A 117,411-nucleotide genomic window follows, 5' to 3' on the forward strand; every position below is an offset into this window, starting at 1 on the left:
TGAAATCAAAGTACCTTCCTACTTAAGTAGAGAAGAGTTTACAGGGAAGTGAGAATTGGGACTGAAATTATGAACTTAAATAATTTTTTGTGAGTCTTAGTAAAAAGATCAGAATCTTTCTGGTAAGTGAATGCATATTCACTCATAGACTGAGCCAAAACTTGTGAAACTTCCATGAAAGTGGAGTTTTCTAGTAAATTCTTTTTTTTTAATTTCAAAATATTAAGGGGGTGCAAATGTTTTAGGTTACCTGGGTTGCTTTTATAATGCTTGAGTCAGGGCTAAAAGTGTGCCCATCACCCAGATAGTGTTCATAGTACCCATTAGGTAGGTTTTTGCCCCTCTTCTTCCCTCTCCCCTGCTTGATTTCCACTGAGTTTTACCTTCCTTTATGCACATGTGTGCTCATCAAGTAGTTCCAATTTAATAGTGAGTACATGTGGTGTTTGATTTTCCAATCTTGAGATACTTGACTTAGAATGGTCTTTAGTTCCATCCAAATTGTTGCAAAGGCATTAATTCATGCTTTTTTTATGGCTGAATAGAACTCCATGGTATACATATACCACATTTTATTAATCCACTCATGAATTGATGGGCACTTGGGTTGATTCCACATCTTTGAGATTGTGAATTGTGATGCAATAAACATCTGAGTGCAAGTGTCTTTTTATAAAATAGCTTTTTTCCTTGGTGAATACCAGTAGTGGGATTGCTGGATCAAATAGTAGATCCACTTTTAGTTCTTTGAGGAATCTCCATACTGTTTTCCGTAGAGGTTGTACTAATTTGCAGTCTCATTAACAGTGTATCAGTGTTCTTTTCTCTCTGCATCCACACCAGCATCTATTAGTTTTGGACTTTTTAATAAAAGCCATTCTAACAGGTGAAAGGTGATATCTCATTGTGATTTTAATTTGCATTACCCTGATGATTAGTGACACTGAGCATTTTTTCATATGTTTTTCATATGTTCATTGATGGAGTTTCCTAATAAATTCTTAATAAACAAAATGATAAATAAAACTGGAAAGTGAATACTTAACTGATATTAGCATAAAAACAAACAATTTTTTCTAACTTTAAAAATCGCCTTCCCAGTAGCTTTTCACATGTAACACATGGCACGTGGCATGAAAATGACTTTTACCTTAGTAAAGAACAAAGGAAAAAGTTGAATACACTCCCACTTGACTCAAAAGAATTCAAGATTCAAAGAATTCAAAGATGCCATTTTTTTAACAGAAGCCAAAATGACAATACTGACAAATCTACAGTGTATTGTAAGAAAAGAATGTAATATAGCAATCATATATAGCACTAAAGTAAGAATATGCTTCTCAGCAAAAAAAGGATCCTGAGACACCAGGAATGAGCTGCAATTTCCTTCCCTCCCTAAGTGCTGTGTGGGTGTGCTTTCTCTTACAATCAAGAATGGGTCAACATGTGCGCAAAACCACTCAGACCCAGGAAGTGCAAAACGGATCTTGCGCTGGGGTTTCTTATACCATGAGGGTCACCTGGGCATATTCTTGCTGCATTACCAGCCCTAATAGCAGAGCCCTCTGGGGATCTCACAAAACCAACTGCAAATTTTCGCTCTCCCTATTAGCTATAAACAATGCTGGAAAGCTGGTACAAACCTCCCCAGAATGCCTGGCACCCACAATTACAAAGTAACCATTAATCAATATGTTTCATTCCATGACCTGGGGTCAGTATCATGTGGGTACCTTTCTGTGTCAGCAAAGTAGATCAGACCAATTCCTGCTGGAATGAACCCTCACAGCACAGTCCTTGAGTAGCTATGCCAAATTCTTTGGGATTTGCAGTGACTTTGTGAGACCATGGTCTGTATCTAAAACCTTTTAGTCTCCTAGAAATTTTGTATGTACATCATAGGCTCTTAGCCAGTGGGTCTCAAAAAATGAGATTATTAGAAAGCCCAAACCTGCACTCTTCTATTTCTTTTTCCTCTATATCAGCTTTCTGAATCACCGTCACTGATTTTTATCTCTAGGAAGGGAAATATTTATGTCTCTGCAACTTAAAAATGTAACTCCCAGTTTACCTGAATGTTGACCAATTTGCCAAGTTCATTGTCCAAGTGAACTGGTGTGCCTGTTGCCAAAAGTGCTTCCTTGCCTCAGGTATTATTCAGCAGAAAGGTGCACACAAGAGCCCAAGTCAATGCACTAACTATCTATGGCTGTGTTACAATGTTACATAAACTTAGTGGCTTCAGCAACACACATTTATTTATCTCATAGTTTCTGTGGGCCAAGAATCCAAGCATGGACTAGCAGGAGCTTCTAGGAGCTGCAGTCAAGGTGTTGACCAGAATTGGAGTCTAATCTGAAAGCTCGTCCGGGGAAGGACTCAATTCCAAGCTGCAGTGTGAACCTGACACTAACTACCTGGAGTTAGCATAGACTTCACAGGTTGCATGAAGAGCCACAAGACTGCCCTCACTTTAGATACCAGCTTCAAGTTCTGCTATTCCCAAGCCACCTGCACTTCTGAATAACTGCCTGTGGATACCAACACTTGCTCATCCCACCAAAGAAACATCGGCTCACCAACTCGTCAGACCGCAATAAGCCTCATCTTCTTCCAAACACACACATAGTGTTTGACAATGTTTTGTTGCTTCCTTCCTTACCATGAACTGACAACCGTAGATATCTTCACCAGGGAGAAGGGCCTCTGGTATAGAGACAAGAAATACCCCAAATAATTGGGGGAGGGGATCAGGAAAATAAAAACAGAGAAGGCAAGGAGCAGAATAAAACTTGAAACAAACCATCATTAATATCCTCAAGGAGACAAGATTGTTGCATCCTTTAAAAAGAAGGATAAAAAAGGTCAACATAATAAATGGTCATCTATAAAAAACCTCACAGCTGACTTCACACTCAATGGTGGAAGTCTGAAAGCTTTTCTCTGAAGACCAGTAACAAGACAAGTGCTACGATCTGAATGTTTATGTCTCCTCCCCGCCAAATTCATATGTTGAAACTTAACCCCCAAGGTGATGGTATTAGGAGGCGGGCCTTTGGGAGGTGCTTATGTCATGAAGGTGGAGCTCTCATGACGGGGATTAGTGCTCTTGTACAAGAGGCCCAGAGAGCTGCCTCGCCCCTTCCACCATGTGAAGATGTCCTGAGAAAGCACCATCTATGAAGCAGGAAGCCGGCCCTCACCAGACAGAGAACCTGCTGGTACCTTGATCTTGGACTCCCCAGCCTCCAGAACCATGAGAACTAAATTTCTGTTGTTTATACACTCTCTGGTTTATGCTATTTTGTTATAGCAGCCTGCACGAACTAAGACAACAAGGATGCTTGCTTCCACCATTTCTATATTCCAACAGAGTATAGAAAGTTCAAGCCAGGCTGGGCGCAATGGCTCACGCCTGTAATCCTAGCACTCTGGGAGGCCTAGGTGGGCGGATTGTTTGAGCTCAGGAGTTCGAGACCAGCCTGAGCAAGAATGAGACCCCGTCTCTACTAAAAATAGAAAGAAATTATATGGACAGCTAAAAATATATATAGAAAAAATTGGCCGGGCATGGTGGCGCATGCCTGTAGTCCCAGCTACTCGGGAGGCTGAGGCAGGAGGATCACTTGAGCCCAGGAGTTTGAGGTTGCTGTGAGCTAGGCTGACACCATGGCACTCTAGCCCGGGCAACAGAGCGAGACTGTCTCAAAAAAAAAAAAAGAAAGAAAGAAAGAAAGTTCAAGCCAGAGCATGTAGGCAAGGAAAAGAAATAAAAGGCATCCAATTGGAGAAGAAGAAGTAAATTATCTCTGTTTGCTGATGACATGGTCATATATGTAGAAAACCCTAAAGATTTCATTTAAAAAAGGGAATAAAAGAGGTCCAAGGGGTCCAGAATTATATATTACAATAGTAGTTGTAAAAGTAAGAGTTAACTTTTACTGAGTGATTTCTCTCATGAACTTATTTTTCAATCTCAAAGTATTTAAGTACGTATCTGTCTTTACCAGATAAGAACCACTTTTTCAAATAATATAACCACCATCGCAGTATCACATTAGGAAAATTAACAGTGCCTCCTTGATACCAGCTAATATCCAGTCAGTAGTCACATTGTCCTGATTGTCTCAAAAATGTCCTCTTTTTTTTTTTTGTGAGACAGGGTCTCACTCTGTCACCCTGGCTAGAGTGCAGTGGTGTCATCATAGCTCACTGCAACCTCAAACTCCTGGGCTCAAGTGATCCTCCTGCCTCAGCCTCCTGAGTAGCTGGGCCTATAGGCATGCACCACCACACATGGCTAATTTTTCTATTTTTTGTGGAGACCAGGTCTTGCTCTTGCTCACGCTGGTCTCCAACTCCTGACCTCAGGGATCCTCCTACCTCGGCATCCCAGAATGCTAGGATTACAGGTGTGAGCCACTATGCCCAGCAAATATTTCTATTTTTTTGTAGAGACAGGGTTTTGCTCTTACTCAGGCTGGTCTCAAACTCCTGAACTCAAGCAATCCCCCTGCCTTCCAGAGTGCTAGGATTATAGGCATGAGCCACCACGCTCAGCCAAAAATGTCCTCTTTATCAGTTTTTATTTTTATAGGGATCCAAATAAAGTCTACAAACTGTAACTCATAAATATGCTAATTTAAATAAAAGACAAAATTCTCACTCTCTTTGTTAAAATAAGAAATCAAGCAAGTCATACGTTTTATTTTTGTTGTTTTTGTTTTTTTTATTTCAAAGTATTAAGGGGCATAGGTTTGAATTATTTTTTTTCCATCATTCATTTGGAAGAAGAAGAAAATGCCCCCAAGGCTTTTTGGGTTCTGCTAGAGGTTACTTGTCTTACTGTTTTAGGAACACAGGAAAATCAACTAGGCAACAAGTTACCAAGGAGTAAAAACAATTATAATTACAGATGTTTCTTTGAAAGTTATTTTCACAAGATGTAGCAATGATTTTTAAAGGCCTGAGACTCTTACAAGGCCGTTTTGTTCAAATAACAGTTCTGTTATAGATTCACTTCAACAGAGGGGAGAACAATTTAGTAACAGTCATGAATATTCATGTAATTCTCCATATTGTACCAGAAAACAAGATTGATATTCTTGGGAATCTTCTCAAGTCAACACTTTATCAAATCAGGTTCCTTAATTTAGTTTTATGACTCAGAAAAAACCTGTCTCCTTATGTACTATCAGGAAAAAGAGGATGTCTTGTATATTTCTCTTTGACATCTCTTTTGCTAACTACAAAGATGTACATTTTAAAACGAGGCTCCGGAATTTCATTAGGCAAACAGTAAAGGCCTGTTAAAGTTCCATTTCGCTGGTAGAAATGGAGGAACGACTACTAAGCAGGATTTGATTTAGTAACAGTGAAATAAGGAACGAGGAGCAGTAATCTTCCATCGATATGCCAAGTCCTCATTCTATGCAATGACACGCCTTAAGACACGTTGTCATGAGAACCAGAGGTGGTTGCCATTAAGCTCACCCACTGTGTGTATGAGAAGACTGAGACCTACTATATAATTGTGCTTTATAATTACATATTGTGGTTCTTTTTTTTTCTTTTTTTTATTTCAGCATATTAAGGGGGTACAAATGTTTAAGTTACATATATTGCCTTTGCCCTGCTGGAGTCAGTACACATTGTATTTCATAAAAGATGAGAAACCTCTGGCTCAGATGCACTGACCACTGGCACACCCAGGCCAGCCTATGTATACAAATGCTCCAAACTCATGTATATAAAATGGATCTGAAGACAGGATCTGTTATGCTTCCAAAATATCTGACGGGAAGCCCATTTCCTCAGACACGGTCCCCACAACTGTGCATTGCCAGTGAGGTGTTGCTGCCGGAAGGCACGTGCCTCAGTCCTGGGCACCACCAGGACTCCTGCCGAGTCCTCAGGTGTGATGCTCTTTCCCTTAGATGGCCCCAACCACCCACATGTGTTAATCAGGTCTTTGTGCAGGGGTCATAGAAGATAATAATAAAGGAAATGAGAGCTTGGCTGCAATTCAGATTTAGGAACATCCTCAAAATCTCTTCTATTGCTACAGCAGTTAAAACAGGTGTCTCAAATCATCTTAACATCAAGCTACACTGTGGTTTTGTTTAAATAGCTTTTGTTGGCCGGGCGCAGTGGCTCACGCCTGTAATCCTAGCACTCTGGGAGGCCAAGGCAGGTGGATCATTTGAGCTCAGGAGCTCGAGACCAGCCTGAGCAAGAGTGAGACCCCCCCCGTCTCTACTAAAAATAGGAAGAAATGATCTGGACAACTAAAAATATATAGAAAAAATTAGCCGGGCATGGTGGCGCATGCCTGTAGTCCCAGCTACTTGGGAGGATGAGGCACGAGGATCGCTTGACCCCAGGAGTTTGAGGTTGCTGTGAGCTAGGCTGAAGCTACGGCACTCTAGCCCAGGTGACAGAGGAGACTCTGTCTTAAAAAAAGAAGAGGAAGAGAAACCTGAGCCAACACCTTAGCCCCCTCAGCACGTGATGCCCTGCTCCACCTCTCTCTACAGGGTCCCCACCAGAGGTGAACTTCTCAGCATCCATAACTGTAAGAAATAAATTCTTTTTTTTAAATAAATCACCTAGTTTCAGGTATTCTGTTATAAACAACAGAAAATGGACTGAGACACGTGCCAATGATCAGCTTCTGATTTAACAGAACTGACGTAACATTTATTCTGCTGGGGAATTCAGATATCAGTGATAACATTGTTACCAGGGCAACAAAATATCAAGTGAAACCACCAATCAGCACCAAGGTTTCTCCTTGAAAATTATTATTGCAATTTTGGCAATAATTCCTAATGTCTTTGGACTCCTACGAGGTTATTTTGTGCAAATTATACTTCAAGGGCCAGATTTATAGGACCAGAGAATGAAACACACTGGTGACTATAATAAATATTCATGCATCTCCATACCACACAAGACTGTAAAACACATTTATAGTCTTTTGAATGTTCTCAGTTTATCACCTTATCAAACACATTCTTGAATTAATTTTATGGCACAGAATAATGTCTTTCTCCTCTCTCTCTCTCTCTCTCTCTCTCGTTCCTTCCCTCCCTATAGCTGCAAAGAAGAGAAGACATCTTCTTAATCTCTTTCTTAAACTCCTTTTGGTTAATTATAAAGCCTTGAATTTTTAAGGCTAAACTCTGGGATTTTATTAGTCAGCCTTAAAAGCACAAAGCAGGCCTATAAAGCTCAATTTTGCTGTTAGAAAGCAAGAAATGGACTAATAGGATGTTGGTTGATAACAGTGCAATAAGAACACATGGCTCTCGCACTCGCAACAAGGCAAGGCCAGGCCAGGGTTGACTGATTCAACCACGGAAGATAAAACGGGTCACTTTTAAATTTAGACAGGCTATTACTTACACAGAGAGCAAAAAGAAGAATAAGTCAAAGGTGCCAGCTCCCTGTGAACCTTGCCCCACAGAAAGGATGACACTAAAACAAAGCAGCCAAATAAACAGCTGCAGCGAGAGCCGTGGGAACCCCATTTCGGAGGCACTGAATCCAGACTGCAGCTAAGCAATTTTATATTCTGCAGCTCTAATCTGATGGCGCAGGGCATGAAGCCTACCCCTTATCAGAACCTGGGAAGCAATGAGAAACTGTCTCATGATAGCTTCCCGGGGAGATGAGGGAGTAAAGGAAAAACTATTTCTCCACCCACGATACTTGTGACACCAACAGTATGGAGTTTCTTTCCCCCACACCAAGCAGTTCCCCAGTTCTCTGCAGACGCTAACTGGGTATTCAAGGATTCAATTCAGTTGTGACACTAACTACCTGGAGTTAGCACAGACCCCGTAGGTTATGGGCTCAGTGCCACCTGATGCCCTCACTTCAGGTGCCAGGAGCAAGTAGTGGGTTCCCAACATCCCTGCTCTTCTGTCTGACATGGCTACAAATTGGGGGTTCCCACGACCCTCTCCTCTTGTTTGGTAAGTTGTTAAGACAGCTCACAGAACACAGGGAAACCTTTACTTACTATTACCAGTTTATATTATAAATGATGTTATAAAGGACACAAATGAACGGCCAGATGAAGAGATACATAGGGTGAGATACAGAAGGTTCCCGAGCACAGACGCCTCCCGGGGAGGTGGAGTACGTCGCCACCATCCCCCTGAGAAAGAAAAAAAGCCTTTATCTGAGGAATGTGAGCCCTTTTAAATTATCAGGCACAGAGAAGCATTTAAAATATAACAGCAGTCACATCTTACACTCTCTTGAGCTAAATAATTGCCTCTTGAAGCTAGTTGCTCTGTGGGCTCTAGACCAACTGCTGTCAAGTAGCCATAAAACACCGTATAACCTATAGTGCAACAATGCAGAGCTAATCGCTAATCAGCATTCTCTCTGTAAACCAGTGAGAATTCCTGAGGAACAACTTTTGTAATCACCCCCTCTCCTGATTTGTCCTTTTTTCTTTAAAAACTTGAACTTCTTTGTTCTCCAGAGCACTCACCAAGGCAACTTGGAAGTGCATCCCAGGCTGCAGTCCTTAACCTTGGCCCAAAGAAACTCTCTGTATTAATTTTGTTATAGCAGCCTGAGCTGACCGAGACAGAGGCATTAAAAGATGATGACATTGACTCCCAGGAGGAGAGCTGGGTGGCTGAAGTAGGGGGACTGCAGGGTAGACAGCTGAGGGAGCTCTGAGGCACCCAGACGGACAGAGCAGCCACCATTGCCAGAGTTGCCAGTCCCTGGGCCAAGGGGATAACAGAGCTGCGGGGGAAGCATCTTACAATTATATGCTCCATCCTGGAAATGACACTCATTGCTGCCCCTCACAGCTCATTGTCCAGAATAGACAACAAAGTCTAGCAAGGGAGGCAGGTCCCAACCATGTGCCTTCAGGGACCTCGGGATTTCAGCCCCGATGGAGGAAAAAGCTATGACCACAAGGTGGCAGTAACACACAGTAAGTTTTATGGGCACGTGGCTTTGACAGATTTGCATACAGGAGAAGTTCCTGGAGATGTGCACTCTTTCAAAGGCAAACGCTGGGAAGCTACTGCCCACAAGGAGAGGAGGGCAAGGGAACGGCGAGGGGACATCAGAGAGGGGGCTTTCACATCAAGGCAATGTTTTCAGAGCACAGCAGAGGCTCTGGGTCAGAGAGCTCTGAAAGGCAGCAGAGATGTATTATCCTTTATAATAACCCCAGGGTTTGGCTTACCTGTGGCCAGCAGATACTATGAAAAGCATACAGGCTCTGTCTAAAATTTCACCTATATGAGCTATATTTAAAACAACTGAATAAAATTTTGAGTTTGGCCCTATAGGCTGTTGAGCTAACACTCTCCGCCTGCTGCAAAGTACATGGCACAGGGTCCAATAGCCATCTTGGGCTCGTTTCTATAATAGTGCCCCAAATGGGGGGGATCTGGAAGTCCTTGGCAAACAACAGAAATGCCTGCCACATCGTCTTTCTAAGAAAAGGACACATTGATTTTAATGAGACTTATTTGAGAACGGTAATGTTCACAATGTTTTATTTCTATATATTCCCCTAGAGAAAAAAATAATTAAATAGTTAATGCTCGTTAAGGGAGATGTAGTCCTACAAAGGGAATTTGATCTAAGGCTTTTCCAAAAACCACCAGTAGACTTGATTTCCATGAGGGCCGTATTCTGTTAAATTCTCCTCCAAATAATAAATGCCCAGCACAGATCTAGTTGTAGCTTACGAAGTTCAGCATAGGTCAGCCCCTGACTGACATGCCAGCCTTAGCTCTACCACATTTTCTGTCACGCCTACACTCTCTGTTTCGGCCACATTGACCCTCTCTTAGTCTCTCATAGTCACCTGCTCAGGGCCCTTTGACATGCTGCTCCCTCTGCCTGGAACACCTCTCTGGCCCCTCCTCATAGAATTAACTCCTGCTCAACTTTCAGATCTCACATCACTTCCATGAGGGTGGGGTTTATGTCTGCTGTTACTCCCGATTGTACCCCCAGCATCTAGCACAGTGCCTCGCACATGGTAGACATTAAATAAATGTGTGACAAGTGGATGAATGAGAAATGGAGGAAAGCAGGGACGGGGACAAAAGTGGAAGTCCTAAGGGTAAAGATGCCTTGGTTTGTAGGATAAGAGAAGAAATTCAATTGAAGTAATATTCACTTTTCTATTGCTGCTGTAACACAATATTACAAACTAAGTGGCTTAAAACCACATACATCTGTTATCGTTCAGTTCTGGAAGTCAAAATTCCAAAAGTCAAGGCTATGTTCCTTCTGGAGGCTCTGGCACAGGATCTAATTGCTTGCATTTTCCAGCCACTTGCATCTCGTGGCTGGTGGCCTTGTACCAATCTGACTTTTGCTTCCATAGTGACGTTGCTTCCTCTAATTATGACTCTCCTACCTCCCTCTTATAAGGATTCTTGTGGTTTCACTGGACCCACCTAAATAATCAAGGATAATCTCCCCATGATTCTTGACTTAATCACAGCTTTGAAGTCCCTTTTGCCATATAAGGTACCACATTCACAGGTTCCAGAAATTAGGACATCACATGTTTGGGGAATCAGTATTCTGCCTACCATGGAAGGGTAAAACTACGGAGCCTGCTTATAAAACCTTCACCATGGAGAACTCATCCAGTCAGACCACGTGTATGTCCTAAGACCTGCGTTCCAGGCCCCAGGATGTAGAGATAAAACAACCTGATCTCTCGTGGGAGGAGCTTGTGGTCTAGTCTGGGAGAGAATGGATCATAATACGGTGTGGTAAGAACTCCGATTAGGGTATGACAAGGCTGTGTGGGAGCCGCAGATGGGTCAGGCAAGAGTCTGCAGGGGAAACAGGATCTAAGACTCTGATGAACATAGTTAACCAGGCAAGTTAACCTGTCTATACAGGTGATACCATGCAGCTATATTCCAGTCCCACGATGAATATATTGGGAACTCTGAGCATTTATGGGTGACAAATAGAAGAAACTGCCACCATAAACTGCTTTGCAAATGTTAAATGGGATAATGTTCTCTTTTATCTTCCTCACTTAAAAGTGAAAGTGGGGCCAGGCAGGTGCAGTGGCTCACACCTATAATCCCAACACTCTAGGGGGCCCGAGGTGGGAGGATCACTTGAGCCCAGGAGTTTGAGATTGCGGTGAGCTATGATGACACCACTGCCCTCTAGCTGGGGTGACAGGGACAGACCCTGTCTCAAAAAACAAAAAAACAAACAAACAAAAAACCCCAGCAGTTAAATTAATAAATTCAGGAGAAACTGTGCAGGTCAGCCAGGAGTTGGGGAGGAAGAGAGGCAAAACAAGGAGAGAACACAGGCTGCAAAGTGGAGTGGTTTGCGTTATTTTTACCACAACAGTGGCACACAGACCAAACGCAGTTATTTGGGTTGGGGTCGAAGCTCTACTGCGCACACTCCACTTGCCAGTTGCCCTGGCAACAGGCTCTGACTTTAGCCTAAGGACGGTTCAAGCAGGACAGCTGCATGCAAATAAAGCTGTAACTAGGGACGGAGCTCTATTTGGTCTGAATTTGGTCTACTTTTGGAGAAGAGCTGAGGAGGACTTTGGAAGAGGTTTGCTTGCCGACCAAGAGTAATGTTCATAACAGTTTGAATGCCGAAGAGTTGATTAAAAGTTGAGTTGGAGCATGCACGACAGAAAAAAAAAGCGAGAACTTCCTTCCAGCCCTGGGAATCTGGTAGAAATCGGTGTTACACAGTAGCTAACATTTATTGAGCATTTTCTATGGGCTTGTCACGGTTTTAAACACCTTATGTGTATTATCCACTTAATCCTACGACAATCCTATGAAGGAGGTATTATCAGTGCGCCCATTTTACAGTCAAGGCAACTGAAGCTTGGGGAAGGTCGCTTTCCAAATGTCCCAGTGAGTGAGCGGCAACCCTGGGATTAGAACTCAGGTCTTCCGACTTGGAAACCTTAACCACCGACAGCGCCTTCCACTCAGCTGGGTGGCCCTGGGGAAGGTCCTGAAAGAAGCTACAGGGCACAGCACAGGGTTGAAGGATGGTTAAGCTGGGTTTAGCCGGCAGGGCTGTGGGACTCCAGGAAAGGACAGTCCAATCCCGGGGATCCCAGATTCTCCTCCGCCACTCTTCGGGAAGTCTCCTCTTGCAGGTGTGCACATCCAGTTCCCCTGGGGCTCAGGGCCCAACACCGCCAGGGGCGCGGTTCTGGCTGCGCCAATCGAACACCACCAACGCACCCAGGGAGACGAGGACCAGGCCGGCCAGCCCAAGGCGAACCAGGTTCCCCAGGGTGTAGTCCGAGAAGCCAGAGCCTGCGGGGCAGAGCGGAGAGAGGCCGTCAGCGCCCAGGCCTGAAGTCTGTGCCCCACCACTCCGGTCTCTACCCCCCGGATTGGAGTTGGGAACCGGAGTCCCCAGTCTCAAAGTGGGGAGTGAGTTGATGAGGGCTTCAACTCCAGGGTCTGAGGGAGGAGGGGCTGGGGGGACCCCTAGGTCCGAGGGAGGAGGGACGGCGGGGAGAGACTCCTGGGTCCAACAGATTAGGGGCTGGGGGGACCCCTGGGTCATCAGGAGGAGGGGACTGGGGGGCGGGCCGCAGGGCCCCTCACCTTCGGAGCTGATGACCAGCGGCTCGCTGCGCTGCGACAGCACGTAGGGGGCGGAGGGCGTGTGGTAGTAGCAGCTGTAGGTGCCGGGGGCGCGGGCGCCGAGCAGCGGGAAGTCGGCCCAGCGCTGCGCGGAGTCGCGGTACTGCAGCGGAGCCGCCACGCCCGCGCGGTACAGCGCGAAGCTCATGCCCCGCACGCGGCCGGCGCAGCGCAGGCTCACGTTGGCGCCGCGCGCCACCACCGGGCCGGGCAGCGCCACCAGCGACGGCCGCGGCAGCTGGTCTGCGCGGGGGACGGATGGGAGCCCTGAGAGCCGGGCGCCGCGTGCGCATCCCGGTCCCCTGCACCTCTCTCTCTGTCCCTCTCCCAGTTTCTCCGTGCCGTCTCTGCTTTTGTGCATCTCTGTCCCCATCTCTCCTGTGTCTGTCTCCGAGTACACCTTTCTCTGCATGTCTCCCTCCACTCGCACGTCTCTTTCCCTCCGGTCTGTGCCTCCGTCTCCCCACGGGGTTTTCACTCCCCCAGGGTCCTCATTGTGTTTCTGTGCCTCTCCCCGGGTTTCTCAACGTAAGCGCTGGTGACATTTTGGAGAAGTCTGGAGAAGTCTTTGTGGCGGGGGCGGGGGAGGGGGGAGGCGCTGTCCCCTGTGTGGTAGGAGGTTGAGCGGCATAGCAGGGCCCATCCACTAGATGCCAGTAGCACCCCCTCCTCCAGTTGTGACAACCGAAAATGTCTCCATATAATGACAAAGATCACCTGGGGGGCACAACCGCCCCTGGTGGAGAACTACCCCTGTTTCTTGGGAGTCTCTCCCTACCTCCATGTAGTTTTTTTCCGTCTGTGTCATTGTATAAGCCTGTCTCTGTCTCTCTTTGTATCTCTCTCCCTGTATCTCTTCTCCCTCCATGTGTCTGTGAATCCATCAGTCTATCTGCCAAGCTGTCTCTCTTTCCCTGTATCTCTCTGTCCCTTCTGCCCACCCGTCTGTCTCTGTGAATCTATCTGTGTGTCTATCTTCAGCTCTGAAGACACATCTCTCTGTCTCATTGCCCCCCTTTCTCCCTCCTCTCTCCTCCCTTATAACACCCCTGTGCCGCGTCTCCTTCCCCACCCCAGGACCTCACCTGTCACCAGCAGTTCCAGATCATCACTGGGCTGGGACCAGACACCTGGCTTCCAGTCCGGCTGCCGGTAGCAGCAATGGTAACTGCCTCCTTGGGCTGGAGTCACCTCCTCCAAGAAGAACTCTGCCAGCTCCGAGGACACATCCCTGAAGAGTAGGGGGCCTATCTCTCCAGGCTTGAAAAGTGCAAACCTCCAGGCAACTTGAGGCGCTCGGCACCTCAAGGTCACATTGACCCCAGGAGTCACAACTGCAGCCGGCTGAGCCCCTAGCCATGGCTTGGGGTATGAAGCTGGGGGGACTGAATAAACGGGGCGTCCTGGGTCCTCAGGCCACCTGGGAGCCCCACAGAATGAAGGAGAAGTTGGGGAAGGAGGAAAATCACCTTGGGTAATTGCTGCCTCTTTCTCTGGCCTGAGTTCCCTGTTTGTAAAATCAGGGAGGGACTGGACTACAATCAAGGCTTGTCCAATTAGCATAAACTTCTGAGCTTTACTCCACAGTTTTTAAGCATAGTTTCAAAGGGTGGGACCCCAGAACTTTGTAATTTTAAATATCTTTCCAGAACATTGGCAACATATTTAACATTTCAAGAGTTGCCAAAACTTGCTATCTATTGGGAGGGAAAATAATTCTGGAACCCTACCTCACAGCATTCTCCCAAACAAATTCCAGATTAATTAAAGACCTACATGTGTTTTGTTTTTAACTATAAAAGTGTCAGAAGAAACTATAGGAAAACATATTTATCTTGGAGTAGGGAAGGCTTCTTAAAATATAAAATGAAAAATTTTATAGAAGATTAATTAATTTTACCACTTCAAAATGTTTAAGTTGTGATGCTAAAAGACAAACAAATGATACTAGGAGAAAATGACAGTACTGGCAAAAATCACTTATTCATAAATCACATAGATTAAGCGTATGTATAGAAAGAAATCCTAGAACCTACCCAATGGAAAGTTGGGCAAAACATGAATAGGCAATTCACAAAAGAGGCAATTCACAATTCTCAAAGAAAAAGTTGCTCAATCTTAGTAGTAATCATTTTTAAAAATACTGAAACAACACACTGCAATATTTTTGTCAATTAGGTTATCAAAAATTAAAACAATGGTCCAGTTGGTCCGAGTGCAGTGGTGTTTACAACTAATTGATCACAACCAGTTACAGATTCCTTTGTTCCTTCTCCACTCCCACTGCTTCACTTGACCAGCCTTAAAAAAATAATAAAAAGTTAAAAAAAAAAAAAAGGCCGGGCACGGTGGCTCACACCTGTAATCCTAGCACTCTGGGAGGCCAAGGCGGGTGAATTGTTTGAGCTCAGGAGTTCGAGACCAGCCTGAGCAAGAGCGAGACCCTGTCTCTACTAAAAAATAGAAAGAAATTATATGGACAGCTAAAAATACATATAGAAAAGTTAGCCGGGCATGGTGGCACATGCCTGTAGTCCCAGCTACTTGGGAGGCTGAGGCAGGAGGATTGCTTGAGCCCAGGAGTTTGAGGTTGCTGTGAGCTAGGCTGACGCCATGGCACTCTAGCCTGGGCAACAAGTGAGACTCTGTCTCAAAATAAATAAATAAAAATTTTAAAAATGGTTAATGTTCAGTTTGAGTGAATATGTAGTGAAACAGGTAGTCAGAAGCACTTCAAATTCATGTTTTGAGAAGAACATGAGTTTTTGTCTCATAGATTCTACCTCTTAAGCCCTGCACTGTGCCAAGCTCTGAGGCAAGGGTTCTTCACACATGTGATTTTATTAAATCCTCACAACAGCCCATTTTACAGAGAAGGAAATGAAGTCTCAGCAAGCTGTGGTCTGTTCAAGGTCATATTATGAATTAGATGGTGAAACTGAGGTTCTAGCTTAGGTCTCTTTAGCCTCAAAGTTCACAGTCTTCACTACTCACCTATAGTGGTCACAAAAGGGACTGAGGAAGGAAAGGAGGGAGGGAGAAAAGGAGGGAGGAAAAAAAGAAAAAAGAAGGGGAGAGAGGGAAAAAAGGAAGGAAGGGAAATAAGGAAATCTAGGGTGGGGTTGGGCACCAAAATAAAAATCTGAGTATTTGGAAACGGGGTGTCAGCGATGGTGGAGGATGTTACTCACCAGACGGAGTGATGTCTGCGTGACACAGAGGCCCTGTAGAAGGTTGAGGGGGGTAGTTCTTTTCAAAGCCCTTTGACTACCAGCCCCATCTCATGGGGAACCCAGGAATCTGAGTCCCCATCTCCCTTTCCTCTGGGAAACAAGAATCCTATCCTTACTTCCTTCTGTCTCAATAGCCCAAAATCCAGACTTTGTTCCCCACCTACTTAAGAAACCAGAAGTCTGGAACCAGCCCCCTCTTGCCTCTACGCCCAGGAGTTCAGGGCTCCATCTTTCCAGGGGACAATAACCCGAGCTTGCAGTTTCTCCTCCCTGGTTCAGGAGGCTGAGCCCCCAGCCCCTCCTTTCCCAGGAACTCAGGACTCCTAACTTCCATCCCCCTTCGACGTCAAAATCCAGAGGTCTACACTCCTTGGCCTCAAAATTCAGGCTCTTAACCGCCTCCTGCCTCAAGATCCACAGAAATCTGTCCCCAACTCCTTCCTCTTCCAGAATCTGTCTTCTCTTGCTTTAGGACCCACGGGTCTGGGCCCGAGTCTTGTCTCCTTATTTGGACCTAAAATTCCAACCCCCCAGCTAGTGCTGTCTGGTCACCCTGCAGGGTGTCTGGGTCCCCTAAGCACCTCTCTCTGCCCCCCAGCCCAGCCAGGGACCCAAGAAGAAGGAAGGGGCAGCTCACAGAGGGTCAGCAGCTGGAGGGTCAGCACCAGGGCCATGGTGGGCAGATCTCCGCTGGGGCTGGAGCAGGGCTCACCGTGCCCTCTCCCCTCCCAGGAAATGAGGCAACATCAGAAATCTAGAGCCTTGTTTAGGGAAGAGAGGAGCGAGGTGGGGCCGCTGGGTGATCGGGTCATAGCCCTGTGGTGCTGTGGAAAAAGTTGGGGGTGGGGGCAGTCATAACCTGTGGTGCACAGTAATTCAACTTAAAAAAATTAGCACCTATTATATGCCAGCTCCCTTCTGCGTGATGCTGGTGGCACAGAGAGGACTCAGACCCCGTTACTGCCCTCAGTTACCAGTTTGACTGAAAGATCCAGATCAGGTCAGGACAGTTTGGTTTATTTTTAAAAAAGGGATCTGAGCTATAATGGCGGTAACATAGGGCACTGCGAGAGCCACAGAAGTCTCCTCACCCATCTGCGACGAGAGCTAGCGCTTCCAAAACGCGCTAACGCTGACCTGAGACCTCAAATGATAGGTCAGTCATTCACCTCTGGGCCTCAGTTTCTTTACGTATAAAGTGGGATTTCATAAATAAACTATAAAATGGGGACTATTTTATTCTGCCTTAGGAGGGCCGCAGCGGGAGGACAGGCTGAGAGAGAAAGGAGATCACGGGCAGGTGTGCAAAGTCAGGCTTGCACGCGACCTGGGACCACCGCCTCCTTTCTCGCCGCTGCCTCGGACTTGGGTTCTGCGCCAGTGCGCATGCGCAGACTCAAACAGCGGGCCTTCAGCTCCCAGAGTCCTCCGCGTCCTCCTTCCGTCTCAGCGCTTCTACTCCAGGGCGCACGCGCGACCCGGGAAGCGGAGCCTCGAGCACAGTTCCCCGGGACCACAGTTCCCAGAGTCCTACGCGTCCTCGCCGCCGCCGCTGAGACCAAGATGGCCTCACGTAAGTGCTGGTGTTACCGGCACGGAGGGTTCGGGTAGTTCCGGGAATCCCTGGGCAGTCCCCGGGCTAAGGCGCAGTGGAGTACTTGTGGAGGCGGTGGGGTCTGTTTCGGAGGGGGATGCAGAAGTCTCGAGGGGGCTTCTGCAGGGCGGGGGTAGTACAAGAAGGTTAGAGGTCACTGCGGGCAGCCCCTTCAGGGGTGAACCTCCCGCCCACCCCTCCAGGACTCGCCACCTTCCTCAAGAATGCTTGGGACAAGGAGCCGGTGCTGGTCGTGTCCTTCGCCATCGGGGGCCTCGGTGCGTGAGTGCCTCAGGCGCGAATTTGCATTATCCACCCCCGTCCCCGACAGGGTCCCGCCGCCCCTCACCAACATTCCATCAGCCCCCACCCTCGCTCCATCTTGTACCCCCCGAGCCCCGTCGCTGCTGTCAACGTTCTGGGCCTCCACCAGTGTGGCAGCACCCCCACGACGTCCCCTTGCCTACCCCCATCCCAATTTATCCACCACCACCACCACCCACAGCCTTCCCTGCCCCATACACACCTACCGAAGACGCCCTTAATCCCTCTAAAGGAGAGATTGTCGGTCGTGATTGTGCATCATAAACACTGAGCGCTAAATAAATAACGTCCATATTTTCTTCCCTTTCATCGTCCCCCAACCCCTAGATATTGAATTGAGTTGATTGGGTTGGAGGTGGAGCTGGGGAATCTGTATCTTGTGAAAATACCCCAATGGAGCTAATGTGCCTCCTTGACTGAGAACCTTTGCTCTGGAACGTGCATTGAAGTCCCTTGGGATAAATGATAAAATGTAGGTTCTGATTCTGTAGGTCTGGGTGGGGCCTGGGATTCTGCCAGTACTGCCAGTCTGTTGGCCATGTACTGGGTAAAGTTCTAGAATACTTGTCCAGTATGGCAGCTACACCTGGCTACTGAGTGCTTCAAGTGGGGCCAGTACGAATTGAGGTAGTACCAGACACCAGATTTCAAAGACTTCATATGACAAAAAGTATGTAAACTATCAACAATTTTTTGTTGAATATATGTCAAAATGATAATGTTTTGGATATACCAATTTAAATACACTTGTTAATATTTATGTGGCTACTAGAAAATATAAAATTACATGTATGGCTCTTATCTTTCTATTGGACAGTGCTAGCCTAGAACATTCCTTTTATGCACCCTACCCAACCCCCCAGGACTCCCAGGTCCCATCCTAGACAGACTGTAAGGACCGTAACTCATCAAGTGACTGTTCTTTGTGTAGCTGTCTCTCCCCTCGTTTGAAACAGTCTTTATTCTTCTGGAATATTCCCAAGACACTCCCCCGGGGTTGCTCCATGATGATGCCTACACTCAGATGCACTCATTCCGTGATCACCACTTGCTCCCTCCTCTCTGCCTGTTGGCCAGATGTATCCGTGCATGCTGGGCTCCCGCCCCTTCCTCCACCTACCCCTCCAAAAAAGTTTTAAACCCTTCTACCTATAAATAGGGTTCCCAGGGTACCAAGGGGCCCCACAGAGCAAAGGATCCTCCTAGAGGTGCTGGCTCTACTGCTCCCTCCCCTAATGCACTTGACCTCAGGTTCTGCCTCTCTCTCCCCTAGCCCTAGCCACCTTTCCCTGGGCCTCAACCCTGTGTCTCTCCACAGCTATAATTCTGCCCCCGCTCAGCCCCTACACCAAGTACTCTAGCATGATCAACAAGGCCACGCCCTACACCTACCCAGGTGAGTAGGGGCCAGGCAGGACGGGCTGGGATAGGCCTGGCCTCTGTGCCAGGGGAGGGGCAGTTCTGGGCAGTTCTTTCCTAAGCAGGGATCAGAGATTCAGCACTGGCATCTGGATTTTTTCCCTGTCCAATGTTTTTTAATTGAGGTATAATTCACATACCATTCTGTTTTTGTGCTTTGAGTTTCTATTATCTTTCCAGATACCTATCCCCCTCTGGGCTCCCACCTCTGTTGCTATCTGGGTCTCCATCTGTCCAGTCTCAGTCCTCTGTTGGCGTACATGCTTACCACCCCATCTACTTTCCCTCCCTCCCTCCATGTCTCTAGGTCTCTGACCTTCCCTGCTTCTCGTTGCATCAGTGATTCTCTGACCTTTACTCTCCTCTCTCATCTCTCCCTGGAGTCCTGGTTCCCTCTCTGAATATAACCTGACAGACCAGCTCTTTCCAGGGCCCTGGAGATCTGCTGGTCTCAGTGGCCCACCCTCCTGTCCCACAGTGCCCGTCCGAGATGATGGGAACATGCCTGACGTGCCCAGCCACCCCCAGGACCCCCAGGGCCCAAGTTTGGAGTGGCTGAAGAAACTGTGAGCACCTCCATCTACAGGGAGGAGGCTCCCCCTCCCCATGACTCCCAATAAAACTGTGAAAACCTGAGCTGTGTGTGACTAGAAGTGGGAATAGTAAACAGTACCAAGGTGAGTGTGGGGGTCAGTTTATTGGTGGGTCAGTCAAAGGGTGGGCTGGCTAGGGTTGGGTAGGACAGCAGTTTGTCTGGCCCCCGAGAAACCCAACTGGAGTCCAGGGCCTCATCTGCTTCGAAGCCAAAGTCTTCCTCAGCCTTAATCTGGGGGAGATAAGAAACAAGATAAGGAATAGGCCTGGGAATTTACAAAATGCCCATCAGCTTTGCCATTCTTGCTTTCCCATGCCAGGCAACTTCCTTTATGAACCTCAGAGGCAATCCCAGTGTTCCCAAATGCAAACATTCTTCAACTTTTCCCCTCGCCCGCTGGCTTTTTCATGCCATTTTCTCCGATCCTTCCTCCTCTACTCCAACCTTCTCCAGTTATGTTTCTCCCCCTCCAGGTCTTCTTCCTTCCCTTTCCAACTTTGCCTCCTTTTCTATCCAAGCCTTTGCCTTTTTCCAACCCTTCTCGTTCCCTGCCCAACCCGAGGCCTCCTCTGACCCTTGCTGCTTCACCTCCTTTCTCCAGCTCTTTCCCCCCAGCCTTGGGCCCCTCGTGGCACAGCAGCAAAACCCAGGACAAATCCAGAGCCCTGGAGCCCAGATGACCCCTCAGCCCTGGGCGCCCCCTCTCCCACCTGCACTGGGGCCAGCTCTGGAGTCAGCGCAGCTCCTGCTCGGCGTCCATCCCGTGGCGCTCGCCGCCTCTTACGCCCGCTGGGCCCCTCACCAGGGGTTGGGCTGCTGGGTTCTGGGGGTATGGGAGTCCTTCTGGGTGGGGACAGCCCCTCTTTCTCTGGGGGCTCATTCTCAGCATTGCCTGGAGTGGGGGCATCTGTGCCCTGGCTGCCCTCATCCTGGTGGGTGGAAGGGGAGGCAGGTGACGGTCATGCCCTGGGTTCCTGGTTCCCCCAACCTGCCTGGAAACGCAGCACTCACCTCCAGCACGATGGTGAACTGGCTGGCCCGGTAATCATCCCCGTAGGAGTCCAGCACTCTCATGAGGAACCTGCTCAGAGAAATGGAATAAATTCTCTTCTACCGGTTGGGGAAAAGGGTCGCATGATAGAGCTCGGCTCTCACTCCACCTAAAGTCAAAGGTGTCCTCAACCCAGAAGGTTCAGTGTTGTGGAGTCAGTCTGAGAGGCCTGGAAGCTGAGCATCTGACCAGCCAGTGGGACCTCGGGCAAGACAAGGTGGGCTTTCTGAGCCTTATTTTCCTGCTCAGTAGATAGAGCTGACCGCATTGACTGGGCTGGGTGCTACTGTAATGACATGTCACCTAGATCTGCAGTCCCCAACTTCTGGGTCGTGGACCAGTGCTGGTCCATGGCTTGTTAGGAACCAGGCTGCACAGCAGGAGGTGGGTGGCAGGCAAGTGAGTGAAGCTTCATCTGTATTTACAGCCACTCCCCATCGCTCGTATGACTGCCTGAGCTCCGCCTCCTGTCAGATCAGCGGGGGCATCAGATTCTCATAGGAGCTGGGATCCTACTGTAGACTGTGCATGTGAGGGATCTAGGTCGCGCGCTCCTTATGAGAGTCTAATACCTGATGATCTGAGGTGGAGCTGAGCGGTGATGCTAGCGCTGGGGAGCGGCTGCAAATACAGATTACCATTAGCAGAGAAGTTTGTACAATAAATGTAATGCGCTTGAATCTTACCATCACTCTCCCCCGACCCCGGTATAAAAACTGTCTTCCATAAAACCAGTCCCTGTTGCCAAAAAAGTTGGGGACTGCTGACCTAAATGATTTCTCTTAAGTACTTGACAGGATATTGGCACTTAGTAAACACTCAAATGTGAGTTATAATTTTTATTGATAACTGAAAGGTGAGTGGTGAGTGCAGAACACTCTTACTAGTGACCTCAACTCTTACTGACACTGCCCTCTCCTCTTCCCCGCTTCCCTGCTTCTAAGTTCTTTTTTTGTAAAGTTCTCATTGGTTGAATGCTTCCTCTATCCCAGAGCCTGGGTGGAGCATTTTATAATCTCTCATTCCACAAATATGTACGGAGCACCTGCCTTGCACCAGACACTGTCCCAGGTGCTGAGGACACATCAGGGGACAAAACAAAGGTCCCTGTGCTTATGGAACTCAGGGTTGCAGGGGAGACACAGTAAGCAAATCAGGAAAACATAATAGGTCAGAAAGCGGGAAGAAGGCAGAGGGCACCTGGTCTGGAACTTGAAAAGGATGGTGGGGGAGGCCTCACTGAGGGTGAGGGTGTGACAGAAGGAGGGACACTCTGGCAGAATGCACAGCAAGTGCAGGTGCCCTGAGTGGGGGGCCTGCCTGGTGTTCTAGGTAGAACAAGGAAGCAGGGTCATGGCCTATCTGATGAAGGTCCTTGTCTGTCACCCATTATGAGGACATTTCACTTTTACTCAAGCAACCGGGAGGTAACACAGGGTTCTGAGCAGAGGAGACTTGGTCTGTGCTACATTTTAGAAGGCCTAGTCCCAAATTTCAGATACAGCAGGATTGGGGGGCCTAAAAACTTGCATTTGTAGCAAGACCCCAGGTGGCACTGATGTTGCTGGTCCAGGGGCCACACTTTGAGAACCACTGGGCTTGGCCCCAGGTACAGAGTTCAGAAAGCATAATTATCCTGACCAATCTGTCCTAAATTATTAACGCAAGTTTACCATGTGCAGATGTTTGTCAACTCTTTGATGTTTTAACCACAGAGGCCATGCATCCCTTTCAAGAACTCCTCCTGATCCTATTGTAAAATAAAATCTTGGCTAACAGTGCAAATAGGCAAAAAAGCAGGGGACAGGGTCACCTAGGCTGTTTGAAGAGGAGACTTGGATAAGGGGGAGACAGGGAGTCCAGCGAGAGCAGCAATCCAGGTGAGGCTGTGTCCCTTGGCCCAGGTTGGAGGCAGTGGAGGTGTGAGAAGACGCTGGGCTCTGGGTATACTGTGAGGGTCGCGTTCCAGTGGATTCGATGTGGAATGGAGAGAAACAAGCAAAAGGTCCCAAGCAACTGGGGAAGGGGTGCATTCACTGATTCAGAGTAGATCTGAGGGCAAGATAAGGGTTAGTTTTGGATGCGTAACAGATAACGAAAGTCACTGTCCCCAGGCAGATGACAAAGGGAATAGAGAGTTCAGAGGACAGCTGTGGATAGAATACAGAAGTCAGCTGCACGCAGGTGACCTTTAAAACCAGGCACCAGGAGGTTGACCAGCATGCTCCAGTTGAACTTCCGGTGAGGACAGAAGTGTTCTGTATCTGCTGTCCAGGTCGGCAGCCACTGGCCACCTGTGGCTATTACTGAGCACTTGGCTGTGGCAAGAGAGACAGACTGAGCTCTTTATTTCATTTATATTAATTTTTTGCTTTTAGAGACAAGGTCTCACTCTATTGCCCAGGCGGGAGTACAGGGGTAGTCATAGCTCAATGCAGCTCCAACTCCTGGGCTCAAGCCATTCTCCTGCCTCAGCCTCCTGAGTAGCTGGGACTACAGGTGTGCACCACCATGCCCGGCTAATTTTTTACTTTTATTTTTCATCTTTTTTTTTTTAAATTGAGACGGGGTCTCGCTCTTGCTCAGGCTGGTCTTGAATTCTTGGCTTCAAGTAGTCCTCCTGCATCAGTCTCTTAAAGTGCTTGGGATTACAGGCGTGAGCCATCACTCTTATTTTAAATTAATTCAAATGGAAATTGCTACCTGTGGCTACAGAAAACATGAAATGTGGCTAGTGTGACTCTAGGAACTAAATTTTTAATTTCACTTTGTTTTAACTGGTTTCAGTGTAAACTGGCACCTGTGGCTAATTGAGCCATTGTGTGGCAAGAGCCACTTAGGAACTACATTTTTAATTTGATTTTCTTTTTTTTTTTTCTTTTTTGTCATTAACCTTGACAGTAACCCAAGCTGTGGCAATAATTTCACTTTAGTGAATTAAAATTCAACGATTTAAAAATTTTAATTTGAGTTAATTAAATTTAAATGAAAATGTCCACCTGTGGCTGGCAGTTACCATGCTGGGTGGGCAGCGTAGGTACAGACAGAAGAGGACCCAAGGCTGAGCCCCGGGGAGTCGCAGGTTTAAGGGTTGGGGAAATGAGCATGAACCTGCAGAGGCGGCCGAGGAACAGCCCCGGAGGCAGGGGAAACCCAGGCTGCTGGGCGAGCAGGACACCAAGAAAAGTGCTCCAAGGAAGAGGGCACGTCCACTGGGTCAGATGCACCACAGCAAGTCAGCTGAGGACGGAGATGAGACCTGACGGGACTCAGCCTCGTGGAGCCCTTCATCGTAAGGCCTGTTCCCATTTGCCGGGGAGGGGACACAGCGAGTGGTGGGGCCGGCATCAAATCCAGCGAGGGCAGGCTGCAGGGCTCGCCCCTTCTCATTCTGGTGACCTGAGGCACACGGTGGGAAGCTCTGAGCTAAGCTCACTATCTGTGAGCTCCAGTTTAACTCTCATAGTGGCCTCATGATATTGGCGTTTCCCTTAGTTGATAGGTAACTGGCTCAGAGGGGACAGTGCTTGCTCAGAGTTGCACAGCAAAGAAAAGGTGCTTATAGGCTGGGCATGGTGACACACACCTGTAGTCCCAGCTACACAGGAGGCTGAGGCAGGAGGATGGCTTGAACCCAGGAGTTTTGAGACCAGCCTGGGCAACACAGCGAGACCCCTGTCTCTACAAAAAATGAAAAGTGTTTACAGCCAGATCTGTGACTCTAAGGCTTGTGTTCCTGCCACTTTGCTGTTGTCTCCACTCAAAGGGAGAGACCCACTCCACCCCGCCTGTGCCCTAGTCCTGGGGGTCAGCTCTGTCTTCCAAGACCCAATGCCACTCCTCTTCCCAATTTGCCTCAGACCCCACCCTCATCTCCAGCCTCTCCTCCTCATGGCCTGTGAGGATCCAGCAGACAGTAAAGATGGCAAGAGGTGGCGGGAACGTTTAGGAGCAGAGGCTCATGGGCCTAGAGTGGGTGCGGAAGAGGTTACCTCCGCTCCTGCTGAAGTCTCCGAGTTATCCTTTGCACCTGGTGGAGCCTGTTCAAGACCCGCTCATTCACCTGCAGGGAGGGGGAAGAAAACGCAAGTCAACTGGATGCCATTCACTCTCCCATTCATTTATTCAACAGATGGTTGACGGCATACTATCTATGTAATAGGCTCTGGGGAAACGGGCCAAGACCATCCCATGGCCTGAAGCCCTACTTCATCTACTCCTTCCCAACTTTCCATCCCCTCCAGTCATGCTGGCCCCCAAGCTGATGCCTGAACCCCCTGAGCACCCTTGGGACAGGGCTTTCTGCATGCTGTTTCCTCTGCTTGGGCCACTCTCCCCCGGTGATCTGCACAGCTTGCTGCCCCACTTCCTAGAGTCTTAGCTCAATTGTCACCTGCTCAGGGAATCCACCTGACCTCCTGTTAAACTGCAACACCCCTTCCCCAATTCCAGAAGGCTGCCCACCCATCCACTCTCTGCAGCTTTATTTTGCCTTATAATGCTCATCTCATGAGATAGGATACATCCTGTTTGCTTATTTTGCTTATTGTCACCTCCCCAGGCACAGCGTGAACTCCACAAGGACAGTGACTTGGGCCTGTATCCCCAGTGCCTTGACCAGAGCCTGGCACGTAGGTCCTCAATGAATATTTGCTGAACAAATGACTTTGCATACTAATAAGTGCTTGGAGGACACCAAACAGATATGCTAGAGATTAGGGGAGGAGGTGGCTTCCTTAGTTAGGCCCACAGAGAAGACCTATGGGCTGAGGCCTGAATGATGAGAAGAGAAGGGGACAAATGAGTGACAGCCAGGAGGAAAGCAAGCCAGGCCAAGGGAACAGCCCCTGCACATGCAGTTTCTGAGGACCCCAGCCTAGACATGGGAGAGAGAGACGTGACTCAGCCAAATAGAGAGCCTAGGACAGTGGCTGAAGCCCATAATGCTCCTGGATCAGAAAGACCTGGGTTCATATCTCAGCCCTGCCACTTCGCAGCTGTGTGAGCTTGGGCAAATTACTTAACCTCTCTGAACCTTGGGTTTCTGCATTTGCAAAATGTGGATAATCTATTCCCAGGGGGTGGATTTAGAGCATAAGCTTAAATTGAGTCCCTTTAGGCCCTGGTGTCTACCTGTTATACAGGATTTGGAATACATCCCCAGGCTTCTGGCCTGCAGCCTCCTCCCTTCCAGAACACCCCAACACCACTGTTATGGGTTGAGTTGTGTCCCCCTAAAAACAGGTGTTGGAGTCCAAACCCCCAGTACCTTAGAGTGGGACCTTATTTGGAGCTAGGGTCTTTACAGAGGTAATAAAGCTAAAATGAGGTCACTGCGGTGGGCCCTACTCCAATATGACTGGTGCCCTTATAAGACAGGGAAATTGGGACACACACACACACACACACACACACACACACACACACGGAGAATGCCAGGTGAAGAAGGCAGAAATCAGGGTGAAGATTTACACGCCAAAGATTGCCAGCAAACCACCAGAAGCCAGGGGAGAGGCCTGGTGCACATCCTCTCTCACAACTCTCAGAAGGGACCAACACTGCCAACAACCTTGATCTTGGACTTCCAGCTTCCAGAACTGTGAGACCATAAATTTCTGTTGTTGAGCCACCCAGTTTGTGGTACTTTGTTTTGGCAGCCCTGGCGAACTGATACAACAATCTCCAGGGAGTCTTTCAAGCATCCAACCCTGATCCGTCCCATTTGAAACCCTTCAATGACTCCCCCTCACTCTCAAGGAAAAAAAAAAATCCAAACTTCTTGCCCTGGTGTTCCTGACCTGCCAAAATCTGGGCCCTACCTACTGCTCCATCCTTGTTCTCACTAATACAAGCATTCAGCCCAGACAATCTGAGTCTAGGGCAGCAGCCGTGGGGATGGGAGGAGGAGAAAGATCCAAAGGAGATTCAAGAAGCAGAAAGGACTAGACTCAAAGAGTGACTCATGGCAGGGATATAGGAGATTTGAAGAGCTTGGGCTGTGACCTGTGATCAGTGACGTGCATGAGAGGCAGCTGTGAGACATCAGAGAGCTGATCTAGGTAGTCAGGGAAGCTCCAGAGGAGATGGCTCTCCAGGGGCCTGGCACAGGGCCAGACACATAATGGATGCTAAATAAATGAATAGTGAATAAATAAAAATGAAAGATTCATTCAGCTAGTCAAGGAGTGCTGGGCATGTGGACAGGCAGAGATTGTGAGGGGGTGGTGGTGATTTAGTGCAGGGGACTTCAAAACTGGAGAATCCGAACTCACCTACCTGCTCGATCTCCCGGCAGCGTCGACCTAGTGCCTGGTACTTTCTGCGATTTAGTTCCCGCTGGCGCCGCCTCCGACCCCGGGCTGCCTCTTCCTCCTCATCTCGCTCCCGGAGGCCTGAGCCGCCCAAACCACCAGACACAAACTCCACTTCTGTCTCTAGCTCACTCTCCAGGATGTGACCGCCGAAAAGGGGAGGCAGCGCCAACTCTGAGCCCGGCGGCGCTGAGAACTCGTCAAAGCCCACGGCTGCCATGGTCCTGAGAGGGAGAAAGGCTCAAGGACCCTGGATTCCTGTCCCCAAGACCCCCTCCTCCTCCAGACCCAAGAATCAGAGCCTTCAGACCCAGGATCAGGCCTCCAGCCCCTCCTCCTTCAGACCCAGGGGTCTGGCCCCCAGTCCCTTTTCCCTCAGACCCAGGGGTTCAGGCTTCCAGCCCCTCCTCCCTCGGATCCTGGAGTCCAGGCCCCCAGCCCTTCCTTCCCAGCCCCCACAAGAGTTCGAGCCCTAAGACGCCCTTCTCCCAGGATCCAGACCAAGGCCATTCCTCCCCAAGAACCTAGGGGAGTCCAAGCCCTAACCCCTCACTCAGACCCAGGAGTCCATGCTCCAACCTCCTTGTCTGTCAGATCCTGAGTCCAGACCCCTAGCCTTCTGTTCTCGCAGGATGCTCTAGTACAGACCCCAGTCCCTGAAGGGCTCTAAGGCAAAGCAGTTGCATGAACTACAATCCCCATCAGCCCTCAGGGTAAAAGCTCAGACGGTTGCACATTATATAGTTGCAATGTTTTTGGGGATTCGCAGTTTTTCACAAAGGCTCAGCCACTTACCCCTCTCTCTGCTCCAGTTCCATCTCTCTCCTGCTCCGGGCGCACCAGGCCTCAGAACTTCCAACCTCTTAAACCTCTAGATTAAGCTGTTCGGCAAACTACCTATCCCATCAGGCTTCGCGGCCGAGGACGCCGGGACTCGGCGCTAGGCCTCCTGGGAGTTGTAGTTTCCTGTTTCCGCCTTCACTTCCTCCCACCCCCCCAACTTCTCCCCCAGTCCTTGCTTAAAGGCCTCGTTTTCCCTTCTAACGCCGCCACCAGTTGTCTGAGTTGCCACGGTCTTTACGCTTGTCTCAACAGCCAGTCGTCCAGCTACTGCGATTCGCCGCTTAGCAGGCTCAGTCCACGGCGGGCCGTGAGTTCGGTAAGTCGCCTCTCCGCTCTCCTGCTTACCGCTTCTCCGTTTAGCGGCAGTAACTAATAAAGTTGTTGTTCGAAACGCGACCAGGAGCGTGCGGGACGGTGGCCAATCAGAGAGCAGCTTTGTCTCGATAACGGCGCGAATGTGAGACGTCATCGGTAATCGACGACCGCTCTTGGGAAGCTTATTTCCTAGAAACCGTTGTGCTGGGAGAGAGGAGGTGAGTGTGATGGAGAGGAGGGGAGGCTGGGAGGCCATACCCCTGGGTCTAGGGGAGGAAATTTGTAAGGAGAAAGGCGGGCCTTCTTAGATTGGTTACCCAAAGGTATTTATATTCTCCTACCGCAGTATGGACGGTATCCTAGGGATATGTCAGGAGCAAAAATTGTTCCCTGCCTTCTTCCAGCTTTGATTGATGCCTGAGAGTCAGGCTTAATCAAATAAACTACTTAACCCCAAATATGTGAAGTGTCTTAGGGTAGACACACAGGCGTGCGGGGCGTGCATCACAAAGCAACCTCCTCTGGCCTGGAGTGGAGTGTGGAGGTGGAATATGAGAACTGAAGGCTGAGGAGGTGTCGGGCTAGTAAAGAGTGCCGGGAAGAGCCATTTTAAGGAGAGGGAAAGTGGTTGCAGGAAGACCTGGAGATGGGAAGAAGTTGGTAAGCCTTAGCAAGGTGATGGTTGGAGGGGTGTGCCGTGTCTTGCCTGGGTAGGAGCTGCAGATACCTCAGTGAACAAAGTAAAGTACCTGTCCTTGGGGAGCCTGCATGCTAGTAGGGTTGATGAAGAAGGACCAGGGCCTTTTGGGGGAGAAGCCTCTCCCCATGAGGGACTTGGTCAGGGCAAGGTTTTAGGGAACCCTGCTATCCCTCCCACAGGCCTTGGGATGTCTCTGGCAGACGAGCTCTTAGCTGACCTAGAAGAGGCAGCAGAAGAGGAGGAAGGAGGAAGCTATGGGGAGGAAGAAGAGGAGCCAGCGATCGAGGATGTGCAGGAGGAGACACAACTGGATCTTTCTGGGGATTCGGTCAAGAGTATCGCCAAGCTATGGGACAGCAAGATGGTAAGAGGACATGAGGCACACAGGGCTATAAATGGAAGCTCCTAGAAGGGAGTGATGTGGGTAGCAGGTCTTCTTTTTGAAGTGTCCTGGGTTCTGACTGCACTTTCCTTCCCTTACAGTTTGCTGAGATCATGATGAAGATTGAGGAGTATATCAGCAAGCAAGCCAAAGCTTCAGAAGGTACTTTCTACTCTTCCCCTCCCCTGTCTGTTCTCCTGTGGGGCCCCTTGGCTCTTTTGCTGCTTGTGGCTTCCAAAGTTGGATGTAACTCTCTCAGCCTTTTCCAGGGCTCTCTTCTTTTCTTCCATCTCCCCCCAAAATATATTGCATTATAAAGCTGATGCTTCTTAAGTTCTTAATCTGTGCTGAGCACTTACTAATTGTGACATGATTTATCTCAAGGTTTCCCAAACTTTAGTGATTCATATGACCACTTACAGGGTTTTTGTCGCATCTGTCTGTAAACCACTTGTCCTGTTTAACATTTTTTGAATTACAGACTTTTTTCTTCAAATTTACCTGAGAAGTATGTGAATCACTACTGTGAATGGAAAACTGGTATCATTTGGTAAAGACCATGTAACTATACAAAATGATCACACAGTTATTAAAGTATCACCTAACACTTTTCTCACTTCCAGCTTAGAGGTCAGGGAAGAATTGATACCTGAATGGACTCTGGAGCAGGAACACAAATGCCAAGGAAATAAGGGGAGAAAGGAGACCAGGGAAAGAAAATGGCATTCCCAGAGCCTCAGACAGCAGGAGTGCAAGGGCAGGCTCAGGAATGTGCCAAATCCTACAGGGTTCCAAATGCCAGCCTGAAGAAATTCTTGATTCAGAGACCTGTGAGAAGCCACAAAAAGTGATATTTCTTGATATTAGGCCAGTCTCAGGGATTGAGTCAGATCCGATCACACCTGGTGTCTGGCGTGGAGCGTGGACATGAAACATTTCAAAACTTTGTGGCAGAGGTGTAACAGAGGTGGTACAAGTGCCATGGGAATGCAGAGGAGGCATCTGACCCTGCCAGAAATGGAGCGAGGGATTCTTAGTCGCCATGTGAGCCTTAAGCACTTATAAAGGCATTTGAGCATCAGGGTTAAGAACACAGACACTAGCCAAGTGCAGTGGCTACTCGGGAGGCTGAGGTGGGAGGATTGCTTGAGCCCAGGAGTTCAAGAACAGCAACCTAGCGAGACTCCATCTCTTAAGAAAAGAACACAGACTCTAAAGCCCCTCTACCTGGGGTCAGATCTCAGCTCTGCTGTCTGCTGGCTTCTGTGACATCAGGCAATGCCCTCCATTTCTTTCTCTGCAAAATTGGTCTAATTTAATGCCTACCCTCCTGGGTGGTCGAGGATGAGTAAGGAAATACCTGTATGACACTTAGAACAGCATCTGACTCGAGGGTAAGTCGTACATGTGTTGACTGCTATGAGTACTAATGGTAATACAATCTTCATCGTCATCATAAATACTGTTATTATCATTAAAGCACAGACATGAGGAAGGAATGTTCCAGGGGAAGGAAACAGCATATACAAAGGCCAGGAGGCGTAAACAGCCTCAGGTGTTCAGGGCAGTATAATCTGTCCTTTATGGTTGGAGTGTAATAAAACAGGGAGTACAGTGAGAGTCCAGACTGCAGAGCTGGTCAGTCAGCAGATAGCAATTGAGCAATTCTAGCGTGCTGGGTGCCAGGGTGGAAACACAGATATAGCACTTATCCTTGCAGGGCTTCCAGTCTTTTGGGAGGCCTCGAATGTCAGTTGAGGGAGCTTGGTCATTAGCCTCAGGGGTGTGGGGAGCCACAGGCGAGTTTAGTTTTAGGGAAGGATGGGGTCGAGTGTAGACTGGCCTGGAGCACAGATGAGGGGAAGAAATCAGAGAAAGGAACACGGATCCAGGGGACGTTTACAGACATGTTAACCTGTCCCCTTGTTTATACTCAAGCTCCTCCTTCCTGGCCGCCTCCAGCAGCATCCTCAGTCTCCCCCAGCTGCAGGACCCAGGAGGGGCTAGGTGTTTAGACACGGACTCACACCTAGGCTGCTTCTCATCCTCACAGTGATGGGACCAGTGGAAGCAGCCCCTGAGTACCGGGTCATCGTGGATGCCAACAACCTAACTGTGGAGATTGAGAACGAGCTGAGTGAGTGCTGGGAGGGGTAGGTGGAGACAGCCCTGTGGAGTGTCCCTCACACCCTCCTCCACCTTCCCCACTGGCCTTTCCCGGAGTCCTGCCCCCAAGTCCTCATAGTACTGTTATATTAGGTCAAATGCAGGTTCAGCTGCCATAATAGAGTGGCTTAAATAAGAAGGAAGTGCATTTTCCTTTTGTATAAAAATCTGAGTGAGCAGTCTGGGCCTAGTGTAGCAGCTCGACCACTTACAGGGCCCAGGCTCTTTCCATCTTGTTGATCTGCCACCATTTTCATGGTACAAGGTGACTGCCCTACCTCCAGCCATCACCTCCACATTCCCACCAGCAAGGCGGGGAGGGAAGAGGATGGCACGGTTCTTTTCTTGAAGAACATGTTACCTCAGCTCACATCTTGTAGACCAGAACTAACTCACGTTGCCACAGCTAGCATTAGGAACAGCCAGAAAATGTAGTCTTTATGCTGGGTGTCCGTGTGCCAGGCTACCATTCGGGGGGTTGGTTTCTAAAAGAGGGAGAGGAAATGGATACTGGGGACAACAGCAGAGTCTGCCTCCTGTCTCACCGGACACTCGCCTTTCTTGTCCACCCTAGACATCATCCATAAGTTTATCCGGGATAAGTACTCGAAGAGGTTCCCTGAACTGGAGTCCTTGGTCCCCAATGCGCTAGATTATATCCGCACAGTCAAGGTGAGTGGAGAGAATGGTGGAGAGCTTGGAAAGCACTGAGACTTCTCAACCAACTGCCACTAGTGTGAAGGGGGAGGCAGGGCCCGCCCTCAGACCCCCACTCCAAGAGCCTCGAGGTCTGGAGATAATGGAGAGGCGTGAAGAGAGGCTCAGCTGCTCCCACCTGCTCAGCAAGGCTGGGGTGGAGCTTGGAGAGGGCTTTCTCATGGCCCCCTTCCTCCCCTGGGCTCCTGAGAGGGGTTCCCTGATGGCCTGACATGAGCTGCTCCACTGTGGTGACTGGAGCAGGTGGCATTCGAGTGGAGATCTGAAGGCTGACATGGGGACAGCCATGCAAGATTTAAGGGAAGGAGTCACCTAAGTGCAAAGAGCCTCAGAGGGGAACAAGCTAGGAGGAAGTGAGCAGGTGGAAGGAGGTGAAGTTGAGGAGGTCGGATCACATTGACCCTTTAAGGCTTTGGATCTTCCCGGAAAGGGGAGGGAGGGTTGAAAAGAGAGAGGCAGGCGCGAGTGAAGACAAGGAGAGGAGGAGGTCCCTGCATGTGTCCAGGAAAATGGGATTAGGACGGTGGTCGGGGAGGTCCATGCAGGGAAGCAGGGCCGTCAGACCTGGGCTCTGACTTGGTGTGGGCTGGAGGCTTGCGCAGGGCAGTAGGTCTTCCCAGCTGGCCACTCCACTCGGTTCCATTTCCGAGTCAGCCAGAGCAGACAAGACGGTGCTCATGCTTTGGGCAGTGAAGTTCTTGGAACGGGTAGGAGACAGGAGAGGACCCCAGTGTCCAGACCCCGACTTCCTAGAGACCCAAGTGGGTGCTGGGGCAGGAGAGGTTTTAGAACCTTCCTGGGTTCCAGCGCTTCCCATCCCTTCTGTTCTCACCCCCAGGAGCTGGGCAACAGCCTGGACAAATGCAAGAACAACGAGAACCTGCAGCAGATCCTCACCAACGCCACTATCATGGTCGTCAGTGTCACTGCCTCCACCACCCAGGGGTACATACCCCACAGGGGAGGTGCAAGGCCTGCCTCAGGCCTAACAAGACCAGAGTGGGCCACTGTGACAGTGGTGGCCAACAGCTGAGGTTCCCAGAGCTGAGCCTCTGCATCCAGGCCCCTGGGGCTGGTGGGACTTGGGATCGCCCTGCCCTGAAGCTATGCAAACATGTGCACAGGCATGTACATGTCTGTACACACACACACACACACACACACACACACACGGAGCTGACAGGCAGAGACACACACACACACACACACACACACACACACACACACACACGCACACACACACGCGGAGCTGAGAGGCGGCGCCCGAGGCAGACAGAGCCTGTCCACCCCTACAGGCAGCAGCTGTCCGAGGAGGAGCTGGAGCGGCTGGAGGAGGCCTGCGACATGGCACTGGAGCTGAATGCTTCCAAGCACCGCATCTATGAGTATGTGGAGTCTCGCATGTCCTTCATCGCGCCTAACCTGTCCATCATCATCGGAGCATCCACGGCCGCCAAGATCATGGGTGAGGCCCCAGGGCTGGGTTCCCCGGGCTGGGGTCTGCTGATGTGCTGTGTGACCTTGGGGAAGCCATATCCTTTTTCTATAGGATGGGGAGTTTGGCACCTGGGCCCCAGCACCTTGTCCCTGGAGATCACAGAAGTCAAGCAGCCTAGCACAGACACAGAGGAAGGGTGAATATCCTCAGTCCGAGTCCTCGGCAGCACTGGGGCCAGACAGGCTGTAAAGGAAGGAGGCAGTGTGGCCAGAGGAAAGGCTGGTAGGTCTGGGCAGTTCCCAGCTCTACCTTGGACCCACAGGGCAGCCTGGGAGTAGTAAAGTTGGCCCGTTATGCCTCAGTTTTCTCTGCAAGATGGGGACACTAATCCTGGCAGTGTATTGGGATTAAATGATGGGTCCCCTCCTTCCCAGGAGCCCTCTATAGTCTGAGAGTGTCCCCCTGGACTCCTCCCCTCCAACCAAAAAAGACTTCCAAGGGGAGTTTGGTAAAGCACCTGTAGTAGTCTGCCAGGGCTGCCGTAACAAAGTGCCACAGACTGGGCAGCTTAAACAACAGACATTTATTTTCTCACAATTCTGGAGGCTGGAAGTCTGCGATCGAGCTGGCGGCAGGATTGGTTTCTCCTGAGACCTCTAACCTGGGCTTGTAGACGGCGTCTTCTCCCTGTGTCTTCCCCTCTTCATGTAAAGACACCGGTCAGATTAAATTAGGACCTGCCCCAAGGACCTCATTTTAACTTAATCACTTCTTTAAAGATCTTTTTCCAAACATGGTCACGTTCTGAGGTGTGGGGAGTTAGCACTTCAACGTACGAATTTTGAAGGGACAGCTTAGCCCCTAACAGCTGCCTCGGGTAGCAGGTGTGTGCCAAGTTGCAGAATAGAAAGAAGCGGTGCTTTGGGGGCAGGATAGACCTGGATGTGGATCCTGGCTCTCCTCCCTCCCCCACTGACCTCACATTCTTGAGCAAGAGATTTCACACGCCTCAGTTTCCCTAGTGGTGATTGGGGGTGTGTATTCATTTCCTATTGATGCTGGAACACATTTCTACCTGTGTAGTGGCTTAGATGATAACATGTTATCCTCTTGTTTTGGAGGTCAGATGTTTAGCACTCGCTGGGCTAAAATCAAGGTGTCAGCAGGCTGTGTTTGCTTATGGAAGTTCTAGGGAGAATCTGTTTCCTTGCCTTTTCTAGCTTCTAGAGGTGCCTGCATTCTGTGGCTCTTGGCCCCTTCCACCATCTTAAAGTCCTCCCACACGTCACTCTGACCCTGGCTCTTCTGCCTCTCCCACCTCTAAGGACCCCTGTGATTGCACTGAAGCCACCCAGATAACCCAGGGTACTCTTCCCCATCTCAAGGCCCTTAACAGTCCCCTCTGCAAAGTCTCTGGCCATGTAATATTCCATACTGGCAGGTTCTGGGGATTCAGATGTGAACATGGTGGGGGGACATTCTTCTGCCTCCCACATGGTTTCTTTTGCCTATGTTGGAAGCTTGCTTGAGAGGTTCCTTCTTCCTAATCTTCGGAACACCCAGCACAAGGCCTGACACACAGCCAACCCCCCTCAGTGGCAATGACACTTAACCTATAACTCCTTGTCCTCTCCCCTGTGCTGGCCGTAAACAAGCTCACTGAAAACCCAAAGGTGAACCAACTCCAGGGCCTGCTGTTAGGAGCTCCTGGTTTGGTGACAACAGTTCCAAAACACACAGATGTGATCTCCAGAATGGGGACAGTGTGGCTCAGCACAGACTTTGGGGTCAGCTATCTGTTGGGCCACTTCCTCACTGTGTGCCCTCAAGCAAGTTGCCTGCCCTCTCTGAGCCTCCTTCCAATCTTCCCCTCTGTGGAATAGAGGGGTCAGCCCTCCCTGGCAAGGCCACCAAGGGGAGCCAACCAGAACCTCATGTAAAGGTGCACAGCACATGGCGAGCCCCCAGTCTAACACCCCTGTCAGTTTCTCCTGACCTCCCCCCTCTCTTCTGCTGTAGGTGTGGCCGGTGGCCTGACCAACCTCTCCAAGATGCCCGCCTGCAACATCATGCTGCTCGGGGCCCAGCGCAAGACACTGTCCGGCTTTTCATCTACCTCAGTGCTGCCCCACACCGGCTACATCTACCACAGTGACATCGTGCAGTCGCTGCCCCCGGTGAGCCCAATGCATCGTCCCCCTCAGCCTCCCAGCTCCTATGGAGGCTTCTGCTGTGCCCAAAACAGCCTGAGCAGGTCACCCGCTGCCCTTCCCCTGGCACAGCTGAGAGTGACGGTCAGGAGCCTGGAGGTCAGGGGAGCATGGAGTGTGAGAGCCAGGCCACTGGAGCGGGCAAGCACTGGGGCTGGGGCTCTGGAAGCACCATTCATCAAACGGGTAACCTCAGGCAAGAGGTGTGAGCTCTTCCGTGCCTCAGTCTCCTCCTCTGTAAAATGGGGAGAATAGTATCTGCTACATGAGGTTGGCATGAGGGCTCGGTATATACCAAGCACTTACCCATAAGGCCTAGCACATAACAAGTGACACAGGGTTAGCTTGCAAGTTCGGGGGGGCGGGGGGCGTCCCCAAACCACTCTCAGGTTCAATAACTCACTGGAATGACTCTTAGAACTCACTGAGAGCTGCTGTGCTCGGGATTGCGGTTTATTACAAGGACAGGGTACAGATTAACATCAGCCAGGAGGAGAGAGACGTAGGAAGGGTCCAGGAGAAGTTACCAGTCTCGGAGCTTCCGGTGGTCCTCTCCGCGCAGTCAGGACTCCGTATCCTCCCAGCATTGATGTGTGACAACACGCACAGATGTGTGACAACACGCACAGATCGCCAGCCAGGGACGCTCACCGGGCCTCAGCGTTCAGCGTCCCCACTGGGGCTCAGCCGCATAGACTCCATTGATTTGCACATGCAGCTGATCTCGGTCTTTGGGTCAACTGACATCCCCTAGCACAGCCGAATCGCAGGCTTGGTCTCTCCTGCGTGGCCAGGACCCCCCACACTAAACTCCATTGTGACCATCTGCCTAGCCCAGGGCCCCAGGCCAGCAAAGATCACCGCCCAGGTGCCCAGGGCAAGGGCTACACCTCTTCTTGGGCAAGATTAAATTCTTTGCCACACATAGGTCCTGCTAATTTTGTTATTTTTATTGTTACCTTCATTATTATTACTAATTCAGTTTCGTGACTGTGGGTTTTACATGACCCTGTTGGTGTTTCCTAGAACACAGGCCACGTCCCTTTAGTGGCACAGACCACGGATTTCAGTGACACAAAGGTAGATTTTTTTTTTTTTTTAACAGAGACAAGGTCTTACTCTGTTACCCAGGCCAGAGTGCAGGAATGCAGGCACAGCTCACTGCAACCTCAAACCCCTGGGCTTGAGCAATCCCCCTGCCTCAGGCCCCCAGGTAGTTGGAACTACAGGTGTGTGCCAACATACCTGGCTATTTTTTTAAATTCTTTTTAGTAGAGATGGGGAGTCCTGCTGTGTCACCCAGGCTGGTCTTAAACTCCTGGACTCAGGCATTCCTCCCACCCCAGCCCCGCAAAGTGCTGGGACCGCAGCTGTAGGCCACTGAACCCAGCCGATGGATTTTTTATTTTAATCACTATGTGCTTATGTGTTTATTATTTAATAATCTCCCATTTAGGGTAGTGAAATTAAGTTGTCTACTTAAATCAGTTTGCAGTTTTTAAAAGTAGGTAAAGAGAAAACATTGATCATAATTTGTTATTAGAATAAGTGGTTTTATGTCTGGGTATGGTGGCTCACATCTGTAATCCCAGCATTTTGCTAGGCTGAAGCGGGAGGATTGCTTTAGTCCAGGAGTTTGAGACCAGCCTGAGCAAGAGCAAGACTCCATCTCTACAAAAAATAGAAAAATTAGCTAGACGTGGTGGCAGCTTGGAATAGAAGCCTGGCTCTATCACCTACCACCTCTGTCTCCCTGGCCACATGGCTTGGAGCCTCGGTTTCCACATCTGTACAGTGGGGACAGTGATCTCACTAGCTTCATGTTTGAATATTTGACGAGATGGTCCGAGGGGCTTACTTAGCATGGGCTGGGATCTATAACGTGCCCTGGGGGCATTCTCCGCTGATGTTTCTGTGATTGTAGCTGTCCTCATCGTCAGTGTGTTTTACAGTCATGCTTACCTGGACTCTGCAACTTATCAGCCAGGACATCCTGGGCCGGAGGCTCTGCTCTCCACCCTCATCCTTGGCCTTTCTGTGAAACAGGGGATAAGAGTGTGCACCTCCCAAGCCTGTTGGGAGGAGGAGATGAGCCCATGCGTGTAAAGCCCCCATCCTGGGACGCTGAATAGAGCCAGCCCCTTATGAGACGTGGCTGGGTTTGCCGGTCTCTACCTCTGTGCATCTGGCTGGCTCACACAGACTCCACCCCGCTTTGTATTGCTGCAGGATCTCCGGCGGAAAGCAGCCAGGCTGGTGGCTGCCAAGTGCACGCTGGCAGCCCGCGTGGACAGTTTCCATGAGAGCACAGAAGGGAAGGTGAGGGGCGGCCGGGAGTCAGTCCCTGTGAGTCTGGGTCTTCAGTGGGGGCAGGGGGAGCCATCGCGGGAAACCGAGCCTGAATGGATGCTGTCCTAACAGGGCAGTGGCAGGGGTGTCTGTCTGCGTCTCCGCTTCCCCAGTGTGAGTTTCCGAGGGCTGCTGTAGCAAGTTAGCACAAACGTAGTGACAGCTCAGGTTTATTATGGTCCTGTAGGTCAGAAGTCCGAAATGAGATTCACTGGACTAAGGTCAAGGTGTCAGCAGAGTTCACTCCTTCTGTAGGCTCTCAGGCAGAATCTGTTACCCAGGCTTTTCTAGCTCCTGGAGGTGGCGGCACACCCTGGCTTGTGGCCCTTCCTCCATCTTCGCAGCCATCCTTGTGGCCTCTTCAGATGCCTCCCTGACTCTGCCTCTGTCTTCACATCTCCTTCTCTTCCTCTATTTTAAGGACGCTTGCAATTGTAGTGAGCCTATGCTGATCATCTGGAATAATCTCCACATCTCACAGTTCTTAACCTTTTCACATCTGCAAAGTCGCTTTTTCTGTGTGAGGTGACATTCACGGGTCCTGGGAATTAGGACATGGACATCCTTGGGGGGGGCGGTGTTGAGGGGGCATTATTTTGCCTGCCACACCAGGATCTATCCCTTCTACCAGCAGGGGATATTATTCAAATAATTATTCGATTAACTTCTGTCTTTAGTAGACTTACTCAGGAAAGTAGCCATGTCTTGTGAACTGTTTCCCATCCAGCCTGGCCCAGCGTTCAGATGCTCAGTCTCTTTCTCTCCCTCTCTTCTCTCCCCTCCCCACCTCTCCCTGTCAGTGCTGGTCTGGGTGCTAGGGACCAGCAGTGCTCACCAGCGTGAGTAGCACAGACGAGAGCCCTGCTGCCATGGCATGTACATTCTAGCTGGGGCTGTGGTGAGGGGACAGTAAACAAGTGGAATCTATGGTGTGTCCAGCAGTGCCAAGTAGACGCCGAGAAAGATAAAGGGGATCAGGGTGGCAAGGGATGTCAGGGAGGGCTCCTCTGAGGAGAAGTTTTAACAGAGATCTGGTTGGAGTGAGGGAGCAAGTGGATCCTTGGGGAAGAGTATTCCAAGCAGAGGGAACAAAGGCCCTGAGGCTGGAGTGCAGCGAGCCGTGGGGGTCAAAGGGGGGTGAGGGGAGGTCCTGGTGATGTCCAGGGAAGATAACATGGAGCCTTGTGCACCCTGGGGAGAACTTTTTGGGGCCAAAAGAGAACAAATTAGGGGCCAATTTGGGGTTCGTTCTTAAGGAAGAGCTTGAGCCTGCTGGGAGAGAAAGGCTGGAATCGAGGGCAGCCATTTGCTGACACGGAGAATGAGGACAGAGGATGGGGAAAAGAGCGGGAATGCTGCTTGGCCCTTGTACCTCTGAGGGGCCTGTTAGTGATCCTGATGTCAAGCTGTTCACAGGGTGCAGAACCCGGAGGAGAGGTCTGAACCTGATGAGATACAAGTTTGAGGCATCAGGTTGTAGATGGAACTTAGAATCCAGAGAGCAGACAAGATGCTCCAGGGCTTAAGGGGGAAGGAGTGAGTCGAGGGGTGGGCGCTGCACTTGGGGGGACAGACGGACGATGGACAGAGGAGGCCTGGGTGAGCGGCCCACGTCAGTGGCTGCAGGACCTCCCCCTCGCCCCTCCCTAGGTGGGTTACGAACTGAAGGATGAGATCGAGCGCAAATTTGACAAGTGGCAGGAGCCACCGCCCGTGAAGCAGGTGAAGCCGCTGCCTGCGCCCCTGGATGGGCAGCGGAAGAAGCGAGGCGGCCGCAGGTGAGGGACCCTGGGGGGCTGGCAGGGGTGGGGGCCAGGAAAGGAAGAAGCCGGGTGCCCTCCCAGCTGACTCCCTGGTGCCCCCTGCCCTCCCATCCCCAGGTACCGCAAGATGAAGGAGCGGCTGGGGCTGACTGAGATCCGGAAGCAGGCCAACCGCATGAGCTTCGGAGAGGTCAGACCCCCGCCACCCTGCCAGCTCGGGAACATTGGGGGTCCCACAGCTGCCAAGTCCTGCCCCTTCTGCCTCCTGCCACATTCCCTCCTTTGCATCCTGTGGCCCCAGCTCAGATCAGGGGCATTGCCCCAGCCTTGTCCCTGGTCCCCCAGCCTCTGCTCTCTCCCCTCCCCATCCATCCAGCCCCTAAGTGACCTTTGAATCCCTCAGAGCCGGCTGCCCTGGCCTGTTTCCCCAGCTCAGACCCCACAGCTTCCACCCAGGCTCCTTGGCTGGGCCCTACACGCCCCACAAGCCGGTCCTTCCCTGCCTGGAGGCTCAGCTGACTACACAGTGCCCTGCTGCACGGCCCTCCCCAAGTTTCATCCACCAGTCTCTTGTTATCCAAGCATCATCCTACTGGTCCTGCAAGAACTAGCTCAGATCCACCTCATTGGTGAAACATGTCCCAGTTTTTGATACCCCTCAACACACATGCTAAGGAGGAAATGGCCTCTCAGCTCTGAGCTCAGAGATGCAACTCCTCAGGGGTCCCCAGGATCACCCAGGTGTGGGCAGGCCCTGAGACCCCCGCCAGGCTGAGTGGGTGCCTGTGGAACCAGTTAACCAGTGGCTGCTAGGCTTGCAGCTGGTTGAGGGGGTGCCCGAGTGGCTGGTGGGGCCCAGCGGTGTAACTGCAGGACGCTTCCCCTTCCCCCCAGATCGAGGAGGACGCCTATCAGGAGGACCTGGGCTTCAGCCTGGGCCACCTGGGCAAGTCGGGCAGCGGGCGCGTGCGGCAGACACAGGTGAACGAGGCCACCAAGGCCAGAATCTCCAAGACGCTGCAGGTATGGGCCAGGGCTGGGGGCCTGATGGACAGGAGGACCAGGTGAGCCCAGACCACAGCCTCCCTGTCCCCTCCCACAGCGGACCCTGCAGAAGCAGAGCGTGGTGTATGGCGGGAAGTCCACCATCCGCGACCGCTCCTCAGGGACGGCCTCCAGCGTGGCCTTCACCCCACTCCAGGTACAGTGTAGCCTGGCCCTGCTGGGGTCCCGCTCTGCTCCCTGCCCTCCAGGGGGCCCTGGTAAAGCTCCTTCCCCTCTCCCTGTGAAGCAGGCACACAGTAGATGTCCCCTCAGAGTTGTCAAGGAGGTCGTGTCGACAAGGCGCATAGAGGGCTGAGGCAGCTCTTGTCGCTGACAAGAGCAGTGACAGTTGTGGTGAGCCTGGGCTGGCTTGAGAATCAGGGACCCAGGGACTCTCTGTGTAACCTTGAGCAGGTTACACCCCCTTTCAGCCTCCAGGTCCTCGTATTCAAAATGGCCAGGGTGGCTAGACTCACCGCGGGGCCCCACCAGAGCAGGCTCCCAGTTAGGTGGGCTTGGACATCACACTGGGCCCAGGCCGCTGCCCAGCCAGCGGTGAGCGGCCTGCAGCGTGGCAGTCACCATACCTATGTGCACCTCAGTTTACTCATCCACGGGATAGGGCAAGTTTGCACCATGGTAGCGTGAGGCAGCAGTGAGCTCAATCAGTCAGCAAGTATCTATTGAGCACCTACTGAGTTCCAAGTGCTGCTCTAGGCTCTGGGGATAAAGTAAAAACAAAAGAGACAAGTCTTACCCTGGAAACCCTCTAAGAGCTCATGGGTGGCAGGGCACAGACAGATAAGTAGAATGTCCAGTGTAGCAGAAGGCGGTACGTGCCAGGGAGGAAAGGATGGGAGGGGTATGGGGAGGTGGGGTTTCTGAGCAGCCTGGGAGGGCCTCCGTGGGATCAGGGTTACTGCCTTGGAAATGTTTAGAGCAGTGCCGGCCACGTGTCAGCAACCAGCCCTAGTTGTTAGGATTGTCGGTTATCGGCGGTCTTGGTGTGATTTGTGCTGGGACCTCAGGCCAGCCACTTCCCTTTAGGACTCAGTTTCCTCACCTAGGAAGTGGGCAGGATTGTCTGTTCTCAAACATTGGTGTTTTTAGCATCACCTGGGAACTTGTAAAAAATCCAGATGCCCTGGTCCCCTCCCCCACCTCCCCCAAGACCCACTGAGTCAGACTCCCCCAAGGCAGGGGAGACTCTGGGGACAGGCAGACTGTCCTCATGCCCACCTGAAGCCTGAGGACCATCAGGAAGGGGCTGTGGGCACTAACATGTCACGATTCCCATATTGGATGGGGGAGGGGCCATCTCCCTACCTGATCCGTCATGCCCGTCCCCCACCCCACAGGGCCTGGAGATTGTGAACCCACAAGCAGCAGAGAAGAAGGTAGCTGAGGCCAACCAGAAGTACTTCTCCAGCATGGCTGAATTCCTCAAGGTCAAGGGCGAGAAGAGTGGCATCATGTCCACCTGAGTGTCTGTGTGTGCTCAGGGTGGGTACCCACTAAAGGGACACAGAGGCCCCAGCCCTTGTGAAGGGATTGGGGTTGGGGCTGGGAGGTTCTGGCAGGGAGAACCTGCCCTGCTGTCTGCCCCAGTGCCGGGACCATCCAGGCAGGCCTGGGAAGAAGCCCACCCTGGCCTCCCCCAGCACCAAGATCACTGGCCCATTTAGGGGGCAGAGGAGGTTTTCATCATGCCTTGTCTTCTTATTTTAACTGGGAAAGGAGATGCTTTTTTTGGGAAGCAGTATGATTAAAATCACATTATCAAGATCTGTCCTTGGGGAGTGGTCATTTTCAAACACTCGGGGCAGCTGGAGGAGTCAAAGCTATGGGTTTTTGGGAAGAGGTTGTGTTTTTGGTCCAGATGTTATCTGGGCCCAGTCCTTGCCCCATCACTTCCTTGTCATGGGACCCCAGGAAGAGGAAACTCCTCTCCCTACCCCTTGGAGAACATCAATCATTTTGATACCCAAGTGATGCGGCCACTAAAAGCCCCAGCTCTCATGCAGGCTGCCCTGGATTGTTTGGTACCTCAGGCAAGTGGCCTCCCCTTTCCAATCTTCCACACTTACACCATGAGCTCGCCGTAGGGGCCCAGTAACTGGGTCCTGTTGTTATTTTTAGCCAATGTTTGTTGAGGGGCTATGCCAAGCCCTGACAAGGGTGAATCAGGCAGGCTTCTGGCCCTGGTGGGAACTAATTGCTGTAACAGTTCCTGCCAGGTGGGCAAAAGGAGCACATTTCCCCTCCCCTGCCCTCCAGGAACTGTCTTAGCATCTGGGGCTCAGCCAGGGCTGCCTTCACTTGGGCTCAGGGGAATGTGGCCTGCAGTGGCAGAGGTGGGGGGGGTGGGGGAGGTATTCCAGGTGAGGGAACAGTGTGAACAGTCCCAGCAGGGTGGCATGAAACCATGCTTTCCCTGGAAAGGTTAAGGAAGAGCAACTCCAGGGGCCCCATTCACTCTGTACTCTGAGGCTGAGTGTCACAGAGATACTAAGGAGGGGGCCTAGTCACCTGACCTGCAAGCTCAGTGCTTCTCTTAGTTACCCAAGAGAGATACTACAAAGACAGGAACCAGCAGTGGTGGGAGGATCATGCCTGCAGTCTCCATCTTTCCCTCTCTCCAGTTCACGCTTTCTCCCTGGGTCTTTCTGGCTTCCTGGGTCCTGTCTGTGAGATCCTGCTGTTTCTGTTCTCCTCTCTGGGCCTCCCCCATCACCACTCTGTCTCTGGATCCCAGTCTCTCCTTCAATCCTGTCTCTGGACCTCAGCTGCAATCTCTGAATTTCTTTCCTCCCTCAGGTTAAAAAGTCTACACACCTGGGAGGTTCCTCTTAATGGCCAAACTACCCCAGGTTGCCTAACTGTTTCCCCAGTTTTGTCCCTGAGTCTTTAGGTCAGCCTTGTTTGAAAATGACTACCTTTGCTGATCTCTGCCTACTGGTCTGCCAGAGAGGACCCTTTGTCCACGACTCTATTCAGAATCCCCTACCACCCTTGGCCAGAGTGTACCTGGCATCTGCCAGTGGGTACTGGGGTAGGGGTGGGGGAACATGAGGGTGTGAATTTCAAGAAAGGAATCTAAGGCACCTGACCTTACAGCTCTACGTACTCTTAGAGATTCTCAAAATTTAATATGCTTCCAAATTACCTGGAGGGCTTGTTAAACATAGTTGCTGGGCCCAGAGTTTATGTTTCAGTTAGTCCAAGGTGGGGTTCAAAAATGTGCATTTCAAACAAGTTCCCAGGTGATGGTTTATGCTCCTCATCCAAGACCATACTTGGAGAACTCACTGCTCTCAAAAAGTCTATAAGTGGCTCTTAGATAAGCTCTGCACATTGGAATCATCTCAGGAATTTTAAAAATTACTCATGTCAGGCTCCTGCCCTTGGAAATTGATTTAGCTGGTCTAGTGCAAGGCTAGGTATCTGAATTTTTTTTCAAGTTGACTGGGTGTGGTTTTTTTGTTTGTTTGTTTTGAAACAGGGTCTTCCTCTGTTGCCTGGGCTGGAGTACAATGGTATGATCATAGCAGCTCACTGCAGCCTTGAACTCCTGGGCTCAAGCAATCCTCTTGCCTCAGCCTCCTGAGTAGCTGGGACTACAGGCATGCACCACCAGGCCTGGCTAATTTTTTCTATTTTTGGTAGAGATTGGGGGGGGGGAGGGTCTCACTATGTTGCTCAGGCTGGTCTTGAACTCCTGGCCTCAAACAATCCTCCCCACTTGGCCTCCCAAAGTGCTGGGATAATAGGTGTGAGCCACCGTGCCGGGCCTCCCCAGGTGATTCTAAGATACAGCCAAGTTTGAGAACCACTAATGTGGATCCTTGACTGCTCAAAGTGTGAACTGTGGACCATCAGCATCACCTGGGAGCTCCTTAGAAAAGCAGAATCTGGAAACTCCTGAATTAGAATCTGCCTTTTAACAAATCCATAGGTGATTCCTGAGAAGTCTGAGAAGCATTGCTTCATCCAGGGACCTCACTTGGAATAGCAAAGCTCTAGATCAATAATTCTCAAATGCTAACGAATGCCAAGGATCACCAGAGAAGTTTAAAAATACAGATCCCTAGGCCTCCCTCCTGTAGTTCTGTGTGTGGGCCAAAGAATATACATTTTTACAAGCATCCCTCCCTCTCTCGCCTCAAGCAATTCTGTTGCGGGTGGTGCGGAATGGTTCAGTGTATGTTCACTTCTCCCTTGAATTTATCTTACTTTCCTCCACCTAGAGAGGAAGGGCGGGGGCTGGTATCTGGCTTTCTATCTCTTGTATGACCCTGGGCAAATGCCTCCCAGTTCCCGAAAGTCACAAGTCATTCCTCACATTCCTTCACCTATTCATTCAGCAAATGGTTACTGATTGCTTCCTGCTTGCTAAGTGTCCGGGACGCAAAATCCAGGTGGGGAGCACCCAAATAATTACAAAAATAACGGTAGACGTGCAAAAAATAAATCCCAACGAACAGGGCTCACATGAGCACTCAGCACGAGTGGTCAGGAAAGTTTTCTCCCCAAGAAAAGCTAACAGAGCTGAGATCTGAAACGAGCACGCATTACCGAGGCAACCGTGGGAGGGGAAAGCCAATCTAATTTCTACCTTCTGCAGCGTCCTCAAAACACTCAGGAAACGGAGGTGCAGAGAACGACTGCCCCACCATCTGCTCACGTACCCAGTCAGAGCAGAACAAAAACTATGCCTCGCGCTTCCAATCAACTCTGCTGTGCATGGTGCCAGGGACTCGGAAGCACTGTCTCTGCTTCCTTCCTTCCTTCTTTCATTCAGCAAATCATGCATTTCAGAGATGTGCCAACACAGAGGCACTTGGAGGAAGACAATGCGACTGACTGAGAGACGGGGACCAGCCTGCCTGCCCCGGACGCAAGGGGTGTGGAAGGATGCACTCAAGTCCCACACCAGCCAGCTACACCCTCTTTCACACGCTTCACGAGCAGGTGCCGCCCACTCGCTACACTATTGGCCAAGCCGGCACGAAGGCTAACAGCCAGAGACAGCGAAGAGAAAGGGGTGGATTTTCTTGCCCAGCTCCTCCCATTTGGCCCTGTGGCTGCTTTGATTGGCAGATGACTTCGACTCGGCCCCCGCTTTGAAGGCACCTGTCTGTCTCTCATTAGGTACGCGGCCTCTAATGCCCACTCTCCATGCCTTCCTCCGCCTTCCCCACCCACTTCCAGGACCAACCAATGGCTTCAGGGCAGAATATACTCCTTAAACCAATTAAAAACGGCTCTAAACTTGACGGACGACTTCCCGCCCCTAATCGGCCTAGCTCCTCCCCTCGACCAATTGGTTTAGGAGAGGGGGGCGGGAGCACCCAATCAGCATAACACAGGGCTGCTGATTGACACAGGAGTCCTCGCGCTGGCGTGTTGTGCCCTGAGGCGGGAGGAGGGGGCGGAGCGGAGAGGAGAACCTGAGCCAATCCTAGAAGGCTGCGCGGGAGACCAATCGAACGCCGCGCCTTGAAACGATTGTCCAATCCGCGAGAGAGGGTCGGTCGCATCCCTACCAGGGACCAATAGGGCGCCTCTGAGGGTCAAGAGCGACGTGCAGCGGGAGCAATGACAGGCCTATATTCGGGGCTCGGGGCCGACCCGCGCCAGAGACGAGAAGAGAGGAGGGGAGGCCTCCTCCGCCGCCGCCATCTTGGACCGGGCCCGGTCAGCTTCCGCGGAGCCATCGGCAGACGCCGCGGCCTCCCTTGAGCCCCGACCCCCGTCGTCAGAACAACCCCGGGCCCACTTCCCCCACCCCACTTCCGCTTCGCGCCGCTATCGCGATAGCGCCTGGGCCCGGCGCGCGAGAAAAAGGCGGCGGGCGCTCGCCTCCCCCGCCTGTCGCGATACGCTCCTCAGCGGCGGCGCCAGCTCCTGTGGTGAGAGCGTCAGGCTCGACTGGGCCGGACCCCTTCCCCTCCTCTCCCCTGGCGCCATCGGCCGCCCTCCCCGCCGCTTCCCGCCTGGGGGACGCCGCCGTCTGTCGCGACACGGCCTCCCCTCGCCCGCCCCCTGCCGCCGCCTCTGCAGCGCGGGGCGCAGCCCCCTCCCTCTCGCCCTCTCTCTTCTCCTTCTCCTCCTTCACACCCCTCAGCGCCGTCCGGGGGGTCTTTGCGCGACCCGGACCCCTGGCCCCGCCCGCCGCTGCCTCCCTTCGTGGCATCGCGTCGGGCCTGGGGGTAGGGGTGTGAGGGTGCGAACCCTCCGTGTGCGAGGTGCCCGCCCCTCTCCGCGTCGGTATTGGTTCATGGCTGGAAGGATGGAGGCGCCCCTGGTCCCAGGTGCCCGCCCTCTCGGGGCTCAGGTGCCTGCCCCCCTCGGCTTTAGGCCCTTGTTTTGCGGGCAGCCTCCGCGCCGAGGCTTCCCCCTTCACGGTGGTGTCGGGGTGCAAGCCCCCCTCCAGGACGAGGGCCCTGTTGGGGGCGGGGGAGTCACACTTCCAGGGCTCCCCTCTCCACATCCCTCCTCACCGCTGATACCATGTCTTCTCTTTGGAGCATAACCCCTTGGGTCTAAGGCTCCAGCTTCCCCTCCATATCTTATGGGGGAGCCTCTCTTGGAGATTGAGTGGAGTGTAAACTCCCCAAAAATGAAAATGCCGGCTCCTTTACTTAGAGCCTCAGCCAAAGTTTCTGCCTCTTTAGTATGCATCTCTTCCCTTTCATGGTGAAAAGTACCCCAGACGACTAAAGCTTCTACAGCCCACAGCACGGGGAGCCTTCCTTTTAGGGGAGCATGACTTTTACCCCCACTGGGATTCAGGACTGCCCTCGGTGTTGCCCACTTCTGGGCCTGAGCCCTTCCACCCCTTTGGTCTTGGTGTCTGCCTCTGGCTTTGTACATGTGAGCTCCCCTCGGTCCAGACTGTCTGTCTGTTTGGGTGTGGGCTTCCTTGTGATGTCACGTCGTGGGCTGTTTAGCACCTCTGGGTCTCAGGTACCCATCTTGTCTTGGTGAAACCTCCTAAGCTCCCACTCTATCCATGTTGTTAGTGAGCTCCCATTGTAGGCAGCGCAAGTCCCCCTTTTTCTAAGTAGTACCTGTGTCTCAGTGCAGGGGCTGTCACCTCCCCCAGGATTAACTTTTCTGCCCTTTTGGGAAGGGTTTTTGAAGACCTTCCCCTACTCCCCTCACCACATGGGCTGTCGCCTGCCTCAGTGTGAGGCTTCTAGCCCTAGCCACACCAGATGTCTTTGGTGTATCATCTCTCCAGGGGCCAAGAACCCACTCCCCTTGGTATTCGTATTCGTGTCAGATCCCTCACTGTGGATATGTAATCTTACCATCACTAAAAGAACCCACTGAGTGTTAGCAGTTGTAGAAAAAGGGTTCACACCTACCCACCTCACACCCTGCTGGTACCCATTAGGAGTATAAGGCTTCTTAAACCTGAGGTTCTTGTACTGTGAGGTGTGGGATTTTCTCTCTGGGATTGTGTTGTCTCCAGGGTAAGGAATCTTTCTTGGTCTTGCCTCCCCCAGGGATAAGGTTCCCACCTGCCTTGGTATTGGTATTGGTATTAGTCCCTGTCCTGCGTTTGAGGTGTCCATGGTCTGTGTGTGTCCCCACTGTGAGGCTAAACACCCTTTTTGTGTGTAGGTGCCCTCGGCTAATGCTTCCAGTCTCATGATTTCACACTCTATGGGACAAAGGCAAAGGTTCCTTGTTGTGGGGGTTTAAGGCATCTGAAACTTGAGGGAGAGACCCTGCTGTAGTCACCTTCCCTGAGATTAAAGAGTCCTCTGGTGTAATTGTTCCAGGGTGGGGGTTCCCAGTTCTCCACCCTTGGTATTGGGCCTCTCAGTGGGGAGATAACTATCTCTACCCCAGGACTTAACACTTCTACCTTCCAGAACCTCTTTGTGGCCGAGTCAGCAGTCTCCCCTGAGAATCACCCTCCAACATACTTCCTAGAGCTCCATGCCATAGAGGCGGAGGCTCTCCTAGATCAAAGGCACCTCATGACATGGTACCAGACCTCTGTGGACATGTGACAGCCCCCAGGATTAAGGACTGCTTGTGTTAGCTCCCCAGGACTTGAGCCTTCTACCCCCTCCTGCCCTCCTCCTTAAGTCTTTTTGTGTGGTGGTGCCATCTCCCCTGAGGTGAAGTTTGGGGGGCTCTTCGTTATTGGTTTTGGCCCCTCATTTTAGGTGTTGGCTCCTGTGGGTCTGGTGTACTGCTCAACCTACCCACGCCCTTTAGCTGCTTCCTTGTGTGGATTTGCTTTCCTCTTGGACAAAGGATCCTCTTGGGTAAGTCTCCTCCTGGGCCAAGGTTCCCAGATTCCTTCGTGCTGGTTGAGAGCCCTTGTTAGAGTAGTGCAAGTTCTCCTGTGCCTAACGTACCCACCTGCCTCAGAGTGAGCCCTGCAATATATTCCCATGGAGGCTCTTGGTGGGACACCCACCTCCCCCAGAGCAGATGTGGCTCTGTGGTGGCATCTCTGCTTTAAGACTCAAGCTCTAGCTTCCTTTTTCTCTGGTCCTGTGTTGTGGGGATCTGAGGTACAGACACCCTCTTGATAGGGGCTTTCTTTCAGGGAAGGGTGTTGTTTCCACTGTGGCTAAGGCTCCAGCCTCTCTAGGGGACAAGTACCTTGGGCTTATGGTACCTGTCCATTCTTTGTGGAGGAGCTCTCTCCCCAAATCGGGTATTATCCTCTCTGGGTCTCAGCTGTTGCCCACTTTGATGTCGGACTGTTCTATCTGAAACATCACCTCTCTGTGTTAGGGTTCTTCTGCCCCTGGCACCTTGCTTCTGACTCCTTCAGGATTTCCTTCTCTTGCTGCCACAGTATAGTCTCCTCTCTGTGGGGGTATCACTGTCTGCCCTGCACTAGGGTCCCAACCCCTTCAATGTGGGGACTTAGGGAGGGGATTACCTCCCTATGGTGTTGAGTGCCTTGCTTAGCGGTGTAAACCATGAAACATCTTCTCCCTCTGGGCTGGAATACCTGCCATGACCCTCTGTTGGGCTTGTGGGGCAGAGGGAGAGAACGTGAGTTCTTGTTCAACATTCCTGTCCCCCGTGTGTGGTGGGATGTTGGAGCTAAGACTTTGGTCTAGATCCCTGCACACCTCAGTGTTGTTGTGCAGGCCCTTGTATAACCTTCTTGGATAAAAGTTACTTGTCCCACCTCAGTTCGAGTTCCCTCTGTGGCACTATCTCCTGAGTCCTTTTGTCTGGTTGCTTTGCCTTCTTGGAGATTCCCCACGTATGGCATGTTAGGTGACCCTGGGCTGAGGATCCTGCTGTTCTTTTGGTTGAGCCTTTTACTGAGGAGATTTAAGCTGACTCAAGTCTAAGGTAGCACTTCTACCTACTACCACTCAGAATGGGTCCCTATGGGGTGGGGAAAAAACTCCCTGGGTTTAAGTTACCAGCCCTGTCCTTCATTGGCCTTTTGTTCTAAAGCTTGCTATACGGTTGCTGGTAGCCACATGTGGTGATTAGTAACTAGTTAAAAATGAAAAAATTCAGTTTATCGGTTATACTTGGCACATTTCAAGTATTCAGTGCCCAATAGATAGTGCAGATATAGAACATTTCCAACATTGCAAAGTTCTGTTAGATTGGACTATTCTCCAGATGTTCCCTTTTTTGTGAGTAGGACCCTCTTGGTATGACTTCCCTCTGGGTTGAGGCACTTAGTCCTCAGTGTGGCTGTTTCTGCCTTTACAGTTAAGGGCTGCTCTGGGGCACCCCTGCCCTGTGCCAGTAGAGCAGGAGCACCCCCTGGATCTCAGGGAACCATGGTTTTCAGTATAGGCCCCCTACCTGCTCGGAGGGACATCTCTGCTGGTGGCTCAGAAGTCCTCTTAGCATAACCCTCCCTCCCCAAGGTTCCCTAGTCTTGGTGTCAGGCCCTAAGATGTGGCTTCTTCCTAGATTAAAGCTCCTGATAACTCCCCTTTGACCTCAGTCCCCTCTGGGTTGCATGTAACTTCCTTTAGGGTAAAGATGCCTCTATCTTTTAAGTTTTGGGTGCCTGCCCTGATGGTGTATGTTTCCCTGAGTCTAAGTTACCAATACATTTGATATGGGATTTCTTTATGTGTGCAGATCGGCTCCCTCACAGCTAAGGTACCTTTTCACCTTCTTATCTTGGTAAGATTTCTGTCTTCTCCCAGCTTTCTCTTGGTACTGCCTTCTGCCCCCAAATCTGTAACCCTTCTTGGTATCAGCCTCTTTGAGTTAGGAGTGTTATCTCCTTTGGATTAAGGTTTCTGCTCTGGAATAAATTTCTTGGAGGTTCAAGGTCCTCTTCTCCTTGGCATGTATGAGTAGGTTCAACTCTTCATAGTTTTAGGCATCTCTCATTGTTCCCCACCCCCAAACTTCCTTCCCTCCCCTACAGCTCACACACATGTACACATATATCAGGCCCTTCTCTGTGAGATGCCAGTTCTGTTTGTTTCCTGACTTGTCTGAGGGGTGACCTCTCCAAACGACCTCTGTGCCCAGCTCCAGAGTATAGAAAGTGTGATCTCCAAGGCTAATGCCTTTGTCCCAGCAGTCAGTTATGTGCTATATGACTTCGTCCTGCTCTGAAAAATCCTTTTGAGTGTCATCTGAGGAGAAGGTGCTCAATGCTCTAGGAATTTTCCACTTCCTGGGTCAGAGGCATACAAAAAATATATATATATAGCTTTCCTTGTTTCAGCAGACTTTCAGAGTCACCCCGTCAGCCAGACCTTACACAGGGCATTCAAGGGAGCATAAGGGGAATCGGGCCTGGTCTTTATCATCAGATAGTAAACACTGCTTCCCTTTACTACCCCACCTGCCTCGCCATTTCTTACCACGTCTGTGTTTCTGGGTTTGGACCAACCAGGGAATAGATGTTTATTCCTTCCCATTCTCTCCTAGTAGCGTCCGTCTCCAAGAGAGTATGAAGAGAGTGCGTCTGTAGGGCAGGGAAGATGGCGGACAAGCGCAAACTCCAAGGTACTACACTAAGAGCCCACTGCACGTGTGGCCACATGCTCTTTGTTCTGGGAGCTCTTGTTTGGTGCCTGCTGCCTTGGCAGGGTTCTAACAGTGTTCTTCCCTGGCCAGGTGAGATTGATCGCTGCCTCAAGAAGGTGTCCGAGGGTGTGGAGCAGTTTGAAGATATTTGGCAGAAGGTACAGGGGCGGGGTCCCTGAAAATCTAGGTCTCCAGGGAGGAGAGCACAGGCAGAGGTTCAGGATCTCTGGGTATTGACCAGAGAGAGGGGCTGCATATCCACATGCTGAAGACCTAAGAGAAGCAGCTCTGAGATCACCTGGGGGTGGGGGGCATCCCAGAGTCCCCAGCCCAAGAAGGAGAGAGATTGGATGTGCACTGCTGGTCCAGCCACTAGTGGACTGGGCTGGCCACTTGCACACTGACTCCTGAATTCTCTCCATCCCTCAGCTCCACAATGCAGCCAACGCGAACCAGAAAGAAAAGTATGAGGCTGACCTAAAGAAGGAGATTAAGAAGCTACAAGTGAGGGGGCTGGGGGCCTGGACTCCTGTGTCCTGAGGGTGGAGGGAACTGGGAGAGTGGACTGCTGGGTCCCAGGGAAAAGGAGCTGGGGACCCCAGTTCCTGGGTCCTGATAGCTGACTTTCTTGCTTTTCCCATCTGCAGCGGCTGAGGGACCAGATCAAGACATGGGTAGCATCCAACGAGATCAAGGACAAGAGGCAGCTTATTGACAACCGCAAGCTCATTGAGACGGTAGGAGCCTGGAACTGGGAGTCTGGGTCCCTGAGAGGTGGGGAGGTAGCCAGATTCCTGGGACCCCAGGGGGCAAAGGTAGAACAGCCACCACAGATCCCCAAGAGGAGTAAGGTCTATGCGCCTAAGGGAAGGGGGAGGCAGTGGACTCAGAGCCCAGAAGATGAGGTCATGAGGCTTAGGTTGAGTGGCTGCTGGCCCTTAGTCAGCTCCTTTCCCACCTTCGAGAGCCCCCCTGCCAACTGCACTCTCTACAGCAAATGGAACGGTTCAAAGTTGTGGAACGAGAGACTAAGACCAAAGCTTATAGCAAGGAGGGCCTGGGCCTGGCCCAGAAGGTGGACCCTGCCCAGAAGGAAAAGGAAGAGGTTGGCCAGTGGCTCACGGTGAGTTGGGGTAGAGGAGGTGAACTTGGGGGGCCCTGGGCCCTGGGTTTACACGGGAACTTTGGCTGACAGCCTTCCTCTTCACTCCTCCTCCTCCCAGAATACTATCGACACCCTAAACATGCAGGTGGACCAGTTTGAGAGTGAAGTGGAGTCACTGTCGGTGCAGACACGCAAGAAGAAGGGCGACAAGGATGTGAGTGTGGGGAGACCTGAAGCCCACAGGATGGGGATGGCAATGGGCTGGTGAGTGGGAGACCCAGTCATTTAGGCTCGTGGGAGACGGGGTCTGGATTCCTAAGGTGGACAGGGCCAACAGCTGAGATTAGGGATTTGCAAGACAGTATTGGGAGAGCTTAGCAGTTGACTTGGGTGGTACAGGGAGAAGGTGAGACAGAATCTCACCCTGGGTGTCTGGGTAGACAGTGAGGCCTTAGAGAAGAGGCACGGTTTGGGGAAGATGAGCTCTCAGGTTCAGCTTGGGCCACACAGTAAGTGCGAGACCTGAAGGACACCCAGGGCAGGAGGCCTCATAGCACCCAGAGGTCTCCAGATTCTAGCGAGGAGCCAGTGGGTACAGACAAGGCAGGACGCTGAAACCAGTGAGTTTGGCCTGAAGGAAAAGAGTTGTCTGGGACAAAGCCAGATGCTGAGATCCCAGATTCCAAAAATTCAGGATTATAGGGTGTGAGTTCAAAGGTATACAAACTGTATCTACTTGTTGGCACAGGAAATATGGGGAAAAGAGAGCCAAGTCCTTAGAGAAGCTGGGGGTGGGGGAAGGTTGGGAAGTGAGAGGTGTGCCAGAGTTGGGCATCAGGTCCGAGGGCTTTGGGAACCAGGGGCGTGGAGCTGGGGAGATGATGGGTCCTTTAATAGAGCAGGGATTTGGAACTGAGGCTAAGATGTCAAATCCTAAAAGGAATCGGGGCCTCTAGAGGGCAGGAGCTCGGCTTAAGAATCTGGGCTCCTGTAGGGTTGGGGGTGGGGGCTAGTGATCACAAAGATTATCATGATTCTAAACAGCAAGCTCCCCACAAATGGAGGTTATCATTATTACTGTTGGAGCAAGACGTGGAGGGGCAGTGGGGGATCTATATCCCAGAAGGTCGTAACAGCTGGTGGGCACAGTGTGGAGAGATTTGAGCTGTCAGGTGAGGTACTATTAGGGGCCAGGTTGTGGGGGTCTTTTAGGGACTGCTGGGTCTTCTAGAGGTTTCCAGATATTCCTGGAGCCAGAAAGGGTGTGTTGAGGGAGCAGTGGGATTCCCAAGATGTCAGAAACCTAAGATTGGTCCCCACAGGGGTCAGAGGGTGGGCAGACTTCATATTCCCCTCCCCTGGAAGGGGCTGGAGTGGAGCCTCTGGATCTCCACAGGGGTCAGGGACTGAGGATGGGTTCTGTGGGGACAGGAGGGGACAGGCAGGTGCTCAGCAGCCCCTGAGCCTGGCCCTGGGCTCGCCAGCAGAAGCAGGACCGGATTGAGGGCTTGAAGCGGCACATCGAGAAGCATAGGTACCACGTGCGGATGCTGGAGACCATCCTGCGCATGCTGGACAATGACTCCATCCTCGTTGACGCCATCCGCAAGATCAAGGACGATGTTGAGTACTATGTTGACTCATCCCAGGACCCTGACTTCGAGGAGAATGAGTTTCTCTATGACGACCTGGACCTCGAGGACATTCGTGAGGCCCTGGGGCTGGCCATGGTGCAGTGGGTTGGGGCCAGGAGGGGGCATCCCTGCCAGCTAAACATGCCCCTCCCCTCCCCCCACAGCACAGGCGCTGGTCGCCACCTCCCCCCCCAGCCACAGCCACATGGAGGATGAGATCTTCAACCAGTCCAGCAGCACACCCACCTCGACCACCTCCAGCTCTCCCATCCCGCCCAGCCCAGCCAACTGTACCACGGTGAGGCCCCACATAGCACTAGTAACTTGTTTCCAAGGGGCAGGAGTCAAGGAGACAAGTCTGGATCTCTCAGAAGTGGCTGTGGGAGGGAAATTGAGGAAGTAAGGATCCTAGGTATCCAGGTCTAGGCTCTTGGGGTGGTTCAGATCCTACATCTGGGTCCATAACAGCTGTACAGAGCTGATCGGTGGACCCTGAATCCTGGCCATTTTAGGTTTGGGTTTGGGTGTGGGAGGTGGGAGGGGCCAGTGCATGGGGTGCCTGAGGAGGCTGGGCAGCTGGCTGCCTTGGGCAGGGATCCAAGGATTAGGTTCCCTAAGGATAGTGGGTTCCTGGATCCTTAAGAGGCTGGAGGGTGAATGCTGGCTCCCAGAAGACAAGGACAGTGGGGAGCCTGAATTTAGGTGGTTTTCTCCAGGGAGGTCAAGGGCAGGCATTTGAACAGCTCTGGGGTGCAAGGTTAGTCAGCTGGGCCCAGGTGCCCGGGATGTTCGAAGATTGGCTTCTCTATGTTGGGGTCCTAGAGTCACACAGGTTTCTGACTCTGCCTCCCCCACCTCAGGAAAACTCCGAAGATGATAAAAAGAGAGGACGCTCAACAGACAGTGAAGTCAGCCAGGTGGGTCTGATCTTACAGTTGATGCACGTCACTTGCTTACTCATTGGTTTCCAAAGGCTTATTGAGGCCTGAGGGCCGGCCATAGTGCTGGGCTCGGGGACATAGGTGGGTCAGAAATCAGTGCTGCCCTGAGGGCAGGTGGGCAGGGCAGGCACACAGGTGACTGGTGCTGTGGTCAAGCAGGTAGCCCAGGGCATGAGCCTGACCTGGTGGTCAGCACATGCTGTTTTAGGATGGTATGTGCCCTGGGCTTCAGAGGAAGGCCAGAGCCTGCCCGGCAGGGAGGGACGGCAGCAGGTAACATGGGTGAGTTGTGACAGAAAACTTGGGAATGTCGAGAGATGAAGCAGCCAGCCAGGTCTGTGGGGCCTGGGGTCCACGTGTGAGCACAGGGCCTGAGGTTGTCGGGCTGAGGGGCTTAGGCTTTGTGGACCAGCTCTGAAGGGAATAAACATGCCTATGAAGTGATGGGGCCTTCGGTGGTTAATAATGTACATTGCAAGTTTCTGAGAGTAGAAGGTGACATGCAGCGTTTCTCAGAATTTTTTACCCCAGTGACCGCTGTTAACTTTATTAGCATCTCCCCCAAGATAGAAGCACACTTTAGGAAACACTGCTACAGAGGAATGATGTCAGTCGGGGGCGGAATGGGCTGAAGGGGGAGATCTTGAGTGGGCATTGATGGGGCTGGTGTGGGGACCCAGGAGCAGGAAAGAGGTGGTAGGGGCAGGCGGTGGTGAGGAGAGAAGCTGAGTCAATGACTCCCTGGGGCCAGGCCTGGCTCAGTCACCTTCCCAGGCACCCACTGCCAAGCACTGATCCCAGGAAACAGTGAGTGGGCAGTCCCTTTTGGCATTTGGTGAGTGCCAGGTGCCTGTGGGGTAGTCAGGGGAAGTCCAGGAGGCAGTTAGGTACAGCAGCCTGAGGTGTCTGTTAGCAGCTTGGCTGGAGTGGGGATACTGTGGAACGTGTTTATTGGCCCTGCAAGTGGCTTTTGTGACCCTTTAAGTGATATTCAGAATTATTGTCCAATTTACATTTGTTTTTCCTTCTACTCTTGGATGTTAGGCTGCCCCAGCTAATCTCGTATCGAGGACATTTAGGTGTTTCCACTAGTTGCCTGTTGTGTGGCACAATGGGTCTTCTCTGAGTGGCAACCCATGTTGTGTGTCAGATCCCTGTGGGGCATCCATGGGGAGGTATCTGGGCAGGACTTGGGAAGCTGGGCAGGAGTGTTTTAAGCATGAAGGTGATTGAAGCCACAAGGGTGAGTCACGTCACCTGGGTCCCCAGGAGGGTGGGAACAGCTGGAGACAGACCAGAGAGGAGGCTGGTGGGACAACAATGGAGCCTGAGCCTGGGGGGAGTGGGCACCAGCCGGCCCACTGGGTGCTGACCTTCTGCTGTTTCCCACCCGCAGTCTCCAGCTAAAAATGGCTCCAAGCCTGTCCACAGCAACCAGCACTCTCAGTCCCCAGCTGTGCAGCCCACCTACCCCTCCGGCCCCCCGCCTGCTGCCTCTGCCTTGAGCACCACCCCTGGCAACAATGGGGCCCCTGCCCCAGCAGCACCCCCAAGTGCCCTGGGCCCCAAGGCCAGTCCAGCTCCCAGCCACAACTCGGGTACCCCTGCCCCCTACGCCCAGGCTGTGGCACCCCCGGCCCCCAGCGGGCCCAACACCACCCAGCCCCGGCCCCCCAGTGTCCAGCCTAGCGGGGGAGGCAGCGGAGGCGGTGGAGGCAGCGGAGGAAGCGGCAGCAGTAGTAACAGCAGTGCCGGCGGAGGTGCTGGCAAGCAGAATGGCGCCACCAGTAAGTGGAGAGCTGGCGGGGTAGGCTACCAGGCTGCGGGCGGGGCTGGGTAGCAGCTGGCAGCCTCTTTCCATCCGCTCTTCATTCCCCTTCCCAGGTTACAGCTCAGTCGTGGCAGACAGCCCAGCAGAGGTGGCTCTGAACAGCAGTGGGGGCAACAACGCCAACAACCAGGCTCTGGGACCCCCTTCTGGCCCCCACAACCCACCTCCTAGCACCTCGTGAGTGTCTGGGCCTTTGGCAGGGTTGGGGGCAGCAGCCTCTTGGCACAGAGAGGCACTGGTGCCTCCCCCGTCACCACATGGCATGGGAATTAGGCCCTGCTCTTGCTGGTTAGAATGTCCAGTGAGCTGTCTTCCACCTTGGTTAGGTGCTGTGTCCCCACTGTTCTTTCTAGCTGGGACATTATATATGTTGGCCTCCCCACTTTGCCCTTTAGAATGCTCTAAAATACATCCTCATCTAATTGGGATTTCTCTCAGAAGCCCCACCAACCACCCCTCCACATTTCTGTTACCTGCCTGAGGCCACCTGACTCCTGCTGGAGGGGTCAGTGTTCTGCTTTTCAAAGGGAAATATCCTGAAGTTCTCCTTCTTAGCAGCTCTTCCAAATCTTAGGTCAAACCATTTCACTGGGTCCACCTGTTTGCCAGAAGAGTGCCCCAAGAGAGAACTTAATTTTCCACATGGGACGAGTGCAAGGCCTGCTTCCCTGGCCCCTCACTCCAGCCCCAGCTGGGCTGCCCCAGGAGGGCATCTGCCCTGTGTCCACCTGCCCAGGGCAGCTTGTTTTGTGATTGGGACAATTACTCCCATACCTTGCTCCTCCACGGACTGTTCCAGAAAGCCATCGCCTCCCCCTTTTATCCATTTTTAGCCCTGTGCCCCTCTGTTGGAGCACCCTGAGAATCCCATTCCCACCTCCACAGCTCTACTTCACTGATGAGAAATGATTCCAAGATTCAGTTCTACCTTTGCCCAAAAGAACCACTTCTCTCTCCCATCTGTCTGCCCTCAGCCCGCCCCACTCAGATCCTATCTTGTGTGGATTCTCCCCCCTTCACCCAGTCTCCCTGCCCATCCCACCCTCAGGGACCTTGCTCTGAGCCCCCTCCCTTTCTCCATTCTCTCTCTTCAGGAAGGAACCCGGTGCAGCAGCTCCAACTGGGGCTGGGGGCGTGGCCCCAGGCTCAGGGAACAACTCGGGGGGACCCAGCCTCCTGGTGCCGCTGCCTGTGAATCCCCCCAGCTCCCCGACACCCAGCTTCAGTGAGGCCAAGGCAGCCGGTGCCCTGCTCAACGGACCTCCGCAGTTCAGCACTGCCCCGGAGATCAAGGTGGGCTCCTCAGACGTCCCCAGTGGGTCCTGAGCCTTTGTCCTGGCTCTGTTGCCTTTGCTACAGGTGTTTCTGTCTCCTTTCCTCCAGGTCTCTGACCACTGCCCTCACTCTCTCTGGATCTTGGTTTCTTTGGCTTTCTGTCCTCTTCTGGCACCTGCTTTCTCCAGGGCTTTCTGTACCACCTGCACCCTGATTTTGGTCTCCGGGTACTCTCGTACTTCCTCCCAAGCTGTCTCTGAGACTCTGTCTCTGTTTCTTGGGGTTTCTTTCCTTCCCTTTGGTTGTATTTGCCCTCTCTGGGTTTCTGTCTCCATCTTTCCTCCAGGCCTTCAGTCTTTAGTCCTATTTCTCCTCACGAGACACACTGGTGCTTTCTGCTTCATGTGACCACTCACTGTCCTCTTTCCCTTCTAAGAAACCATTTCGGTCAAGAGAACACTTGTTGGCTGGGCACGGTGGCTCACACCTGTAATCCTAGCACTCTGGGAGACCAAGCTGGAAGGATTGTTTGAGTTTAAGGAGTTCGAGGTTGCTGTGAGCTACGATGATGCCACTGCACACTCTACCCAGGGCAACAGAGCAAGTCTCTGTGTCAAAAAAAAGGAAAGAAAAGAAGAAAATATTTGTTGAAGTCTGCTGTGCTCCAGGCTTTGTGCTGGGCAAATGCAGCCTGGTTCCTGCCTTTAGGAAGCTTCCTGGCTAGTGGAGGGAGCAGTTTCTAATGGCACAGCTACAGAGGAGGGAGCTGTGGGCCCACAGAAGGGCATCTGACCTGCCTTGGGAGACAGGCCTGGGAAGGCTCTTAGAGGAGGTGATGTTTAAGCTGAGACCTCAACCGGGGTGAGGGGTGGAGTCGGGTGCTGACACTGCAGGAGAGGCTGCAGGAAGAGCTCTGGGAAGGGCGCTGGTCTGCTTTGGTAGGTAGAAGGCTGGGCAGCGTTGAGCAGAGGGAGGAGAGAGGTGTCCGCTCTGCAGGAGGGAGGACGCTGGCTGTAGGGCTGTGACTGATAGGGCAGGACAGGGCAGTGGGGTCCTGATCACCAAGCGTCTGAAATGGCAGCAGCAGGAGCTTGGGAGTTGGCTTGCAGAGCCAGTGTGTTGTATAGGTTCCACTGGGAAGCGGTGTGAGAGTGCCCAGACTTTCCAAATCCTGGCATTGTCCTTTCTGTGCCCTACTTTCTTTATCTGGAAAATGGAAATAATCATGATTATACCCACCATATAGTGTTCTTGGAACAGTTTCTGGCACAGAGGAAGCACTCGAATTTTAGAGGTACTATGGACAGGAAATTTGTGGTGTATGCATTTTTCTGGGAAAAACTAGCAGCTTTGAGATTCTCAAAAGGGGTGCATGCCTTTTTTTTTTTTTTTTAAAGAGATGGGGTCTTGGCTATGCTGTGCTACCCAGGCTGGACACGACTCTCACGTTTAAAAACAAAAATGAATCACTGGGGTGGGCGGTGGGGAGCCATAGCAAGGTTTTTGAGTGGAAAAGGGACAACATAAGGCTTCATTGGAAAGGTCCCCCAGGGCTGGTGAGAACAGAATAGGGGGAAGTGGTGTGAAGGTTTGGGCAAGAGCACACAGGCCTAGGCTACATAGAGCAGGTGACACAGGGAAGTGATGGATGGGCCTTGGTGGCTGAAGGGTTGCGGGGAGTAGGGCATAGGGCTGGGGTTAGGGACAACTGCTCAAGCTAGGGTGGATGGAGGAGCCAGCCCTGACTACAGGGAATAGAAATCTGTGGTGACCCCAGGAACACAGGAGGCTATGGGCTGGGGGTCTGGAGGCCCAACCTGCTTCTGTTACCAAGGAGATTGAATTGCAGAGGGGCAGGTCCCAATTTCCCACACCACTCAGAGGAAGAGAGATGAGGTTGAGACCTCCTGCCTCCTTAAGATGCCACGTGGAAGGGAGGCTGAGGAGGTGCTCTTCCAGGGTAGAGATGTCCTAAGAGGAGGAGCATGTGCTAGTGCGTGTCCTGTGACAAAAATGGTAACATACTGTATGTATTCTGCAGGTTGTTTTTTTTCCTCTGTAGTATGTCATGAACTTACATTTCCAAAGTCACTGCACAGTGGAGAGTCCCATGTACTAGACAGTCCACTGTTGATGGATGCTTCAGTTGTTTCTAGTTTCTTCTTCGCAGTTCTGATACTTTTGCAGGTCATGGGTAGATCTTGAGTAATTGACCCTCCACGCCCTCCCAGCAGAGCAGCAAGTGTCTAGGGCCCCTGTCACGCCGTGCGTGCTCACCTCAGCCCTGTTCTCCGCCCAGGCCCTTAGGCCAGGCCCTTCATTTCCTCCCCAGGCCCCCGAGCCTCTGAGCTCCTTGAAGTCCATGGCAGAGCGGGCAGCCATCAGCTCTGGCATTGAGGACCCTGTGCCAACGCTGCACCTGACTGAGCGAGGTGAGGGTCGCAGGGTGGTGGGGAAGGGGAAGGCCGAAGAGGAGGAGCTGGCTTTTGTCCCATCCTCACCACCGAGGGGGCCTGGCCCTGCCGCTCCCCACAGACATCATCCTGAGCAGCACGTCAGCACCTCCGGCCTCCACCCAGCCGCCCCTGCAGCTGTCAGAGGTGAACATACCATTGTCGCTGGGCGTGTGTCCCCTGGGCCCTGTACCTCTCACCAAGGAGCAGCTCTACCAGCAGGCCATGGAAGAGGCTGCCTGGCACCACATGCCCCACCCCTCTGACTCCGAGCGGATACGGTGAGGGGCCGCAGCAAGGGGGGATGCGGGCCAGGACTCCTGACTCTGAGGGAGAGCGTCTGAATACCCTCTTGAGATCAGGGCAGGAGCTGGTAGGCAGCTGGCACTGACCCTCTTCTTGCTCCCACAGGCAGTACCTCCCCCGGAACCCCTGTCCGACACCCCCCTACCACCACCAGATGCCACCCCCACACTCGGACACTGTGGAGTTCTACCAGCGCCTGTCAACTGAGACGCTCTTCTTCATCTTCTACTATCTGGAGGTACAGCAGGGCCCCCGGGGCAGCCTCGGGCCCCCCGGCTTCGCCGCCACCGCCGCCGTCCCCCCTCGGGCTGGAGGGGTGAGGTGGGTGCCCCACTGCGGCCACTGGGACCGCACCCTCTCCCTATCCCCAGTCCTGGGCCCCCTCCCAAACCAATCTATTCCCACTTCCAGTCCAGAGGTATTAGAACTGCTCGGGTTGAGGGTGAGGCTGGTGCACTGAGGCAAGCCTGAGCCCTGCCTCTGTTTGCTCACTGGCAAGGCCCAACTCCCTTCCCTGCTCCACTTGCCAGGCTCCTTCAGTGTAGGCCATCCCTCCACCCTGCCCATTGGCACGTTCTCAGGCCTCCCTGGAGACCACTAGGGAACTGCCGACCTTCTGACCCCAGTGAGTCATGAGTAACCATCCTCATCCCCACTTGAGAAATCTGTATTGCCTCCTTTCTCAGCTTTCATCACACATTAGTTTCTCTTCCTTCTCAAAGCTTCTCTGAAAGCAATTTTCACCTCCTGTCTCATTTTCCTTCTGAGCAGCATTGGTATGTTCTGTGCCCCCAGCCCCGTCTCCAAGTGGATTTTCCAGCCCAACTGTGGTCTGTGGCGGGGGCCCTGGTTCAGCCCTGATGCCCTGTCCTGTCCCCCAGTTCCCCACCTGGTTTGGGGGTCCCCTGATGCCCCTCTCCACCTTTCCCCCACCAGGGCACTAAGGCACAATACTTGGCAGCCAAGGCCCTGAAGAAGCAATCATGGCGATTCCATACCAAGTACATGATGTGGTTCCAGAGGCACGAGGAGCCCAAGACCATCACGGATGAGTTTGAGCAGGTGAGGGCCCCGCCCCCTCTGGTCCCACTGGTAGGGTCGGGGTAGAGACCCTGAGCTCCAGGCAACCCCTGCGGGCCTCTGCTCGCTTTACCTCCACCCTTCAGCCGGCTTAGTCCCTCAGGCTGTTCACTCTGCCCGGGATACTGTCTTCATCTTCCACTTGGCTCCTAGTCCTCCTTTAAGTCTTAGCCCAAATGTCCCTCCCTTAGAGAAGCCTGTTTGGACCCTCCCAGGCCGGTGCTCCCACCTCACCATGCTCAGCACTCAGTTGAGTGTGTCAGATTTTCTCACTGGCTTGTCTCTCTGCGCCAGGCTGTGGGCTCTACTGCATAGGGACCTTGATGGCCCCTTCACCTCCATGTCCCAGCCCCCAGCAGAGCAGGGGCGTAGCAGATATTCAGTGGGGAAGCTCTATTTTTAAATGGCCTTCACATGTTCTGGTAATTGATTGGAAACTCCCACTTCTTGCAAATACTCTGGAGCCAGCCTACCTGGGTTTGAGTCCAGCTCTAGCTGGGTGACCTTGGGCAAGTCACTTGAATCTCTCTGTCTCAATTTTCCTATCTGTAAAAATGGGGGTAAGAGGACCTACTTTATGCAGTTGTTATGAAGATTAAATGAGTTAATAACATGTAAGTACTTAATGGTGCCTGCTACATAGTAAGCGTCATGGATTTATGTTTTCTTTTTTCAAATTACTTTCAGTTGGTGTGTTCCACAGTGACTTTTTCCCACTAAATATTTCCCTGATGCCAAGCCCCCTCACAGGATGGAGTATTATAAGGTCCTTGTCCTCAGAGAACTCAGTCCCCTCCCCCAGTTCTCCCAGGCTGCCGTTCTTTGAAGCATTTCAGACTCATTCAGAACCCAGCTCCTCTCCCACTGTGTCCTCAGACATTAACTACAGACTTCTCCAGTCACATCCTGATTTGGCCCAAAACCATCCTCCAATTATATACATTTCAGGGCATCCAATCATTCAGAAATTCCCACATCACTACTGTCACCAATAAAATGTCCCTGCAGAGTGCTTGGATTTAGACTCTGAGCCTGTTCCATTCTATAGGATGAGGGTGTCGGTACCTGTTGCCTCAAGGTTTTTGTGAAGACTAAATGCTAGGCCATGCGTCTGTACTCCGCAGGAGAGCATCCTGTGCCCAAAAGCTGCAGCCATCAAGAAAGCAGCGGAATGCTTTGCAGACACACCTGGCCTTGGGCATAACCTCTCTGCGGCTCCCTCCATTTCCTCCTCTCTAAAGCGGGCATGATCATGTTTGCTACCTGAGAAGAGCCTTGTGAGGGTGGCATGAGAGCGTGCGCGTGTAGGGCAGTCAGCCCAGTGCCTGGCACATCCGCGACCCTAAAAACTGTCCCCTTTGTCTGTCGGTCCGGCCCAGATCCCAGACCACCTCTTCGTCCACTCACTGACCGCCTTCTCCCCCGGCCAGGGCACCTACATCTACTTTGACTACGAGAAGTGGGGCCAGCGGAAGAAGGAAGGCTTCACCTTTGAGTACCGCTACCTGGAGGACCGGGACCTCCAGTGACACCGGCCCCTCCTTCCACCCAATCCCTCCCCCCGCATGCTGATCCCCCTGCCCAGGTGAGGGCCCTGCCCTGGAAGCCTGGGGGAGGCCCCAAGCCATGGGGCATCCCCCTCTCCCAGGAAGTAGGGAGGGGTCTGGGAGGCTTTCTCTTCCTCTCAGCCCCACCCGGGGGGCCGGGGGCGAGGGCTGCCCCCTCCTCCCCTCCCCAGTGAGGGACATTTTTTGGTAAACCTATTTTCATTTTGGAAAATATTTATGAATAAATAGTTTTATATGACGGCTGGCAGCAGCGGCCTCTCCTGTACCCCCTCAGGAGTCAGTGAGCAAGGTGGGGGTCCTGTCGTCGGGGGCGCCGGGCCAGCTGGGGGTTGAACTGGGAGTTGTACCGCCGCAGGCGGTCATCTGTCTCTTCCATCTCCGGCTGACCCTCTCGTGGTGCCCGGCCTTGGACCCGGGCCAGCAAGGCTTCTGCCCGGGCCCTCTCAGCTGCTTCCCTCTGGAGACGTTCAGCTCGAAGCTGGTCCAGGGATGCGGTTCTGTGGGGAGTGGAGTCAGGTCAGAAGGCTGGTGGCTTCTAGGAGGCCCCTCCCCTAACGTCTTCCATAGTGGGAGCTGCCACCTGGAACCCACTGCCTGCATCTACGTGTTCCCAACCTGAGCTCTTGAGGCCTGCTGGAAGGAAGCCATCTGGTGCTGGGATGCCGGGCAAGCATCTGGGCCTTCCCTCCTGTGGGCTCTGTCTGCCCCAGTCTTTACAATCAGGTGCCCTTTGAGATCAAGAAAGCATACTGAGCAACACCCTGGCCCTCTCTGTGCCTCAGTTTCTCCTTCTCTAGAAAAAAGGAGACTGTCATCGGTGCACCCCCTCTACACTCAGGAACATAGCATCCTAGGGACATAAACCTTTTACTGTCTAACCCTGGTGGTTTTCAAACTCTTTGGTCTCAGAACCCCTTTGTACTCTTAAAATTGAGGACCCCAAAGATGTTTTGTTTAAATAGGTTATATCTGTTAACATAGCAAATGAGAAAAGAAAACTGAGGAGCTTGGACACAAGCATCTGTGCCATTAGCCTTGAGAACAGTGGTGTCTTCTCATGTCAAATAGCCTCTGGAACCTGCACTGCACACTTAAGAACGAGCGTGAAAAAAGGCAAATGGTGTTATGAAAATAGGCTCAACTCTGTAGACCCCCTTCTCTACCCACCCAGGCCCTGGCTGAGTCCCTGCCTGTCCCGACCAGAGCTGCTATGGTGCCCTGGACGTCTGGGCTTTGGTCTGTTCTGGGGCTGGGTCTTACTGCTTGCGCCGTTGTTTCTCAGACCCCTCCTTCTTTTCCTTTCTGCTGTGAATGCCTTCATCACCACTGTGCCGCCTCTTCTTCCCCAGATGCTTCTGCATCTCCCGCAGAGGGTCCAGGCGGCTCTTGATCTTCTCATCTGGGCTTGGGCCAGGTGAGGGGCCTCCTCTTTCTGGGGGGAGCTGGTACCAAGGGGGCTGAGTCTGGGCCTCTGCTGCACTCTGGCCCAGGTACGTCAGGATGCCCAGAGCTTTCTCTTGCTTTTCCTGAGAGGGCCAGAAAGTACAAGAGACAGTACGTCGTCATTTTAGTGTATCAGCTGTGTCCCCCTTCAGAATCCCTGGATGTGATAACAGGGAAATCTGGGGTGCTCTGACCTGAGAGTCTCTGGTCCTGGGGAGGTAGAACCAGTCATTCAACAAACTGGCATCAAAGGCCTGTCATGAACCAACTATACTAGGTGCTGGGGGAGGAGCAGACCCAGGGCAGGCTGTGTTCCTGCCCTGGGGGGACAATGGCAGGTGCAAGTAACAGAAAGCACAGGAAAGGAGGTGGAACTACTTCAGAGTTCAAAGGCAGGTACTTTTGGGGAGATACTTGAAGAAAATGCTGAAGGAAGCAAGCCAAGCACAGGAGTGATTGTGGGGGTTGGGTAGTAAGTTCAGAGTTTGATGGGAAATCCCAGAACGAGTGAATGACAAGGATCTGATTTACATTTTATAAAGCTCCTTAACACTTCTAAAATCCCTGTAGGGTTTTGACATTAGGTTGGAGACGCCTCCAGTTTGAAGACCTGAAAGGTCTACCTAAGCAGTCCCATAGGTGGGGGCCTCCAGCTTCACTTCCAAGCCCTGTGGGTGCCCAGGTGGCAGTAACCAACACTTGAATGCTCCGCTTTGGTACTGTTCCAAATTCTCTATGTCCCTATACTCCTTAGTCTTACCTCGACAGCTAAAGTGCCCCCGTCCCCAGCTCTATTCATGACTCCTCTGATGAAGTGGATGACACCAACTTACTTTCTCCTGTCGCTTTTCTTCCTCGTACTCTTTATTGCCTCTGGTCACCCCTTTCCCTTCCTCCAGCAGCTCCCGAAACAGGTCTACGGGGCCAGAACTTGGGGCTCCTGCTTCAAGCTCAGGCAGTGAGTTCTGATGTCTGGCTTTCTTCCGCAGGAATTCTGTGCGGGCCTGAGGGGAAAGGAAATTATAGTCAGGGCATACAGAACCTAGAGGTGATTCAAGGAACTGTGAGTCTGGTGCCAACCACAGACAATGGCAGCCCATGGTGCTGGGGGCTGTAAGAAAGGGAGCATGGGGCACTGTGGGAGCCCAGAAATGTCACCTGTCCTAGCCTGGGATGAGAATGGGCACATGAAGCAAACACCTGGGTTTTGTAAACCACCTTTCAGATAGTAAACCATGGGTCATCAAGGCTGGTTGGGAGGAGATAGATCCCTGGCATAAACCAGAGGGGATCCCAACCTCCAGTGACAACTAGGACAGCTATAAAGGCAGTTAAACCACCCATTGGACCAAGCATCTGGATTCCAGGCATGGCTCCCAAGTCACTACCCCAAGTCAATTAGCAATTTCTACTGATAAACGTGAATTTTAAAAGCCTAGACTACCTCTCAGCTACTGTTGAGGATCGGATTAGCTAAGGGACTGAGATTTTAACCAGATTAAGGTGCTAGGCAGAAATTCTCTGGTCTTTGTGTGTTTCTGGGGGTCAGTGCAGGGAAAGAGCTCGCCCGATGGTGTGAAACCTGGTTTGTCCTACTGACTTCTTCCCCGTGCCTTCCTCCTTTCTCTGTGCAATGGAGATGACAGCGCCCCTCCGAGAACGAATGGTCCTTATGAGGGATTTCGCAAGTCAGGCGCTCTGCACGGAGTGAGCATATAGTAGGTGCTCAATAGATTTTGCAAACAAACTAAAAAGTGATCATTTCCTTGAAATGGACCGTCCAAAAGGTCATTTATTAATTTACGAATATTAGGCTTCCCCTCTGTGCCGAGCACTGCTCTGGTCACTTGAAATACATCACTGGGGGAAATCAGGACAAGGGTGAGATCAAGGGAACTTTCCTGAAGATGGGCACAGGGCTAACAAACGTCCCCCAAATTAGGGCCAGCGCCCAGTACCAAACACCACACGCGGCGCACAGTGCCCGCGCACGACTCCACTTCCGGCTTCTGCCCGGCGCCTGCGCGTTTGGCCTCGGGAGCTCTGCCCGGCCGGCCACGCAGCTTACCTCTTGCTGAGCGAGCAGCACCCTCCGCTCACGCTCCTTCTCCTCCTCCCGGGCCTGGGCCTCATCACGCCGCACGCGGGCGACATTGTCCTTGTTCCGGACATGCCAGCTTTTCTTGGGCAAAATATTCATGGCGCCGTAGCTGTCCACGGACTGGCACACCTGCCGCCTACCACTTCCGATTGGCGAGAGGACGCTCTCTTCGCGTTTTCCCTGCCTCGGCCACAGATTGGTCCCCGACCAATGGCACGCCCCCTGCGTCTATGGCGATAGGCGATTGGCTGAGATGCCATCCATCACAGCGAATTCCGGACGTTCTGCGCGCGGTATCGCCTAGCGACCGCCTCTTATCAGAGTTCTGAGGCAATTACAAGTGGTCCCTCCCCTGATGCTACTAGATGCGGCTGCCGATTGGCTGGCACGCCCGTCAGGTCTTCTCACGGAAGAGCGCACCACCTCCGCACCGACGCATATGCGGATACGTTTGGCTCACGCCCTGCTGAAGCCCTGCCCCCGCCTCCAGGACGCAGATTTCAAAGAGCGCTCAGCGACCTCGGCTGTATTTATTGATACAAGAAAGAGGTTCACTAGAGTCAGGGACTGGGCGGCGAGGGGCCTTCTCCAATTCTAGTTTACAGATGAAGTAACCGAGGTTTACAAAGGGTCTGGAGGCAGGTCTGGGGTCTGAAAGTGGAACGTGATCCTGAGCCAGGCTGGGGAGGTCAAAGAGCCCCGTTGGTCGAGCTCAGCGCCACAGCACGCTGTGCCAGGAAAACTTTATTCTGTGCCTCCTGAGGTAAAGAGAGGTGGAGGTAAGAAAGACCTTCTCTCCCCCGTGTCCCTTTCTACGTCCCCCAGGACCCTTCTCAGGGACCCGGCCTGGCTCACCCTCTCTATCTGACGTTTGAGCTCAGAGATGAGGCGTCCATAGGAGTTAGCCAGAGCCACAGTGTACGCCATCAGGATGCTAGAGGAGGAGGAATGGAAGCAACTCTGAAATGCTCTTCAATTATCTTCAACCTATGGCTCCTTAGAAACCAGGGATGTGGACCCCTAAAACCCTTCCTTCTTCAGACTCAAGGAGTTCAGTACCCCAGCTCACTCCTCCCTCCTTCATATTCAGGAGTCCTCATTCCCGCCCTCTTCCTCCTTTGGACCTAGCAGTCCAGAGCCCCAGCCGCCCTCCTCTCTCAGACCCAGGAGTTCAGGCCCCCAGGCCCCTCCTCACTCGGACACAGGTGGTGGGGCCCCCAGGTCACATACATTCAAACTCACACCTGAAGTTTGGGCTACCTCACCTGGAGAACAGCAGAAGAGGCACAGCAAAAGCCTGGGTTCCCAGGAAGAAGAGAAAGTTCTGGGTGGTCTGAGGGAGGCTGGAAATAGACTCTGGGATTTGGGCCCAGATGGATGGCTGTCCCCGGAATGGACCACACGGCTTAGAAGGCGGGATCCTGAAGTCAGAGACAGGCTGAACTCAAGAAGGGCCAGGAATCTTAACACTGAATGAGGGCAGAGGGAGGGAGAGAGGCAAGAGCCTCTCACACTTACAGGAAGATGCTATAAAGCACGGGAACCGCAGAGACGGCCAGACCCAAAAGAAGGACCAAGGGGAAAAAGAAATTCACTGTGGAGGCCCGGACGGTGCGGGAGGCCGGGGAGCAGGTGGAGAAGAGGGTGAGCTGGTGGGGGAAGGCAAGGAAAAAGGGGATCTGAGACAAAAGAATCCGAGCCTCTCCTTTTCCCCGATCTGGGAGTCTGGGCCCCCTCCTCATTCAGGACCCAGGAGACTACTAAGTCCCCCATCCCTCAGATCTAAAAGTTGAGATAACCTAGACTGCTCCTCCCAGATCCAGAAGTCTGTCCTCCAGTCCCCTCCTTTCTTAGGACCTAGCAGTCTGGGCCCCCAGCATCCTCCTTCCCCAGGATGTAGGAGTCCAGTCCCCAATACCTCCTGCTTCAGACCAAGGGTCCCCATTACCCCTCACCTTCTTCAGGTAGAAAAGCAGCAGGAACTTGGCTGTGTTAAGCAGGGGCAGTAAAGGGCAGAACAAACTGCCCACCCAGACCACCGTCTGTGAGTAGATGAGCCCCAGCACCTCGTCGGGTACCTGGAACTCCTGGGACCCCGCCAGACGACCCAGCGCCCCAGGACAGAGGCCACAGATAAGCCTGAAGGGTGGGGCCGGGCCGAGTCAGGGGCGAGTTGGCACGGAGTTTCCCCGCCTCCACTGCCCCGCCCACCAATCGGAAGGGAGACTGAGACGGGGCGGGACTTTCAAGATTCCACGTGGAGGTGGAGGGGGTGTGTCCAGAGGGCGGGACCTGAGGACCAGTGGGATCCCTGCGGTAGGGGCGGGGTCATAGGGAAGTAACTGCCTAAAATGGTTGGGGGCGTGGTCCATGGACAGGAGAAGGAAAGGGAGCAGAGGAGGCAATAGCAAAAAGGGGCGGGGTCAAAGGAAGAGAATGGCTAGAAGGGGTGGGGCCTGTTCCAGTAGGGGCGGGACCACAGCGAGGGACGGGGCACTCACTTTCGAGGAAACTGGATAAGTAACATGAATGCCAAGCTAGTCAGCAGATCAAAAAGCAGAAGCTTGTACATCTCCTGGCCAACCCGGGTCTCCCAGCACTGAAGAAGGAAGAAAAAGGTCAGAAAGACCTCAGGACCCAGGCACCTGGAGGTTCAAGCGTCCGAGTCTCCATATGGCAAGCCTATGGGATTCCATCAATACTTTTTCTGGGGGCTCTTCTTTTTTCAAGCATTCATATCTCTAGCAGAGTATTCCAGCACCCCTATCTCCTCCTTCCTCCTAAACCAGGAGTCTGGACCCACACAGCCACATCTTTCCATCAGAGACACAGGATTTTGGAGCCCCATATCGTCCCACCTAAGGACTTGGGAGTCCCATCCACCCCCCAACTCACTGGAATCTCGTTGTAATTGTAGCCACAAGTTTTGCACTCTTCAGCCTCAGCGTCGCCCCCACAAGTGATCTGATTCCAGAGAGAGAAGACCAGGACGACCAGGGAGGCGAGGCGTAGAAACACAGTCCTGGCAAGGGGAAGGCGGAGGAAGAGAATCAGCACTGAACCCAGTACCCACCACTTGTCAGTTCCCTCCTCAGTGGAACGCACTCACGATTCCGCACATTTCACAGACAAGAAACTGAGGCTCAGTGACAGAGTCAGGATTTGAATCCAGATCTTCCTAGATCCCATTTCCGCGGATTTCCATGTCTTATTTACCAGAAACAACGTTCCTGAGCCGCCTCCCCCTCCACACCCCGCATCATTCCCAGCCCACCACCCCATGAGGCTGGAACCTGAGCAGGATAAAAATGATCTGGCGGCTCCGAGTGTAGCCCTCCAGTGGGGCAATGAGGGCGAACACGGGCGGCAGCACGAAGTTGACCCCGGAGATGAAGATGGACGGAAGGTAATTCACCACCAGCTGTAACAGTGGCGTCTGCTGGACAAGGGCCGTCCCCTGGGAGGGAGGATGAACCAAGAGGCTCTGGGATCCTGGAGGCAGGAGCCCCAAGTCCGGGGTCAAATATACCCCCCTTCCCTCCCCCCTTGGAAATGTAGTTTCCAAGACCCCAGACCCTCCTCTCCCAAGACCCTCCGCACCTGCAGCTCCACGGTGTACCCCGTAGCCCAGTAGATGCCATAGAAGGCTGTCCCCAGGAGCGCGACCACCAGCAGGTTGAGCAGCACCCGCACCAACCAAACCCTGACGTGCTGGCCCAGGGTCCGAATGGCAGCCTGGCGCCGCACTGCTGCTTCCTCCAGCTCCACCTGAAGCCGGGAGAGATGTCCACTGGGGCTCCATTCCCCGAGGCCCGGGCCCCTCCAGAGCTCTTCCTCAACTTAAACTGACGTAGCCCTCGTTCCACCCTCTGCGGGGCCCTGCGAGAGACCCGGGACCCCTTACGGTCCCGCCCACGGTCACAAGCCCCCTCCTCAGCCAATCCCAGCACGCCAGGCCCCGTGGCTCCGCCCAGCATTCCAAGACCCGCTCCTTGACCCAGCTCTTCTTCACTAATGGCCTGGAGTTCCCGCTCGGCTACTCCCAGTCCCGCTCCTTCATGGCCACGCCCATCGCTTAACTTTGAACCAACGTGCCTTAGGCCCCGCCCCTTTCTTGCTGCTTACTTTTTCCTGCGTCCTTGGACCCCAGGCATCCATCCCTATTATGGCCTCCTCTCAACACTCTCATTCCCCCAACACCCGCCTCCCTTAGGAGGAAGCTCCGCCCAGCGTCTGTCCCGAATCCCCGTCTCTGTGCTAGGCCTGGTGTGATATCCCAGCCTGGTCCAGTCTGGCCCCTGTCCAGCTGTAGACCCCGCCCTGCAAGCGAACCTGCAACTCATACAGGAGGATGCGCTGGCGCAGTCGCACGTGGAAGTCCCCGCAGAGGCCAAAGTCCCAGGCTGAGAACACCCGGTGACTGTAGCTGGTCAGAGTCCCCGACTCGGCCAACAGCGTCTCCTTCAGCCCGGACACTGAGCTGAGAGAGGGGAGACTCGGTGTATGGAAGGACAGCCATGAGCGGGGAGGCGGGGGACACCCCTCTTACGGACAAACAAGGAAAATGAGCCCCAAGACCTTTGGCATTTGGTGAGCTGCCACCTGATGGAGGAGTCAAAGAGGCGGGGACGCACAGTCATTGGAGGCAAAGGCCAGGAGAGATTCACAGATAGACGTGGGGAGCGGATGTCTCAAACAGAAACCTAGGAGCTAGGGACAGAGCTCCGGAGAGAAGGGGGCAGGAACCCAGAGTGAGAGGGACAGAGGCTCTGGGGAGACACAGAGACCCCAAAAGGAGATTCAGAGAAAAAGAGACAAAGGCTCAGTGAGAAAGGAGAAAATAATTCCAGAATGGGGGGGCTGGCGTCAAAGACTCAGAGTGAAGGACAAATATCCAAAGAAGGTGGTCGACGGAGAAAGACCCAGAGAGAGGAGGACAGAGACCCAAGAAGGAGACAGAGACCCAGCGAAGGGCCAGTAAGGAGACTCAAAAGAGGGGAGCAAAAACCCAGGGAGGGGATACAGGACCAGAGACAGGGGCAGAAACAGAAAGAACTGGACAAAGAGACCATGTCCACCCTCACCGCCCTGGCCCTAAGTCCGCGTCATCGCTCAAGACAATAACTACAGAAGACTCCCGCACCTCCTTACTTCCCCCTGTGCCCTCTTAGAATCCATTCCCTGTTCTTGAGCCAGTGGGGCCGCCTTGTGATGCAGATAAGATGGTATGCCCCTGTTTAAAGCCTATTCGACAGCTTCTCCCTGCTCTTAAAGTCCAGGCTTCTTGCTGGCATAACCAGCCAGGGTCTGCCTGCTCTGGCCCCTCCCTACTTCTTGAAGTTCAAATCCTGCCCCTTCTACTCATACTGGCCTTTTATTTCTCAGAACACCCCAAACCTCTTTTCCACCGCAGGGCCTTTGCACTTGCAGTTCCCTCTGCCTGGAATACTGGTGTCCTGGCTGTTCACCTGCCTGGCTCCTTCTCATCTTTCTGGTCTCCATCTATAGGTCCCCTACTTAGAGGAGCCTTCACTGACTACTCCATCTAATGAAGGTCCCCACTCATTATTCCCTATCACAGGGGTTGGCAAACTATAGCACATGGTGCTAATCCAGCCCAACACCTGCATTTGTAAGCTGTGTGTGTGAGAGAGAGTAGTAGCGTTCTAATTCTTGATATGAGTGTGAATGTGCCAAGCTCTACCCTTTTATTTGTATACTTCTTCTGGATGTGTGTGACACTTTTTGAAATGAAAACTAAATCCGAAATTGACCACTTGTTCCCTGCTTGATTCTATCACCCAGTCCAAGCCACCATACTCTCTCACCTGAATTACTGCAATAACCTCCTAAATATTCTACCTGCTCATCCCTTCAACTCCCTCCCTCCCGTTCCTTCTTTCCCTCCTTCTCTTCTTCTCTGTCTCTTCTTCCCCCCTTCTCTCTTCCTCAAACCCATAGAGGGATCCTTTCATAACCTAAATGAGGTCAGGGTGATCTTTTGCTCAAGAACCTGCAATGGCTCCCATCTAAGAAGCCAAAATCTTTACGTTGGCTGAAAAGGCCCTACATGATATGGCCCCATTTTCCATTTCCTACCACTCTCTCCACCTCCTTCCCCTCTCCACTCCATCCCCACCAGCTTCCTGGTGCTCCCTCAAACACACCAGGCTTGCTCCTGCTTTGCTCTGGCTGTACCCTCCGCCTCCTCCAAAGGGCACCTCAGTACACTGGGGAATGCTCTTTTCCCAGGTATTTGCTTGGCTGAACTTCTCACCTTCGCAATGTCTTTGCTTAAATACCATGTTCTCAGTGAGCTTCCTGGACCACCTGTTAATACAGCATCTCTGCCAACCTCCCTTACCCAAAGCCCTTAAGCCCCAAGCAGCTTCGAATGAGCTATGGAATATTGCCTGTAAACACCACCGAGACAAGATTGTTTTGTTTTTGTTTGTCTGTTTTTCCCATCTGTTTTGCCCGCTGCCTTATCCCAACTGCTTAGAACAATGCCTGGCACACAGTAGGTGCTCAATAAATGTCACATGAAAGAATCAGCCCTATTTGTTTCCTATATAGCACTGCTCCCCAGCAAAAAGAAAACAGGCAACGAACGTGCATGCGTGCCTGCTTGTTTAATCTTACGTTTCCCACTCGACTCTAAGCTACAGGAGTGAGAAAAACTTCCCAGCTTGTAGCCCTGGCCTTCAGCAAGTATTTTAAAAGTCGATTTCAACTCAAACGGAGGAAAGGGCCACAGAGCAAGACTCAAGATTCTTGGGGAAGGGGCTTCTATCCCCACCACTCTCTCCACCCCCACCCCATCCAGGGGGTCGGGGTGGGGTGGGGTGTCACTGACCGACGCAGGATGAGCAGGAGGGAGATGAGACCACTGGCAAAGACTGAGCACAGGTAGGTGACTGCCAGGCGAGGGCGGGACGGGTAGAAGCCACAGAAGAGAGGGGACCATTCTAAGTAACCCTGCGGAAGGAAAGGCACAGCAGGGGTCACCGTGGGCCTGGGAGGAGGCGGGGTTCAGGTGCGGGTCACTAAGGGCAGCAGGGCGCAAAGTTGGGGTGAGGGAATCTCCCGGGGAACCAGAGACCTACTTCTCCCGAGAGCAAGTTGAAGAGCTGGGTGGGGAAGGTGACCAGGCCCTGTTGGTAGGGGTTATAGGAGCCACAGGGCGAGGAGGTTTCAGAGCCGGGAGGGCCTGGGGGAGCCCCTTCCAACCAGGTGGGCAGCAGCACCATGCAGGCCGTGAGCACAGAAGCCAGCACGTTGAGAAGGAGCAGGAAGCGCAGCAGGGAGAAGTAGGACTCGGTGCCGGCGCCAAACTGGCCTGCAGGGGGCAGCAGAGGGGGGGGGCTGGCTCATTCCTGAGTGCGGCCCCCAGTCCCTCCCACCCATCCCGGCCCGGGGACTCCAGACCCCAGCCCCTCCGCCTTCAGCCCAGGGGTCCGGGCCCCCAGCCCCTCCTCCCTCAGACCCAGGGGTCTAAGCCTGCAGCCCCTCCTCCTTCAGACCCAGGGGTCCAGGTCCCCAGCCCCCTCCTCCCTCAGACCCCACCCCCAGGATCCCGGCCCCAACCCCACCGCACCCCCGATCTTCTTCAGGGTCCATCCCCAGGGCTGCAGGGTGAGCAAGCCTTCTCTCGTCTTCTCCTTGGATCTCTGAAGCAGCTGGGCCCATTGGGCTGCTCTAGATCCGGAGCCATAGGCCACTTGGTCCCTGGCGTGGCGCTGCCTGGTGGGGGGAAACAGAGTCAGAGACAGAAAATGAAGGGCTTAGTAGCCCTAAGCTGGGAACCTAAATGGAGAAACAACGCAACAGTAGAAAGAGAAATAAACTGGTCTATTCATAACATAGAATACTCTGTAGCAATACAAAAGAAATAAACCTAATGCTACGCAGAAGGACACAAAAGAATAAAGATTGCATGATTCTGTTTACACAAACTCCAGAACAAGCACAGTCAGACGTTGCTCTCGAGGGATGCACATACAGGTGGCCAGGCTATTAGAAAAACTAGAAAGCAATTTCACATTCAGCAAAGGGGCTACCTTTGGGGGAGAAAGGGGGCCTCAGAGGAGGGGCAGGTGGGGTGCGGCCTTGTTGTGTCCCTTGCCCTGGCTGGAGTTTACCTGGGCTCTCACTCTATAAATATCCTTGGTATCTGTGGGGAATTGGTTCCAGGACTCCCCGCGGATACTAAAATCCGTGGATGCCCAAATCCCTTATATAAAAATGGCCGAGTATTTGCATATAACCTATATACATGGTTGTATGCAATGTAAATGATATGCAAATAGTAGTTATGCTGTATTGTTTTAAAATTTGTATTTTTTATGGTTGTATTAAATTTTTTTCGCTAATATTTTCTACCCCCATTTGGTTGAGTCAGCAGATGCGGAACCTGTACATACGGAGGGCAGATTGTACTCTTTTTTAAATCTATGCGTAGTGTTTCATGCACTTATCTACAGGCAAATATTCTGACAAAGTAAGAAGGAGAAAAAAAGGAAGAAGAAATCGAGGGACGGAGGGAGAAAGGAAGCCCGGGCCAGATTCAGGGGCTGCCGGAGCTGCCACCCAGGGCCCCACTCTCAGAAGGGCCTGGCGCCGGGTTTGAGGCTCTGCTGTTGCCATCTTCAAGTGCACAATCGGTTCTGAACAAGGGCACCCGTACTTTCATTTTTCACTGGGCCCACAAAGTACGTGGAGGGGGAGAGGAAAGAAAGCAGTAAAAAAGAGAGGTTTGAAGAGGAGGAGGCAGAGATAAAGGCATAAAGCAGAAAGGAAAAAAAAATAACAACAGATTTCAAACACACTTAGGAACAGTGAGAGGCACAGACAGGCTTGGAGGGAGAGGAGAGAGAGTCCCGGAGCCACAGAAAGACAGGACTCACTTGGAGTGAGAGATTTAGGGACAGCGACAGAGGAAAAAAGAAACTAAGAGAGGCAGCTCTGAGAGAGGACGGCGGGAGAAGCAGACGGAGCGCGAGGCCTGGGAGAGAAGGGCCAGAGGGAGGCCAGGTCCTCACCGGTGCGCCCGTCTGGCCTGCATAGGCCAGGGCAGTTCCCGGGGAGAGCGAGGTTCCTGCAGCTCCTTTTGGGCGGCTTCTGTGAAGGCCTGCACGCTCCTTCCTCCATCCTCCTCCTCGTCCAGCGCCCCCCAAGGCAGCACCCCAGGGCCTCGGTACCGAAGGGTAGCTGCACTGGGGAGCTCATTGAGAACAGAGGACAGCGATGGGCCTGGCAGGAAGGCAGAGGGCTGGGAACCCCCAGGAATCCAGCCCCCAGCCCCCAGCCCCTCCTCCCTCAAAACAGGAGTCTCAGCCTCCCCACCGCCCCCCCCCCCAGCCCTTCTTCTATCAGACCCAGGAGTAAAGAATCCCCAGCCTCTACTTCCCCTGGACCCAGGAATCCAGACCCCTAGACCCCCTCCCCAAGGACCCAAGTGTGGACCCTCGAGGCCCCTCCTACACCAGGGCAGAAGAGTCCAGGGTTCAACTTCCTTTTCTCTCTTCTTGAGGAGTTTGGGAACCCAGCCCCTCCCATTCCTGAGACAGCCAGGCCCTAGCCCCCCGCCCTCCCCTCCTCTAAGACTGGAGCCTGGTTCTCCCAGCTCCTAGTTCCCTTCTCCCGTAAACTCAGCAAACAAAACCCTGCCCCCTTCAGCCCTCAGACGCAGGCCTCCCCTCTCCTCCCCAGGGCTTCCAGGCAGCCTGACGGTTGGATGGGTCTGAACTGCCCCCGGCCCCCCCACCTCCTCTGCCGCCCCGGGGGGCTGGCCACCCCCCAGAGGAGTCCCAGGCTTCCCAGGTCGGGTTTTCTTCCATGGCCCCAGGCGCGGCTTTGTCTCCAATGGCCGCCTGGGCAGGGCCTGTCCCCAGGTAAGGGAGGGGCCTGGGGCAGGTCTGTACCTGGCCACGAGGTGGCCTGGAGAGACTAAGGTGCAGGTCCCATAAATTGTCAGGGCGGTTGCCGCAAAAGGTCTCCTGGGAACTGGAGTCCAGGTGGTGTCCTGAGCCGGGGTGGCTCCTGGGCTGGGGCAGGAGCACATCCCACTGGGACTCGGTGGCCTGAGTGCCTCTCACCGGCTTATCCCCCACAGATACACAGACACAGGTGTCCTTGTGCAACACTTTATTGGGAAAGATTTGCACATTCTGACCTGTCTTTGTGCAACACTTTATTGGGAAAGATTTGCACATTCTGACCTGTCTTAGGTAGGCCAAGGGATGACAGAGGGTGGTGACAGGAACACTGGGGCCCTGAGGTGGCTCAGACGGGAGCTGACAACGGCAGTGCCAACGGCAGTCCCCAGGCCTGCTCATCTGCACCTCAGTTTCCCCTTTATGAAATGGGAGGGTTATGTTCCCTTCCCAGTCTGAAATCCTGGTTTGATGAGCTAAAAGTAGAGTGAAATACACAAGAAAGAGGTTCCTGACTTTGAGCTGTGGATCCAAAGAAAGGGAATTTGCCCAAGAAACCACATTGTCCACCAGTCCCGCTGCTTTGGGCCAGTGCAGTGCTCTCTGGATACCCGGAAGCTGGAGCAGGGACAGGGCGAGACTCCTGTCTGGACAATACCTTGATTTTATAGGAGGGAAAGTGGCCGCCAGAGGTCCCAGGGCACAGGGCCAGGAGGCAGGAGAAGTCTGGGGAGGTCGCGCCCCCAGCTAGGCTTCACTGGGAGGCAGGGTATTTAGCTGAGGAAAAGGGAATCCTCTCTGGGACCCAGCCAGATTAAGGGCTCTTTCTGGGAAAGGAGATAGCAGCCTGGTTCACAGAATTCCCAGGCAAAAGCTTGGTGGCTAGAAAAGCTGGCAGAGGGAGCATGGTGGCAGCTTACTCCTCCCGGAGCTTTTCTGGGGCAAGGCTGGTGGCCTGGGATGCTGTCTTCCGCCGGCTGGGGCTGCCCCCGCCCAAAGCCAGCCCCAGCCCCAGGGCCACCAGAGCCAGGAGGTGGATGCAGTAGTAGATGGAGGCCCAGTACCGAAGAGTGTCACCCATGGACAGGAGCACAAAGCCCATGCACATGTAGTCATAGGCGCGCATCTTCAGGAACCAGTGCACCCAGTCCCAGGCCTTCTGGCCCCCAGGGCTCAGCCGCCCCCGCAGTGCTGACTCCAACCGGCCCTCTGCGGCCAGGCACAGCGGGATGGTCAGGAAGCTCAGGTAGTAGCCCGGGTGCAGGCCGTGCCAGTAGGCGCTCAGCAGCATGGTCCAGGCGCTCCTGGGAGAGGGGGCTGGGAATCAGGGTCCTGGAGTCCAAGTCCCCACCGCCCCCAGCCCCTCCTCCCTTGGACCCAGGGGTCCTCCTTCCTAGCTCCAGAAAGCAAAGGAGGCTACGGGCCTCTGTTTCCTTCAGGGATCCAGCAGCTCCAAGCTCCCATCCAGACCCCAGCAATCCTAACCAGTGCCCTCTGCTTTAAAGATCTAACATTTTGGCCAGGCGCGGTGGCGTGCACCTGTAGTCTCGGCTGCTCAGGAGGCTGAGGCGGGAGGATCGCTTGAACCCAGGAGTTTGAGGTTGCTGAGAGCTAAGCTGACACCACTGCACTCTAGCCTGGGTGACAGAGTGACACTCTGTCTCAGGAAAGAAAAAAAAGAGATCTAACATTTTATGTTCCATTGCCTCAGGATCAAGAGGTCCAATTCCTTAGCCCTGTGGTTCTCAAAGTATGGTCCCGGGTCTGGCCTCAGCATCACCTGAAGACTTGTGGGAACTATGAATTCTTGGTCCCCACTTCAACCCTGGGGGTAGGGCCCAGAGGAAACCGTCCATGTAACAGTCCTCCAGGTGATTCTGCAGCACGCTAATGTTTGAGAACCACTGGCCTGGCCTGCGAAGATCCAGAAAGTCCCTGGTGTGTGGTCCTGCCTTATTCTGGGGCCCAGGGGTTGTTACTCTCCCCTCAAGGCCCAGAGCCATCTTTCCTCACTCTTGAGGAACCAGAAAGCCAATGGTCACTGCCTCTCTCAGGAAACCAGGAGTCCTCAGCTGCCCAGCCCTCTATATAACCCAGGTCCCGCCTTCCTTTGAGAACTCAGGATTTTGGAAGCCCCTCTGCCTTCCTTCCTCAGGACCCAGGAGTCTCTATGCCTCCTTTTCAGGAACCCAGTTCACCCCCTCCCACCACCACTTTCCCTCAGGACCCAAGAACCCCAGTTCCTGGCCTCTTCTTCCTTTAGGGATCCAGGAGCACAATTCCTGACTCACGCAGACTCGGAAATCTCCAGCCACAGTCCTCGCCTCCTTTGTGGACTCAGGTTTGGTCCCCTCCCCTTACAGACCCAGAAATCTAATTCTTTAGCCCTTGAAGAGTCACAGACTCAGGCTCTGACCCTTCTTCCATAAAGGACACAGAAATCATTCTCCAACTGTGTATCTATCAGCGGCTTTGCCATGGACTGTGACTTTAGGGGTTTCTTTCCTATCTGTGGGCACTGACTTGTCCCTCTGGCACACTTGGGTGCTTCAAGTACAAAATTAACCCAATGATAGAATAATGTTGACTGCCCCATCTGTGGGGTGTAAGGTAAACAGAAAGGGTGAATCCTGTGCATCCTAGGATGTTTACAATCATCCCTGGACTCCACCCACTAGGTGCCAGTAGCACCTCCCATTCATGACAAAAAATGTCTCTAGGCATTGCCACATGTCCCCTGGGGGTGCAGCACAAATGCCCCTAAGTTGACAACCCCTGGTCTAAGCACTGGGGTGCCCTGGGCTTTGACCGACCCTCAACCCCGGAGCTTTAAGTATCACCTATACCAAATGCAGCTCAAGTGTCCACTTCTAACACCAACCTTTCCTGTAAGTGCCAGAAGCATGTAACTAACTGCCTATCCAATAACCCCAGCTGGAAATCTAATAGTCATCTCAAAGTTAATGAAGCCAAACCCAAGTCTCGCTTCCTCATCCTACCCCCTCCCTAAACTTACTCCTACTGGGTCTTCTCCTTCTCAGGAGATGGCTCTTCCATGCCCTCAGTCACCGACACCCACGCCAAGGAATCAAGTGTCATTTCTTCTTTCTCATGCCCCACATCCAGTCCACACCAAGCCCTGACTCTTTCTTTCAAATTCGTCTATTTCTGGGCCACGGTTCCCTACTTCAGAACTCCATCATCTCTCACCTGGACAGCCCCAAGGCCTCCAAATTTGTCTCCCAGGTTTACCTCCTGTTCCCCTTCTCACCTCTGTTCCATTCTCCGGAGTGGATCCACAAGGCCAGAGTGGATCTTTAAATCATAAATCAGGTCACGAACCCAGGTGAGTAAGTCTAGAGCCGCCACCATAAACTCTTCATTATAAAGACATCTTAGGACGTATCCTGAGTTCATCTGGTGCCTCGGGAAAGTCTGAGTGACACTCAGTAAGTTACTTAACCTCTCTGAGGCTCAGTCTCCTCACTTTCGACACCGGGATGGTAAGAGTCCCTACTTCTGAAGGTGGTAAAGATAACCATGTCTGATACAGAGTCTCCACTCAAGAAATAAGAATGAAAAATAATAAAAGCCAATATATAGCAAGCACTCTTCTATCAGGCCTCACACTATGTACTTTCCACACTTTACCTTGTTTAATCCTCCTATGTAACTATGAAACAGGTAATAAATAGCATTATCTCCATTTAACAGTTGAGGAAGCCAAGAGGTAAAGTAACTCCTCGAGGTTTCCCAGTAACCTACAAGACCAAGATTCCAGAAAGTATGGCTACTGAGTCCATGAGGCTGACTTTACAGAAGTAAAAACTGAGGCCGAGAGGGAAACGATTTACCCCCACATAATGTCTCCAACTGGGGGCCAGGCAAAAATAGGCTCAATAAACTACAGCTCCCATGAGCCTCAGGGGCAGGGGCTCAGCCAGGGAAGCTACAGGCTGCCCCTGAGGGCTGCTGGGAGTTGGAGTTCTAGGATGTCCTCCAAGGCAGGGCAGAGAGCACTCACCTCAGGACATAGGAACGGAAAGGTGCATTCTTATAGATGTACTGCGCCAGCCACCACTGCACTGTCATGTTCCAGTACCGCATGCCATCCCGCACCCGCACGCAGAAGTCTGTGCTGTAGCAGTCGATGTTGCGGATGGTCTCATAGTCGTACTCCAGGGAAGCCGCCTTCTCCGGACTGGGGGGGGTGGAGGATGAGGGTGGGGGACAGACATGCAGCTCAGCCCGGCCCTGTCCCCATGCCTGCTACTGTCCCAGCCCCGGATGCTAAGCAGGGGATTCTGGCCAGGCAACGGTGCTCTGGCTGTCAGACTTGCTAGGCAACAGGGGAAGGTAACCCAGAGGGAGCCCTTGGAGGAAAGTGGGTGAGTCAGGGAGCACAGTTCACCAACAATGGGGTTCTCCTTCTCTTGGTAATGGGGCCTGCCACAGCCACAAAAAGCTTTGAGGGACAATGCTTGCTAAGCTATGAGTCCTTTAGCAACCAAGCTCAGAGTATTCAGAGAAACCTCCAAGGATGGTCCCTTCGAAATTGTTGGATACTGAAGTTGCTAGGGAAGTATCATCCCTAACAACAAGGTGGGTCATGGTTGCTAGGGAGATGTTCTAGGCCGAAATAAGGTCTCAATGATCTCTGTTGCTAGGGAAAAGGCACTCCTTAGCAATAAGGCCTACGATGTTTAGACAGGTTTCCAGAAAGGGCCTTTTTTCCTGGTCCCTGTGATTGTTGGAGAAGTGTCACCTCTAGCAATGCAGTGGCTCCCAGGTCATGAGTGCCAGTAGCCCCAGCAGTGGGGAACGTCCCTGGCCCACACAAACCTTTGGTGGCCTCTGATGATAGAAGGGAAACCATCCTTTAGAGAGTGGGGGCAGCTAGATTTAGAAAAGCCTTCAATTCCTGCTTGACTTTTCAGCAGACGTCCTCTCTCTAGCAGCTGGAGGTCAGCCCATGGTTACTAGGGCAGTGGTGATAAACTTACATGGGGGTGTCATGATCCCCACAACAAAATGGCAGTTTGTGACTGCTAGGGGATGGCACAACCCCAGCAAGTAGTTCATAATTCACACCAAAGGGCTGCTCCTCCAGCCCCAGCCCCAGGTGGAAGGCTGAGTATGGTCACCAGGAACAGAGGGGCAGTCCATTCCCAGTTGCTAGGGCTCCCAGCTCTGTATCAGCAACAGAGTAGAGTCCATAGTTACTAGCTGTGTGACTACCTAGCACTAAAGGTGCTTGGGCGGGGGCGGAAATTACTGGCAACAGAGCCAATCCACAGTTGCCAGGGGGAAGTTCAGCTTCCTTAGCAACAGTAGCAAGTTACCTACAGTTGCTAGGCATGGTGTCCCCCCTGCTAGAGGACAGCACAGTCAGAGATGCTATTTCCTTGGAAAAATGGGGCAACTGAGGGCTGCTACATGATGACATCTCATCGGGGTGCTGTTTCCATAGCAACAAAGAGTAAAGACTTCTGGTAAGAAGGGGACCAATGACTGTTGCTAGAGACCTGGGTTCCCTAGCAAAGAGGGGTGGTTCAGTTGCTAGGGAACTGTGTCCCTAGCAACAGAGGGTGACCCACCACTACCAAAGGATGGCATCCTGAGCAACCAGGAACAATTAGGCTCTTGGGGTGACACTTCCACGACAACAGAGGGGCTGCATGTGGTTGCTAGGATACCACCTTCCTTTTCCTGGGGATGGAGTGCAATTCACCATACTGAAGGGTGACAAGCGCTAGCAACAGGGGTACTGTTTCCTTACAGACAGGGGAAGGCAGGCCGTGGTTACCAAGGAGCAAGGCTCCAAGGCTCTGTTAACAACAGGTGGTGGCCCTGCCCCCGTTCTCCCGCTCTCCTCCCTGCTAGGGGCAGAGCCAGCCCTTGGTGGTGGGGCCAGCTGGGTCTTGGGAAGCCTCCCTCCCGCCGCCTGACCTGCTGGGGGGTGGGCATTGGAGGGTGGGGCCGCCCCCGGCCCGGGCTTTGGCGGCCACGGGGTAGGCCCCAAAGCCGGCGGCAATGCAGCCGCACTCTGCGGCAATCCATGCCACGTAGAAGCGCATGCGGAAGGCGAAGAAGACGGGGATCATGTAGAAGAGGCGGGCGGGCAGCGGGCGGGCGTAGAAGGCGTCCTCGCGCACGGCCTCCAGCGGGAAGAGGTGGGAGGACAGCAGGAACAGCAGGCCGAAGAGCGGGGCCGGCCAGGCGCGCCGCAGCAGGGGCCGCAGGCTGGGCACCGCCCCGGGGAAGGGCTGCTCCAGCCAGTCCAGGTACGTGCGGTAGCGGAAGAACGGGCCTGTGGGGGCGGGGAGGCAGGGTAGGAGATCAGACACGGCAGGTGGGCAGAGCTCAAGCCTGGAGGAGGAGGAGGGGAGGGCCAGAAACGGGGGTGGGACGACTAAGAGGGGAGGGGACAGAGATCCAGAGCGATGGGGACTCGGAACCAGAGATAGGGGAGGACAAGGGACTTGGAGAGAAAGAGTCGGACAGAAAATTAGGTAGAGAGGGACAAAGAAAATGAGGAAGACTAAGACAGACAGATGGGGACAGGCAGACAAGACCCACAGAGGTGAAGGTGACCTCGATGTAAACAAGTCACGGAAAGTAGAGCAGTGCTTCTGCAGAGAGAGTGGGTGAGAAGAACCAGAGGGTGGCAGGGCCTGCAGGCGCTGAGGAGGACTTGGGGTTTTGTTCCAAGTGCACCAGGAAGCCACTTGTAGGCTTCTCCAACAGGGCAGTGCTAGGTATCATGTACCTTTTCACATGTCCTTCTGGCTCCTGAGTGGGGCCTGGACTGGAGAGGGACGAAAATGGAAAAGAGGAGACAGATAAGATGTTGGCCTGGCCTGGGGCGGAGCAGTGGCACTGACAGAGGGATTGGTGCTAAAACCCTTGTATGTTCACAAAAGACCACATGTTGTATGATTCCATCTATAAGAAATGTCCAAAACGGAAAAATCTACAGAGACAGACAGTCAATTAGTGGTTTCCAGGGATGGATGGAGGTTTGGGGGACTATGGTTGTGGGGTTTCTTTTTGGGGTGATGAAATTGTTATGCAAACAGCTACGTAGTGGTGATGGTTGCACAACTCTGTGGAAATACTACAAACCAGTGAGTCCTGTGATTTAAGTGGATGACTATGTAAATTAGAGCTCCCTAAAGCTATTATGAAAAAGAAAACCCGAGCAGGGCGTGGTGGCACATGCCTGTAGTCCCAGCTGCTCAGGAGGCTGAGGAGAGATGATTGCTTGAGCCCAGGAATTCAGGAGCAGTTTGGGCAGCACAGTGAGACCCCATTTCAAATACAATCAAGAAAAAAAGAAACAAAAAAGAAAACGAAAACTTTCTATAAGGTAAACGTTAATGAAAAATATTGTCTTAAACTAAAAGCGGATCCTAAGCTATATTTGTTCTCTGGACAGCAAAAACATCAGGTTTACATAGGCCTGTCTCCTTGATCTCTTGTATGTGCTCCCAGTAAGCTACAGGGAGAAAAAAATCATTTAGGCTGAGAACAGTCGCCCTCTACGCCACCCTGAAGCTCTGGTCCAGCAAGAGGGTCAGATGTAGACCCAGACATAGACACTCACCCTCGGGGCAGCAGATGGGAGGTAGCAGGGCAGGGTAGAAACACAGAACAGGCACGAAACTCAGGGCAGAGGGGGGACAGAGGGCGACAGAGACATGGAGAGGCAGAGCTGGTGGGGCAGGCCCACTCACCTGTCATGATTCCCACATAACAGTAGCTGTAGCTGAGCGTCTCCATCAAGGAGGGAACGTCGGGCAGCAGTCCCAGGGTGGGCCCCTTGCTGAAGCCTGAAGCCATTTCCTTCCTCTGGGCCAGGTGTAGGTCCTGCACTTCACTGGCCAGGCTCACCAGCTGGGAGGAAGGGGGTGGGGGGACGATCAGTCAGACCCTGGGCTCTTCCTCACACCCATCTCCCTTAAGCTGCCACCCTCCGCATCCAAGATGCTGGGCGCCTGCAGCTCTGAGCCGTGTGTCATGCCTCTAGCTGGTGGGTGCTCCCCAGGGCTCAGTCCTGGGCCCTACTCTCCTTGCCCCGTTCCATTCTTACGTGTTCTCATGTAGCCTCATAGCTTTAGATTCTGTCCCATGCTGATGACTCCCAAACTCTACCCCAGCCTGGACCTCTCCTCCAGCCCAGGCCTATTGCCATTCATACTTGGATGTCTCCGGGCACCTTAAATTTAACACATCCAAAATGGAACACAATAGTATCCACTCCCCAAAGTGCATCTTCTTCTAGTTTCTCCCCTCAAAGAAAAGGCCATCACCATCCAATTAATTGCTCAGGCCAAAAACTCCCTCACTCCCCAAATCCAATCCCCTTTCTTTAGTCTGTTCCCTTCTTTCCACCTCCACTACGGGCTCTGAGTGTGTCTACCTGCCCCTCTGGGTCTACTCTCTACTCTTTCCCATCCAGACCCCAGGCTGCCCTGTCTTCCAGCTTCTGGCCGGGTTCAGTCAATAGAGAGCCCTAGCTGGGGATGGAGGAAGGCAGGAGAGTGAGGGCAGGGTTTTTATTCCCTTGTGAGATAGCCCTGGGCCGGCCATCACCCTTGACAGCTTGTTTCGCGGTGGCTGGCTCTACACAGCCCTTTTTCCTTCCGGGTTCCTCTTTTCTTCCCCCCAGACCCAGGGTTGCTAACGGCTCCCCTGCTGCTGCTGGTCCAGAGTTCTTGCACTAACCCTTCTTGATACTCTACATCCTGCTCACACTGTGGTAAACAAACGCGTGTTGAATCATCCTAAATGTGGCGCTTCCCGTTGGAACTCTGACCCACCTGTATCAAGCTGCCACCATTTGTCACCTGGTCTTGGATAAAGGGATCCACCTCATCCCACCTTGCCCTGTTCTGCTTCAGTTCTCCTCAGTATCCAGACTGAATATTTTAAAGCATGTAAAACTGATCCCATCACCTCTTTTGGCAACAAACCCAGAAAAACCTCTCTTCCAGTGAATCTTGGTCCCCCACAGGAGGGAGTCCAAACTTTTCCCTGTGGCCGGCCAGGCCAGTGTGGTTTGGGCCCTTTGCTCTCTGCAGAAAGCCCATGTGGCTGGCGCGGCCTGTGGAACTCAGCCTGCTCCCTTCCACACGTGCTAGTGCCTACATCCCTGAAATGTTCTTGCTCTAACCTGTCCCTCAGCCAACCTACTCCTGCCACCCTTGGGTTGAGAACACAGAGTGCTGGAGAGGCCTGGCTCACTGCCTCGCACCACTGCTCTATTCCCTGAGGAGTCGCTGGAGCCCAGCACACAGTAGGAATTCATGACTTTGTGGCTCTGGGGAGGGGCCTGGGAGTCTGTTTACACCCATCTTCCCAGGTGATTAGGAGCCAGATGTAGGTGTCCTACTTTTGTGCCCTTAACCAAGTACCTTATCCCCAGAGCTGGTTTTCCTTCTTTGCAAAACGGCTGGCTACAGAGACACAAGGAGAGCATGTTGGTAAAGCACCCAGCTCAGCCTCGGGCACACTGCAAGCTTATATTACTTGGGCTATTTCTTCCCCCCAGAAAGAAATAACAGGTGAGCACCTGCCCAGGGGCAAGTGAGTAGTGAACCCTATTCCCAGGACAGGGGGAGAGGTGAAGTTCCACCCCCAGGGTGTATGGGAGATAAAACTCTACCTCCCCCCATGGGAGTGCCTGGGAGGAAGAGGTGAAGTAGGGGCGGTTAACTGGTCCACAGGGAGGCTGGAGGGGAGTAGCGAGCCCCAAGTCTGACCTTCAGTGTCAGCAGCAGCTGGACGGCATTGGTGAAGGGCGTGGGAGTGGGCAGGCCCAGCAGGCTGAGGGCTCGGAAGAACAGGAGATAGGAGAAGGTCCAGGCTAGAGCCAGGGCGTGGCAGGAGCTGGGCAAAGGCAAGAGGCACGCTGTGCTGGAAGCAGAGGCCTCGGGCCCTGGCCTCCCCCTTCCCCAGAGCCCAGCCACAAATCCTCCCCCACCTCTCCCCTTCAGAGACAGAAATGGGAGGGCACAGAGAGGACTGAAGTGTGGGAGGTAGGGACTGAAGAGTATGACTGAAACAGCGAAGAGGCAAAGCCACATAGAAACACATGGCAACAGAGAAGAGAAGCGATGAGGAGGGTTAAGAGAAGCTTCATGGTAATAATCCTTCAATCCTCCACTTTTTTTTTTTCAAGATGCAAAGCTCAAGATGAGAGTGAGGGATATGAATGAATATGAATGGTGGCAGGGCCAGCAGACAAGTACCATCCTCCTCTCTCCATAACACGGACGTAGGGGACTGGGACAAACATGCAGAGACAAGATGCAGAACAAGGCAGGGGAGGAAGGAAAACAGATGACACAAATGACACAGAGAAACAAACTGATAAACCAGAGACTCCCGGAGACTGAAGCAGAAGCTGAAAAAGACCCAAAGAGGAAAGAGGTTGCTTCCTCCTTTCCCCCTTACTCGCCCTCTCCTCCCTCCACCATGTCCTCACCAGGGCTGGGCCTGAATGAGGGCCCAAGTCCCCAGGATGGTGACCAGGGAATGCAAAGTGTGGGGGCCACAGGTGAACAAGGTGAGCCCCAGGCCCACAGCTGCTGCCCCCCATCTCTTCAGCCCAGGTCCTGTAGGAAGAAGGGACAGCATAAGCCTGGAATCTTCCAGAGGGTCCCCCGCCCACGCTCCCACCCCCTTATTTTCCACTGGGGAGGGAAACTGACTCACCGGCCTTCTTAAAGAGGAAGCCGATGGGGATGGAGATAAGAAGAACCACTAGATATGTCCATTCTTCAGGCGACATGGTCTGGGGGAGGGGCAGAGGTGCGTAGTGAGAACCCAGGAATCCGGGCCTCCTGCCTCCTCCCCCTTTGGGGATTCAGGATCGCAGCCCCCCTAGACTCCAGGTTTTGAGGATTCTGTAGTCCCTAGGAATCCGGACCTCCAGTCCCTTCCTCCTTCCAGAACAGAGGAATCCATTCGTAGTTCCTCTCCTTCGAGAACCCAGGCCTCCAGCCCTCCTCTCCTTTGAGAACCCAGGAAACCAGATCTCCCAGCCCCCAGGCCCGCTCCTTTGCGAACGGAGAAATCAAAGCTACTCCCCCGACCCCCGTTGAGGACCAAAATATCAACACACCCCTTCTCTGAAAAAGCAGAAACAAGCCCCCTCCTGGACCCTTCCTCTCTGGGAGCCCAGGAATCTAGGTCTCCCAGCTCTCTCCTCTTCGAGGATCCAGGAACCTAGACCCCCTCTTTTGATCCCCTTGCCCCTTCCTCTTTGAGAACCAGATATCCTGACCCCCAAGCCCTCCTTCGAGAGCACTCAGAGGAGCTCGGGCCTCCAGCCTCTCCCTCTTTCGGAGCTCCAAGACCCCTCTCTTACTTAGAACCCAGACAGCAAACTCCCACCCTTGTCTTCTCAGGACCCTTCCCCAGCCCCAGCCCGGCAGCGCGCACCGCAGCGCGGATCCGATGCCGCCCCCGGCAAAGCCACAGGCGGTTACGCCACTCTGAGATCGGCCGGCCGCGCTGCCGGGGCCATCTCCGCACCTGTCAGCCCTCCACCCGCAGCGACCGGCTACTGACCCCGCCTCGTCACCCGGGCGCCCCCACCCCGGCCCACCTGAGCCGCCCGCCCGACAGCAGGCGGCCGAGCAGTCCCAGCCCGCGGGCCGCCGCGGCTCCGACCACGCCTCCCCCGCCCAGCACGACCCCGCGCCGCCTGCTCTTTCGTGGGGCCGGCCGGGCCGCGCTGATCGGGCCGGGAAGGCGGCCGCTGGTAGGCTCCGGGCCGGGCAGGGAAGGAGCCCCGGAGTGGGCGCCGGAGAGCACGAGTCGGCGCCTGGACAGGAGCCGGGATCTACCCAACCCGGGCTCCGAGCCGCGAGTACGTGAGGGGGCGGAGCTTCGGGCTCGGAAGGAGGCGGGGCCAGAAGCTTTGCGCCAGGAGGGGAACTGCACGGGCCCGGGAGAGGAGGCGGGGCCTGAAGCTGAGCGTTCGGGATGAGGCGGGACCTCCGTTCGGGTTCCTTCGGGCACAATCGGGAGCCTGCGCTCACAGTTTGGAGGCGGGGCCACACTCTTCGGTTTACTTCGGAGATAGTCGAGTACTTAAGGTCACTGTTCGGATGTGGGCGGGGCCACAAGCTTCGGTTGCCTTCGGAGGTAGTCGGCTATGAATGACGCTTGTATGATAGACAAAGCCATCAGCTTCTCCCGATTCTGAGCCTCCTTTCGGGGGGCGGGAGGGAGGCGGGGCCACAGACTTAGGCTACGCGAAGGAGGTGGTGATCAGGCACGATCACCAAGGGGCGGGGCGAAGGCAGCCTGACCCGAAGGAGGCGGGCCAGGGGCGGGCCGCGTGGGCCTAGGGGGCGGGGCCAGGTAATGGGCCTCACGATCTCCAGTTCAGGAGCAGAAGCGGCGCAGGTAGGCGCGCTATGGCGGGCGGGGCCGAGGTGTCCCACTGCGGGGGCGTGGGGGAGGAGGTGCTACGGCCCCGCGGGGGCGGATCCCAGACTTCCCGCCTCGCTGAGGTGGCTGGATGACGAAGTCGACGCTGGGGGTCGGCATGTCGCGGGGTGGAGGAAGCTGCGCGTGGCGCGCTACGTAGCGGGTGGCTCCGCCTCGACTGCGAGTTGGTGTTTACGAGGTGCCTGGCTGGTTCTGTCGGAGGACGGTGGGACGTTCTGAAGGGAGGCAGGGACGCAGACTGAGCGCTCCCAAGTAGGGTGAGCCCACCTCAGCGGAGAACAGACGGCAGGTGCCCAGAGGGCTGGGTCTCCGGCTTGGGGTCCGGTCGTAGGGCGGGAACTCCCGACGGGGGCGCGCTGCCGACCGGAGGGGTGGGGCCATAGGCTGCGGGATTGCCAGGAGCCGATGATTCCCGAACGCCGAGCCGCGTGCGCCCGGGAGGGGCAGGGATTCGGACTCGGCTGGCCGAGAACGCCCGAACGTCGAACCGCCTGCACTCCGGAGGGGCGGGGCTTCGTACTGTGGGATTCTCTCTCAGAACTAGAAGGCCCGAACGCTGAACCTCGGTGGTTTGGGAAGGGGAGGAGCCAAGCTCCTAGTATCCCGAAGAGGGTGTGGCTGGGCAGCGCCTTGGCCTCCAGAACTCCCGACCTTTGGCGGGAACACCCGAAGCTAGACGACCGCTGTGCGACAGGGCGGCGCCAAAATGGACCTTTTTAAGGGGGCATGGCGCCGCGCTTGCGGAGGTTTCTTTCTGACCCTCGTAAAGCGATGGCAGGTAGGGCAGTGTTGGTACAGAGTGGGATGCCAGCCGCGGAGTTCCAGTGGCCGAACGGGGCCCGGTGGCTCCGCCAGGGGCGGGACCCGGTTTCCCGCGGCCCCGGGCCTGGTGGCATCGTCCGGGGGCGGAGCTTGTTGTTCAGGGGGCGGGGCTTCCCCGGGACCCCGAAGACGGTGGGAGCGCTCGGGGCCGCCGGCTGTGTGCAGTTGTTTCGGTGACCGCTTTGCCCCCTGGTTCCCTCAGGAGGATGCTGGTGGTGGAGGTGGCGAACGGCCGCTCCCTGGTGTGGGGGGCCGAGGCGGTGCAGGCTCTTCGGGAGCGCCTGGGAGTGGGGGGCCGCACGGTGGGCGCCCTGCCCCGCGGGCCCCGCCAGAACTCGCGCCTGGGCCTCCCGCTGCTGCTGATGCCCGAAGAGGCGCGGCTTCTGGCCGAGATCGGTGCCGTGACTCTGGTCAGCGCCCCGCGCCCGGATCCCCGCCACCACAGCCTGGTAAGGCGACGGGTGAGATCAAACTCCTGGGTCCTGTGGGGGCAGGGGGCCTGGGACTCCACGTGCCCGAGGTGGGAGGGGTCAAGGACTCAGGATTCCTGATTTCCTAGGGAACCATAAGCTTGGGTCCTGAGGTTCCAGCTGAATTTACTTCTCAGGCTCTGGCATCCTTCAAGCGCCAGCAAGAGCAGAGCTTCCAGGAGCAAAGTGCCTTGGCAGCTGAGGCCCGTGAGACCCGTCGTCAGGAGCTCCTGGAGAAGATTACGGAGGGCCAGGCTGCCAAGAAGCAGAAGCTAGAACAGGGTTCAGGGACCAGTGGGAGCCAGGAGGCCGGTGGGAACCAAGCTGCCGAAGAGAGTGAGACCAGTGATGGCCAGACTTCTGGAGAGCAGGAGGAAGCAGGTGAGGGTGGGAGTTGGAGTCCAGGGACTAGGGGAAGGAGGGAAGAGATCTTTTGGGAATTTTGGTGGAAATCTAGGGCCTGGGTGTTCCAGGGGGTGGGAAGACCTTCTTACCCTTTGGATTTACCAAACTCTTGTCTGCACCTCCCTTAGCCCCCTCTTCTTCCCAACCGGGATCTTCAAATGGGGTGACCCCCTTGCCCAGATCTGCTCTACTTGTCCAGCTGGCCACTGCCAGGCCTCGACCTGTCAAGGCTAGGCCCCTGGACTGGCGTGTCCAGTCCAAAGACTGGCCCCATGCTGGCCGCCCTGCTCACGAGCTGCGCTACAGCATCTACAGAGACCTGTGGGAGCGAGGCTTCTTCCTCAGTGCGGCTGGCAAGTTCGGGGGTGATTTCTTGGTCTATCCTGGTGAGTTTGCATTGGGGACCACTGGTTGCTGTGCCTTTGCTCACAAACCCAACATACTCTGCATTTTTTTTTTTTTTTTTTTTTTGGTGTCACTTTCTCTTAGCCTCTGAGATCCACAGAAGGACAGGAAACATTTGGGAGCCCCTGAGCTCATTTGGAGGGCAGTTTAGTAACTTTTACTAAACACTTCCTTTGATCCAGAAGATTCACTTAGAAATAGTTAGACATGTGTACAAAACATGCAGGAATATTCATTGCAGAATTTCCACAGTGTTGAAATAGAAAAATTGGGAAACAGCCAAAATAATTCTTAATACATGAATAGGTAAACACAGCAGTTAGATGTCAGAGAAACATAGCATTAGTTATCAGAGATCGATGTAGGTCCATGTATGTTTATGAAAAATATGACCAAAGGGGGAAAAAAGAACAGGTGTTGGACAATGTATATAGTAAGAAGTAAATTATATTTTTGTATGGATATGCAGATACATACATATTTATTAAAAAATAGCCTTCAAAACTGTGGCAATAGTGAAAGAATATGAGAAGATGCAAATTAATACAGCCATTACGAAAAATGGCTATGGAGGTTCCTCAAAAAATTAAAAATAGGCTAGGTGTAGTGTGGCTCACACCTGTAATCCCAGCACTTTGGGAGGCCAAGGTGGGAGGATCGCTTGAGGCCAGGAGTTTGAGACCAACCTCAGCAACATAGACCCTATCTCTACAAGAAATAAAAAAAATTAGCTGGGTGTGGTAGTGCAGGCCTGTAGTCCCAGCTACTCAAGAGGCTGAGGCAGAAGGATCACTTCAGCCCAGGAATTTGGAGTCTGTGGTAAGCTGTGATCATGCCACTACACTCCAGCCTGGGTGATGGAGTGAGACTCTGTCTGGGAAAAAAAAAATTAAACATAGAGCTACCATATGATCTAGCAATCCCACTTCTGGGTATATATATCCAAAGGAAATGAAATCAGTGTTTTGAAGAGATACCTGAACTTTCACATTAATTACAGCATTAATCACAATAGCCAAGATATGGAATCAATCTAAGTGTCCATACTGTCTTCCATAGTGGGTGTACTAATTTTTATATCTTTTCCTATTCTTTCCTTAGAACCACAATTCACAGTTTTTAAGGCTAATTAAATATGTGGTATTTGCATGTTCATATAAAAATATTTACTTCTTACTGTATATGTTTTCTACCACCTGTTCTTTTTTTCCCCCTTGATCATATTTTAATGGATAAATGGGTAAAGAAAATGTGGTACATATACACAGTGGAATACTTTCAACCTTAAAGAAGGAAATACTATCATTTGCAGTGACATAGATGATCCTGGAAGACGTTGTATAATATTAAGTGAAATACGCCAGGGATGGAAAGACAAATACCACATGATCTAACTTATATGTGGAATCTAAAAGAGTCAAACTCATAGAAGCAGAGAGTAGAATGATGAATACCAGGGGCTGGGGCTTGGAGGGAGAATTGAGTTGTTGATCAAAAGATACAAAATTTTCGTTAGATAGGAAGAATAAGTTTAAGAGATCTGTTGTATAACATGGTGACTAGAGTTAATAACATATTTATACTTGAAAATTGCTAAGAGAGTAAATTTTAAGAGGTCTCATCACAAAAAGTATGTGAGGTAATACATGTGTTAATTGGCTTGATTTAGCTATTCTGCGATGATACTTTTGTTTTTTGTTTTTTTGTTTTTTTTTTAAAACAGAGTCTTGCTCTGTTGCCCAGGCTAGAGTGCCGTGGTGTTAGCCTAGCTCATAGCAATCTCAAACTCCTGGGCTCAAGCCATCCTCCTGCCTCAGCCTCCCTAGTAGCTGAGACTACAGGCACGTGCCACCACACCTAGCTAATTTTTTCTAATTTTAGTTGCCCAGGTAATTTTTTTTTTCTATAGTAGAGACGGGGTCTTGCTCTTGCTTAGGCTGATCTCGAACTCCTGACCTCAAGTGATCCTCCTGCCTAGGCCTCCCAGAATGCTGGGATTACAGGCGTGAGCCACTTCGCCTGGCCATGATACACATTTTAAAACATGTTGTACATGATAAATATTTACACAATGTTTATTTGCCAGTTTAAAAAAATGTTTAAAAAGAGAATGAAAAGAACTTTAAATAAAATGGAGTACTAAGTAGATTCAGAGAATCCTGTCAAGCAAGTAGAAAAAGGACGTACACTAGCCCAGTACAGTGGTTATTACCTTTGGGAGGGAATTTTCATTAGGAATTGGTAAAAGAGGACTTTTGTTGCATCAGATAATTTTTGGATTGTACTAGGAGTGTTACTAAAAGGTTAAAAAAATTGATACAAAATTACTCTTCTTGTTCCCCCTAAATGCCAAAAGACAGAACCACCTAATAAGTAGGCAGATCTTAGGTATGCACTAGGGACTCTCTCCTAAATCTTATATAGATGAGCCAAAGAGCCTCGGTCTATTTAACCTCAGGAAGATTTAGAAACATTGGAGAGATTCAAACCTTTGCCCTTTTAGATTTACGTGACCCGTTACTTAATCTTCTCTGTGGTGCTCTACTCTGGTTCCCACGCTACTTCATCAGATTCATCTAATCCTGGGGCAAACTACAGCCCCAGGTCAAATCTGGCCCACCCACCAACTGGTTTTGTAACTGAAGTTTTATTGCAATACAGCCCTGCCCATTGGTTTACGTATAGCTGGGGCTGCATACTACAGTGGCAGAGTTGAGTATTTGCAACATGGCCCACAAAACTGAAAATTTATTATCTGGCCCTTTTTGGCAAAAAATTCTTTGATCCTTCATTCCATCTATTTATTGCTCTATCCTATTGTAAAATCTGTTCTTATTTCTTTTAGTCCGTTAGTTCTCAGCGGATATTTTACATGATATCCTTTTGAGTTCCTCATGGCTTTGAGTGATTTTGTGATCTTGGTTCTTAGGCCACGGCAATGACATATTCTGTTATTTATTTGCTTCTAAAATAAGATTATGCTGAACATGTGTGAAACCTTGCTCCCCTCCCACCTTTCCCCCCTCAATGTGTCATTTAATCTAAGTAGCATGGCATTCAGTCTTATGGATGTACCATAAAGTTAACCAGTCTGTGGTTTTGTTGTTTCCATTTGTTTGCAATTACAAATGATAACAAAGCGAGCATCTTTATAGGTGTATTTCAGTGCCAGTGTACTAGAAGTAGAATAGCTGGATCCAAGGATATCTGTTTTAAAGTATCCATAGCGATTGCTAAAATGACTCACGTCTCCTAGTGGAAGTTCCAACGCCTTCCAGCCCTCTGCCAATGGGAACTGCTACAGTGCCTCTCTCCCTCACTCAGGTGACCCGCTCCGCTTCCATGCCCACTACATTGCTCAGTGCTGGGCTCCTGAGGACCCGATCCCACTCCAGGACCTGGTCTCTGCTGGCCGCCTTGGAACCAGCGTCAGAAAGACGTTGCTCCTCTGTTCTCCACAGCCTGATGGTAAGGTGGCCTACACCTCCCTGCAGTGGGCCAGCCTGCAGTGAACTCCAGAGACCTAGGGGGATGTGGCTGTGTCTGCAACAAGAGTCCTTCTAGATGTTCCCAAGCTCATCTCCGCGTGGGAGGCTAGAACACCCTCCTACCTCTTTGTACGGTTAGTTTTTGATTCCAGGTTTTTGAACACTACATCCTTTTTATGTTCCTCCCTGTTTCAGAGCATTTACTGGCTTTGTTGTTTTTGTAGTTACCTATTTCCACACTGTGATCTTCTTGAGAGTGAGGACTGGGTTTGATTCATCGCTGTTTTCTACAGGGCTTAGGTCCCAGGAGGTTTCAATAAACTTGTTGAATAAATGTCGACTGTGTGATTTAAATCCTTCATGACAATCCTGGGAAGTGTGGATGTTTTCGTCTGCATGTACAGATGAGATGAAGGCCTATAGAGGGGAAATGACTTGCCCACAGTCACACAGCTAGTAAGTAGCAGGGCTAGGCACTACAACCTGGTCTGTCTGACTCCTAAATCTGAGCACCTCCCACTGCACTAAACTTCCTTTCGAAAAGATTTCTACATTTCAGATGCATACAGAGGTTATAAATAAAAATATATCATGAAGGAAAGAAGGAATTGAGTGTTGTAATTTCAGGACAGGAGTTCAGAGCATGGGGAGAGTGTTAGGAAGGACACTGGAGGCTTCTGGAATATATTCTTTTTCATGGCCTGGGTATGGTGGAGGATTTTTTTTTTTCAGAGACAGGATCTTGCTGTGTTGCCCAGGCTAGTCTTGAACTCCTGGCCTCAAGTAGTCCTTCCACCTTGGCCTGCCAAAGTGCTGAGATTATAGTTGTGAGCCACTGCACCTGGCTGAGAAACTTTTTGATACTGTACATTTATATTTTAGACTCTTTTTTTGTATATGTTATAATCTACAATTTTTACCAAAAAATCCCATGCATTTAAAAAGCAAATCATTTACCCACCTTTTTGCTTAAGAAATTACTAGAACAGGCCGGGTGTGGTGGCTCATGCCTGTAATCCTAGCACTCTGGGAGGCCGAGGCGGGTGGATTGCTCGAGGTCAGGAGTTCAAGACCAGCCTCAGCAAGAGCGAGACCCCGTCTCTACTAAAAAAAAAAATAGAAATTAGCTGGGCAACTAAAATATATATATAGAAAAAATTAGCTGGGCATGGTGGCGCATGCCTGTAGTTCCAGCTACTGGGGAGGCTGAGGCAGTAGGATCGCTTAAGCCCAGGAGTTTGAGGTTGCTGTGAGCTAGGCTGACGCCACGGCACTCACTCTAGCCCGGGCAACAGAGCGAGACTCTGTCTCAAAAAAAAAAAAAAGAAACTGCGTAAATTTTTCCAGGTGACAAATGGTGCCCAAGTGGAGTAGACTAAATATAATAGCAATAGGTTCCAGAATACCTTCCCTGTTCTGGAAATCCAAAGGAAACCTCAGGATATAAACTGGGTTTTGGTACAAGAAACATAAAACCTTTTTATGACTGGGTTTCAAGTTGGGGAGGAAAAAAAGTCACTTCTTAAAGAGGCCCTCCCAGGCCATCTTATCTGAAGTACCATCTTCCCTCTATCATTATCACTATTTTTTTCACAGCACTACACTCTGAAATTATCTACACCGTTTATTTGTTTTTTCTGTTCCCCTCTCTAAGACCCTAAGCTCCAGGAATAAAGGAGCTGTTTATTCACTGGTACATGCCATTGCGTTGAACAGTTTCTTGTGCTGCTCAAAAATTATTTGTTGCATAAATGAATTAATGAGACCCACATTAGAGAGGGCAACTTCCCCCGATAAACTATTCCAAGTATGGCAGAATTTCTACCAAGACCTTTTCTTCCTTGTCTACAAAAAACAAGGCAAAAATTTAATAGTATCAGGATGGAAACGTGAACTTTGTGTCCAGGCGAGCACAGAACTGCGCATTTCGAGTAATCCTCGCTTTCTGCATCCATGCCTGAGACAGATTTGTAGCCGGTGTTCAAAAGGGCAGTTTTTGGTTATGCTTCAGGTTGACATTATTCTGAATATGACGATTTTATTATCTGTGGAATTAACGGGGTATCTGGCTTGCAAGGAACTTTGAGTTCCTGAAGTTCCAACTTTGAGGGAGAAAGCGGAGGTCTACAGAGAATGGAGATAACTATTCCAATGTTATACGGCGACTCAGAAGCAGGAGTGGCACCTTGAACTCTTAAACCCTACGCTAGTTTGCGTGACTTGTTAGGGAGAAGAAAGACCCTCCTTACTTCTCAGGTCCTCCGCGTTCCGACTCCCACCCCGGGAGAAACCTCGTTCTCCTAGCTTAACACGCCGCTCTAGCCCAGCCTTTCGCCTTGACTGCTTTTCCGCCGGCCAACGCCTTTTCTGATTGGCGCAGGCATGCGCCGTGCGCGATGACGTCACGAAGCGCCGTCTTACTATAAAGGCTCCGCTAGGGCGCGTGTGCTTCTCTTTCTCAGTTACCCGGTCTGCGCTCAGGTGAGTTTCGGTGACATGCTTTCTGATCTGGGTTTCGGTTGTATGCTTGTACGGGCATTCCGAGCTTTTATGGGTACGCTAAAGAAGTTAGGGACGATAGGAGGGTGGTTGGACGGCAGTGCAACACGGTTCTGGGGAGGGATGCTGGTTATAAAAGCTTTAGAGGCGGTTCTCGCGAGATCGACTCTGGGTGCCACGGGGTTTTAGCAGAGTGAAACTGCGGAGTCACCGCGCGGAAGCCTCACACAGCTTTCTCTTTCGCGCAGGCGCGGAAGGGCAAGCAGAGCCAGCATGCCAGTGGCCCGCAGCTGGGTTTGTCGCAAAACCTATGTGACCCCGCGTAGACCCTTCGAAAAATCCCGCCTCGACCAAGAGCTGAAGCTCATCGGTGAGTGGCCAAGGCAAGGTTTGGCTTCCGGGGTTATGGGAAGGCCAGCACGTGGATCGGGGCGCCCACGTGTTGTTCTGGTCTTCTCCCCACATTTAGCATTTTTCGTGCTTCAGAAAGATTTTCTGTATCCCGAAGCTGGCGGTCAGTTTTTGTATTAGTCCGTGGGACTGAGCCTGTCAACCCCCTTCTCACCATATGCAGGCGAGTATGGACTCCGGAACAAACGTGAGGTCTGGAGGGTTAAATTTACCCTGGCCAAGATCCGCAAGGCCGCCCGGGAGCTACTAACGCTTGACGAGAAGGACCCACGGCGTTTGTTTGAGGGTGTGTATTGAATCCACTGGGAGGGGCTGGGGTGCGGGGCTTCTGAGGTTTTTCTCCTTCTAGGTGCTCTATTCCAGTGGTCAGAGTTGTGACATCGAGCAAATGGAGCCAGGCTTTTAACTGAGGCATTTTAATAGGAATTGCAGAGTAGGAAAAGTGGATCTGGATAAGAATCCTTGCCCTGTTCTGAGGTGTGTGACTTTTTTTACGCAGGTGTTGGACCTTCAGTTTAGTAATTGACAGGTTAAATACACTTAGGCACCTGGTTGTAGCTGTATGTGCTGTAGCCAAACAATTCTGCTTATGTATTAGCGCATTGGCCCAGTGAAGCCCGTGTAACAGTTCTCAGTGGTAGGACATGCTCTTGTTGAAGATGTAGTAAAGTTTGTCAGTGTGCAACTGAAGTACTGTGGTGAGAACAGATCACAAAGTGGGATTTCTGGAGTAAGTGACAGCAGGGAAAGGGCTGGGGTGTGTACAAGTGCTTGTGCTAATAAGCTGGTCAAGGACGTTCAGGTGACATGTCTCAGGGAAGAGTATTTTAGGGAGGGGATAAATGTCTTTTTTATTTCAATAGCTTTAGGGATTACAAGTAATTTTTTGTTATGTAGATGTATCGTACAGTGGTGAAGTCTGGTCTTTTTAGTGTACCCGTCACCTGAATGGGGTACATTGTACCCGGTAGGTAATTTTTCATTCCTCCCATCTCCTCCTTAAGTATCTTTTCAGAATCCCTTTTTTTTTAAGGTCTTAAATTCCTACCTTGAGATGGGGTGTTAATGGAGTGCTTTTCAGAGCTCAGAAGTGATCGAGAAGAGTGACATGTTAATACATCTTGAGACACTAATTAGGTAACCATGATTTAGGGTAAAAAGCAGGAGGGTCTGGGAATCAAGAGGTCTGGCATTCTTCAGCAACTGGCTTTTCTCTAAATTTTCAACTAAGGTTACTAGTATTGTTTTTTTCCCAGTTTTCGACAAAAGCATATAGGAAGGAGCTGCCTCTACATCTGAGCCCTGATATGTTAGGCATGAGAGTGAGAAAGTCCTGGAGCTTGTTTAACCACATATTTATCACAATATGTCCCAGGCTTGCAGATGTTAGACGTTTTCATTCCTTTTGTTTAGGTCATAGACCCCTTTGAAAGTCTCTTGAAAGCTCTGGAATCCCCTCCCCCTTGGACACAGATATTGGATAGGAGTTTGTCCCAGAGTCTCTGGGGAGTGGACCACAGCTGGTGCTGGTTTTAGGGAGGACTTTCTGAGCATAGACCTAATCAGAATGAAACTTGCTCAGGTCCACAGTTTTAGGTGATACAGTCATGAGAATGAGCTGCAGGAGGTGTCTTGAGTTATTTGTGGTTTTCCAGGGCAGACATGAAAGTTGCCAAGCGGAAGGCAGTTCCTCAGGTGGTAGTATACTTTCTAGTAAATGAAGCCATCTAGTCAAGAACAGGAAGGAGGAGCCTGAGAGGTGTGCCTCTACAGTTTATGTTGTCAGCACCATTGCTTTGATGTTTGTTCTTTGGGATAGCCCCTGCCTTGATTCAGATTCAGCCTTTCCCTCTAAGGTGTGTGACAGACAAGAAGGTTCTCTGAGTCTCTGTTAAAAAGACAGAGTGAACAGCAGCCAACGTTTGGCTGGCAGTTCATTCAGTGTTTGTCAGTGTGCAGCTGAAAGCTGCCATCTTCATACCTGAAAAGGTTTTGCCTGTGTTGGAGTGGCTAATCTTTTCCTGTTCTTTTCCAGGAGGTGGATGTTTTAGTAGTAAATGTGAAATACATTTTTTTGTAATGGCTTTATTTTGCCCAAAGGACTCTTAAATGTTATTGAACTTTAGAAAGTTGTAAAGTTCCTCCTCTGATGTAAAGACAAAAAGACATGCAGTATCCAAACAGATAGAGGATCCCAAACTCATTTTAATTTCTTTTTGGCTATATTTTTGTATTAACATCTGAATATCATCTGATATTCAACATTTTGAAAAAAGAGAACAAAAAGCTGTATTGTGATTTAGGATGCTGCAAAAGGGATACAGCATGTGTCTCCATTTTGAGTCTGCTCAGGAAGACTTTGGGTTTTCACAAAGTCAGCTAGCTTTCCTTCATACTTTCTTTGGAGGGCAACAGCGCTGGGAATATTAGAAGTGCTTGATAAGGTTGGGCTGTGGTTTATGATGCTTGCTTGAGTTGTATTTTGCTGTAATTAGTAAGAGACACTTTGAAAATAATCCTTTTTAAGAAAAAAAGTTTTAGGCTTTTACCCTGTTGTCATGGAGCAAATTTCCTGTAAGCCCGTGTGGTGATAAAGCACCCAGTAATCACAGGGTGAGCCTGGGAGAAGGGGTTTGGCCCAGGATCCCAGGGACGGTCCAGAATAGTGGTCAGGACTCGTGGCCTTGGACAGACCATGGGCAAGTAGCAGGGTCTCCTGAGCCTGGTTTTGGAAGAAAGGTGTTAGTGACATGCATTGGATAATTTATGCTGTGCTTTGCTGGATTATACACACACCATGTTTTTTTAGTGGAAAATTTCACAAATGGAATAGTAAAATTAATGAGACACACTCAACTGGAACATGCCCAGTCTTAGATATTTCCTTCTCAGCTTTAAAAGATAGGTACTGATATTATTCCTTTATTACGGATAACACATGTTTTAACCACTGTGCTTTGTTATGGTAGTAGTAGCTTAAAAGCAGCGGCACTTAGTGTTTTGCAGATTGAGTCCTTGTAAGGAGATTATGTCATTTACTCTTGGTAAGAATGTGGAGTAAGGGATGTTGTTCTCCTTTTTTGGGTGAGAACACAGTGTATGTATTTACTTGCCCTCCTTGGCTGCCTGCAGGCTACCATGGCTGCTCTCCATAGTAACCTGTCTTAGGGTGATTTTGAGGATTGCATGGGTCACAATGACCGGTACACTGAATCCTATGTCAGTTAGCCCTTACTTGCTACCTGAGTCCCACCACCATGACATGGAGCTACTAAAAAGTGGGGCCAGGATTTGAACCCAAGAAATCTGAAGTCAGTCAGACCCTGAATCAGTGCCCCTCCTACTCTAACAGGCAACGCCCTATTGCGACGACTTGTCCGCATCGGGGTGCTGGACGAGGGCAAGATGAAGCTGGATTACATCCTGGGCCTGAAGATCGAGGACTTCTTAGAGAGGCGCCTGCAGACCCAGGTCTTTAAGCTGGGCCTGGCCAAGTCCATCCACCACGCCCGTGTGCTCATCCGCCAGCGCCATATCAGGTACCACCTCTGGTGGCCCCCGAGTCTTCTCCCTCAATCCCCTCGGATAGTTGCCCTCACTAAGCCTGCTGTCCTGTCTCCTATGCAGCCCTTGGAGGTGACAGGTATGAGCTCACCTTGAGGGTACAGATTTACCCCCTGCAAACAGCTCATGTGGGAGCTGGGGGTAGCCCCATCTCCCCATAGCCCAGCGCAAGGGTCACTGCGGCTTGAGCCGTACACCTTGTGAAGGCCTCTGCCAGGCATGTGGGCAGCTGGACAGGTAACAGCTCTGGGCCTCCTCAGTGGAGGGAAGAACTGGGCCTGCCTGGACTGGGTGGGTGGGTTCAGCTGTCCACTCGGTTCGCTTGGGAAGTCCATTCCAGGCCGTCTTCATGGTTGCATTCTTCCACTTTGTTGGTGTTAACTTAGGGAATTCACTACAGTCCTGGCCTGATGCTCGGGTGCCAGGAACTGCAAGAGTCCAGCTGGCTGAGGTGATACCGATGCAGGAAAAAGGCCAGTCGGGGCAAATGGGTCTTTATCGGGGTAGATTTGCCCCTTCTGGTAAAGTGAGCACCATTTGGGGGAAGACGCTGTGCAGTAAGCAAGCAAGATGTTTGCATTCAGAATTTCTGCCTCAGCCCTTCACTAACCCTGTGAGCGTGGGCGAAGAGCCCTCCTCGGGTTTCTGTGAAATGGTTTCACAGACCCAGCCTCAGGCTCCTGCTTTGTGGGCATTGAGGCTGCATGTGGTAATGAAAGGAGCACAGGGCCCAGAGTGTCTGTTTAATACAGATCTTGGACTTACACACTGCCATGGCATTTGCTTTCTGGTCTCATGTGGGATACATTGAATTTCTCTTCCTTATTTAAAATGTGGATGAGAAACTCAATAAAAGCGTGATGTGGGGATTAGATAATGCCCTAAAGCTCCCCTGACACATGAGTCCCAGAGAATCAGGAGTGCCCTTGTGGCATCGCTTTCAGTGTCTCCACAACTGTAGCACCAGTCATGTCAACCGCAAAGGACAACCAGGAGGAGAGTGGTGTCTTATCTTGGGCCGGGCTCCTTTTTCTGCTTATCCCCTTCACCTGCCATTCCCTCTTCAGGGTTCGCAAGCAGGTGGTGAACATCCCATCCTTCATTGTCCGCCTGGACTCGCAGAAGCACATTGACTTCTCCCTCCGCTCTCCATATGGCGGTGGCCGCCCGGGCCGCGTGAAGAGGAAGAACGCCAAGAAGGGTCAGGGTGGGGCTGGAGCTGGAGACGATGAGGAGGAGGATTAAGCCCGCCGATCCCCTCTGGGGTTGGAGGATTGTCTAGTTTTACAGTCAGATAATAAAATAAGATCAACACTTCGGAATTAGTGTTTATTGGCGTGTTTCTTCCCCTCCCTGACTCTGGCCGTCTCTCGCCTGCTCTCAACATAACAGCCTTCTGGGAGGAATCTCAGGCTGGGCCCTAGACAGAGCTACCTTAGAGCTAGGCTGTTGCCTAATGGATAGGGGGACCGTGGGAATGCCTCCCAGATGGTGGTCCTTGACCTTTTAGGGTGGGCTACAGTAACATACAAAACATTTTCTTTGTAAGAGGTGGATTTTGCCCAGGCTGGAGTGCAGTCGCATGGTCATAGCTTACTGCAGCCTCGAACTCCTGAGCTCAAGGGATCCTCTCGACTCCCAGTTGCTGGGATTACAGGCTTATGCCTGACTCAAAACATATATTTACCAGTCACTTCCGTTACAGGGGAGGAGACTTAACAGCTTTCTGGGAAATGTTGAGGGGGAAAAGGGAAATTCAGAGAAGCCAGCCATTTTCATATGGGGATGAGAAGGAGTCTTTCCCAGGCAGAGGAAGTGGCAAGTGGAGGTTGGGACCTTTGACCTTGATGTTGGCAAGAGGTGTGGGGGCTGATCTCTGAAACAGCCTAGCTTCCTGGGATTGTTGGTGAAGATGAACTATGTTGGTGATTTCATTTTTGTTGGGGAGAATTTCAAAGCATGTTCTGGTATGGTTGATGTCGGGCAAGTTCCCAGTTTTGTGTCTTGTAGATTGGTAAAGTGGGAAATGGGTTAGTGACCGAGGGGAAGGTGCTTTTAAGAAACTGCTCCCCCCCCCCCCCCCCCCCCCCCGCATTTGAAGTTTCTGTAGTCAGAAGAGAGGCAGGCTTCCCTTTTCTCTGTCTTGAGAAGTTGCCCCAGGCAGGGAAGGAAGGGGCCTGGTCTCTGAGGAAGGTGACAAACACTTGAAATTGAGCAACTGCCTCAGAGACTATAGCCACTTTGCATGCTATAGTTGTTTGGGTCCCTTTCTGGAGCTATTGGGCTTTGAGGTCAACACAACTATGTCAACTTCAATGCAGGGACAAAGCTCTGGGTCCTTTGCTAAATCACTGAAACCTGCAGAGGAACCTCTTAAGTCCATTGCAGCTTGCTTGGTCTAAGTGGTCAGCCATCCCCAAGTTGTCACCTGGGGGGTAATGATGGTGGTCAAGGGTCTTGCAATCGCATTCCTTGGAGTGAAGGGCCTGGGTATCCTAGATGGCTGAGGAGTGTAGTCACTGGACTCATGGGGGCTCCCCTGACTTGGGAGGAAGGGGGTGCAGTTGTCTCCCTTTTGAGGATCAAGCTGTCTACCTGGATGTAGCTCATGTCCGGGGGTCTTCAGACGCAGCAGTCTGGAGTGAGGGGAGAGGGAGGAGGGTATGGAGTGTCGAAAAGCCCAAGGGCTCTGAGGGAAGGTGTTGGGAGCGGTCTCTGATTACGGGTGAGCACATAGCCAATAGAATCATTGCTGGGAGCCTTGTCAGGGCCCTCTACCAATCACTTCCCGCCACGACTACCTGCAATGGTATATAAGCCCACGGTCCTTCCTGTTCGGGGTCTCTCGCCATGTAACTAGACTAGATGCCTCATTAAACTGCTGTTGGAAGAACTCCAGTTTGTTGCGTCGTCCTTGCAGGCGAGTGCGGCGCAACAAGTGGTGCCGAAACCCGGGAACTTCTGGCACCGGCGGAGACGACCTCTTTGGAGGTGAGTTCAGAACCACAGCAGCTGGGGCGGTTTTATTTTGGACCCCTGCCCTCTTCTGACGCCGGCACCGGGTGCTTGTGACCTACCCCATGGGGAACTCTCCTAGTTGTCACCTGTTGCAGGCCCTGCGGGGTCTTCTGGCCGCCCGGGAGTTTCGTATCCCTGACCGTGTCCTGCGCCATTTTGTGCAGGACGTGGACCGGGTGGCCCCATGGTTTCTCCACTCGGGGTCTTTAACGATTCCGAGTTGGGATAAGCTAGAGCAGGACCTTCGCCGTGCCCGAGAGTCTGGTCCCCTTTGGGAGTGTGTTCTCCCTGTGTGGGCACTGGTGCGCTCCTGTTTAGGGGACGACCGTTGCAGCGGTCCGGTCCGGGAAGGTCAGCAAGTACTCAGTGATTATCAAGATAGTATGTCTGAGAGAGGCAAAGTGGGTCCGGCTCGGCCGGGGCGGCCGAGGAAAAGGCCGGAAAAGAAACGTAAGTCCGCGGGTAAACAGGAACGGCGGGGACGCCCGCCGCCTGAAAGGGACATGGAGGAGGTGGCTCTCAAAATGGCCTCCCTCCACATGTCGGCTTCCTCTTCTTCCTCTTCTTCCTCTCGTCCTTCTTCTTCCTGTTCTTCTTCATCGTCTCGCTCTTCTTCCCGTTCGCGTTCTCGCGAGGCGGAGGAGGGGCTGTCTCCGCAGGAGGAGGCGGAGCTGGAGGAGGTGGCGGCTAGATATGAGGCGGAGCGTAATCGCCCGCCCCCGTACGCTACTGCCCCTCCTTTTCCCGTTGCGGGATCCGCCCCTCTAAATATGGAGGGCGGAACCTCGTTTGTGCCTCCCCGAGCTAGAAAGAAGATACAGAGGGAGTTTGCTTTCCCTGTCTTTGAGGACGCTAATCAACATCGCTTTCATGAACACCTAGATTACAAGCAACTAAAAGCTTTGGTTGAAGCTGTCAAGGCTTATGGGTGCAATGCCGCTTACACCCGTGGCCTACTGGAACGGCTAAGTGCGCATGCCATGACCCCCAGTGATTGGGCTGGTACCGCGCGGGCCTGTCTATCCATGGGGCAATATTTAGATTGGAAATCCATATATCAAGAAGCCTGTATTAATCAAGCTCGGCAGAACGCGCAGCAGGGCCAGCCTGCCTGGGATGCCGATATGCTCTTAGGACAGGGTCGTTGGCAGAATAATCAGCTTAATTTTCCCATTCAGGTCTATGGCCAGATTAATCAATTGGCTATAAGAGCCTGGCAACAACTGCCTAATCGCGGGGAAGTTGCAGGTAATTTAACCAAGGTCATCCAAGGCCCTGCAGAACCGTTTTCTGACTTTGTGGCTCGGATGGTGGAATGCGCTGCAAGGATTTTCGGCGATGCCGACTCGGCTATGCCATTAGTGGAACAGTTGGTTTTCGAGCAGTGCACGAGAGAGTGTCGTCATGCTATTGCCCCTTGGAAGGGAAAGGGCCTCAGTGCATGGTTAAAAGCTTGCAGAGAAATTGGAGGCCCTCCCACCAATGCGGGCTTGGCGGCTGCCATCCTCGCCGCTAAGGACACTTCCGAAGTGACTTGTTTTAAGTGTGGCCAACAAGGACACATTCGGAGACAGTACAAACGCCAAAATACCTGCTCTATGGGACCTCCACGCTTTCGGTCGGAGTCCCGGCCTTCCATACTGGAAATCTGCCATCGGTGTGGTAAGGGCCGTCATCGAGCCTCCGAGTGTCGGTCAGTCAAGGACCTTCACGGACGCTGGCTGCAGCCTTTAACCTCCACACCTGGTGCTCGTTCTAAAACATTTAACCAGCCAAAAAACGGGAGGAGGGGCCCTCGACCCCAGGGCCCACGAATGTATGGGGTCTTCCAGCAGCCACCGGTCCAACAGCCACTGGTGCCCCCGCAGATGCAGCTGCCGTCCCTGGTGCCCCCAGGGTCCGGAGAGCCACTGCGGGTTCCGCAGGACTGGACCTCTGTGCCACCACCCACTCAGTATTAACCCCCGGGATGGGATGTCAGCCCATCCCTTCTGATTTCGCGGTCCTCTCCCGTCGGGATTGGTGGGGTTAGTGCTAGGTCGTTCCTCCTCTACACTGCGAGGCTTAGTTATTTACCCAGGAGTTATAGATTCAGATTTCACAGGCACTGTTCAGATTTTAGCCTCGGCCCACAGAGGTGTAGTATCTATCTGCCCTGGTGACAGGATTGCTCAGCTGTTAGTATTACCCAGTCTTCATTCTCATTTTCCCAGTGCTCCCTGTCCTCGGGGGGAGGGGAGCTTTGGTTCCTCGGGGGGTGTAGGGGCATATGTAACCCTTGAGTTGGGAGAGAGACCAACACTTACATTACAAGTTCAGGGCAAGTCCTTTTTAGGTATCTTGGATACCGGGGCGGATTCCAGTGTTATGTCCAGTCGATGGTGGCCTTCCTCCTGGCCCACTGTTCCCTCTACACATAGTCTGCAAGGCCTCGGATATGCCTCTGCCCCGGCCATGAGTGCATCCCGTCTCAAATGGCGGGACTCCGAGGGTAATGAGGGTTCATTTCAGCCATATGTTATGCCTATACCTGTCAACCTATGGGGACGGGAAGTGTTAAAGCAAATGTCTTTTCGGTTGACTAATGAGTTCTCTCCACAGAGTCAACAGATGATGCGTGCTATGGGCTGCGTTCCTGGAAAAGGACTGGGCCCCCGGCTACAGGGCCTAGCGGAGCCCATTATACCTGAGCCGCGACCTCCACGACAAGGGCTGGGTTTTTCTTAGGGGTCACTGAGGAGCAAGCTATACCCATACCGTGGCTAACAGCGGAGCCGGTCTGGGTGCCTCAGTGGCCCCTGCCTTCAGTCAAACTTACTGCCACTCGAGAGTTAGTCTCTGAGCAGCTCCGCATGGGCCATTTGGAGCCATCTCGCTCTCCCTGGAATACACCAATCTTTGTTATCAAAAAGAAATCTGGCAAGTGGCGGCTCTTACACGATCTCCGCGCAATCAATCGCCAGATGCAGCTGATGGGGTCAGTGCAGCGCGGCCTCCCACTTCTGTCCGCTTTGCCTAAGCATTGGCAACTTCTTATTGTTGATATTAAGGACTGTTTCTTTTCCATTCCGCTACACCCCAATGATCGGGAGCGTTTCGCTTTTACGCTTCCATCCCTTAATCATCAGGAGCCTGATCAGCGATACCAGTGGAGGGTCCTGCCTCAGGGGATGGCTAACAGTCCTACCATGTGTCAGCTGTATGTGGCGGCAGCAGTTTTCCCTGTGAGGCAGGCCTTTCCCTGTGTCCAGATTCTCCATTATATGGATGATCTTTTGCTTTGCCACTCTGACACCTCAGTGATGCACAAAGCCTATGCCGCCTTGTGTGACAGCTTATCTTCTTTTGGCCTAACTTTTGCCCCAGAAAAGGTCCAGGAAGGCGATGTAGGCACCTTCTTGGGGGCTCGTATCGGTCCCTCTTCTATTCGACCCCAAAAGATTGAAATTCGAAAAGATTCTCTGCACACTCTAAATGATTTTCAAAAATTACTTGGCGACATCAATTGGATTCGCCCCTTCTTACATCTCCCAACCTCTGAGCTGCGCCCTCTGTTTCAAATATTGGAGGGTGACCCTGATATACTGTCCCCCCGTTCGCTCACCTTTGAGGCTTGGCAGGCTCTCGCTAAGGTCGAGGAAGCTCTTCAGCAAGCTCAGTTGGTCCGCATCCAACCGGACCGCCCCTTTTCCTTGTGCCTCTTGCCCTCTCCCGTGGCGCCCACGGCAGTACTCTGGCAGGACGGGCCTTTGCTGTGGATTCATTCACATGCTTCTCCGTGGCGTGCTATAGAACATTATCCTACGCAGGTTGCGGATTTGGCCTTATCTGGGCTTTCGTTGTCCCTTTCCCACTTCGGTATTTACCCTACAGTTATTCATTGCCCATACACCAAGTCCCAGACTCAAGTCCTTTGCTCTTCCTTAGATTCTTGGGCAGTACTCTGTTGTATCTTCCCAGGAGACATAGATAACCATTACCCTAAACATCCCCTTCTTCAGTTTGCACTTCGCAATCAGCTTATCTTTCCTCATCTGACTTCCCCTGAGCCTCTAATTGGGGCTACCATTGTTTATACTGACGGGTCATCCACAGGCACCGGTAGTTATGTAATCAATGATCAGGTGTTTACGGCCCGCTTCGCTTACTCTTCTCCCCAGCACGTTGAATGTGCTATCGTTGAATTGGTTCTCCGAACCGTGCCAGAGCCCCTTAATATAATCTCTGATTCTGCTTATGTTGTTCAGGCTGTCTGTCACTTGGAAACAGCCCATTCTCTTAACTCTCGCAGCACGGTGTTCTCCTTATTCTGTGCTATCCGTGCTGCCATCCATTCGCGCCGGTCCCCATTTTTTATAACGCACATTCGGGCCCATTCCCTTTTGCCGGGCCCCATGGCGCGTGGCAATGCCCTGGCGGATCATGCCACTCACGCTTATTGGGTTGGCTCTCCGTTGGAGGCAGCTCGCCAGTTTCATTCTCTATACCATACTCCTTCACTGACGTTACGTCTCAAATTTGGCCTCTCGCGGGCAGCCGCACGCGATATTGTGCTGCAGTGCGCGGCCTGTGCACCTTTTCGTCCAGCACCTCATGTAGGTGTGAATCCTCGTGGTCTTCGGCCACTCCACTTGTGGCAAATGGACGTCATTCATTACTCCTCCTTTGGCACTCTTTCTTATGTCCATGTTTCTGTTGATACCTGCTCTGGCATAATTCATGCCACTCCCTTGACAGGTGAAAAGGTAAGTCATGTCATCACCCACTGCTTAGAGGCTTGGGCTGCCTGGGGTAAACCTCAGGTTATCAAAACTGACAATGGCCCTGCCTATACCTCACAAGCTTTTCGTCAATTCTGCACACTCCTAGGCGTGGAGCACCGCACGGGCCTTCCCTATAACCCCCAGGCCCAGGGTATCATAGAGCGTGCCCATGGCACCTTAAAGGCCTATCTCAAAAAACAAAAGGGGGAGACGGGGACGAGCCCTTTGGGCTTATGTACCCCTAAGCCTGTGCTCTCTCTCACCTTGTTCACTTTAAATTTTCTTTTGCTGGATGATCAGGGGCGCTCTGCTGCGGACCGCCACGCCAACCCCGGTTCCCCTTTATCAGAGCAGGTCTTGTGGAAGGATGTCCTGCTTAACAAATGGAAAGGCCCGGATCCGGTTGTGAGCCGGTCCAGGGGAGCTGTCTGTGTTTTCCCGCAGGACACTCCTGATCCAGTGTGGGTCCCGGCACGCTTAACGCGGCGAGTGCAGCGGTTGGCGGATGTGGAGGATGCAGATGATGGGGCGTCCGCTGCCGGGGATGCTGCTGCTCCTGACCTTTCTGCTGCTGGCCGCATCGGTGACGACGGACCGGCGCTGGGCCATCCTGTCGGTGTTCCCGAGACCGATGCCGGTGACCCATGATGCCCAGATCTTCCCCCGGCTGTTCGCTACTAATGCCTCTTTGGGCCTTGCCAATCTTACATGGAACTCCTCCTCAACATTTGAGACGTCGGTCCACGCTATTCAGCAGCGTAATCTGTCTTTCCCCTCCACACCTGTTTGCCTCTGGCCCCCTTTTATCTGGATCACTGCTACTTCCTCTGGTCCTGGTGTTCTCAATTGCTCCACGGCAAACTGCTCCTATGCCCGTTGCTGGAATGCCTCCAGCCAGTCCATGGCAATTGTTGCCCGTATGCCTCGGCATATTCCTTGGCCGGTGGAGGCTCCTAGCTTCTTGACCCTTTTCCGACAGCGAAGAGATTTTGGCGTTACTGCAGCTGTAATTTCCACATTGGCAGTGACTGCCGCACTGGCAGCCGCTACGGCTGCAGCGGTAGGCTCTGTTCAGACAGCACAGACGCTGAACAACCTATCGGCATCTGTGGCTACAGCTCTGGACACACGATCCGCCGTCAACGCGCATCTGAAGGGTGATATCATGATACTGAACCAACGTGTGGACTTGGTCCAGGAGCAAATAGATGCCTTATGGCAGCTGGCACAGCTGGGCTGCGAATGACGTTTCACAGGACTATGCATTACCGCGGTACCGTTTGATAATGCTTCCGCCGCAGCCAACAAGTCTCATCAATTATCTGCTATGTTGACAGGACACTGGTCTAGTCAATTTACCGCCTTGACCCGGCAGTTGCAATTGGAGATCACCCACATTAACTCCACACGCCTGGACTTGACAGTGACCAATGGTCTCTTTCCTACATTTCAGTCAATAGTCCGAGGACTTCGGGACTGGGCTGGCCTGGGGTCCCTAGGGTTCATGGGGATCCTGGGAGCAGGTTTCGTGATCTAGGGGTTCCTGCGCGTTCGTGCACAGCGCCGCAGGGACCGAGTGGTGGTTACCCAAGCCCTAGCCGCCCTCGAGTGTGGTCAATCCCCTGGCATCTGGCTACAAATGTTACGCTCCGAAGGTCAAGACCGCCTCCCCTCTCGCACAGCGTGACATGGCCCATGCACTCTGAGGGGTTTCCCCATTGCACCAGATTGTGGCATGTCACCCCCTTACCAGCCGTTGCACCTCCCAGAGTCTCTGCTCATTGCACGGGAGACGGTGGCCTTTGCACCTGCTTCAGGGACTCCACCCCCTGGATCCGGACCTTGAGGTTGGAGTCCCCAAAGCTTGTGTTGCAAAACAAAAGGGGGAGCTGTTGGGAGCGGTCTCTGATTACGGGTGAGCACATAGCCAATAGAATCATTGCTGGGAGCCTTGTCAGGGCCCTCTACCAATCACTTCCCGCCACGACTACCTGCAATGGTATATAAGCCCACTGTCCTTCCTGTTCGGGGTCTCTCGCCATGTAACTAGACTAGATGCCTCATTAAACTGCTGTTGGAAGAACTCCAGTTTGTTGCGTCGTCCTTGCAGGCGAGTGCGGCGCGACAGGAAGGACCTGACACCCTCCCTGGGGGTCTTCATCCTCCCGGCTCTGCTGTAGAGAGACAGTGAGGGGGTGGTCTCCTTGATTCCACTCTCACCCTTAAGTCAATGTATTTGGAGGGTCAGGGATGGGGGATGTGAGGCTGAAATGGCTGTGAAGTGGACATAGGCAGCTGGCATGTGGGTGGCTGGAGTGGGTCTGGTGCTGGGGAGCCATCAACCTACTGAGAACAGTGAGACCCCACTGCAAGGGAGTTAGGTCCTGTTGCTAGTGTGAACGGAGGGGGGCCTGTCATCACTGGTGTCACGCCAAGAGGCATGTAGTTCCACAATCCTGGAACCCGGGGAAGGGTAATATATGGGAAGCCAGACTGAGCTAGACTGTAGGACACCTTTCTGCGGATTTTAAAAGGTGCCCCAGGACTGTATGACCAGGAAAATAGGGGTTAAGGGTTCTGTGGAGGATTACCTCAAGGAAAAATTGACATTATGTATGAGGTCAAACAGTGCCATGAAAAAGACACTAGACCCAATCATTCTCAATGGGAATTTGGGGATTCTTAATCAAGGCATAGATATTATGGAGAAAATTGGAAAGAAACTTTAAGCATGCTTTAGATCCTCAGAGAGAGTGGCATTATGATTTAAGGGGAATTGTTTAGAAAAAAGGTAAGTGTTACGGAAATTTTATAGAGAGAGTAATTGAATGAAAAGACTGGAAAACTCATTTCATAATAGATGAGAGATAACTGATGAGAAAAATCAGGGAATTGGAAAATGAAATTTAGGAAATACCTCAGAGTGTAGCAAAGACCGTCGTAAAAATAGGTACCAATGGATAAAATAATAATCAGGTACCAAAATACACCTATTATGAGTTTTAAGGGGAGGCAAATGAGAGAATGATGAACTGGCAGTAATCAGATGCAATGTTTGGAGATTTTCTAGAAATGAAATAAGACAAGAAAATAACAGCATAGCCTTTGAAGACTGAACTAATACTGGAAGTGTATGCCTTGGAAAACAAGTTGGAACTTTTAGTCAAAACCTAACCAGAGAGGAGGTGCAACAGAGTAGGGGGGTGGTACATCACCAAAAATGGCAGATTCAGAAACTGCAGGGCTCTGTCCCTCCCCAAAAGGAATGAATGAGCTGGCAAAAACTGTCAGAATCAACTTTTGAACTCTGGAATCCAGTCAAAGAAAAAAAAAAAAAAGGTTTGGTACAGAAAGAAGCTGCTGCTTTTGGTAAGAGAGCAGCTGGGCATTTTAAATAGCTTGCCTGCCACCCCACGAACCACAGATCAGCAGCTGGGTGGGCAGCAGCTGAAACTTCTGGGGCAGATTTGCTAGTGCCAGAGGGAGCAATATGGACTTTATTCTCAAAGAACTGTGGTTGTGAGTCTCGACCCATCTGGAAAGTTCTCTTAGTTAGTGACTGGTGCAAAGGCTTAGTTTTGTTTCGCCTGATTCAGCATTCCCAAGACTACAGTAGCTTCTGGGAGTCTCTAACCAAAAGTATTGAAAGGCATAGCTATTGGGTTTTAGTTGCTTTGGGACAAGAGACACCACTTGGTACAAGCAATAGATAGACCAAGAGTCTTGGGAAGGAAGAACTTGGGTAAGGAGATATATGGGAAATATGGTTTAAAATTTTTTTTAAAAAAGTGTTTATTTAGCCAGTTAGCTAGTTAGACAGGTTCTTGCTCTGTTGCCCTGGCTGGAGTGCAGGAGTATTATTGCGCACTGCAACCTCAAACTCCAGGGCCCAGCAGATCCTCCTGCCTCAGCCTCCCATTTAGCTGGGACTACAGGCGCATGGAACAGTGCCTGGCTAAATTTTTCTATTTTTGGTAGAGACGGGGTCTCACTCTTGCTCAGGCTGGTCTCGAACGCCTGACCTCAAATGATCCTCCTGCCTCGGCCTCCCAAAGTGATAGGATTACAGGCGTGAGCCACTGCACCGGCTGGAAATACAGTTTTAAAAAGCTTTTGCATAATCCAAGGAATTGAGAAAACCACATGTATGTCAAGGGTAGGACTCATGCTCAGAAAAGAAGGCCCTAACTTTTCACCTCTAGCCTTCAGGTCCAATGAAATAGGAAGGGAAAGCTAAAGCTTAGCTCTAAATAACCTGGCTAAGGACTGAGGAAATAATAATAATACAGAGTTAATCTGTAAAGACAGTCATCCCAAAGTTAATGCAAGACATGAATCTGCACATCCAAGGTTCCCAATGAACTTCAAACAGGATAAACCCAAAGATATCCACACCGAGACATTGTCAAATTGCCAAAAGACAAAGACAAAGAATTCTGAAAGCGAGAAGTGATTTGTCCTGTACAAGGGATCCTTGGTAAGATTAACACAGTTTCATCAGAAGGTGGTGGGATGACACGTGTACAGTGCTAAACGGAAAAGTCTGTCCACCAAGAATCCGGCAAAAAATGTTATTCAGGCTGGGTGCAGTGGCTCATGCCTGTAATCCTAGCACTCTGGGAGGCTGAGGCAGGAGAATCACTTGAGGTCAGGAGTTCGAGACCAGCCTGAGCAAGAGTGAGACCTTGTCTTCACTAAAAATAGAAAAATTAACCAGGCACAATGGTGCATGCCTGTAGTTGCAGCTACTCAGGAGGCTGAGGCAGGAGGATCGCTTGGGCCCAAGAGTTTGAGGTTGCAGTGAGCTATGATGACACCACTGCACTCTAGCCAGAGTGACAAAACAAGACTCTGTCTCAAAGAAAAAAAAAAAAAGAAGAAATGTTTTTTAAGTGACTTTTTAAGTTTCCCATTGCTGCTGTGACAAGTTACCACAAACTTAGTGGCTTAAAACAACAGAAGCCAGGCACAGTGGTGTGCGCCTATAGTCCCAGCTGCTCAGGAGGCTGAGGGAGGAGGATTGCTTGAGCCCAGGCGTTCCAGGCTATAGTGAACTATGATTGTGCCTGTGAATAGCCACTGCACTCCAGCCTGGGCAACATAGCAAGACTCCATCTCTAAAAAAATAAATAAATAAAAAACCCACATGAGTTTATTATGTTACAATTCTGGAGGTGAGAAGTCTAAAATCAGTCTTGTTGGGCTAAAATCAAGAATTGGGAGACATCTATCTATTTCATCTTGGTCCAAAACCTGAAGACTGAATGGAATTGATTTTTATATATTGATTGTATCCCAGTGATATTAGAAAATTCCTCTTTAATTTGAGTAATACATCTTTATATTATTTTGGATTTTCTGTGCATACAATCGTGTACTCTGGGAACAATATCATTCTCATCCATTTCAGTGCTTAGCACTTTTATTTAATTGGTTGATACCCCCAGTGCCCTGCTGAATAAGAAGTTGTCACAGGAACATACTTGGGTCATTCCCAATCATAGGGGAAAAGACTCCAGGTTCTCACCTTTAAAAATGATGTGTGGTGTAGAGTTTTAAACATACTTCTATATATTATCGAAAATGCTCTTTCCTTTATGATGGGTTTTTATTTTCATTATGAATTATTGGTATATTTGATCAAAAGCTTTGTCTGCTTCTAGTGAGATGATAATTTTTATGTATTCTGTTCATGTACTGTTCAAGTACCGATTGATTTGAATTTTGGGCTACTTTTGTCATCAATAAAACAAAACAAAACAAACCACTGTTCCTAGCACTCTGGGAGGCCGAGGCAGGTGGATTGTTTGAGCTCAGGAGTTCAAGACCAGCCTGAGCAAGAGCCAGACCCCGTCTCTACTAAAAATAGAAAGAAATTATATGGACAACTAAAAATACATATAGAAAAAGTTAGCCGAGCATGGTGGCGCATGCCTGTAGTCCCAGCTACTCGGGAGGCTGAGGCAGGAGGATCGCTTGAGCCCAGGAGTTGGAGGTTGCTGTGAGCTAGGCTGATGCCACGGCACTCTAGCCCGGGCAACAGAGTGAGACTCTGTCTCAAAAAAAATAAAAATAAAAATAAAAAAACCACTGTGGTCATGATGTATTGTCCTTTTTGTATGTTGCTGAATGTTGTTTATGAATACTTGTTTAAAGATTTACATCTAAGTTCATGTGAGAGATCTTCCTGTGACTGTCCTGTTTTTGTGTCAGGCTTTAATGTCAATTTTTTTCCTATCTTGATAAAATGTGTTGGGGTATATTTCCTCTTTTTCTATTCTCAGAGAAAGTTTTTGTAAATGTGTGTGTGTGTGTGTGTGTGTGTGTGTGTGTGTGTGTGTATCTGGATGTTTCGTAAGTGCCTAAGTGTTTGGAAGAAATCACCAACAACACTTCCTGAACTGGTGTTTATGCTGTGGAAAAATTTTTGATTACAGAATCAATGCATTTAATATATGTAAGATGATTCAGATTTTCTATTCATGCTTTTTATTTCTTTATATTTATTTCAAAATATTAAGGGGGTACAATTTTTAATTTTTTTTTAATTTCAGTATCTTATGGGGGTACAAATGTTAAGGTTACATATATTGCCTTTGCCCCACCGGAGTCAGAGCTTCAAGTGTGTCCATCCCCCACTTGGTGTGCACCGTACCCATTAGGTGTGAATATATTTTGATACATGGCTTGAGTCAGGGCTATGAGTGTGCCCATCACCTGAATAGTGTTCATTGTACCTGTTAAATGGGTTTTTGCCCTTCCCTTCCTTCCCTCCCACCCACTTGATTTCCAGTGACTTTTTACTTTCCTCTGTGTATTTGTGTGCCCATCGGTTAGTTCCAATTTATTAGATAGAACATGTGGTGTTTGTTTTTCCTTCTTGAGATACTTCACTTAGAATAATGGTCTACAAAGAACTCAAACAAATCAGCAAGAAAAAAATTAGCAACCCCATTAAAAAGTGGGCAAAAGACATGAACAGAAGTTTTTAAAACGAAGATAGACAGATGGCCAACAAACATGGAAGAATGCTCATCATTAATCATCAGGGAAATGCAAATTAAAACCACAATGAGATATCACCTCACTCTTGTTAGAATGGCTTTTATTTTTGTTTTAGTTTAAGATTTTCTATTTCATATTCATTTAGTAAATTGTCCATTGTATCTATATTTTCTAATATATTGGCATAAAATTGTTCCTCATGTTCTGTTATCTTTTTAAAATGTGTGTAGGGTCTATAGTGCTGCCCCCTACTTCATGCCCTTATGGAAATGTGTGCTTGCTCTCTTTTTCTTGGTCGTTTGTG

General features: G+C 51.8%; 10 protein-coding genes across 27 annotated transcripts; 5 read left to right on the top strand and 5 right to left on the bottom strand.

Annotated features, from left to right (window-relative positions):
• Positions 1 to 11,736: 11,736 nt before the first annotated feature.
• OSCAR (osteoclast associated Ig-like receptor) lies at positions 11,737 to 16,717 on the bottom strand. Its single transcript, XM_045532748.1, has 5 exons — positions 16,533 to 16,717; positions 15,854 to 15,886; positions 13,748 to 14,047; positions 12,624 to 12,905; positions 11,737 to 12,326 (listed from the first exon to the last, which is right to left on the bottom strand). The coding sequence occupies exons 1-5, from the start codon at positions 16,567 to 16,569 to the stop codon at positions 12,190 to 12,192; spliced, it is 789 nt and encodes a 262-aa protein (XP_045388704.1). The 5' UTR covers positions 16,570 to 16,717; the 3' UTR covers positions 11,737 to 12,189.
• Positions 16,718 to 17,358: 641 nt separating this feature from the next.
• NDUFA3 (NADH:ubiquinone oxidoreductase subunit A3) lies at positions 17,359 to 19,868 on the top strand. Its single transcript, XM_045532754.1, has 4 exons — positions 17,359 to 17,468; positions 17,693 to 17,767; positions 19,132 to 19,209; positions 19,711 to 19,868. Exons 1-4 carry the CDS (start codon positions 17,459 to 17,461, stop codon positions 19,800 to 19,802), a joined length of 255 nt encoding a protein of 84 aa, XP_045388710.1. The 5' UTR covers positions 17,359 to 17,458; the 3' UTR covers positions 19,803 to 19,868.
• Positions 19,869 to 19,910: 42 nt separating this feature from the next.
• On the bottom strand, positions 19,911 to 28,434 carry TFPT (TCF3 fusion partner). The gene is made up of 6 exons (XM_045532750.1): positions 27,985 to 28,434; positions 27,155 to 27,413; positions 24,871 to 24,941; positions 20,839 to 20,908; positions 20,538 to 20,756; positions 19,911 to 20,058 (listed from the first exon to the last, which is right to left on the bottom strand). The coding sequence occupies exons 1-6, from the start codon at positions 28,005 to 28,007 to the stop codon at positions 19,939 to 19,941; spliced, it is 762 nt and encodes a 253-aa protein (XP_045388706.1). The 5' UTR covers positions 28,008 to 28,434; the 3' UTR covers positions 19,911 to 19,938.
• PRPF31 (pre-mRNA processing factor 31) lies at positions 28,229 to 42,901 on the top strand. Its single transcript, XM_045532726.1, has 15 exons — positions 28,229 to 28,348; positions 28,433 to 28,565; positions 29,227 to 29,411; positions 29,531 to 29,591; positions 31,483 to 31,566; positions 32,170 to 32,267; positions 33,151 to 33,257; positions 33,608 to 33,777; positions 35,770 to 35,927; positions 38,190 to 38,279; positions 39,960 to 40,087; positions 40,190 to 40,262; positions 40,967 to 41,095; positions 41,175 to 41,273; positions 42,475 to 42,901. The coding sequence occupies exons 3-15, from the start codon at positions 29,235 to 29,237 to the stop codon at positions 42,598 to 42,600; spliced, it is 1,500 nt and encodes a 499-aa protein (XP_045388682.1). The 5' UTR covers positions 28,229 to 28,348; positions 28,433 to 28,565; positions 29,227 to 29,234; the 3' UTR covers positions 42,601 to 42,901.
• Positions 42,902 to 46,730: 3,829 nt separating this feature from the next.
• Positions 46,731 to 64,551, top strand: CNOT3 (CCR4-NOT transcription complex subunit 3). Of its 10 annotated transcripts, none has more exons than XM_045532713.1 (19): positions 46,731 to 47,028; positions 49,303 to 49,404; positions 52,022 to 52,099; positions 52,211 to 52,278; positions 52,550 to 52,624; positions 52,768 to 52,857; positions 53,115 to 53,243; positions 53,344 to 53,439; positions 54,710 to 54,932; positions 55,024 to 55,157; positions 55,720 to 55,776; positions 57,197 to 57,587; positions 57,685 to 57,808; positions 58,726 to 58,924; positions 61,206 to 61,338; positions 61,442 to 61,640; positions 61,771 to 61,903; positions 62,602 to 62,727; positions 64,125 to 64,551. In XM_045532713.1, exons 3-19 carry the CDS (start codon positions 52,075 to 52,077, stop codon positions 64,272 to 64,274), a joined length of 2,352 nt encoding a protein of 783 aa, XP_045388669.1. In that variant the 5' UTR covers positions 46,731 to 47,028; positions 49,303 to 49,404; positions 52,022 to 52,074; the 3' UTR covers positions 64,275 to 64,551. The 10 variants fall into 10 exon arrangements, with proteins under 10 accessions (XP_045388669.1, XP_045388670.1, XP_045388668.1 ...); XM_045532714.1 differs by having other exon boundaries at positions 52,025 to 52,099; XM_045532712.1 differs by lacking the exon at positions 49,303 to 49,404.
• On the bottom strand, positions 64,545 to 68,268 carry LENG1 (leukocyte receptor cluster member 1). The gene is made up of 4 exons (XM_045532747.1): positions 67,825 to 68,268; positions 66,590 to 66,760; positions 65,574 to 65,839; positions 64,545 to 64,810 (listed from the first exon to the last, which is right to left on the bottom strand). Exons 1-4 carry the CDS (start codon positions 67,954 to 67,956, stop codon positions 64,591 to 64,593), a joined length of 789 nt encoding a protein of 262 aa, XP_045388703.1. The 5' UTR covers positions 67,957 to 68,268; the 3' UTR covers positions 64,545 to 64,590.
• A 100-nt stretch (positions 68,269 to 68,368) lies between these two features.
• Positions 68,369 to 77,762, bottom strand: TMC4 (transmembrane channel like 4). Of its 3 annotated transcripts, none has more exons than XM_045532721.1 (15): positions 77,624 to 77,761; positions 76,899 to 77,109; positions 75,455 to 75,600; positions 74,964 to 75,196; positions 74,714 to 74,835; positions 72,190 to 72,337; positions 71,458 to 71,625; positions 71,151 to 71,314; positions 70,753 to 70,879; positions 70,359 to 70,456; positions 69,813 to 69,996; positions 69,376 to 69,506; positions 69,123 to 69,278; positions 68,713 to 68,791; positions 68,369 to 68,615 (listed from the first exon to the last, which is right to left on the bottom strand). In XM_045532721.1, the coding sequence occupies exons 1-15, from the start codon at positions 77,694 to 77,696 to the stop codon at positions 68,547 to 68,549; spliced, it is 2,109 nt and encodes a 702-aa protein (XP_045388677.1). In that variant the 5' UTR covers positions 77,697 to 77,761; the 3' UTR covers positions 68,369 to 68,546. The 3 variants fall into 3 exon arrangements, 2 of the variants coding, with proteins under 2 accessions (XP_045388677.1, XP_045388680.1); XR_006730183.1 differs by having other exon boundaries at positions 68,595 to 68,615; positions 69,123 to 69,295; positions 77,624 to 77,762; XM_045532724.1 differs by lacking the exons at positions 69,376 to 69,506; positions 69,813 to 69,996.
• A 226-nt stretch (positions 77,763 to 77,988) lies between these two features.
• MBOAT7 (membrane bound O-acyltransferase domain containing 7) lies at positions 77,989 to 89,894 on the bottom strand. 3 transcript variants are annotated; one of them, XM_045532728.1, is made up of 8 exons: positions 89,407 to 89,894; positions 88,512 to 88,590; positions 88,282 to 88,411; positions 87,557 to 87,683; positions 85,529 to 85,688; positions 83,742 to 84,102; positions 81,817 to 81,993; positions 77,989 to 79,096 (listed from the first exon to the last, which is right to left on the bottom strand). In XM_045532728.1, the coding sequence occupies exons 2-8, from the start codon at positions 88,585 to 88,587 to the stop codon at positions 78,709 to 78,711; spliced, it is 1,419 nt and encodes a 472-aa protein (XP_045388684.1). In that variant the 5' UTR covers positions 88,588 to 88,590; positions 89,407 to 89,894; the 3' UTR covers positions 77,989 to 78,708. The 3 variants fall into 3 exon arrangements, with proteins under 3 accessions (XP_045388684.1, XP_045388683.1, XP_045388685.1); XM_045532727.1 differs by having other exon boundaries at positions 89,370 to 89,660; XM_045532729.1 differs by lacking the exons at positions 87,557 to 87,683; positions 88,512 to 88,590; positions 89,407 to 89,894 and having other exon boundaries at positions 88,282 to 88,395.
• TSEN34 (tRNA splicing endonuclease subunit 34) lies at positions 83,989 to 96,185 on the top strand. Of its 5 annotated transcripts, none has more exons than XM_045532739.1 (5): positions 83,989 to 84,076; positions 91,282 to 91,528; positions 91,687 to 91,930; positions 92,083 to 92,340; positions 95,684 to 96,185. In XM_045532739.1, the coding sequence occupies exons 2-5, from the start codon at positions 91,286 to 91,288 to the stop codon at positions 95,869 to 95,871; spliced, it is 933 nt and encodes a 310-aa protein (XP_045388695.1). In that variant the 5' UTR covers positions 83,989 to 84,076; positions 91,282 to 91,285; the 3' UTR covers positions 95,872 to 96,185. The 5 variants fall into 5 exon arrangements, with proteins under 5 accessions (XP_045388695.1, XP_045388694.1, XP_045388693.1 ...); XM_045532738.1 differs by lacking the exon at positions 83,989 to 84,076 and adding an exon at positions 90,145 to 90,212; XM_045532737.1 differs by lacking the exon at positions 83,989 to 84,076 and adding an exon at positions 90,312 to 90,546.
• A 2,054-nt stretch (positions 96,186 to 98,239) lies between these two features.
• RPS9 (ribosomal protein S9) lies at positions 98,240 to 103,643 on the top strand. The gene is made up of 5 exons (XM_045532751.1): positions 98,240 to 98,328; positions 98,595 to 98,716; positions 98,921 to 99,043; positions 102,110 to 102,296; positions 103,389 to 103,643. Exons 2-5 carry the CDS (start codon positions 98,620 to 98,622, stop codon positions 103,564 to 103,566), a joined length of 585 nt encoding a protein of 194 aa, XP_045388707.1. The 5' UTR covers positions 98,240 to 98,328; positions 98,595 to 98,619; the 3' UTR covers positions 103,567 to 103,643.
• The last annotated feature ends 13,768 nt before the right edge of the window (positions 103,644 to 117,411 follow it).

This window comes from Lemur catta, chromosome 19, assembly GCF_020740605.2.
Source record: "Lemur catta isolate mLemCat1 chromosome 19, mLemCat1.pri, whole genome shotgun sequence".
Lineage (NCBI taxonomy): Eukaryota > Metazoa > Chordata > Mammalia > Primates > Lemuridae > Lemur > Lemur catta.

Excerpts from the sequence above, each read along its gene's own strand:
- OSCAR (XM_045532748.1), bottom strand. The coding sequence starts at position 16,569 with ATGGCCCTGGTGCTGACCCTCCAGCTGCTGACCCTCT. Across the intron at positions 14,048-15,853 it reads CGCAGACATCACTCCGTCTG|TCCCCCCAGCTTCATACCCC; the intron begins GTGAGTAACATC and ends CCGTTTATTCAG. Across the intron at positions 12,327-12,623 it reads GCTGGTCATCAGCTCCGAAG|GCTCTGGCTTCTCGGACTAC; the intron begins GTGAGGGGCCCT and ends TCTGCCCCGCAG.
- NDUFA3 (XM_045532754.1), top strand. Across the intron at positions 17,768-19,131 it reads CTTCGCCATCGGGGGCCTCG|CTATAATTCTGCCCCCGCTC; the intron begins GTGCGTGAGTGC and ends GTCTCTCCACAG. Across the intron at positions 19,210-19,710 it reads CACGCCCTACACCTACCCAG|TGCCCGTCCGAGATGATGGG; the intron begins GTGAGTAGGGGC and ends CCTGTCCCACAG.
- TFPT (XM_045532750.1), bottom strand. The coding sequence starts at position 28,007 with ATGGAACTGGAGCAGAGAGAGGG. Across the intron at positions 20,909-24,870 it reads AGACTTCAGCAGGAGCGGAG|GTTCCTCATGAGAGTGCTGG; the intron begins GTAACCTCTTCC and ends TTCTCTGAGCAG. Across the intron at positions 20,757-20,838 it reads AGTTCACCATCGTGCTGGAG|GATGAGGGCAGCCAGGGCAC; the intron begins GTGAGTGCTGCG and ends TCCACCCACCAG.
- PRPF31 (XM_045532726.1), top strand. The coding sequence starts at position 29,235 with ATGTCTCTGGCAGACGAGCTCTTAGCTGACCTAGAAGAGGCAGCAGAA. Across the intron at positions 33,778-35,769 it reads CACGGCCGCCAAGATCATGG|GTGTGGCCGGTGGCCTGACC; the intron begins GTGAGGCCCCAG and ends CTTCTGCTGTAG. Across the intron at positions 35,928-38,189 it reads TCGTGCAGTCGCTGCCCCCG|GATCTCCGGCGGAAAGCAGC; the intron begins GTGAGCCCAATG and ends GTATTGCTGCAG.
- CNOT3 (XM_045532713.1), top strand. The coding sequence starts at position 52,075 with ATGGCGGACAAGCGCAAACTCCAAG. Across the intron at positions 57,588-57,684 it reads CAAGCAGAATGGCGCCACCA|GTTACAGCTCAGTCGTGGCA; the intron begins GTAAGTGGAGAG and ends TCCCCTTCCCAG. Across the intron at positions 62,728-64,124 it reads TCACGGATGAGTTTGAGCAG|ATCCCAGACCACCTCTTCGT; the intron begins GTGAGGGCCCCG and ends GGTCCGGCCCAG.
- LENG1 (XM_045532747.1), bottom strand. The coding sequence starts at position 67,956 with ATGAATATTTTGCCCAAGAAAAGCTGGCATGTCCGGAACAAGGACAAT. Across the intron at positions 66,761-67,824 it reads TGCTGCTCGCTCAGCAAGAG|GCCCGCACAGAATTCCTGCG; the intron begins GTAAGCTGCGTG and ends CTTTCCCCTCAG. Across the intron at positions 65,840-66,589 it reads AAGAAAAGCGACAGGAGAAA|GAAAAGCAAGAGAAAGCTCT; the intron begins GTAAGTTGGTGT and ends TGGCCCTCTCAG.
- TMC4 (XM_045532721.1), bottom strand. The coding sequence starts at position 77,696 with ATGGAAGAAAACCCGACCTGGGAAGCCTGGGACTCCTCTGGGGGGTGG. Across the intron at positions 77,110-77,623 it reads CCCCCGGGGCGGCAGAGGAG|GCCCATCGCTGTCCTCTGTT; the intron begins GTGGGGGGGCCG and ends CCTTCCTGCCAG. Across the intron at positions 75,197-75,454 it reads GACCCTGAAGAAGATCGGGG|GCCAGTTTGGCGCCGGCACC; the intron begins GTGCGGTGGGGT and ends TGCCCCCTGCAG.
- MBOAT7 (XM_045532728.1), bottom strand. The coding sequence starts at position 88,587 with ATGTCGCCTGAAGAATGGACATATCTAGTGGTTCTTCTTATCTCCATC. Across the intron at positions 87,684-88,281 it reads CTCATTCAGGCCCAGCCCTG|CTCCTGCCACGCCCTGGCTC; the intron begins GTGAGGACATGG and ends GCCTTTGCCCAG. Across the intron at positions 79,097-81,816 it reads TTCCGTTCCTATGTCCTGAG|GAGCGCCTGGACCATGCTGC; the intron begins GTGAGTGCTCTC and ends CCCCTCTCCCAG.
- TSEN34 (XM_045532739.1), top strand. The coding sequence starts at position 91,286 with ATGCTGGTGGTGGAGGTGGCGAACGGCCGCTCCCTGGTGTGGGGGGCC. Across the intron at positions 91,529-91,686 it reads ATCCCCGCCACCACAGCCTG|GCTCTGGCATCCTTCAAGCG; the intron begins GTAAGGCGACGG and ends TTTACTTCTCAG. Across the intron at positions 91,931-92,082 it reads TGGAGAGCAGGAGGAAGCAG|CCCCCTCTTCTTCCCAACCG; the intron begins GTGAGGGTGGGA and ends CACCTCCCTTAG.
- RPS9 (XM_045532751.1), top strand. The coding sequence starts at position 98,620 with ATGCCAGTGGCCCGCAGCTGGGTTTGTCGCAAAACCTATGTGACCCCG. Across the intron at positions 98,717-98,920 it reads CCAAGAGCTGAAGCTCATCG|GCGAGTATGGACTCCGGAAC; the intron begins GTGAGTGGCCAA and ends CACCATATGCAG. Across the intron at positions 99,044-102,109 it reads CCCACGGCGTTTGTTTGAGG|GCAACGCCCTATTGCGACGA; the intron begins GTGTGTATTGAA and ends CTACTCTAACAG.